The following is a 144,179-nucleotide window of genomic DNA, read 5'->3' as shown; positions in this document are numbered from 1 at the left end:
CCAGTCAAGCTCAGAGCTGTGTTCCCCAAGCGTGTCCCAGTGGCTGGGTCAGGATCCTGGCATTATCTCATTGTTTGCCCTGAACCAGCCACCTTATTGACAGCCTAAACCCTTCTGGAGAGTCATGCCCACTGTTTTGGTGAACTTCACCTCAGAGGCCTCATTTGAGTTACTTCGAGCCTCAAGGAAGTGAATTGGGTCTTAAACTTGTTCCATCAGAAGGTCATAGTGCTGCTATTTAAATCTGCCCCATCTTCCCTTGCAACCTTTAACTTCCCTATATTGATGGGCATGGTGATCGGAATGACAGGAATCCACCGGCCAGCTCACCCAGGCCCCAGAACAAAGTGGGCGGGGGGGGGGGGGGGCGGTACTTGCTTTATATTTATGAAACCAGAGAACTCGTTCTGCTACTTTTCCTGAAACAGAGGAAGTCTGCTGGAGAATGAAGTCTCTGCTTCCATGGACTTTTAAATGACACTCCTGCAGTTTAGAAAATGTGCCACAGAGAACACAGTAACTGAGAAAAATGAGCAGGAAGACCTAACTCAGTTGAAGAAATCAGAAAAACTTGTTCCTAAGCAAATGTCAGATATTCCCTGAGGACTCCCCTGACCACTTGGGAAGGACACAGGAAGTGTCCAAAAGACCTGAATTAGAGGTGGGGGGCGGGGGGGACGGTTTATTATAGGATGGTGAGGATTGGAGAAATCTGGGCCACATATTCATTCCTTCATCCAAATGTTTATTGAAGATATATGGCAGGCATTTACCAGTGGCTGTAGGACAAATACATACCCTCATGAACACAACTAGAAGGTCTCTGTCCTTACGAGTGAAGTCAATAACTGGAACTATGAGTTATTAAATATTACAGATGTTATGATAGAAGTCTCTACAGGGTAGAGTGGAGCAAGACAAAGGGAAATAGGAAACTCTGTGGGAGAATGACACTAGTTCATACACTCCCAGTGGGGGTGACACAGCCCCCCAGTGGGGCAAAAATTGGTTCTTGGGAAGGGAGAAGCAGAAAAATCTTAGATATTACTATGGTTTGTGGCCCTCCAAAGGGCTGCATTACATAAATAAATATACAGCACATCTGTGCTATTAAAATTTTATGGGGTGGCAATTAGGAAAATAAAAATGTCTTACAAAGTCTCCTTGGGAGGGCAATAAGGAATTAGAATGGTTGAAAAACATTGTACTAGCTTGATCTTCAGAAAAGAAGGCTCTTTCCCCTGACAACGCAGAAATAGGAGACAGAAGGAACAGCAAGAGCACAGGCCTCAAGGAGTGAGATGGAATGGCATTATTGGGGTTAGGAATGTTCCATGCAGATTAATTTGATTAGAGGACCAAGGTCCGGGAGACTGTGACAAGTGATGACCTTGGGAAGGCAGACGGGCCTGATCCCACTCCAGAGTCTCTCAGAAGAGCTGGGACTGCTATGTTGGCTCCAAGGCCAAGACATGCGCCACCAGAGACAACTGGCATTGTCAGCAAGTCCTGCTGCCAAGGTCTTCCCCTTGGCTTTGACCTATTTTTGTCCACAGCCGCAAAGGGCAAGGAATGACAGGTACCACCAAGGCTACTTGGTTGTTTAAGCAATCAGAGTTTACTGACAAAGGGGAACAGAACAAGCAGTGGGGAAGCAAATAACAAATCAGTACTTACAACATCCACATCACAATCAGCCGGGGAAGTCCCAACAGTTTGTATGGCGGGCAGGAGTGCTGATTGTCCAGGTCTGAGGCAAAGCGTCCTCTCCTCGGTGAGACCCCCAATTGTTCTATGCTTGTGACTCCCTTTTATTCTACTGTTTTCTGGGTTCTGACTCAGTGTTTCAGACATTTAGATACTTTGAGTTACTTCTTCTTGTTCCCACGGATGGGATGTTTTTATCTTTTTGTTCCCATACATGGGATGTTTCTATAGTCCAGGCAGGTGCCTGTCGGGGTGGCCAGCCCAGACAAGGAACGTGACACAGGACATTGTCTTAGTAACTTGTGCCTCAGGGTCAGGGTCGAAGTGGCCATCTTCAGCTCCAAGCTCAGACATATTCTTTCACGTAGGCCCCAGATCCCAGTGTCCCTGGAAGGTGGGGAGGTCAATGAACTCTGTACACCTCTTTGACATTGATATTGGCTGGCCCAGACCAGGTGAGCTTTGGGCTCCTCCTGACAAAGGGCTGTCCTTTCTCTTCCCACTAGTTCACACTCTCCTTTGCTCTGGACCAACATGTCTCCCTCCTGCCTCCTCTGTAGGAACTCCCAGCAGATCTTATGACTAAGGTGACCCTAGCCCTGGTTTGCACAGGATATTGGACTTTCAGCACTAAAACTAGGGCAGTCTCAGGCAAAATGAAATGGTTGGTGACACCACTTAGGAGCAAGACTATGCCTTATTGCCCTTCAACAGGTACAGCTAATGGCAGCTAAGCATCTTTTCCCTCATGTTCTACACTCAACTATTTAAGCACCTGTTGCTGTTTAGAGTGGTGAGTCCCAGCCTTCACTGCATATTACAATCACTCAGAAATCTTTTAAAACTCCTGCTGCATGGGCCACACCCTAGAACAATTAAATCAGAATCTCTTGGATTAGAACCAGGCAGCCATATTTTTTTAAAGCATCCCAGATGATTCCAATATAGAGCCAAGGCGGAACCACGGGCTTAGAGCAATAGCAGTGGTTAACTCTTAGAGTAAGGTAACCATCACCTTGAGTTGACTCTAATTTGGGGGAACTGTAGTTCATTTAACCTTGATGGTTTAACACATTTGCCTCCATATAAGGGTCATGAGTACTTGGGGCTGTCAATATTTTGGAAATTAGAGCCATTAAATCAAGAGTTAAAATTAAACTACAATTAGATGTGTAGGAACACTTTTTTTCCAGTATCCATATGCCTCTGGTTTTTGTCTGCATAGATTCCTTTTTGGCGGGTCAGGACTAAAGGCACAGGGCAGTCTCGGTTTGCAGGAGTTTCATCATATGAAGAGGATCTGAGATTTCAAACAAACCTGTAACACTTAAAACTAATGGTTCACTGCTGTTAGCAGCTGGTAGACCTCTCTGAAGTCGGCATGAATAATCTAAAATCATTCCCATCAATAACTTGCCCTGTGGTGCACCTCAAGTTGTCCCTGGGGATGCTGTCGCCATTTGGAAGGATTACCCATCCATCTGAATGGTTAGCATGCATGGAGCTGCTTGCTAACATGTGAAAGAAATAAAAAAAAAAGGAATTAGTTTGCAGCTGAAGTGCAGATTCACACAAAAATGTTAACTTTCAGAGTGTCCGTGAAGGCAGTAAGTAGGCATTGGACATAGGCCCACTGAATATTTCTAGGACCTTCCATAAAGTCAAACTTATGTGCATTTTTGTTTTTATTATCTAATGATAGCCTAAAGCAAATAAAGAAGAAGCCACCTCAGTCTCCTATAACCGCAAATGTATCTGAGGTGAACTTGAGTCTGATTCAAAACGTATTTAAAAATATTTTTCCTAAGGATATTCTTTCACCAATGGGTCTTAAGTGGAAAAACAACACTGTTGTGCTTGTCTCCTTCAATGAAGAGGAAAAGCATGACTATTTTGTAATGGGGATAACTTTGAAAACATTCAACCGTAGCATTTAATCCCGGGACACGTCTAGTTCCTGGTTGTCTCTTGGTTTCATGTGAACAACTAGTCTGGAGTCTTCAAATCATACACCCAAGAAGGAGAGGCCACGAGGCCTCCTGCCCCGAGGAACACAGCATTTCAGAGCATCTCTGAATAGAATGGAAGAATTGAGCAGAAAATCTGCCCCTACAGACCACTGACTATGAAAAGGAAGAAAGACAGAGGTGAGGCAAACCAAGACGTCCTGTGTCCTCCTGCCCCCTCTGGCCAGAATCCTGGAGGGGTGAGAACTAGTCAGAGTTTGGGTAAAGCCGTAGAACTTCCTTTCAGAATCACATGGCCACTGTCACGGGTCTAATTACCCCTGTGAATTGTGGATGATAGAGAGTGGGATAGCTTCCAGTAATTATTAAAAGTCTCGGCCTAGGTACTTTTTGGCTTATATGAGTGGTTATTTCTTGTAATAGAAGCCACATTGCAGATTGTAAGGGTTCCTCAGAGCTGTATCCTGTATGTGTCTCGATAGCCATTAGGGTCTATTGAATCCAGAGTACGCAGGGCAGGGCCAACATAGGGTAATTTACTATAATGCAATGCAGTCCTGGCCCCTGTTCCATATGGGGTGTTCACAGCAGCAATGACAGAAGGATAACCTGACCAGGTAGATAAGGAACATTGGAGACCAGCAGGACCAGAGGACGGAACTGGGGCTCGTGCACACAGAGCTTGGACATCCTTCCCAACACTCCCGTGAGGTCAAGTGCACCCACCCCTCCATGCGCCCTGAGGTCATCTTTGGTAGAACAGCGGAAGGGGAGGAAATTTGAAGGCTGAGTAATTAATTGAAAGGCAACTAGGTTGTCTGAACAGCACTGTCTAAACCCGAAGAGGTTGAGATGCACTCATTACCAAGTTTGTGCTTCTGAGTGCCACTACTGGTCCCGGCCCCAAGCCCATCCCAACTGGGATTCAGTGGGGTAGGAGAACCATTAGATCAGTCACAAGAAATTAAAAGCACACCTTTAACGGAAGCAGCAGAGAATGAATTCTCAATTTCTCACTATCTATGTGACTTTGGGCAAGTCATTCATGTCGTTTTTCACAAACATCCTCTTCCAGGCGTCGTTCTGGGCACTAAGAATGCAGTGAAGAAAGACTGTCTTCAGAGACAGCAGCCACTGTCTCTGCTTCCCTCAGTCTTCTTTTCTTACTAAACCTTGGGGACGCAGTCAAATATTACTTTTCTTTACCTTTCTCTACCTCAAAGACTGTTTTTTTAAACTTTGAAAGAGATATGGTAAAACTTACTCCATTGCTCTTGTTGAGAATTGAATGAACGGATGGCCATAAATATCAGTAAGAGTATGAGTGGCTCTAGGGAGCTCACGTTTTCATCCAGAAAAAAATATCAACTAACTTGCTTTGAAAACAAACTCTCCAAAAATATGTAACCCACATATAGGCATTTCCATTCCCCCTGGGGACTTCCCTTGTCACACTTCTGGGGGTGGGGAGTGTCTCGTTTCTTCTTCCTTCTTGCTTGGCTGCACTGGCTCCACATGGTGGGTTTCTCTCCACTTTCACATTCATCTTCCCACAAACCATCACTCGTCTTTCCCTGGAAAGCACTCGGGTCCTTGTTCCTTGGATCCTTTCTTAAAAGTGCCACGAAATCAAAACTGTACGCATCGTTTAAAGTAAGACTGGGAATAACTAGAAAGACTGAGAGGGGAGGACACTTAAGCATTTTATTAGAAGCCTGTCTACCTTCACCCTCCGCAAATGGGAGCACTGCATCTTCGTGTTGAAATCTACGCTTACTTACCCAATAGCAGAGAACCACCCGCTTCAAATTTTAACTCTAAGCTTTCTTACCCTCTTCAGAAAAGTCTCAGCCCCTATGCAGAGAGACTTTTCTCGAGGATCCATTTTACTCTTCCAATCAAGAAATCGGGAGAACTAACATTTCCCCAATTGCAAATTATTCAGCTTGTTTTAATAAAATGTGCAGAGGGTTGGCCATGATAAATGCATTAGCATTCCAAGGCCAGCAGCACCTTCCAGGAAAATGTTCATGTTCTAGGGTTACGTTTTCTCCACTCCTGTGGTCGGGCCATACAAGCCCTTCATGCCTTCTTCAAGAACTCTCTCAGTTTCCTCTCTTTAATTTATGGAAAAAACACACACCTACGCACACACTATGCACACACATACATATGTTCCTCTCGCTACTTCCTGGCAGCAACACACATAACTACACATACCCACACAACTACGCACACAGACACAGCAATGCAGACACATATATACCTTCCTAGGATAAACAACGGTGCTTAAAGGGAAATTCAATTTACAGTTAGAATGTAAAGAAGGCAAAGGACTTTTACTTCCATGGTAGCAACAAGAAACAGGATAAGAAAAATAATCAGTATTCTATAGGACTATCAAAGAGTGAGGAGTAAGGGAAGTCTTGGTGATTCCAGAGGACAGGCCTTTCTTAGGCAAAAGAGACACATGGAAGTTTCTATAACTGGGAGCAATAGTCTGATGTGTTCTAGCCAAAAACTAAAAACAACCCAGATGCTCATTAGGAGGAGAATGTGTAAATTGTAGTATAACCATACAACGGAATATTATTCAGCAATAAAAAATGAAGCATTGGGGCCGGCCCAGTGGCACAGCAGTACAGTTCGCACATTCCACTTCAGTGGCCCAGGGTTCACTGGTTTGGATCCTGGGTGTGGACCTACACACCGCTTGTCAAGCCATGCTGTGGGAGGTATCCCACATATAAAGTAGAGGAAGATGGGCATGGATGTTAGCTCATGGCCGGTCTTCCTCAGCAAAAAGAGGATTGGCAGCAGATGTTAGCTCAGGGCTAATCGTCCTCAAAAAAAAAAGAAAAAAGAAAAAATGAAGTACTGAAGACACAACAAAATGTTTGAATCTCACAACCATTATGCTGAGTGAAAGAAGTCAAACACAAAGAGTACAATATAATTCCATTTTTATGAAATTTAGAAACCAACAAAACTCCTTTATTTCGATAGAAATCAGAGGAGTGTTTGCTTATGTGACACACGAATGGATGGACTGGAAGGAGACCTGAGGAAATTTCTGGGTTGATAGAATATTTTATATTTTGTTTAGGGTATCACAACACATGTGTTTAAATTATCAAAATGAATCAAATTGTACTTAAGATCTATACATGCAACTCTATGTCAATTTTGCCTCAGTTAAATACATGGAAATATATCAAACTGCATGCTTAATATGTTTGCATTTCATAGTAAATTATACCTCAATTTCAAAAAAGATATTTAAAAATCCATAACTTTTCCTTAGACTTACAAGATCCTTTAAATTAATTAAAGGAAAATATTCTCCACAATACCTTACGTAGTGTTGTGAAAGGCCTGTTACATATACTTATCAGATGCACCAACACACATACACACCAGTCTGCAGCCTTTCTGGTCTGCCATCCCATCACGGCATTTCTGACCCCATGCTCTTCTGCAACGGACCTGTGTGATGAGACCAATGGTGCCGGTTCCAGGACCACAGAGAAGGGAAAGGCTGCTGTCTGAGATGAAGCCTGGTCACTTATTGCAGGTACTTCCCTAGTGTCCACTCATGATGCTCATGATGCCAACCAAGGTCTAAAGGGTAGAAGGTTGTCATTACTCTTAAAACTTGACTAAGAGTTGGCTTTCACACCTGAGTTTCCTGTTAAAGAGACAAAGTCATTGCAAGCTCAGACAAACCAACGGCCCAGGGACACTCACTTGCTCTGTAAAAACTCTAAGTCTGCCACACATAATGAACCTGAGGACAGCCATAAAGGTTGGATGTCTCTTTATTGTTACTTTTTTTAAGGAAGATTAGCCCTGAGCTAACTATTGCCAGTCCTCCTCCTTTTTGCTGAGGAAGACTGGCCCTGAGCTAACATCCATGCCCATCTTCCTCTACTTTCTATGTGGGATGCCTACCACAGCATGGTGTGCCAAGCGGTGCCATGTCTGCACCCGGGATCCGAACCGGCGAACCCTGGGCCGCTGAGAAGCGGAATGTGCGAACTTAACCGCTGCGCCACCGGGCCAGCCCTTCGGTTGGATGTTTCTTGATCAGCAGAACAAGATGCTCTGATTCCTCTCTGCCAACACCTTCCGGAGGTGAGACCTGGGAGCTCCCACCCAAAGGGTCAGGAAAGAATTCTTCAGGGGGCTTGTCTGCCTGCTGAACAGTCCAGCTAGACTTCCATGGTTGACAGATACACCATTTCCTCTGGGAAAAGTGGCCCATAAAATGTAATAAATCTCCTCTTAATCCAGTGACAAGGGGTTAAGCATGAACTTTGGTTTTCAGTCTCCCAAACAAAAGGAAAGTTCATGGAATTGCACGTGGTCTGAGGGGAAAGAACAGCGGGCAGGAGGTGCGGAGACACTTGTCGGTAATGTTTTTGCTCACTTGTCTGAGAGGTTTTCCAGAAGTAACTCTTTCTCTGAACATCCAAATGCATAAATATGACCTGGAAATGCTGCTGCCTTCCTGCTTGACCTGACGCTACAGCAATACACAGAGGAGGGCACAGTGCAGGGAAGCACAGAGAAATAGGGCCAGAACCATTTAAGTTTTGTTTGTTTGTTTGTTTGTTTAAAGATTTTATTTTTCCTTTTTCTCCCCAAAGCCCCCAGGTACATAGTTGTGTATTCTTCGTTGTGGCTCCTTCTAGTTGTGGCATGTGGGATGCTGCCTCAGCGTGGTTTGATGAGCAGTGCCATGTCCGTGCCCAGGATTCGAACCAACGAAGCACTGGGCCGCCTGCAGCGGAGCGCGTGAACTTCACTCGGCCACGGCGCCAGGCCCCCATTTAAGTTTTTTTTATTTTTTCCGAGGAAGATTGGCCCTGAGCTAACATTCGTGCCCATCTTCCTCTACTTTGTATGTGGGACACCTGCCACAGCATAGCTTGATAAGCACAGGTCCACACCGGGGATCCAAACCAGCAAACCCCAGGCCACCGCAGTGGAGGGCGAGAACTTAAGTGCTGCACCACCGGGCTGGTCCCGAGAAACCATTTAGATTAAGACCACCCTAGGGCCCACTCTTCTTCTGAATCTCCAATCACGTGAGTCAATAAAGTCCCTTATTGTTTACGCAATTCTGAGTTGGGCTTTTGCTTACCAGGGGCCAAAGAACCCTATGTGATATCCAGCTGAATATATATTTGTTGAAATCATGTATGGCATTTTCCTGAAAATTCACAATTGTCTTTTGGGAGAGGCTGATCATAATAGCCATTTATGCGGTCTGGAGAAAGTTATTTTTAAACCAATATATTTAACAACAATAACCTTATGTTCAGGGTAAGCACAAGAAAGAACGTGAGAATTACTTCCTAAGCAGCTTACGTTATATCAGACCTTTGCTAATGAGTTTGGCAGAATTACTATACTCGTGATATCTAACCTTTAATTATGGTTATTGGAAAACCCTTGCAGAATATATAAACTGGCCTTTCACTGGCTGGAATCATATGGTCTGTAACAGTTGTTCTTACAAATCCTGCAAGGATGACGACAGCAGGGGGATCAGGAAAGCCCATCGCCTTGGTGCATATGGAAGCCATCCCAGGCACCCCAACTACAGCGCCTGTTTTTCACAGCATGAGTTCACTTCCCTTAATCATCCTTTATGCTCTCCAAAAATAATGTGAAGGAAGCACACATTCTGTACTTAAAGATATGCCATCTGTTTTCCTCCTCTGGCAAGAGAGGAATTCCTTATTAAAATGAAAGCCTCAGGTCATCCTAGGAAGCAGAAAGCTAAGATAAATGTCTTTCCTTTTTTCCCCCCAAAGCACATGTACAAACCATTTCCCAGAGCCGCTCAAAGAAACAGGTGGAGACACTTAACTTTCACACACAGGCAATTAACCCAATGCAAACCCACAGCCTGAGATCCCCTAACATAAAGGGAGCATGTCGGATGCAACAATGGAAACAAAAGCTGAAATGCTGAAATCTCAGCCAATAGACTATGGGATCCTTTAGGGCAAAAATCTTTGTATCTCCCAAGCCTAGCTCTGCCAGGCGTAAAGCAGTTACAGGAAATATTTGCCAAATGCATAAAAATAAAAGGACCCATATTGTTAGGCGAGCAGTCTCAACCATTGCCCATTAAAATCACCTACATCACTGCTGAAACAGAAAGGTAGCAAAGATTCTCCCGAAGTCAATTAAATCAGAATGCAATCCACCCAGGTGAGTGGAACAAAAAAGCCATTTGTATATTTAGCTTATATTCAAGCAAAGGGTTTAAAAGCAATCATTTTGTAGTCCATCTCTTTCTAGCCCATGGCATTCATATCAAGGTAAAGTTTTGTTTAAGTAACACAATCAAACTTCAATTTGAATCAAACCTGGATGTTAGCTGTAGAAGTTTAAGAAATACTTTTACAGTTTAAGGATATTTAAAAATACCTTCCCTACATTAATGTCAGCAAAGATTTCAGTGAAACTCAGACATGCTATGAAAATCAATGGATTCCCAACCCCCTCAGATTAAACCAAACCTCCAACAGAGCTATTGAGTAACAATAATTGGTTTTATAGGATTTCCAGACCAGGAAAGCTAACTCCAGGAGACTTGATAGGCCTTCAAATTGCTTTCTCCCATCCTGAAAATTACTTTGCTTCTAAGACCTCCGAGAACAGACTCCAGTTTATTACATGATACTAAACATATATATCAACTAGATCATCTTATCCTTTTCCCTGAAAATTAAACCTGACTCCCAGCAGTCAGTGCTGTGCTCCAAGCCACACCTCCTGAATTACAACCTGCGTTTTAACGAGATCCAGGGCACGCATGCGCACATGAAAGTCTGAGACGCGCTGGTCTAGACTAAGTGGATCCAGACCGCTCCCTATCTCAGGACCCCCGCAGCAGCAATTCTGTGCACAGGAGGAATCGTGGCCATAGGGACTGCTTGGAACTCAGCAAAAGTTGTGTTCTTAAATTGAGGCCCTTAAAATAAAAAATCTTTGCCTTTACATCATCTGTGTTAAGACCAGGCTTTCTGGCAGAGGCTCGCCATCTCAAAAATATTTCATGTCTCTGTTTGGAGAAAAAGACATCTTTTTTCCATTTTGCCTTTGGCTCAGGAGTGACTACTCTGCGTTATGTTGTGCGCAGGTCTAGTGTGAACAGCGGGGGCTGGGGGCACAGGCCCACGGCCCCATCTGGACCGTCGCTGTGAGTCCTTCTTGCTCTGAAACAAGTAAAGAGAGAACTCCCCTACATGAGCTCTAGGGAAAGGCCAGTGCGGGTGGGGGTGAATTAAGTCCTTGGCCTGGACACACTTCCTCTTTTCCAAACTATGAACTTGGCTCCTTTAGATAATCTCCTCCAACACAGACAGCTGTATTAAGAAACACAAATTTCCAAGGTTGGCCTGTTAACCAACCCATCTATTCTGCTCTTCCCAACCTTCAAAACTCACTTTAGGAGAGAAATCAGAATTGTCCCTTCTGCGTCCACCATTTCCTAACCCACCTCCCCAAATCCCATTACACAATAATTTTTAACAGCTCTCTAAGGCTTGCAAAGCGCACTCTTGGTTCAGCTGTAGAACGTCACCTGCCAGAATGATATTATTTCTTTGGATTTTGTAAGAATGAATGGCCTCAAACTGGGGATATGAGCATAATATTAGGAAATTTCTATATTCCAAAATAGAAGATAAATTCATTTCTGAAACATACACAGCGGAGCTTGAGTCTTAATTATTTCTGAGTATCCAGCTGTCCAGGTATTTGTGAGAATATTCCATCAGCAGTGCAACAAGGAATACAGAAAATTAGCAAAGGTGCTTAAATCTATTATACACAGGTGCTGCGTCACCTATAAAAAGAATGTCTTCGTGTTATTACATCAGAACCTTTGTAATTAGAATATTTTTGGTTCTAAACATTAACCTTTGTAATTAGACTATTTTCTCATTTAAAACCTTTTTAATTAGAATGTTTTTGGTTCCAAACACGTTACGACGTTCCTTCTTCTTCCCTCCATGCTTAAAATATATACCAGTTAGTATATGGGGAGAATGAAATGAGATAACACATGCTGTTCCTAGCATAGTTCCTGGTACAGAATTGGAGATCCGTAAATGTTGCCTCTCTCTCTGCCTTCTCAAGCATAGAGGACAGAGGAGATCTTCATGGAGGAAGGGGCATTTTAGTGGAAACATGAAATAAAGAAGGGTTTGCATAATTGGAGAATTTGGGGATGAAGAGAGTTCCATGCTGGACAAGAATAAGCACATTTGAGTCAGTATGGAAGTAAGCAGAGACCAACAGGAAGTATCATTTGGCCAAATGTGTTTAGAAATCTAGTGAGAAACAACCCTGATAAGACAGGCTGGAAGTAATTGGTGAAGAAAATGTCTCCTGTCGTAAAGCAATCTTTAACCAAACTATGTATTATGAAGACGAATGTTTTTTACATCCTAATGATACATGGAATATTCCACGTCACTTTTTCCTTTGTGCTATGAAAATTCATAGTGAGAGTTTTCTGTCTGCCTAGGAACATGGAGAACCACCATATGGGGTTGAGCAGGTCTATTCTGCAGCAAAGAAGAACAGTCCTTTTTCAGGTCACCTTCCCATGAGCTCAGAAGCTGGAAAACCCCAGCAATGGTCATCAGTTCATCTCAAGGCCGTTCGTTTCCACAAAGCTTGCTACTCTTGGGGATCAAGCAATGTGGAACAGAACAAGCACTGACTAGCACAGACCAGGACCTTGCGCAGAAAAAGCATTTAGTAATTTATTTCTTGGACATAGATCTGATTTCAGTCCTGATTTAGTAGCCTTGGCCCATCCTTATTAGTAACTGACTGAGTGCCTTTGGGTAAATCTTGTAAAAGAAAAGACCTCTGAGCCTCAGTTTCCCAACTTGAAAAAAAGGGGGTGGTTTTATAACCCGTACTTCATAAGGATGCTGAGAGAATCGTATTAAATGGAATATATGAAAGACCCACGCTCAATTTTTGGCCATAGAGGGTGGGCAGACAATAAAAGCTGAGTGGCCCATGATCCAGGACTCCAAGGTCAGACAATGCTGTGGGCTGGAGCTCTGACGTGACCCACTATACCAGCTCAGAGCCAGATGGTCTTTAAGGATTCCATCGAGATAAAAATTTGTCTTTCAATCATTTCTCTCTTTTTGGTTTGGACATTGGTGGTGAGTTTCTTTTATAAATCCATTCTTTCTGACCTAGCTCAGAGAAAGGAAACAGTGAAAATAACCCTTGGCCTCTATTTTCTCATCTGTACAATGGGAAGTATGATCAAGTGGATGGCAAAGAAGCCTTCCAGTTCTTATTCTCTGAACCACATTTCATGGTGTACAAGATATGTATATGGAGCCAAAAGAGTTATGGTCATGTCCTTTTCTTCTTCAGGATGTATGTATTTTTTTAAATTACTTCATTGCCAAAAAAAATTGTACTTTGACAGTTTTCATCTCAATGCTGACAAAAACCCTGTGAAGAGGGATTTGCAATCTCCATTTGTTTTAGATAAAGAAACTGGGAGTCAGAGAGGTTAAGTGGCTTGCCCAAGGTCACACAGGAAATGAGTCACAGAGCAGGAACAAGGACGTAATTATGATATTCTGACCAAAATTCTTTCATTTGTACCAAGTGTCCCTGGAACTAAACATTTTGGGACCATTTGTTCAGGACCCTGTTGTAGTTTTAAGGAGCTGCTTTGGGGGCCGGCCCAGTGGCGCAGCAGTGAAATTTGCATGTTCCGCGGCCCAGGGTTTGCCCATTCAGATCCCAGGTGCAGACCTACACATCACTTATCAAGCCATGCTGTGGCAGGCGTCCCACATATAAAGTAGAGGAAGATGGGCACAGATGTTAGCTCAGGGCCAGTCTTCCTCAGCAAAAAGAGGTGGATTGGCAGCAGATGTTAGCTCAGGGCTAGTCTTTCTCAAAAAAAAAAACAGAAAAAATGAGAGAGAGACAGGTGGCTTTGGATGAGAAAACTGAGTTCTCAGGTCTGTTTCTTGTTTGTTTTTATAATTTTTATATACCTCTTCCTTTCTGTCAAGCTGAAAACTATCATTTCTCTTTCCTATTAATATGCCTACCTGTAACAGTCACATCTCTCTCATCTTCTTTTCAAACTACTGGGGCTTTAAAAACTACAAAACAGAGGTTGTTAGCAATGCACAGAGAGAAGAGATCTCAGAGGCGGGGGCCCCAGGGTTTGTCCTGGAGTAAAGTGCACAGACTTGAGCTTCCTTAGACCTCTGTTGAGGAAGCTCACAGGTCTATTTTCATTCCTTCATGCTCAGAATAAATGAGATGAACAGACGGGAGAATGCCTGGCGGGTGAGGTTTTGCTGTAAAATGATTGGTCCTCTGGTTGGTTGTTTGTCTTGTTTATTTTGTAAAAGCATTCCCTCCACTGGAAACACTAGGCTGTGAGCTCAGGCACAGAATGTGTGTGTCAGTCACTTCTCTCTTCCGCCCAGCACAGAGACAGCAGCTTTTATTCCTTCATTTATTCATTTATTCATTCAACATACACGTTTTGAGAGTCTGCTCCATGCCAGGCAATGTGCTAGATATTGGGATGCACGGATTAAGAGGAGACTCAGATCCTGACCTCAAACTGCTGACAATTTAGAAGGGCCATGGATAGGAAAACAGGCATGGTAATGAAACAGACTCTGTGCTCGGTGAAGATATGTCTAAAGGACACTGTGAAGGCTGCTGATATCTCACCAAGGGATGCATCTTGTATTAGAAGTACGTGTTTCTCAGGAACACAACATAAAGGAAAATGTTCCAGGCAGAACAAGCATCGCGTGCACAGACAAGAGACCTTGGGGAATGAGGCTGGTTTGATTTGGAACCATAATTATATTGCTATTATTAGAGTGTAAACCAGTGGTGTGCTGGCACACTGCCTCTCTGACACTAAAAGCCCTGAGCTGCAGTGTTTGCTGATATCCAAGGGGCAGACCCTCCCACTATGGCCAATTTCTAGCTACCTATGCTTTGACAACTACCTTACAAAATTCCTGAATATTTAACAATTGCCTCTCAGCTTGGGCTCCAGTATAGGATTGAAAAAAAACATCACTCTCTCCAAAGAGAGTAAAGTTGTTGAAACTTGCTATCTATCCTACGTTCTACATGAAGTCCAATGACCTACCCTGGTTTATAGCCCGCCTCAGGGCCTTAGTATGTGACGCGCCTGTTCTGCACACCGACACAAGGAACTCAGCCCTCTTCCTTGTTTTCTCAAGCACTCATAGCATTTGTAAGTATAGAGATTTGTACTGAAGATTTGAAGAGCATCTTGCAGGAAAACAAATAACCTAGAAATAGATATTCCATCTTCTTTACGAGTCTGGTGGCCCTGCAAGATATAAGTGCTGGGTCATTTCTCCACGGCCTCCAGGCCCCTTGTCCATCTCTTTCAGGTCTCTCCCCACAGAACTACACCGGTTCCCTGCTCTCAGCTTCTCCAAGAAATTCAATCTCCTCCACTCTATCAAGTAGAGCATTTTACCTCCCTGTGCTATGAACTTCACGGCCTACTTTGCATACTCAGAGGCTCGTTTGTGACTTTTGCTAAACAAGGGGTTTCTCTGTTAGATCCCATCAGCAAGTAATACAGAGAAAGCCAAGATTTTGCAAAGGCAATCTTCCTTTTGTCATGTCTCCCCCAGTCTCTCTACGTGGAAGAGTGATCTTGTTCAAAAAGGACAGTTTCCCATTGATAAAAATGATACCGTACCTCCCCCTTTATGTCCATCGGATTTCTTCGCGTAAATTCTTAGCCATTGTTTCATTACTTGACTACGCTAAAAATACAAGGCAGTGAGCACCAAATTAGACTGACAGGTAAGTAAGAATGCCGAAGAGCTTAGTGAATATTTACCAAATGTACTACCCGTTGTAGGACTCCTCCAGAGGGTCTTATAAAGGAGGGTAACTATCAACTTAGCCAGGGCCTGTCCCATTAACAACAAAAAAAATGTTTTTGTTTGATTTCATTTTGTTCTGGACACTTCATGTACACATGGTAAGAGAAAACACTGATTTGAAACCAATATTTCAATAAATCTTTTGCAAGGTCAAACCAGTTCCCTAATCAATAAAATAACTTCCATGCTGGGCTGCTCTGGAAGACCCCTTTCCAAGTGATGTTAGTGTCCGGTCCCTCCCAGAGGGTGTCGGCACAGCCAGCAGCCGCCTGGCTTGCTTGAAGGAGCATCTTTAAACAACTTGAACATTCGTGCCAAAGGACATTTCCATTTTGCTTACAGAGAGGTGGAACTTGACTGGAAGAAAAGAGGGTTCTTTAGAAAAGAACTTAGTTTAAAAATCCCCAAAGCGGTGCTCCCCGAGATATTTCCATGGCCATACCCAACAGACCACTGCCCCGAGGCTAACAGAATGGATTGGTTTCCCCCTGGCCTTTTCACACTTAGCAAACTCGAAGAGTAAGATGAATTCCAAACAAAATTAAAAGGCGTGCTTGGGGAGTTCCCTAGGATGTAGCTCAATGCTGTGCCTTACTTCCTGGTGACATTTATGGGGCTATCTGGGAGAAGAGAGCAGCTTAGCGATGGGGCCAGATGTGCTTTGGGTCCCTCCCACGTGGGCTGTGTCTGGTGCCTGCACACACAGAGGCGGCTTTGTGCACACATATCCCCCCCACAGACACCCGCACTTCCAGAACGTACTGCAGAAGAGCACGCCAGGTTCTCATAAGGCGCTTTGCTTGGCTGCTGGAGCCCGAGAGCACAGCCAGGACGCAGTTCAGTTCAGATGGCTTTTCCTGCGGCTCGAGAAGCAATCCCTTCTAAATTAAATGCCAGGTGTGAAACAGGTTTTCTTCTTTATGCTCCTCTACTGTGAATAAACAGAAATGCCTGTGCAAGTGCAAGATAATCCGTGCATAATTCATGCCGGGGCTTCGTTTTCCAGATGTGCAGGCTCTAGCGGATTCCCATGTCTGCGGGGCCTTGTTTCTTGGAGACGAAATAGTCCATGCAGCCAGATCTGACTCCGGAACCCCGGCCTCCCTCGCAGCCTCAGCCTGGCTGTGGGCATCTCATCTTCCCTGGGCCCGGCCGCCCAAGCTCCCCGGTGCGCTGCTGTCTGAGATCCTCTGCTCTTTGGCTAAGGCTGACCTTTCATACTTCACTTTTTATACTTCAAAGCTGAAGTTGAATTTACCTTTATAAAGTAAATATTCCTTGTTCGATGTGAAGGATTTATAGTTTCCTTTTACTCGCCCGTGGAAGCGTCTTCCAAGATTGAGAAGGAACTTCTGAAGTTTGAAAGATTATTATTTATTTTTATTGTGAAAGAAAGGAGCTATAGACCTGGCTTCCCCGCCACTCTCTTTTTTCTGTCTTCTCTGTGCCAGGCACAGTTAAGCATTTACATGTGTCACTTACAAGTAATCTGTCAGGAAGACAAACGTCAAATGCTTACTCGGTGCTGTTCAGCATTCTGTCCATCTCTCTAGTCAATGTGCCACGGAAAGGATCGTGGACTTTGCTGGAAGCTGTATGGGTATATATTACTGCCCCAGTGTTCACTAGCTGTGTGACCTTAGGAAGTTCACTTAACTTATCTGTGCTTCTTTGTCCTCACCTGTAACATGAGAGTTGCAAGGGTTGTTATGAAGGTCAAAAGAATACTTGTAAAGTGCTTAAAGCAGCTCCTGACAATAGTAAATATTTCCTAAATGTCCTCTATCGCTACTTTATCCTGTTTAGTCACTGAAAGTTTGCCATTTGCATCCTTGTTTTCACCTATAAAAACACTGAATCTTGGATTTTCTGCGTGTGTTAAACTAGGAGCCCAGGGACCCAGCTAAATTCACAGGCATTAGGCCTGAATCTGAATCTCATGGACTTCATGCTAAGCTACACCACCCTTCTCTCTGACTTTACCACCTCCATATTAGCCTGGGAACACTGTTTCTTCCAAGTTGGCAAGGAAAGCAACAACGAAACAAGTTGTATTCAGAAGATGATTTTCACCAGTGCAATGTCTGTCTCACTGGGATGGGTGTGTTATTCTTCTAGTGTCTTGGCAATTTAAATCATATTTTGTTTGTTTGGATAAAACATTTCCATGCCTTTCTGAAGTAAATTCCATCCTGGTAAAATTAAATTGTCTGCCTGGCCGCGCTGTTCATTATTCCACCTGTATATCACAGGTGCCATTTCAAGGGGACACTGGCCAAGTGTGATCATTCAGTTCATCCTTCCTGGCAATATTAATTGGCCTCAGTTTGGCATTCCTCTGTCGATGACCATTTCTAGTCTTTAACTTCTGTTCCCCTGACAACCGACAATGATCTTTGCATTCCCCATTCCATGCCATTTGTTTCAGATTTACCTTTTGACTTTTCAGCTACCTGTGCAGGAAAAGACTCTGCCTACAGAATGTCTGCTGGACACCCAGTGGCCACCTACCATCATCCCCCTCAGGCTGGCTTCATTTTAAATTGACGACCCCAAACATTATGTGTATTCATCACTGCCTGGCCTATTTAAGGCTACGTACATAGAATTGATCAGAAATAGTTAATTTTATGCAAAAAAAAAATTTGCATGAGTCTCTGAATGAAAATTCACAATGATTCATGATGTTTAGTTTATCCTCATTCTATTGATTAGAAAACTGGGGTTTGGAAACGTTCGATCCTCTGCCAGTTACCCATGGCTACTACAATGCACCAGAGGGGCCCCCAGTCTGTCTGGCTCTGATTCCACTCTCCCCTTTCATGAGGGCATTGGTGACTAAGGTCATGGGTTTAACATGGGCTTCATCATTTAGAACAGGACCCAGGGTTTGATTTCTTGAGTAAGCAAAATGAGAATTCCAAAACCCATAGGGAGTTGAGGAAGCGATGTGCTGCTTTCTGGAAATCTTTCTAGAAAGATTGACTTCTACCACAGAAAATATGGAGGGGTAGCGCCCTAGCCCCTTACTCATCTGTTAATATGGTGCTCTGCTCCCAGGGGAACCCTGCCTCAAGGTAACCAAACCAGGGGAACGAGATGCACATGCCGGGAGGGACCTTGCCCAGGGAAGGCGGAAAGGCGGAGGCAGCCTAAGATTTGGGGCCAGATGAGCCCACTTCCTATGTGATGGCTGTAAATCAATGAACTCCTCTGAGTTTCTCAATTACTTCATGTATAAAATGTGAGTAATATCGCTTACCTCTAACAATTAAGATTCACATTAAATTAAATAACATGCAAAGTGTCTGGCATAAACTAGTCACTCAATATTTTTAATTTCTGTGCTTGTGACTTGCCTGGAGTCCTGAAGGTGCTGTCTGCAGAGGAATCGGTTTGCTCTTCTGAGGACCCTAGACCACCATCTTGTCATCAGCCATTACTATTCATCAACACCATCTATTTCTCTGCCCAGAAGACCCCTTCCAGGAAATGCTCCTTCCTTCACTGTAACCTTGTGATTTGAAGGGGATATTCTTGTTGATTGGGCCAAGGATGGGCATTTACTCAAATCAGAGTACTTCTTTGGGATTTGGAACAGACTATTGCTGATGGTGGAGCTGGCAGACAGGAGGGAAGGAACTGAAGTTGCGTTCCCATATTTTCCCCAAAGTGGGTCTGAGAGGCAAAGAGAAACAAGCCTGGGAGACAGAGTCCCTGAGGCCTGCTACCCCTTGCCTTTTCTTTCTGGAAACTTCTAACACCTCACAGTCCGTCGTCCTCTCCCAAATCCTTGAATAATCTGGTTGAACTTTGGTTGCTTTAACATGCAACTGAAGGAATCTTAAAACAATATTTTCCCCAATCATTGAGGGTGGATATTGTTCTCATTTAGTAAATGGAAGCATAAGCCCAGAAGGGTTGAGTGATGGAGAGCGGCCAAGAAGCTAGACGGAGGCAGAACTAGGATTCCTCCTAGAAGCCAAAGGCTAGGTTACCTTCACTTATGCTCAGGAAACCTACTGTTGACCAGGAGGCCCCAAGCACTGGTCTTACTTGTATTCTTGGCTTTCCAGGGCCTCCAACCACTCTGCCGCAAGTCCCATCATTCTGTGACTCCTGACTACTCTGGCTGTGCTGACTGGGCCAGCCCATGGCCAACACCAACTCCTCTCCAGCTGCTATGGATCTGTTCTAACATTCTGTTCTAAAGTTGGAGCCTGATCGGGTTCATCTCTCTTCTGAGAATGTGAAAGGGCCCTTTTATTCTGCTCTTCCCTTGACCAGGAGCTTCTTGAGGGTGTGGATGGTCTCTTCCTCCTTTTTACTTCTCTGAGGTCTGGCCTCTGTGTTTCTGTATCATCTTTCTTTCAGTGAAAGAGTACAAAGCTGACAGATGATGTTACTGTGGGATTGAAGGAGGGCCAAAGATGTCTCCTCAATTCTGGAGAGTAAGCAGTGATGGATAGGGAGACCGTCTGCCAAAGGTAACAGAGCTCACCCATTCTCTGAAGTCTTTTCTTGTGCACCCCCCCCCACCCGACTCCAACCTCTTCAGCCTGACATTTCAGTAACTTTCTCCCTACTTGTAAGCAGTATCAGAATAGACAAGACTTTATCCTAACTTCAAATTCCTATTCTCCCACAAGGAAAACCTATTGTGACAATTTTATTCTTCGTTTCTTCTCTGCACTACTACGTGTGGTACAAATAGGGCAAAATAAGCATAGACTTAGAGACAAACAAATTTAATGCAGGGTTCCTGTATTGGAAAATCAAGTAAAAGACATATAAAACTCTGCTGGTGCCCAAGAATTCAAATCAATTCTGATGCTATCTACCAGGAAACAGCATCAGATCCCACAGGTTAAGGGCTCAATCCCTCAAGACTGACCACCTCCTTTCACTTCAGATGTCAGTCACAAGCGTAAGTTGTCACCTGTGCTTCTGACTGACCCACTACAAAGTGGAGGTTCCAACGACCACCTCCTTGGGTTTTTAAAATTTTCTAGAGGGGCTCACAGAACTTAAAGAAACATTTTTCTTACTAGATTACTGGTTTGTTATAAAAGGATGTAACTCAGGAACAACCAGATAGAGGAGATGCATAGGGCAATGTATGGGGAAAGGGCGTGGAGCTTCCATACTTTCTCTGAGCACTCCGCTCTCCCAGCACCTCCACGTGTTCACCAACCTGGAAGCTCTCTGAACCTTGTCCTTTTGGGTTTTTATGGGGGCTTCATTACATAGGCACGATTGACTAAATCGTTGGCCATTGGCAATTGATTCAACATCCAGCTCCTTTCTGCTCCATGGAGGTCGTTTCAACCCTCTAATCACATGGTTGGCTCTCCCAGCAACCAATCTCCATGCTTAGGTGGGGTCCAAATGTCACTTCATTAACATAACAGAAGACACCTTTTCTGCTCCAGCACATAGGAAATTCCAAGGGTTTTAGAAGCTCTGTGCCAGAAACAGATGAAAACCAAGTATATATTTCTTATTATCCACCACAATATCACAAACGTGTGTGTTGAGTGTCTTATATGTACCAGTTGTCTTGCTAATGATGCCTTCTAAAAGTTATTTTGCCATCTTTATCTGAAAGTTCTTGAACATCACCTATTAAGGCAGCCAAATGAGAAGCAGAGGTCTACTACTTCTTGAAATCCAGACTCCTCACCGAGAGGTCAGAACCCGCACTCTTGGCTGCAGTCTGACTTCTCTGATGCCTTTGCCTTGTTCTGATTGGAGGAAGTTGCCCAGGTAATGCTGCCAGAGAAGGATTCAGCTTGGAAGGGCAGTGCCTTGCCGAGCAGGGTCTCCTACCGCGGCTCCCATTGCTTTCAACTTTATCATGACCCTCTGGTACTTGCTTGAGTACGTCTCAGGCACGTTCTCTTCGTCTCAAGCACAGCTAATTCATCGCCTCAATATTAACATTGCCCTCGACACCAAATTTCAAGGGGAGAAAACTAAGAAGGTGGGTGGAGGAAGGGATGACATGACGAACTACACAGAGCTGACTTCTTGTTGAAAAGCTGCCCCTGGAGGGAAATTTTAGATAGAAATCTATAGTCTGGCATCAAAGTGAATATACATCATTTTGTAATTAATTTGGAGAGTTGAGAAGAAACATTAACTATTGATTCCAATTAGCTTTGGGCTCTAAATTAATTGTTTTCCTACTTGAAAATTCCTCAGCTAATGGCTATGTGGGGGAGGGGGAAAGTGGGGAAAGCAATGCTGTGAACTCACAGGATGGCGTTAGAGCAGGAGCTCAGAAGACGCCTTCATCTGGTTTTACAACTGCTTTCTGACTGCCAACCCGCTCAAAGTTATTTCCTCATAAAATGCAAAAAATTCAGGGATGTTGGGGCCAGCCCGGTGGCACAGGAGTTAAGTTCACAAGTTCCACTTTGGTGGCACGGGGTTTGCCAGTTCGGATCCCAGGTGCAGACCTTCGCACCGCTTGTCAAGCCCGTGCTGTGGCAGGCGTCCCACATATAAAATAGAGGAAGATGGGCACGGATGTTAGCTCAGGGCCAGTTTTCCTCAGCAAAAACAGGAGGCATGGTTCCGACTCCAGTAGGGTGCCCAGTGACAACGTGACCACGGCTGATGGAGTTTCTTGGGCTGGTGGGCCTGAGGCAACAACCCAGGGAGCTGCTCGTTTCTCTGTAACACAGAAAAGGTCACTCAGAGTTCCTGAGACCCTGAGGAAAGCACAGAAGGACTCAACAGGCTTAAGGACTGGATGGGGACTGGAGTTGGCACAGGAGATCACAGAGTACAGGGATGTCACAACCAAAGGCAGTAACAAGAGTGGTGTCATCGATAGGGGGTACCTCCACAGGGCCCAGATGCACATCAGCAGATAGAGCCAGGACGGGAGTTGAGGGCTGGAAACAAAGAGGGAATAAAACACTCCCCTAGAGGCTGGCGGCACCAGATGTCTGTTCTCTGGTATCGAGGAACTTGGGTCACTCGGAGGGAAAAGGCAGGAGAACGGTCAGAAGAAACCTCGGAATTGAGTATTTATTAAAAGTGACTGAAAACAGAACGGGACAGCAGATGTGTTAATAATATTTTAATTTGCTGAAGAATCAGCTTGTCAGTCAGAATAAACCAGAATGGGAGAGATCAAGTTATGGATGTGCCAAGCGCTCAAGGGCATGGTCAAGGTCAGGCAAAGAAGGGTTTACCAGGAAGCCAACGACACTTAGCCCTAAGGGCCTCACTTGCACAGGCCCCACTAACGCCTTCTGCCTCATTTCATGCTTGCCATTTTATATTCTGGTTCTTCAAGAGGGCTTCCCAAAATCTGGATCTGCTTCTGAGCTCAGATGCAGAAATTAATGAAAGGTATTTCTTTTTAAATATCTGAGCTTCACTATGAAAATTGGGACTCCCACTTCCCATCCATCATACTTGATGAGAATTTCAGATTGTCGTGGTTCCTGTCCCATGAGCTTTCGTGAAGTCAGAGGTTTTGGTTTGCCGTGTATTCCTCTGTGCCTTGCACAGTACGCAATTCTAGGTACATAGTAGAAGTTCAAAAGAGTTGTGAAAGAGGAGGCGAGGCTTAGGCAGAGCAGTCAGAAATGGTTTTTTGGGAAAGAAAGGCTTGAATCAGCTTTGATATTGGCATTCAGGCACCCAAGAAGTAGCACAGAACATGCCAAGTAGAGCTTACTGACAAATTCAAGGAGGGGCATGCCTATGGCCGAAATGGGAGGTTCTAAATAAATGTCCCCCAGTCATGGTAAGACGTGACATATCATATTCTGTGGTCAGAAAGGAGATTGAGCCAAAGATTGATCCACAGTATACGAAATCTTTAATATCCACTTAAATAGGATATTAAGATAATATGACAGAGAGGCCTTAAGATTCCTCTCCAGGTCTCTCTTTATTTGGGCCACTCAGCCTTCAAGAAAATTATTCAATAATTTTCCCTAGAGGAGAAAAATTGGAAAGACAAATGAAGAAATACCCAGAAATCATTCTCAAAAGTAGACATTGTTTGAGTAAGGAAAAAATGTGATATATAGAAAGCAAACATCCCGGGGACGGGTTTATGTTTCCTTCCAAATGATACAATAACTAAAATTCAAAAGGGTATTGTATATCTCAACATATTAAGTTATTTAACTTTGCTGACAGACAGCGGTGCTGGAGGTTCATTAGCACGTACCAGAGGGTTCCTCACCTGCTGGGTAACCGACCAGGGCAAGCCAAGACCCAAGACCCAAGACCCATGCACTGAGTGACAGGCCACAAGCAGGGCTGTGCTTGGGGCTCCCCACCACTGGAAGCCCAGCCGTGCACTCACACATCTGCCCCTCTGCACAGCGACGTGATATTATTTATTGGTTCACATCATCTAGGGAAATAAAAATGAAATAGAAGGACTGTCCTTTAGGCACGTTTTCTCAAAAAGGAGCTGGGACTGACTCCATTGCTCCAACTCCTGAGCTTGCCTGGGCTGACAGTTTCACTCCGAGGAAATCCTAGCAGAGGTGAAAGACACTTTTCCTGCTTCTTAGCAGAGGGTATTTCAGGAGATTACGGGGAGTCCTGAGATAGAAAAATGTCCCCCGGCAGTGCAAATGGAGAAAAGTGCGTGTGATTGTGTGCTGAAAGCCGACAGGCCATATCTAAGATACATATAATATTTTTGATCAAAGGGACTCAGGGCAATCATTTTATCCTGGAGAAAAAGAAATTTTACTCTGCCTTGTTTCCAATACCACTATATCCTTCACATGCCACAATCAGGAAAGAAAGAAAAAACACTTTGCCCTCTGAGATCTCTGAGAGAAACCAAAAGTAACAGGGTCACCCTAACTGGCTCTATTTCCTCAAATAATAAACCCTTGAATATTTCCCATTAACCCAAACTCAATCATCATGGAAACCAGTTACTCTTTTCCAACTGAGAACGGAGTAATATAAATTTAACAACCTTGGGAATACTTTTTTTTCTTTAAATACTTATGGGGCTTCTTTTATTTGGTGATGGAAGATTTCACTCTTTGAATGTCTTACTTGCACTCCCTGAAAATAAAAGTTCTTCATATTTCTGACTCTGTCTTCCTTTTATAGTGATTCCTGGAGTCACCCCTGAGATAAAGTCTATCTGAGTCCAACCAGTAGTAATTTATCCTCTTGCCTAATTGGATAGATGTGATTTGTAAATATAAACAAGCCCAAAAGCTCATTGAAATAAGTCGGACATGCTCACTATTAAAGAATTTGGAATATGCTTCTCATGTGGAAATAACATCTACAAAGTAACCCAGGAGAAATTGACTGATTCTAGCCCCATGATTATGAAATCCCCTCACAGGTGGTAAAGAATGTCATTTCCTGGCAGGCCAGAGAAATTAACACATATGGGGGTCCCAGAGGAAGCAGACGTCCCTGCCCTTGGAGGTACGCAGGTGCAACTTGCAGAGATCAATGAGATGCTTCCTGGTCCCTAATCTCAATAAAGCTGATATGGCCAGTAAAACACTCATGACACATAAAACTGAAGTACAAATCCAGGGTCTTTTTAAACTTTCAGACCGAAATTAACTTTTAAGTTTAATATGGCATGTCCCTAGTTTTGTTAATGATACAAAAGTACATATTAATCAACATTTCTTATTATACCTATATAAAAGAATTATTCAAAAACCACAATATCAAATTAACGATACAGAATCAGAAAATTTCTAAGCGACTTTTGTGGTCGAATCCACATCTTGATGGCAGGAGTTTGACTGCAAGAAAGGATTGTACCGCTTCCAATGTGACTAAGAAGTTCATAAACCAAAGGTAGATGAGAAATAAAACATTTTGTACCTGAGATAAACCAAATATAACAGGGTCACCCTGACTTGGTCTGGACCCCAAATAATAAAACTTTATTTCACTGTTTCCCATAAATCTGAACTTTACAAAAACATTTTTTTCCTGATGTTTGCCGTGCTGATATCTGAAGATATGTATGTCTTCAGGCTCGTAAATTTGATAATCATGAGAGAAACGGTATTTTTGCCTTGAACAGACAAATATAACTTGGAAACCACAGTATTTGTGGTTTTTTTAAAATTTCTGATTGCATTTTTTATTTGTTGAGCCGTTCTTTCTGAAGTCTGACTCCTTTCCCCTCATTTCCTTCAAAAACGTTTCTGTTTCTGAGTCTTCCTTTCACAGTACACGAGATAAGCTCCAGTATTTCTTCAATGACTGTTTAAATGGAATCCTGCCAATCATCCACTGTCTAAAATAGTTACCTAAAATAATTTGACTACACTATTTTTATAATAGGAAATGTTTTATTTTTCTAATTAAAAATGTATTGTGTGTACATTTTTAAATCAGAGAACACAGAATTATTTTTTCAAAAAAAAACCTGTAAACCAAAAGCAGAAAAAAATTACTGCTATAGATTATATATTCAGATGTATGTATCATATATATACATACTTATACAGTACATATCTTCTCGTGTATATATATATATATATATATATATAGAATATGTAAGGAATAGAGAGAGAATATATATATTCTATTTAGAAAATTAGTACTGGGGGACATATGTTATGTCAAATTTTTAGGGTAATGGTTTGGTGACTATTAATTCTTATGTATCTGAAACTTTTCTCTCACATTTTATTATTTTCTTGAGTTAAATTTCTAAAGGTAGAATTGCTGACATTATTCACAGAGTTAAAGTATTTGAAACATGCTGTTAAATTGCATCAAGATAAAGTTTGTACCAATTTATACAATTTATGAAATATCATGTTTCCCTTATCTTTTCATCATCGGTATTAGAAATTTAACTTACTTTTTCCTGTTGTGTGGAATCTGTCTAAATAAATTAACTAAGACATTAACTTTTTAATGCTGGTATTTAACTGTGTGGAAAAAAATAAAAAACATATCTGTGTTTGGTTTTGCTTATATGTCTCGTCAAAATTTATTATAAATAAATTCTCATGCATTGATTTGCAGTATTAGCACTCAAAAATCTTGACTGTTTAATATTCAAGAGTTCATATTTTCAAACATACAGAAATTCCAACAAATTTACCAGAAAAAGTTCTAGCTACTAATACAGTCTTTAAGTCATTGTGACTATCTTTTAATGAAACAATTATCTTTTGAAATCGAAGTTTTGATCAAAACCACATGGGTGAATTTGCAAGTTATTCTTTCCCACCGTGTACACCAATTGCTACTTGAGTTTTAGCTCTGACATATATTAGGCCGTTTATGTAGTCCATGTATAAATACACAAATCATAGTCGCAGTAATACTAATTCAATCCTGAATTTTGATTCTCTAAGGGACTTGGCTTTGTAGTTGGAGTCCATATTTGTGCTAAAGGTCATACGAGTTATGGGATCGAGTAATAAATATTAACTCAATTTCCTGGTTGCCTGCTTGTGCTAAAGACCTGTTGATAACTGGTCAACACGAGGCTCCTTGGTGCTCTAATATTTCAGTAAGGCCTGGGCCCTGTTCACTCCTCCCACACTAACCCGCACAAACCACTTTAAAAGGAACCAGATGTGGAGTGTGTGGGTTGGGGGGCCTCCGGCGGACCCAGCACATTCTGGAGGTTGGCTTCATGGGGTGTCTAACAGTTTTAGAAGGGGCAATTAATTTCCTCTCAGCGCTATGCAAAACACCGTGAAATGCCAGGAAACTGGTTATCTTCTTTCTGTACGTCCACACGTTTTATAAAATACGACTTTAATAAAAAAACACGACAGCGTGACAGCTGTGGTCAGTAAGTCATCCACGTGGTACAGGGTCATCGAGATTCCGTGCTGGGTGTTAATGTGGCCGTGCCGTGGACTGGGGTCAGTTAGAGAGCCCACTGGGAAGCGCGGGAAGATGAACAGGGCATGGTGTCCTCCTTTACCACCGGGCACTTAGAGTTTTTTCAAAGTCCCCCAAGTGGTTTCCTAAAAATGCAAATTAAGTCTCAAATCAAAATGTGAGAAGAACCCCAGAGACACACTGAGAGGCTAGATGGAAGTATTCCATTTGGCTTGTAGATGCTTCACATTGATAAACTAACTTAAACAAAACCCAATAACTGAGAACAAACGTGCTACAACTTTAGTGACACAGAGAGCATTCCTATTTTGACGAAATTAGGGACCTATGCTCCTAATTAATAGGATTTTTGAAAGATTTTTACCTGTATTCTTTTTTCAAATCTTTTTTTTTAATTTTGTCTCCATTTTACTTTTACTATGTGGCAGGTTCCTGGTAAGGAATAAATTTTTCCCTTCTAGTTTTGGCAGAGCTCCTTGCTCTCTGTAAGGGACCAGTAAATATTGCTTGTAGCTTTTGAAGATAACGCCCATCTCTGCGTCCTACCTGCAGAGGTCGGGGAGTCTCTGGAACAGCACACATGTGCGCGTGCACATGGTCATACACACACACACATGCCCGCACACACATAGTCCTTTATCATTGACATTGACTTGACATTGACTGGGAAAGCACTAGGCATGTTGTTCACTCTTACACATTCTATAAGATAAACTGAGTAAGATTTACTAAAGTTTACTGAATACCCTTAGGGTTATTCAAGGTTATCAGGTTAGGCAGTTAGCCATCAAGGTTGGGCTATTAAGCCTGAAACCCACAGACTTTTCCAGACTTGACCCTCATCACCAGGTGGATCAGGCACCTCCATCACCCGCACTTGTGGTTCCTCAGACACTCCCTTCTGCATCCTGGTGCAGTCTGGAAAGCCCTCATTCTCTCTGCTGAAATGCTGCTGTGAGCTCACCCCTCTCAGGAACCCTGGACTTACACCCCCAAGCGCACATCTGATGGTGCCAAGGCATCTGACCCTTAATGAGTCCCAAACTAAAATCGTGACCTTCCCCCCAAATCTGAATGTGCTCCTCCTTCTCTGGTGCTGCCTCCCTCAACAGGTGCACTTCCTGCTCCTTGCCCAGCCACTCCACCCTGCAGGCCTGCAGGAATTCTCGATGGTCTCAGATAGGCCACTGTGTTAGAGATGCCTGCATTTCTGCCTGGAGAACCCCTGGTTATATCTCCACGCTCACTACCAAAACTTTCCTGCTTCTCTTGGTGAGACTGCTGAACTTCCAGTGCAGCTTGGCATCTCACCTGTGACACAGCATGCCATGTTTGCATGTTTCTGTTACCCTCTGGAAAGTGCTTTCTGCAGGAACACACCATGCCTTGTTTATCATGCTGTCAGCACCAAACACAATGCTGTCACTTAGAAGATGATCCAGAAGGATCCTTGAAGGTTTGCTTTAACCTTCTAATCTTTTCCTCTGCTGGGCTCCAAAGGGTGAGTTTGCTAGCCTTAAAATTCTCTTCACAGCTGTTTATGTTGATTGTGGACGTGTTTATTGTACACATGTTGGTCAAGAGAACGGCAATCTCACTCTCCTAAGGCTTAGCACAATGTCTTGTAAAATGATGAATTAAAATAACCAATACTGTGTCAAACCATTGTTTTGGGTATTAGAGATAATAAGTGAGAGAGTACATTTTGTAAAATGTATTATAAAATATTTATTTAATAATTAAATTTTTATTTATTATTATTAAGTGAAATGCTTTCTAGACTATCTTTATTATCGTTGTTACAGTTCTTCCAGGAATTATTCTGAAAATACTTTTTCCAAATAGAGAAACTGATGATACATGTCATCTATTCACTCAAAAAATCTTTTTTGCACCTCTGTTCAGTGTCGGGCTCTCCGCTGGGCACTGGGGGACCAGCAGCGAATGATTCAGATCCAGTTCTGCTCCCGGGATAGTGGGACACTGGTTAGAAAACCAGGACATTGTAACACCATGTAGTTGGATTAATGGAAACAGACCAGAGGAGCCGAAACCTAGACTTGGGTGGTCAAGGAAGGCATTTTCCGGGTAGAAGTGACACTAAGTGACGTCCTTAAAGTGTGACAGGATAAAAATCTGGCACCTGAGGGTCCAGCCCGGTGTAATGGTTAAAGTTCACACACTCTGCTTCAGAGGCTCAGGGTTCGCAGGTTTGGATCCTGGGTGTGGACCTACACACTGCTCATCAAACCATGCTGTGGTGGTGTCCCACCTACAAAATAAAGGAAGATTGGCACAGGTGTTAGTTCAGTGACAATCTTCCTCAAGCAAAAAGAGTAACATTGGCAACAGATGTTAGCTCAGGGCCAATCTTCCTCATCAAAAAAAAAAAAAAAAAAAATCTGGCACTTGGAAAAAAAACAACTTTGGGGAAGTCCAAATATCCAAAGGATCTGGTTCAATCTATATATCCTTCAGTGTGACAGTACAGTGCTTAAAGCAAGTTGAGTCAGAGCAAATATTTGACAACAAATTAACTCCTCGTGTATGTGCCTGCCTGACTTCAGGCGTCCTTCAGGTTACCGTTCTACCTTGAAGAACTAAAGAAAGAAATCATCTTACAAATCACCTTCTTTAATAGAATATCATTATCATTTACATTAATAGGGGCTAAAAGCAATAATAAATATTTTTTGCATGCATCTTTTCGCTTGCATGGTGCAGTCTATCCTGTCATGAAATTTTCTCCCTCTTATTAAACGCACATTCAAGGAACAAAGTTGCTTAAAAAAAAAGGTCAAGATGTTTAAACACACATTTAATATTTAAATAGGATATTGAAACAAGGCCTAAGATTTTTTTTTTTTTTTTGAGGAAGATTAGCCCTGCTGCCAATCCTCCTCTTTTTGCTGAGGAAGACTGGCCCTGAGCTAACATCCGTGCCCATCTTCCTCTACTTTATACGTGGGACGCCTACCACATCATGGCTTGCCAAGCAGTCCCATGTAACCGCTGTGCCACCAGGCCGGCCCCAAGGCCTAAGATTTCTGATAGTTAACATTTATAATTGATTAACTTGATTTACATAATGGTTTAATGTTATATACATTTGTAATAAATAACTCAAACCACGAAAACATACCATATAAACGCAATTGGAGTTTAAGAACTTTAGCTATGTGGATTGTGACATCATAAGAAATATATATTTGGTTTCTGCCCCCCCGATGCTGGCACAGAGCTCTGAAAACCCTTCTAGTTTCTTGAGCAATTGAGGTGCTAGGAGCATCTTTTGTCCTAATATTTGGTCTTTGACCCCAGTTCCTGACACAGAGCTTTTAAACCCCTTGGAATTTCCTAGAGGATAGCTGCATCTTGTGTTCTAATGAGGCTGTTTTGGTGGGCTTCAGGATAAGGCCTGGTCACCAGAAAGACCAAGCCGTGATTAGAAGCTTGGAACTTTCAGTGTCTTTCCCCATCCTCCAGGGAGGGGAGAAAAGCTACAGATTGAGTTAATAATCAATCATGCCTTCATAATGAAACCTCCATAAAAATCCCCAATCACAGAGCTTATGGGTGGTGAGCACATCCACGTGCCAGGAGGGTGGTGTACGCTGACTCCACAGACAGAAGCTCCCATGCTCAGGACCCTTCCAGACCTCATCCTATGTATCACTCACTGTTCATCTGTATCTCATGTAATATCTTTTGTAATAAACTGGTAAGCATAGGTAAATGTTTCCCTGAGATTTAGGAGCCATTAGAGCAAATTATCAAACCTAACGAGGCGGGTGTGGGAACCCCTGATTTATAGCTAGTTGGTCAGAAGCACAAGAAACAACCTGGGACTTGTGACTGGTGTGTCAAGTGAGGTTAGTCTTATGGGACAGAACCTTTAACCTGTGGGGTCTGCCACTAACTCCAGGTAGATAGCGTCAGAATTGAATTGTATGGTAGTACACTTAGCTGGTGTCATACAGAATTGGAGAATGGCTTGGTGTAGAAAAAACCCACACATTTGGTGTCAAAGTGTTGTGAATGCATAGGAAGACAGAGCTTTTCATTTATTAATTTATAAAGCAAAGAGGATTCAGGCTATTCAAAACAGAAGGAGGGGATGTTAACACAGGTAACTATTGGTCGAGGGACAAAAGGAAAATCTTGAAAACAAAGACTCTTTTTCATTTTCTACAAGATTCCACACACAGACTTCAAAGGAATATTATGTGATACATGCTCACTATGAATATTAATTTTAAAATTCAACATTTTAATCTTGGTATTGGTCCAAAGTCTACACTTACCTTGATGCAATCTAGAGGTGATGAATACATTATGCAAGCTCGCTACAGTTTCGTTTAGCCATTTGTACACACTCTAAGTCATAAAAGAGTGGCTCTTTCTAAGGTCATGGCTAATTACAAAAATAAAACCCATCATTTTCTCCCCAGATTATGTTTCTCTTCCTAGCAATCAAGCAACATATAGCAGTCCACGTTTGCTGTCACAAAGACACTAACTGCAAGTCATGAGTGCTTCTTCTTTCTGCCAATACCCACTGAGCTGCCAAGATGGGCAGATGGACCCTTTAAAAGTCTCCAACACCAGTCAGCTCCCCTTGGCTCAGGGCACTGCAACACCCCTGCTTGTGTCCCCTGGGAGAGGAGATTCTCCATCTTTCTTCTGTTTCTCTGGATTCCAGGAGGAATGGGATTCTCTAAACCCCTCAGGCTCTCTTCGTTCCTTTACTGTACCTCCCCATGGGTGTGTGGAGTGACTATGAATATATCTTTAGGAAGAAGCCCTAGGTTTCTGTGGCTCAGTCCAGATCTTCTTTCTCAGGGAAGTGAGCTCCTTTTCAGGGAACCTCTGAGGCTTCCTTCACCTCTGTAGGGGATGGCTGCCCTGCTTCAGCTCTGTGGGGACCAGTGAAGTTCAATTAATTCTACCAGTTACCAGCCACCCACTTGCCTCTTGGGTAAAGCTATACTCTCCAATGCAGCCATAATTAAGAAGAAAAGTGTTCTGTTTTTGTTTTTATCTCCTATATGCCTTCTCTGTTTTATTTTTCTAATTTCTGTAGAAGCTGGGCATAAAATTGTGATTTTATTTATTAGATATCCACTTGGAGATCCCCAAACATCTTCACTTCTCTGATGAAAAGCATTCAGTCTCCTTGTACTCTAACAACTTGAAAGGCACCCACCCAGTATTTAAGAATGAGTGCTTTGAGATCAGTTGGACCAGGGTTTGATCTGAAGCTTAGTGGCTTTGGGCAAGTGGCTTGACCTCTCTACGTCTCAGATTTTCATCTCTAAAATATACTACTACTCACCTTATAGGAATTTAGTGCAAGAAAAGTTACACTGTGTTTAGCACATTTCTTGGTATGAAATGAGCACTCTTTAAATGATAGTCAGTAAATTGAGAATCAGCTTTTCAGTTTTGGTATTTATGACCTTCCAAAATGAACTCTTAATCTATATTCCAGCCTCCCCTTCCGCACTCCTTCACCACAGTCATAGACAAATTATAAATATAGTCTTAGTCAGGTTAGGCTGTTACAACAAAGTGCCACAGACTGGGTGGCTTATAAACAACAGAAATTTATTTCTCACAGTTCTGGAGGCTGGAAATTTAAGAGCAGGGTGCAGCATGGCTGAGGGCCCCCTTCTGAGTTGCAAATGCCCATCTTCTTCTTGTGTCTTCATATGGTGGAAAGAGCGAGAGAGCTCTCTGGGGTCCCTTTTCCAAGGGCACTAATTCCCTTCATGAGGGCTGCATCCTCATCACTAATTACCTTCCCAAAGACTCACCTCCAAATACCATCACATTGGGGGTTATGATTTCAATATATGAATTCTGCAGAAACCCAAATATTCAGTCCATTCCCCATATATAGAGAGATTAAAGGGGGGTAGGGTCCATATGAACCCAGGACAAGGAGAAAGCAGAGGATGTGATCCATGAACTACACCTTGAAGATACACAGGCATTCTTCATGTATTCAAGGACACTCCAGCACAAAGCAGAATAAGAAGAGATAGGAACACAAACATCTTGATGGTTTAAGTAAGTACAAGTAGTTCAGTGCTCTCACACTTTATTAAACAAAAGCATCTCCTGTGGAACTTGCTAGAAAAGCAGGTTCCAGTACACACCCCTAGAAATTCTGACACAGTAGATCTAAGATAGGGCCTGGACATTGTTAAGTATTAGATATAATTTAAACGCAATAAAATGCACACATAGTCAGTGTGCCACTCCATGAGTTTTGAAAAATGTAAACACATCTGTAACCACCATTCACTCAAGATAGAGAACATATCTGTCACCCCCAAAAGTTCCCAGTGGTGCCTGTATTTTTAACAGCCACTCCATAAGTGGCACTAGAGCATAAGACAATGAAGCTTATAGAGAAAAATAAGGTTGGAGGGTCAGCAGAGGCCAGATCTTGGTGGACTTACATGCTCAAACCTCTCCATTAGAGTCCAATGTCTCTTAGGCTGCCCTGCCCACCTTCATATTCATGTTCATGGTACCTCTTCTGCCGGAAACTCTCAGTCTTTCTCTTACACCCATCTCTGTCTATATGTCAACATGTTACCTACACATAACAGCTTGCATCAATTGTAGATTTTGACTATAAAGGAAAATGGGAAGGAGATACGAAGAGAAAATTCACAGAAAAAATATATATGATCAGGCCCTTAATTATATGGAAAGATGCTCAATGTCAATTGCAATAGAAGAAACACAAGTTAAAACTATGAGATGCCATTGGGATACCATTTCCCACCTAAAAGGTGAAATCATCAAAAAGTTAGAAGTTTGGCAACATATTTTGTGGCATACCTGTGGGGAAACAGGAACTCTCATGTGTTACTGACAGGAATGCAAAATGATACAATCCCTATGGGCAGGAATTTGGCATGTCTGGCAAAATTACGTTAGCAAAATTGTGTAGGCAGGTGCACCTTGACTTAGCCATCCACATTCTGGAAATATGTTGAAAAAATACACTGCCAAAAATACGAAAAGAAATATGCACACGGGTGTAGATTGCAGCAGATTTGTAAAGACCAGAAAGCCTGGAAACTTCTCAAATGTTTATCAATAGGGGAGAATAAACAATGGTAAATCACAGGTGGAGTTCTATGCCATCATAAAAAGGAATGAGGACTTTCTCTACATCCTTGTAGGAAATACCCTGGGGGATATATTGTTAAATGGAAGAACAAGCGAAGAAAAATGTTATGATATGAAACTATTCATCTAAAAGAGTGGGTGAAAAACACATATTTTCTTATATTAACATAGTAGATAAATAATATTTTCTTGTGGTAGACCTAAAATACATATACATATTTTGTTGTATTAACAAAAATGTATTTTTATATTAAAAATAAAATAAAAGGATAAAAAATTAACAAATTACTACCTTTGGGAAAGTAGAGAAATGGATGAAAGAAACAGGGAGAGAAACTAGACTTTTCTGAATATACTTTGTTTTGTAGATTTGATTTTGGAATCATTTAATATTTTGTATAATTTATAAAAATAAAAAGGAAAATTGTGTGTCAATTTGGTGATATAATCACCCAGAGAGAAATTTGATTATTTGACTATTCATCCTTAGTGGGATATTTCCTAAGAACTGATTTAAAAAAAAGTCTTAACTCGTCTTCCGAAAACATTTTGGTGGTACTCTTTATACTGTAATTTTGAGACAGTGGTGTGTGACTTTTTGGATAAAACAGATGAGAAATTATGTCTGTTTCTTTGATAACTGGGATTTTCAGTAGAGGTGCACGCTGGCATATTGATGAGGTTAAGAAAAGTGTTTGTGGTTCTGAATTTGAATTGGCGGTATCAGTATGAACTCATGACAGATTTTACTTTAAAATATGTCCTGGTTCAGTTCACTGAAAACAATAGGAAACCATGACCAATCCAGTAGCAAAGAGCACCCTTGCACTTCAGATGTGCTCTCTGGATAAGAAACCACGGCTCCTTGGATCAACAACTGATGAAGAATAAGAGAATCTAGGAGCTATGAATACATACAATATTAGGAAGACAAAAGGGACAGAGTTACAGGTATGAGAAATATTTTTTAAATACCATGAGAGAATACTCTTAACAATTTTATGCCAATAATATTTTAGTAAATTATACTTTACCAAAATTAACTTGAATTTTTAAAAAAAAATAGATTAAACAATACAGTTCGTGTAGTTGGAAACCAGCTATCTAACTAAAAACTATAAGGATATACCTTAAAATATGGATTATTAACCTACACATGGCAAGATTATGGATGATTTTATATGCTTCTTTTTGCTTAGAGGCATTTTTCTAATATATATTACATATATATATATATATATATATAATGTCAACAATAAATAAACAAGTAATTTCTTTTTGTTTTTTTGCTGAGAAAGATTCACCTTGAGCTGACATCTGTTGCCAATCTTCCTCTCTCTCTCTCTTTTTTTTTCTCCCCAAAGCCCCAGTACATAGCTGTATATTCTAGTTGTAAGTCCTTCCAGTTCTATGTGAGCCACTGCCACAGCATGGCTGCTGGCAGACAAATGGTGTGGCTCCACACCCAGGAACTGAACCCTGGCTGCCAAAGTGGAGCGTGTCAAACTTTAACCACTAGGCCATCAAGGCTGGCTTAATACAAGTAATTCTTTTAAAGACATTTTTAGATTTAATTTTGTTCCTTGTCTTTTCTCAATTTATATTATGGCAATTCCAAGGTTCTACTCACAACAGCCTATCCAGGAGAAAGACATTATTTATTTCTCCTGGTGCCTCAACCACATTTAACTACTATCTGACAAAACTGTCCTATTTTATCCAGAAGGTCTCAGTTCTCCACTTGTCTTAGGTACCTGGAACACTGTCCTGCTGGTCTCCCTTCTCACATGGCTCCTTACCAGGGAGTCTAAGCTCCCTAAGCCTGGCGCAGGTGTCTCTCCCACCACTGTTCTTCATTAGCCTGGGGCCCTCAGCCCACTTCCTCACTGTCCAAACCTCAGTTTCCTTATTTTCAAAAAGTGACAGTGACCTATTGTGAAGATGGGGTTTTCTATAAAGCAACTAGCACCTTTCCTGGCACAAAATAAATACTGAATAGGTCATAGTTAATTTCATTCTTGGATTCAAAGGGGCACAGCAGAGCATTTAGCACAGCTGCTCCGACCAATTGTCAGCTGAGCAAAGTGTCACAGAGACACTGCAAGGCTATTGAGAAATACCAAAGCTGGGGGAGGTGCGTCTTTTCTTATCACAATGGCAGAACTTCTTTCTCGCTTTTGTGGACCAGTAGTGCATGGAGCACCATCCAGGGTGAGTGTGTGAGTGTGTGCACAGCACACATGTGAGTGCATGTGTGTGTGTGTACACACATTGATATCCCACCCTCTCTCATCCAAAGCTTCTTCCACACTTCCCTTCAGCTTTTGCCCTATACAAGGGAAAAAGGTGGGGGCCAACGATAATTAAAAGTTTCCCTACCTCAGAAACATTTGACCCCATCACAACATCAGCAAAAATCAAACACGAAAGGCCAGCCCACCACACGCCCTCTCTCTGGAGCCCCAGACACCGGGTGTGGTAACAAAGCATGATAAAAAAAATTGACAGTACGCCACCTCCTTATGATTTTTCAGAGAAAACATCCCTTTCATAATAATCTTATTACGGGAGGAGAGCGGGGTTTTGTCTCTCCTTTGTGAGGAGCAATTTATTTTGATGGATATAAAAGGAAATAAATTCTCCTGAAATGGCTCCTCGGTGGATCAGGGTCCAGAAGCTCATTCTGCGTTTATAGATAAGCAAAAGGTCAATTGAATGTTATGTCTTTTACAATGCAGTGTGGATAGACGCTGCACAGCACGGCGTGGGGAGGGAACAGGTTGGCTAGTTCAACTGTTCCTCCAGTCCCCTCTAGAGACTGGTTTGAGGGGAGATTTCTGTGCTAGGGGCTGGCAGGGGACACACCTATCAATCACCTGTCACAAGGCATTTGTTTCGCTGGTGAGATTTAATATTCTGTAGATTAGAATGCATTGCTTTTGTCACTGTGGAAAATATACAGATAATTTTTCAGGCACGTGCTTGGCAGGTTCCAAAGGAATGGCATATGTGCCTCTGATGAATGACTTCCTCCTGGGTTCCTAGGACCAATGCCTCAGGACACTTCATTAAAATATAAAAGCAGGGACCTGTTCCTAGACAGAGAGAATCTGGGTCCGGAGCCCATTCTGGGAGAGAGCGAGGGTTTCCGACTCCCTTCCTCTCCAGATACAAACTGTGTCAAACCCCAATCAGCTCTCACTTGGGAGTGCCCTTGCTTCCCCAACCACATTTTTCATTTAGTCAACAAATATTTAATGAGTAGACACCATGCACAAAACTCTACATGCCAGACTCAGAGAGGACCCTGACCTTAAAATGTTTCATTTCTAATAGAGACAGGAAGGAGGGTTAACTCAATAAGCATCGAGTGTCTTTTGTATATTATCTCCCTAGCTATTGAGAGTCTAACAGGGAAAGAAGTAAGGAAGGTCACTAATATGTAGTGAGCATCTATAATGGTCCAGGCAACATATTAGGCATCAGCATAAGATTTCCTCATTTTATACTCGTAAATATTCTTCTTTTTTTTTTCCCCCGGTGAGAAAACTGCGACTCAAAGAGATCTTGGCAATAAGAGTGATACCAGAATCCAATCCCAGATCATCTGGCCGCCCTGAGTGAGAAAGATGGGAGTGGGATGGGGTGGAAGGGAGAGAGGCGACATGGGTGGGAGGTGGGCATGCGCAGAAAGAGCTTCTCAGAGGAAGTGATGTTGAACTGAGTACTGAAGTGGAACAGAGATGAAAGTAAGTACGACATAGACTCTGAGGACAAGGAAGACGTGAAGCTGCTGGGCAGACAGCAGTGACCTTCTGTGTGTCCAGTCCATGTGTTCTTTCTAATGTGGCAAAAAAAAAAAACTAGTGAGACGGAGCGCTTTTCTCCTCCGCCAGACCCAGCCCACTCTCAGTAAGGGATACAGGGGGCGGCGGAGCCCCCCAGGACTGAGAGGTAATAGGTATCCGTGTGGACCGCTTCTTTCCCCTGCTCTGTTTCTCCGTGGTGGCTCCTGTGGTTGTCGCTTCCCTAACCAGGGTCTCCTTCTCTGCTCCTCCAGCCTCTCTCCCTGGGTCTCCGCAAGGCTTCTGACTCTGCCCTTCACACTGATGTTCTCAGCAACCTCAAGGTCACCTCCGTTCAGCTCTACCCGGGTGAACTCAAACCTCTCTTCAGGTTAGACCTCTGGTAATGTCAGTTCTGACTTTGTCGCTGCTGTGAGCTGTCCTTCTTTCCCATCCCCCTCTCCCCAGTTTAGTCAAGTCTGAATTCCATCCCACTCGGACTACAGTGGTTCCTTCATAGATCCTCCTTCTGGTTCCTTCTTAAAGCCCATGCTAATAGTGGTGAAACTATGTTCATACGCATCTCTGTTACTATTCTGCAATAGCAGAGAGACTATTCTAGACTCTCTTCTAGACAGACCACTGTGGTGTCTCTTTGCCTTCCAAGCATCTGTCACTCTGTAAGCTCTCAGTGATGCTTGCGGGATAACAGCCCATCCTATGGCCCCCAACCTGTCATGCACACAACTGCAAATCCAACTTGCTTACACTCTGCTAGGAAAATGCAATGGCCACCGGTTATAGACAGAATAAAACTTAAATTCCATAGCCTTCCATTTAAAGCCACTCACAAACGGGCCCTGGTTAACCCTTCCAGTCCTGTCTCTTACCACCTTCTAAAAGTAACGCGTTATTCCAGCAAATTCTGCCCCTCCTCTCACCCATCACACGTGTTCTTTCTTGCCTGCCTTCACTGTATCCTCTCCTCCTCTCTTCCTATTTGAATCCCACTCAGCTTACAAAGTAAAATTTAAATCCCACTTCATTCACGGGGCTTTCTAGATTTTCCTAGCCTTATCATCACTCCCTTTTCTGAATTCTGTTGGCATGTAAGGTCTAAAACACTCATACATCTTTCTCCAGTTGCCTTTTCCTGTGAGGCATCCTCTATGGGACTCAGGCTTTTCTCTCTACTAGAGTGTAAATACTTGAGGACCGAGACACTGGCCCGCATAATATTTGCACCTCCAATGTGCTCTGCATGTGCGGGATGCTGAATAAAGCTGTCCTTATATTATCACCTTCTAAAACTTAGAAAAGATAATTCTTCAAAATGCACCCTTTCCTTTTTGCGTGAGTCAGATTCCAATCATTATTCAACACACGCGCACAAGGCAAGTCAACTCAGATCCCACAAGCCAAGCCTTTGCAAGGCTGCTTCCAAGGTGGCTGTGTCTGCAGGGCACGTACCTGCTCTGACTAGCAAACAGCCAGGAGTGTGACAGTTCAGTGGCAGGTTCAGTTAGGGACTGCGATTCAATTACAGCATTTGTACAGCAACTGTAACAGGAGCCACTTGTTCTTTTTGACTGAATTTTGAAAAACAGCCTTCTTATAATCAGAAGGACGTGCTGAATCAGCATTTGGGCCACCTTCCACTTATATCTTTCCACTTCATCCTAAAACTCATTTTATACTTTTGATATGTTATGGCCCAGATAGTAACTGGTGTGTGCTAGAACATGCTGTCTGATGGATGGTACACTGACTTTCTCAGCTTAATTAAATATCTACCTGGAGGGATCACAGCCAAGCAGTGGCTGAAGCTTGAAATCTTACCCACTTGCTTCTGCGTACTTCCTGCACCTGAATGGCTGGGCTGAAATGCCCCAAAGAAAGAAGCCTGTTGTTGTGAAAAGAGGTTGCATTACCTGCCCATCCAGTGGAATGAATTTTCATCATGCTGAAAATCTTCAACTGAGCAAGACTGGGATCCTTGCAAGGGAAGAAAGGCAAATGGGAAGTTCCACTGACTTTGAGAATTAATCCCTGCCTGAACACTGATACAGGAGCAAACTCTGCCCTTCTTACCTGTCCTAAAAAGAAATACAGGAATTATGAGAGCAGGTGGAAATTCAGTCGCAGCCACTTTTAACTCTTTAGGTACCTGCGTAATTTCCCTCAGGCAATGACTTTGTGTTTCCAGCCTCGTATTAGTGTGGGTTTGCTTTTAAATCAAAGATTTCCAGGGGCATATACAGTTTGAAGGGCCAGTCCCTAGTTCTCACACGTCCAATCATTTTTCCTTCCAAGATGCCAATGGCGGCACCCTCGCCTGTTCAGCATTCCCGTGGTGACACTGAAGGAAACTGCTATCTTAAGACAAGGGGCAATTAAATTTTATATTAAGGTCTATGTATATAACTCTAAGAAGCTGTGAAATCATGGGATTATTCCTAAATGAAAAACATTTTTATTCAAGTTAGAAGTTGCCCTGCATCTTGCTAGATGTGCAAGTCTGGGATAACGAAATCCACATCCCACATCCTCTTCTACTGATGGCTTGGTAATAATTTTGGCAAAGGCCACCAAGTTTGGGATCAGATGAACCAGGGTTCAAATCCTAGGCATGAGACTTTGGGGAAGTTCCTTGATGTCTCTGTTTTCTCCTTGATACAAAGGGGAAATAATACCTGATTCTCAGAATTATGATGAGAATTAACGGAAACAATGGTTTCTAAGTGCTTGGCACCCTGCCTGACACATAGTAGGTGTTGAATAAGTGGTACTTAATTTCTTCTTCCTTCTCTGGCAGTGAATTAGATGGTGTTCATATAATGCCAAAGGAGCTTGTTACTTTAGTTTGTAAACACTCCAATAATTTACTATCAATAAGTAACAAAAGGAAAAAAATCATGGCTTACTGGTGTCTGATACAATTTACTTGGATCACCGTCAATCACTGAATTGTCTGGTTGTGGCTACTGTATCAGGAAGCAATAAATTAGTGACTCCTGTGTTTGGTGGTACTCGAGAGTGAAGAAGTGAGAGAGATTGCTAAACAAAAAATAAAAGCTTTGGGGCCAGCCCGGTGGCACAGTGGTTAAGTGTGCACATTCTGCTTCGGTGGCCCGGGGTTTGCTGGTTCGGATCCCAGGTGCAGACGTGGCACCGCTTGGCAAGCCATGCTGTGGTAGGTGTCCCACATATAAAGTAGAGGAAGAGGGGCACCGATGTTAGCTCAGGGCCAGTCTTCCTCAGCAAAAAGAGGAGGGTTGGCAGCAGATGTTAGCTCAGGGCTAATCTTCCTCAAAAAAAAAAAAAAAAGAAAAGCTTTGCATCGAGTGCCTTTTTCATTGAAGAAAGTGGTATTTTCCAAATCAGTGCACATGTGTTTATTTGCCGTCCTTTAATTTCATCGTATCTGTCTTTCTCAATTACTCAGCTACAATGTTGTCTCAAATATTTTATGATACTTAATTTTAAGTCTTTCTCAATTACTCAGCTACAATGTTGTCTCAAATATTTTATGATACTTAATTTTAATAACATTTTTTCACCATGGTAGCAAATAACAACAAATGTCATGTAAAATATATTAAATATAATTCCCTACTGCACACAATTTTAAAAATGTCATCAATATTTATATAACGTGTAAGCAGGAAAATCAAAGATATCTGAGACTGTGGCAGAGAGCATATACATCCAGGGTCCCTTCCTGATAGTGGGATGTTCTCTGCTTAGATTATAGGAAAACATCCTGGGATGTTTCTCTAATATAAATTTCCCTGGCATATCTGAAAATTGCTCTCTAATCCAGATGCATCCCATTTTTGTCATTAGATCAATTATTCTTATTTAGTTTTTAAAAATGAATTTGCCTTTGTCCAAATCGTCATGGTATAACAAATGTGACAATGTTAAAGAAGGGAATTGGGGGGAGTTGGACCAAAGATTAAGGCATCTTCTACAGGTATTCAACTGTAATCATAAAAGAGAAATCTTGGGTAAAAAGTGGACTTAAACTTCTGTTGAGTCATAGTGAGTTGGTGGGTCTTTTTCCATCATAGCCATTGGGAATCCAGCTTAGTTTTCATGAAATAGTATCTTTGAAATCACTGACAATGGAGGAAAATGTGTTATTTTGATAAGGTTGTATTAAACTACCATTGACATCTTGGCCAGAGTCTTATATTCTGATCTATTTGAGCCACCTGCTTTGTGCCTGCCACTGTGACACTTATTTGATTTCAGTTAAGAGAGACAAGAAGCGCGTATTCCTCTCAATTTCTGTACCACAAAGGAGGTGCTGAACCATAAGTTTCTTCTTCATCAATTTATTTTAATTTGTCTGCAGTCAAGATAAATAATGTGATATGGTACACTGCTCAGTGGTGGTCAGTCGCTTAGCTTTCAAAAGCAGGAATGATGGCCAGCGAATATGCTTGGCATTTTCCATGTATCACTTCATTTCATCCTTGCAACAGCTGTTTGAGATAATATTACTGTACCATTTTACAGCTGACAAAGTTGAAGTTTAGCAATGTCATAGAACTTGCCAAATGTCACCCAAGAAGTTCAAGGGTTCAAGCTGAGACATGTTCAACGACAGACCCCTGGTTCTTTCTACTCCAACAGGGCCCCTCTCTCGGAATATTGCAATTCCCTTTATATGGCCAAAAGGCTCTCAAACAGTTGGTGGTGGTTTGTTTTCCCCGATGACATTTCAAGGAATCTGCTCCAGAATGTTCTAAGCAATAAACAGACATTTAGCAAAGAGTATTTTTATTTTGGAGAAAGAAAACTACAATACGCTTAATCCACCATTGCATCTGTACTTATTTATTTTCCTGGTTCTGTATGAAGTCTTTTTCTTCTACAGAGAAAAATTAGGATTAGGCTGTGAACTCTGCAGTCACAGATTTCCTAAAATAGTATTTCCTTGGAGAAGAGGCACCACGTCAAGGATTGCTGACTGACAGCCTTTTCATCTCAGGGCTAGTACCTCAATTTCAGGAGTTGCCAAAACGAGACAGAAGAAATATGAAGACGAGGCTGACTTTGGGGGAAAAGGTCATCCCCAGTGTTGCCAAGAGCTGAGTTAGCAAGCAATGCTCATAAACAAGCTCCATCATGTTTTCACCTCCTCTGCACAGCTGGGTCATCCTGCCGAGCGATGTTCACATCACCAGATGTGCCGACTCCCCAGTGCAATGGCAGCTCACAGTTTATCTGACACACATGTATTTAGTTCCGAGGGTCACCGCTCTCCCAGGTCAGCATTTTTCTCACTTTTCAAGGAAATCAGGCGTGACAAACCAGTGTGTCATCCATGCTTTTCTCTCTCCCAAATATGCTGTTCAATCAATATCAATTCCCAATGGTTACGACAAAGGCAAGTGTTTGTACTCTGGGCTGGTGTACTCCCAGCCCAAGGCCTGATGATGGCTGAACAACATCGAATGGACACGTTAGAAGTAATATATGGCCCCAGTGGGACACTCTAGGAAATACTCATTTTCCTTGAAGGGCTGCAAGCCCAGGAAGGGCAGAGTGGAGAAGCCCCCGCTCTTACAGAACACTTTCCCACCTAGGCTTTCATAGGCCCTCTGAAATATTTCTCGACAATCAGGCTGTAAGATTACATTTTTCAAGGTAGACGGCACATTCGATTATTGACTTGAGATTTTGTGTGTTGAATATAACTTGCGTTGCCCCTAAATGAGAATCCCCTGATTATTGAGGGGATTGCCCCAGAATGTAGGTAGTGTACCTATTAGCAACTGGCTTATTAAATCATCAAAGCAGTCAGAGATTTTGTACATTATACCTGAAGGGAGTCCTAGGCCTTGTCTTTTGAGTGAAATTGCAAATTATCACATGGTCCCTTTCACAAAGAAGTCTTTTATCCTGGTATGTCATTGTTATGCACTGAATGCTTGCGTCCACCCCTCCCCCGCCCCCACCACCCTCTGCAATTCATATGTTGAAGATCTAACCCCCAATGTGATGATACTTGGAGCCAGGACTTTGGGGAGGTGATTCCGGTTAGATTAGGTCACAAGGGTGGGGCCCTCATGGTGGGATTGTGGGCCTTATAAGAAGAGGAAAAGAGATCTCCTTCTCTGTGTGCACCCACTGAAGAAAAGCTAAGTGAGGACCTAGCCAGAAGTCAGCCCCTGCGATCCAGAAAGTGGGCTCTCACCGGAAGCCAGACAGGCCAGCACCTTGATCTTGAACCTCTAGCCTCCAGAATGGTGAGAAATAAATCTCTGTTGTTTAAGATACCCAGTCCATTGTATTTTGTTAGGGTGGCTTGAGCTAAGACAGGCGTAATATCCCTTCTAATCAAATTTAGCTGCTCCCGTTACCCACAAATAAGTGAAAAAATTTAGGAGCAAGGGGGTAAAGAGCTGTGCAAGGTCGTGGGCCAGGTAGGGCCAGGTTTAGAATGCTCACTTGTCTTCTAATCAAAGCAGAATCCCTGAAAAGGATTCTCATCACATTTATCCCCAAATAGGTTTCTGTTCCGGAGCAGGAACAAATGGAGGGAGGTAGGTTTGGGGTAGAAATGCGTGTCAAGTGACTGTGTGTCAAATAAAAATGGCAAGTAATAGGATATATTGGAATATATGAGGAAGCCATTTTGGTGTAAACCTAATTCGGCCTGACCTTGTCTTTCCAAAAGGGCCTGACCGAGGCCGTTGAGTGTGCATTGTATATCTGCTTTAGAGATTCCCTATGGCAAGAGCAAAAGGCCCTTGAGATAAAGGTGCAGCTTCCCTCCCCCTCCCAACGTTGGCGTCTCCTTAAGGATTAAGCATCTTTCCTTAGGCTAGAAACTGATTGCTGCGCTCACCTGTGACCGCCCAGCTCGAGACAATAGACTTGCCTCCTGCTACACCCACCAAGATAGCAGACCCACTACCTGCTGTGTCCATCAAGCGCTGTGCAGACAGGGCAATCTTTTGACTATTGTGGGAGGGACATTTCAATCATAGGTAAAGCACCCTCTTTGGGGGTATATAACCATTCTGTACACCTCATTTCTTTGGTGCCCTTTCTTCCTTCGGGAAGAAAGGCCCCAGGCCATGGTCCTCAGATTTCAGCTCAGAATAAACTCACCCAAATTTTCATTTACAGATTGGTTGTGGATTATTTTCGTCGACATGTGTCTTATGAAGTCAAATTCAGAACAAATCCAGACAAGTGTACTTCTGGGAGCTGCAGCACAGAAATGTGCCGGACAAGAACGCACAGCGATTGCAATTTTTAGGCATGGAAACCTTTTCTTCCCTTTTTTGCCAAAACATTTGTGTGTGAACATGATCCTACTTAGTGCTCTTTAGTTTGCAAGTGACTGAAATTCATCCGAAACTGCTTAAACATCTGCGGGAAGTGCAGGCACTTGGTTTCAGGCCCACTGGTCTGGGTGTTCTCAATCAGGTGACTGTTTCTCACCATCCTTCAGTTCCATTTCACCTGTGTTGGCTTCCTTCTCTGGCAAATTCTCCCCAAGTGGGTAAAGAGAAGGGCACCAGAAGCTCTGGTTTATGGTCCAGCCACAAGGGAGCAAGAGATTAAGGGCCAGTGGTCATTGGCTAGGCTGGGTCCCTTGCACCCCTGACGAAGCCTGAGTAACCATGGGCCTAATCCTGTCCCCACCCCTGAGGCTCGGATTTGAAGACAGCCACTTGCAAATCACAGCCTGAGGCCAGGAGAAGGGTGGTTCCCCAGGGAAATGTAGTGCTGTCTCCTGTGTGGGAGGAAAGGCTGTTGCAAGAGACCAACAGACAGCTGTTACTTATTCGACCCCTATCCATTTAAGGTGCCTCATTTTGTTGTATTCTATGTATCCTATCCGAATTTTGTATATTCTTTTAACACTGAATGTCATGTAAAATGTATGATATGTTACAAACGCCATTCAAAAGACATTAAGTTAGGCCATAATGAAGACTCTAAAGTATTTCCTGTAAACGCCCCATAAAATGTTTTAAATTTATGCTTGTCTCATCAAAATGTACAGCTTCCTATATCAATATACGCATATACATGTGTATCTATGTGTGTGTGTGTGTGTGTACTCACACATAGATACTCATCATGGTATTTACTAGAACCAAACTGTGTCCATTCCCCTCCCCTCTCCCACCCCTCTTCCTTCCTTCCCAGCCAGGCGCTGTTCTAAGAGCTGGGAACACAGCCTTGAATCAGAGAGATCAGCTCCTTGCCTAATGTACCTTGCTTTATAGGGGTAGAAGTGGAGACAGAAAATAAATAAATAAACAGGACCACATGGGGAATGTCATCTGGTGTCTGGTCCCCATAAAGCGGGCATCCCTGGCTTTTAAGAAGGCGGGGCCTTGGCGCGTGGGTTCCCCGCATGCACTGGCTGCAGGAGGAGGAGGGAGAGCCCAGGCCCGAAGCTCCTCTTGGGTGGCTGCTCTGCCCGTCCTCGTGCTCGGTACGTCCCTCCTCCCCCTGCCCTGCTGCAGCCTTACTCTTCCCGACTTCTCCTGAAAGCCCATTTAGGAGGAAAAAGCTTCAGTTTTAATGTTCCTGTAGCTGCGTTAAACCAACCTGAAGATGCAGGGTCTTTCTGCTTCGAGAAAATTGCCCTGCTGTTGCTGCTCTGCGTTGTTAGTAGACGTGATTTTTATCTCCTGCGTCCCAAATAAATCCTCCAAGTTGTTTTCTGTGTGTGTCTTTTCATCATTTTACACCTCCACATTTGTTGTTGTTGTTTTAGACCGGAAAAAAAGCTGAGATTGTGGACGTGACTAAATCGCTAACCTTGAGGACATCAGTTCAGAGCTGACAGGGACTTCACCTGTTTCGTTGATAAGTGTAGCCCAGGGGTAAGAATGATGCTCAGCATTTGTAGAATGACCTACAGAAAGTCCCCAGTGATGAAAGGCACTTTCAGCAGCAACTTTAACCGTTTCTGAGAATCCTGCACTTGCTGTGGTGGGTCCCCACACCCTCCTTGCCCGTCCTCTTCTCCCTCATGGTCACCTCCTTAGGGACAGCCCATGTTCCCACCAGTGACCATTCTCCCCTCTCCCTCTGACTAGGGTTTGTGGAACTGCTGCCTCCAATCCTCGTATTTAAAAATTTATACAAAAATAAATATATGCATGCATCCGGAGCCGTTTGCTGAATTCAAATCTGCTTCGTGTCGGTGCATAATGTCATATATATCCTATAATGCCTCAAAGTATGATTTTTGATATATTTCTGTTTTGATTCATTGTATCATTATGTTTTAATCTCCAGGAAGGATTCAGAGTCTCCGGGACAAAAAGGGCATATAAAATGATATAAGCCTCAGAACCTGAACGATTATCCCGCAACACCACAGTCTTCAGAGGGATGCAGCTAAGCCTTCCTCAATGCTTTTTCAGGTTTTTGTAGTTTGAGCATAATCTCCCTGGAATGCTCTGAATCTTATCCTCCACATGACCTTGTAAGAAACCAGAGTCGGTGCTGATTCAACATGGGAAGTACTGGGCAACCTGTTTCAAAATCTCTAGGTAGAAATTTGCAGGGATTAAGACGAATGAGTGACTTCAGTTAAATCGCCCTTGGAAACCGGTGCTACCCAGATTCCTTAGGAATCAAAATACTGCAGTGATTTCACTAAAAAAAAAAAAAAAAAAAATCTTATTTGGTATCTTACAAACGAGATAAAATCTTAGACTTTTAGTGTGGCGACTTTCCTGCCCCTTTGTTCCAACCCGGAGGTGGGGAGCTCCGTCTTTCCAGATCATGCCTCTCTAGAGCTATACTTCCTGGACTTTCTTTCCACCCCTGAGAACTTGGGCCAGTTACTGTCTCTATTTCTCAGCTTCCTCACTGGTAAAATGAGGTCAATAACAACACTCACCTCCTTGAGTTGTCAGGATTGAATGAGAGCATTCACGTGAAAAGGCTTAGCACATAGCAAGCCTGTGTCGGCACACAGTAAGTCTTCAATAAATGCAAGCCTTTGTAGCTGTGGTGAAAACCTGCCCTCTTCTCAAAGGAATAATGTGCAGGATTTGGGATGAGGGAACTAGGAGGTTTTATGGAGAGAATAATCTGGAAGTTGGATGTGATTAAAAATTTAAAAGTAATAATGTGGTGGTGAAATAGTTCTGGACCAGGAGTCAAGAAGTCTGGATTTAGCTCTGGCTCTGTGGCTAATTAATTGTGTGACTTGGGCTGAACAAATATTTTCTGGGCACTTACCATTTGCCAGGTACTGAGGATTCAGAGGCCAAAAAACACTGTCCCTGTTCTCCAGACATTCACAGACTTTTAGAACAGAAAGTTATGTGAACACAGACATAAAATACTATGTGATCCACATAATAAAACAATTTTAGAAAATGGAATAATTTATAGTCTCTGGAGGGTCAAAGAAGTCTTCTCACACGGATTTGGAGGGAGTCTGGAGTTCACAGATGTGGACACAACTGAGGGGGTATCGCACAGACTTGGGTTAAAGACTCAAACCAGCGTCTTAGAGTTGAGTGAAATTGGGTAAGTTATTTACCCTGCTTTGAGCCTCAGTTTCCTTTTCTGTAAACCACCTGTTTTGTAGGATTCTTAGAAGGATTAGAAATAATACATATAAAGCATCCAGCTGGGATTGTTAATGTAGGTTAAATTTTGGGCACGTGGTAGAAATGCAGTTGTACATTCCTTCCCCTCTGAAACCCTTTCAGCCCTCACACTCTAAGCCTCTATGTATCAGACCCAAAGGAATGTTATGCTGTCACCTCCAAGTTCAGTTTTAGAAGCTGCTATGAACTTTACTGGAACTGAAAGTTTAATGTGGAAAGTTTCACGAATCGTTGTTGGTTCAGGTAGAGCGCCTGGGTGAATAAAGACATGAATATATTTCTAAATTTCATCAGCTTTTCTGCTAGGGCAAGGCAAAGGTTAGTTATTTGTTCTGCCTTTTCCTTCTTTTTAATTTTTTTTGGGGAAGTTATTCCAACTAACAAGTTATCATCAATCCTATTTTCTCCTTCTTGGTGGGCAAGACATACCACCCAACGTTCTGAGCCTGATGGGAAAACATCTTCTCTTTCTAGAGAAAATTCCAAGTCTCACCCCACCCAAACCAAGGGAGACTCTCTTTGCTGGATCAGGAAGCCCAAATTCCCAACTGCAGTCTTATTCACAAGCTCTTACCAGTTTGAAAACTCAACTGGATCACACATTCTACCATCATAAAATTGTAAAGGAGAAGGATGCTCAGCAATCATTTGGTCCTCTTTATCCTAACAAATGAGGAAACCCAGACTGGGAGAGATTCAATGAAGACCAAGGTCCCATGGCTACCTTAGCAACAGAGTCGGGAAGAGAATTTGAACTCCAGACTCCTAGACAGTGCTCTTTCCCATGAAAATTCAGTCTTTCCAAATAATCCTCAAGTCAGTGTAAAAATCCATATGTAATCAAACACATCTAGCCCTCCAATCGTGTTTTCTGGAAAGTCCTGATAAATGCAGTATTGTCACAGTGGAGGGAAATAAAAAGATTAAAAACAAATGTACAGGAGTTAAGCCATATGTTAAACTCTAGCAAGATGTTTGCTATTTTCATTCATTTCCATGAAACCCATGAAGATTATCAAGTTCATGATTAGATAAACATTAATTATAAGAAAAGCTGAACTATTCTTGGATATTTCAAGAGGAGAAGGTGTTTTTCCCTTAATTTCAGTGTGAATATGAAATAAAAAGGGACCTTAGGTAAAAACTAAGAAAATATGCATAAAGTATGGACTTTACTTAAGAATAACATACCAACATTTGTTTATTACTTGTGTAAATGTGCCATACTAATGTAAGATATTAATAATAGGGGAAAATGGTTATAACGCACATGGAAATTCTCTATACTCTTCCCAACTTTTCTATAAGCCTAAAACTGTTCTAAAAAATCAAGCTTATTTTACAAAATAAAATAAAAAACAAACATCAAGCAAAAGCCTTCCATTTGTCTTCCACTATGCTCTTAGATTGTGGACCATTATAATAGTGCTAAGTTAGAATGGAAACTTGGGAGTGTTTAAATGGCATGAGACTCCATATATACATGAGTCTGTATTTCAGGCTATATGCAAGACAAATGCAAGTGACTTTCAAGTATCTGTTGTTCCTCTAGCCTCACTCCATTTCAGTATATTGCTGTGAGCAAACTGTTAGTGGAGAAAGAGGATGGCCTTCAGGATGCTGAGCACTCTATGTACATATTTCACCTAATCCTCAGGACAACTTTCTGAGATATACATCATTACCCCTGTTTTGTAGATGATGAAATTATGTTAAGGGAAGGTAAGAAATCTACTTAAGGTTTTTCAAATATGATAAAATTTATTCAAGATTTGTTTCTACATCTGTAGATTACTTTTCTTAAACATTCAGTGTTCTTTCCTCTTCTTACTATCAATGAACATAGACAGCATTTTCTCAAGAGCTGGCCAAAATATGAGATAGCTTTTGCTAGTTCTTAGTCATCATGTCTCTTTAGAACCTTCCTGGATGTGACAGTGTCTCAGAACTTCCTTATTTTGGATGCCTTTGACAATATTGAGAAGTAATAATAAGGCAATTTGTAGAATGTCTCTTGATTGGGATGTGTCTGATGTTTCTCTCGTGATTGTAATGGGTTCATGGGTTTTATGAAGGAAGACCACACAGGTAACGTGCCATTTTCATCACATCATATCCAGGGTACTTAGTATCAATTTAATGTATTACTGTTGATGTTGACCTTGATCACTTGGTTGAGGTAGTATCTGTCAGGATTCTCCATTGTAAAGTTACTCTTTTGTCCCCCTTTCTAGATGATATTCTTTGGGGGAAAGAAACCATGTGTAACCTACACTTAAGGAGTGGGAATTTATGCCCCACCTCCCTGAGGATGGAATACCTCTACAAGTTGTTTGGAATTCTTCTACCTAGGAGATTTATGTATTCTTACCCATCTATTTATTAATATGCTCATTTATTTATATCAGTATGAAGTCATGGATATTTATTTTACACTTGCTACTTTCTTTATTTTATTCTCAAATCAGTCCAACTTTTCCCCATGAGGAGCTCTTTCAGCTGGGGTACATGTCTTTTTAACATACTCCCAACATTGTGTTGTTGTTGTTTTTCTTGTTGAGGATTTCCTTACTTTCTGGGACTACAAGATGTTCTAGGCTCATCTTGTGTATTTCCTGCCCCGGTACTAGAATCTGACATTTCTACAAGAAACCCTGGAGCCTTTCTTTACAGAATATTAGAAACCAAGATCTGGGTAGTAGGAATATTATAATTTGTGCCTATACGCATATCTATAAATATTTCTATATGTGACCACCTGTATATATATTAAGCTGAAAAGTTCATACTGATGTCTCTAAATTCTATCCATGTCCATATTCATGATGGTTCATTTTAGCAAACTTCCCTTGCTTTTTCTGTAAAATCTCGTTTGAACAGTGAGAAGCCTGGCTCCCACCATCCACCACCCATTTACTTAATTGTTCAAATCCAGGATACAAGTATAGTGGTATTAGAATTATTAGTACCTACCCCTATGGAAAATAACTTCATCAACTAGAGCACAGTGCTTATGTAAAGTTTCTTTTGCCCTTTGTCTTATAGACCCCACTTATTTCCAAGATTGTTTAGGTCCACCTCTTTTCTCCCATTACCCTCAGTGGTGTTGTTTTACACACTTGTAATGTATTTAGATTCCTTTGTCCCTTTCTGTATTCCACCAGGGATCCTCTGGCTTCCTAAATGATTTGTTTTTAAGTTGCCTACATAAAGGTTCATTCCCTGTGCTATAACGTACTATGGTTTTGACAAAAGTATACTTTGGTTTTACCTCCCTAAGAAATCTCTTGTGTTTCACCTATTTAACACCCCACTTTGCATCCCTACCTACCCAGTCCTCCCCACTACTGAACCTCTGGAAACCACTGACCTTTTAACTGTCTCTGTGGCATTTGCCTTTCCAGACTGCCGTATGATTGGAATCATAAAGTACCTAGTCTTTTCACATTGGCCTCTTTAACTTAGCAACATGCATTTAAGGTTCCTCCATGTGGCTCTGTGAAACTGCCGAACTTTCCTTCACAGAGGCCATATCATTTTGCTTTTCCAGTAACAATGAATGATAGTTCCTCTTACTCTGTATCCTTTGTAGTACTGGGTATTGTCATGTTTTTGGATTTTAGCCAGTTTAATAAGTATGTAGTGGTAGCTCACTGTAATTTTAATTTGCAATTCCCTGATGATAAATGATGATTTCTGATGTTGAATTCTAGCTTAATTCCATTGTCATCTGAGCACATATTTTGTATGACTTCTACTTTAAAAAAAATGTAATGTGGGTTTTATGGCTGAGAATCTGGTCTATTTGGTGAATGGTCCGTGTGAGCCTGGCAAGAATGTGTGTTCTGTTGAAGTTACATAGAGTATTCTGTAAATGCCAGTTGGATGAAGTTGATTGATAGTTCTGTTAAGGTCAACTCTATCCCTCTGATTTTCTTCCTGCTTGATTACTCAAAGAGGAGTGTTGAAGCCTACCATCTTAATAGTGAATCTGTATATTTCTCCACACGGTTGCATCATTTTTTGCCTCATGTGTCTTGATGTTGTGTTGTTAGGTGCATACATGTTTCAGATTGTCATGCCTTCTTGGATGCTTAGCCCCATCATCAATGTTTAATGCTCCTCTTTATCCCAGATAATTTTCCTTATTCTGGAGTTTGTTTTGCCTGAAATTAATGTAGCTACTTTTGCTTTCTTTTGATTGGTGTTGCATGATATATCTTCAGCATGGTATATGTTCCTCTATCCCTTTACTTTTAACATATCGATGTCTTAATAGTTAACGTGGGTTTCTCAGAGACAATATATATTTGGACCTTGATATTTTATCCACTCTGGAAACCTCTATCTTTAAATTGGTGTACATAGACAATTCACGTTTTAAATGATTATTCACGGATTGATATCTACCATGTTTGTAACTGTCCTCTATTTGTTGCATTTTTTCTTTGTTTCTCTTTTCCTTAATCTTCTACCTTCTCTGATTTTAATTGAGTATTTTATATGATCCATTTTATATCCTCTTTTAGCATAGCTAGTACATTTTTTTTTAAAAAGAAAAATTTTAGCAGTTACCCTAGAGTTTGAAATATACGTTTTATACTAAACTAATTCCACCTTCAAATAACACTCTTGTTTCACATGTAGCACCAGCACCTTAAAACAAAGTGCTCTCAATTCCTCCCTCCCATCCTTGATGACATTGCTGTAATTCATTTCACTTTATAAATATGCTATAATCACCCAATACATCATTATTATTATTACTTCAAATACTTAAATTTTAGATCAATTAAGAATAAGAAAACACCTGAGGTCAGCAGCCTTAAGAACTCTTTCCATTTCCCTGCCCCTGAATTGTTCATTTTATCTTATATATTCAACTTTGTTAGCCATTATTTCCAAGGCCAGTTATGCCCTCCATCTGCTTTCATAACCTCAATACCTTGGATTTTTCTGTATTTCCTGGATCTTCTCTAACCCAGGATATAGATTCTGTGATCCAAACCCTAAACCGGTTCTACCCAATTTCAAGTTGAGTGAAATTATAGGATACTCCCACAAAATACACCCAGAAAATAAGATTTAAAAAGCCCTGAGCAAATGATAATTTTCTAATACATTGCCTTCATTTATTATTGTCATGACATCTACAAATGGTTAAAAAAAAAGATAACTGTAATTATTGGAATGACTTGATTTTTCTAACTTGTAGAGATGTAAATCTGAGGAACAAGTGTGGGAATGGATGTTAAGGGTGTAGGATAATGGTGGGAGGAATATAAATTTGGGTCAGGCCCAATGTATTGATACAGGTTCACTAAGCAGAGACTTTGAATTTAATGTTGCATCTTGGGGAGTTAGAAAGGGCTCTAACAGTTTGTTTGTTTGGCTGAAACAATGACCAAAAAGGTGGCCATAGTGAGCAAGATGGAAATGCCAGACCTATCTTGTTTTAATGTAGAGGAAGGGATTCAAAGATTCTAGTCAGATTAGAATGTTGAGTCGATTTGTCATTTAAGACCTACTTATACACAATGGAAGGGTCCAGAAGACATACCTTTTACCACAACTGTGAGAAGTAAATTTGTGAGGGGAACCCTGGCATCCTTGGAGAGCTCTATAATTGCTCTTCTCTGCAGGCCAGACCTCACAGTGGAAACTGCAGTCACTGACCTGGGAAATCTAAATGCAATGAGAATAATTGGATCCTGAGGTGTAGCGGCCAACTGGAGGCACTCCACAGCCACAGGCAAGGAGGGTGTGGTTACTGTAATGGACAGCAGAGTCAGAGCAATGATCAGAAGGGTTGGCCTGGAGGGAGTAAACTGACAGCAAAGAGTCCTGGGACAAATTTTTAGAGTAATGGGACTGTTCTATATCTTTATTGTGGTTGTGAGTACACGCCTGTATATATTTGTCACAACTCACTGAACTGAATGCTTGAAAGAGGTAAATTTGCTGTACATAAATTATAACTCAATAAACCTGACTTTTGAAATACCCATACAGATAAATGTGACACAATGGAAATAAAATAGGAGTGAGATTCAGACATACTAGAGTGTGATTTCCAGCTTCCCTGCTTATGAGCTCTGTCATTTAACCATCCATCCACTGTCCATCCATCCATCTATCCATCCATCCAGTCAATCAAAATTAAAAAAAAATTCCATGTGCTGGGGATGATTAATTAACTGGGACAGAAACAATGGAAATTGATAGATTGGTCATGATGAGTGAAAGAAAGAGAGGAAGTCTTAGGATTCTTTACTGAATCTACCTGAATTCTTTATTTTTAATTTTGTAAAATAGAACTAGTAAAATATATTTCACAATGTTATTGAGAGGCTTACTTGGGACAATATAAGTAATGCACTGATCACACAGTCTACCACAGATTAGGTGCCCCAAAATTATTTGCTACTTTTTCCTCCACCAATATTTTATCAATGTGAATACCAATAGTTGTCTCTGTCCTTCAGAATTGGTTGAGACTCTAATGTTTTATTCATTGCCAAATCTCAGTTTCTCTCACTCAATTGCTCTAATTCCTAACTATCATCCAATTTGAAATAAGCAAATGATAACTAACTAGGATTGAAAAACTGGCTTATTGGTGGGGACTTTGGGAGGACAGATATCCCTTGTGTTGGCTCAGAAATGGGAATCTTATTTCTAGAAGATTAGAGCTATTTTATAGTGTCCCACTTCTCACTTGGTACTTGTTAAAATATAAATACTGCTCTAATGCTTCCATAAGACAAATTGTAAATTTTACTTAATGAGTGGAAAAACTAGTAAAACTAAATATCATCAATGTTGTAGATACTAGATTTTCCTTCCAAGAACATTTGACATTTTTTTAAAAATATAAATCTGTGTGTATATATATATATATATATATATGTATATATAATTTAAATCTATTTGAATTCCACAGAACGATAACTGGCTTCTGATAATTTGATTTCCTGTGTAATAGCTTTATGATCATGATGAAAGCATTACCAATTTCTCCCAGACATGCTTGATTTACTCCCTAAATTCTCTGAAGCAACAGATGCCTTCAGTAATTTTCTACACATTTATTTATTCATTACTGCAATCCTGGTTCCATTTATAGGTTATTTCTGAGGGTCAGTAAAATGATACATTAGGATGCCTACATCAATAAAGCCTCAGGTAGCAAAGGGATATAATAAGTGTTATATTATTTGAGCCAATGAAGAAAAAAATCAGCAAACTTGAAGATAGATTTAAAGAGGTTATACCATCTGATAATTGGAAAGAAAAAAGAATAAAATATTAGCAAAGATTCAGAGAAATGTGGGACACCATTAAGCACACCAACATTCACATAAAGGGTGTCACAGACTGAGAAGAGAGAGAAAAGAGAGGAAAAAATATTTAAAGAAATAATGGCTGAAAAATGTCCAAATCTAATGAAAAATATTAATCTATAGTTCTGAAAAGCTCAATAAACTTCAGATAGGACAAATGCAAGGAGATCCACACCCAGACGCATCATAGTAAAAATGTTGAAAGTCAAAGACTAAGAGAAAATCTTGAAAAGAGGAAGAGAAAAAGGATTCATTACATACATAGGAACCCCAATGAGATCAACATCAGACTTTCCTTCAAGAAAAATCAAGGCCATAAGACAATGAGATGACATGTCCAAAGTGCTGAAGGAAATCAAAAACTGCCGACCAAGAATTACATCCTTCAAAATACTATTCTAAAAGGTTAAGTTCAAATAAATATATTTTGAGATAAATTAAAAACAGGAAATGCATTGATAGCAGACCAATCTTACAGGAAATATTAAAGGAAGTTCTCAAGCTGAAAGCAAGTGACGCCAGAGATTAATTTGAATCTACATGAAAAAAGAACAGGCACCAGCTAAAGTAACTGTAGATAATTGTAAAAGACACTGTAATTGCACATTTGTTCTCCTTTTTTTCTTATTTGACTTAAAAAGCAATTCATTCAAACTATATATATATATGTATATTTATATTGTTGGACCTGTAACATATATAAATGTAATATATTAGATGATAAAAGTGCAAGGGAGCAGATGGGAACAAATTTATCCTAGAATAATAAAACCACACCATAGAGTAACTCAAATTCATGTGAAGAGGTAAGCAGAAATAATAAGAAGGTTAATATAACAAAAACTTTGTAAATATAGACTTGCTACTTTTTCTTCGCTCAGCTTCTTTACAACACGTACAATTATATAAAGTAATACATTTAACAATGTATTGATGAGTTTGGTTTATATGTAGAAGTAAGATGTATAACAATACTAACAAAAAATCATTGGAGATCAAGAGGAATATTTCATAATGAAAAAATGGTCAATCAGGAAGATAATAGCAATTATATACAGATATGCATATCAAAAGGGAGCCTCAAAATACCTGAAGTAAATACTGAAAGAATTGAAAAGAGAAATACAAAATTCAATAATAATAATAATGGGATACTAAAATGCCCCACTTTCAATAACACATAGAACAACTAGACCGAAAACTATAAACCAAAGAGCTGTGACAGACATCTCTAAAAACACTGCACCCAACAACAGCGGAATATACATTCTTCTCAAGTGCCCTTGGAACATTATCCAGGATAGCCTTTATGCTAGGACATAAAACAAGCCTCAATAAATGTAAAAAGAGTGAAATGATACAAAGTTAGTTTTCCAGCCATCAGGGAATAAAATCAGAAATACATGACAGGACTCCGGGGTACAGTGTGACAGTGTTAGGAGCTATGCCAAACCTTTCCCCAGTGAAAGTGGTAAAAATTATTCTTTAAAAAAATTTGTATCTCTCAAAATGGTCCTAAGGCATTTAGCAAATGAAAAAAATAAAAACATTTATTCAAGAAAATCTACCAAAATTTGGTGAGAACAGCAAAATTCTCTGGCATTTGAGTGGCCAGCCACTCTCTTCCCGACTCCCTCCCAGCTCAGTGAGATCGAATCTCCACTCCAGACTGGTGCAGCCAAGGACACAGCTCCCTCCCACTCCAGCTCTCAGAGAGCTCTTTTCCAGGGAGGGGCAGGTCATCAGCATTTCTCATTCTGCCCCCAGCTACCATCGCTGAGGCCACGTGCTGAGTGGGTGCACATTGTAATATGTTAGTCCATAATGAATCTCAAAAATGGAGGAAGGTGAGGTAGAAATATTTCTGGAAACACCACTACACCGAGCACCAATGCAAATATCACCAATAGAATAATGTGTTACTGTCATTTTAAGTACTTCCACTGGGGACAACCTGACTATTGTTGATATTATTACCATCGCAACCATTCCTATTGTGAATACTTTTTCTACTACTCCAGACACAAGAATTGCTCAAGACTTTGCTACTTCCTCACGTATAAACACTATACATGTTGCACATACTACTAAAGCTACTGGAAATGGCAGTACAGCGCATACTGCCACCATCGCTACACATATTTTCAGCTGGGGCTGGCCCGGCGGCCGAGTGGTTAAGTTCGCGCGCTCCGCTGCAGGCGGCCCAGTGTTTCGTTGGTTCGAATCCTGGGCGCGGACATGGCACTGCTCATCAAACCACGCTGAGGCAGCGTCCCACATGCCACAACTAGAAGGACCCACAACGAAGAATATACAGCTATGTACCAGGGGGCTTTGGGGAGAAAAATAAAACCTTTAAAAAAAAAAAAAAACTACAAATCCTATGACTACTTCTGACACAGTCCTTACAAACTCTTACACTCCAAGTAGCACAGCTATTCCCACCACCACCACCACTATAAATAGTACAAGGTGTGCAATAAATATTACTAAAAAATAAAAAATATAGAATGAGAAAGATAGAAAGAGAGAGAGGAAGGGAAAAGGGAAGATAAAAAGAGAGGAATGCCAAGTAATAAAGGCAGAATAAATGCTAGAATTGAGAACTTAGTCCACTGTACCCTCCGATGTAATACCGATAGGGCAAGGAACATCAGTGGATAATAAAATCATTAGGTGAAATGTTGTTGGAGAATGATATAGTCATATGGTGACATGTATCACCCACAGATTACTTATTAAATGGAAAGAGGAAAATAAAAGGACTTTACAATGGGGAACCTTGTCAGTCACTACGTTTTACCGAATAAGCTAAACTGATGCTCGCTAATGGTGGGCAATCTCGCCCCCGGAGGTCCCGATGCAATGCACTGTAAATTCACAGCATCACCTAAGAAGCCTCTTGCCAAAAAAATGTTCAACCCAAATCAAGTCAAGCTTCCAGGCCTCACTTCCACTTGTGGAAAATACAGAAGATGAAGACTAAATAAAATGACACAAGGAAGAAATAATGAGAACCAGACTGTGAGGCGTTTTATGTGGCAGGCTTCATAAAATAGTCAACAGTATGAAAGAAAATGTAGAGGGAATGTTCCAGAATAAAAGAAGTTAAAGAGATATTAGGAGCAAGTTAATATGTGAACTTTGATGGGATACTTGTTCAAAACACTCAATATAAAATGTATTTTAGGAATATTGGAACATTTGAATAAAGACTGACTCCTAGCTTATACTATATAATAGCAATAATTTTAAGTGTTATTAACTATATTGTTAAAAAGTAAGTAGAGAATGTCATTATATTTAGAAGGTACATGCTTAAGTATTTAGGAGTGAGTGCCATGATGTCTTCAACATATTTTTACAAGGTTTAACAGCTTTGTGATAAATAGATATGAATAGAAAGAGAGAGAGAGAAAAAAAACAAATATGGCAAAATGTTTACAATGGTTGAATGTAAGAGTAGGGCATGTGGGAACTCATTCTACGTTTTTTTCCCCCAAATAGTGTGTACATTTGGAAATTTTCATAATAAAATGTTGGGAAAAATCACATATATTTGAAATATTAGAAAGCATGCTTCCAAAGAATTGAAAGAATAAATCCAAAGGAAATTAGAAAAATACTTTGAACTGAATGATACTAAAAACAGTCCTGAGCAGTAAGAGTTAACTGGAAAATATTGAGCCCTTCAGGCTGGCATCCCAGAATAGAGGTTAGTTAGTCTCATGCAAAGCTCTAGGAAACCTGCTCTGAGCAAGCACATCAGGTCAGCCAGGGTCAGGTCCCAGCCCCCAGTCATGCCCACGGAGGAGCTGAGGCTTACCCAGCCAGGGACATGGAGCAGAAGAGACAGCCCTGGAGAACGGGTCCTCCCACATCACACTGTAATTCTTTCCCAGCCCCTGAAACCACCAGAGGGTGAGTCAGGGCTTTCCTAGTTTATGTACTCAAGAGCTGGGGTTCTCTTCCTAGAGTATGAAACCTGAGGCTTCCAGACATCTGTGAGCAGCCCCTGAAGGGGATAAAGCAGGGGGGACCCACACACATGACGCTGTCCTGTCCCCACGATTTTTACAAAACACACACAGTTCCTGCAGCCTGATGTATATGTTGCTTTCCCATTAGTTGCATGACAAATAAAGTATTAAAACTTGTGGGGTGGAGCAAATGTTATATTTAAGGGAAAGTTTATAGCTTGAGCAAATTGTATTAAAATAAAGCCTGATAAGGGGCTGGCCTGGTGGCATGGTGGTTAAGTTCGCATGCTCTACTTGGGCAGCCTGGGGTTCACAGGTTCAGATCCCGGGCGCAGACCTACACACTGCCCATCAAGCCATGCTGTGACGGAATCCCACATACAAAAGATAGAGAAAGATGGACAACAGAAATTAGCTCAGGGCCGGGCTTCCTCACACACTCACACACACACACACAAAAGCCTGATAACTAACGATTTAGACAAAGCAAATTAAGAAATCAGAGAAAAGGGAAACAGAATAAACAAAAAAGCAGACCAAAGGAAGTAGGTAAGAGAATAAATTAATTTAAAAAATACCAGTACAGTCTAGGAGATGAACAATGTCAGATATTTCTTTGAGAAGAATAGGAAAATATGAGACTCCTCCAAAAGTGATTATGAAAAACAATAGGGAGTCACAAATAAGAAATTAAGATTAGAAAGAATATATTTTGTACATGTAGTAGAAATTACTGAGATAAAACACTTTTTAAAACTCCATGCCAATAAAGTTGACAACTTAGGTAAATGGGCAAATTCCTTGAAAAATATGATTTGTCGAAATCACTTAAGAAGAAATATCTAAAAGCAGAATGATATTATAACCTTTAAGTAAGTCAAATTATCAGCCACAAATTCTCCCACAAATACAGGTCAAATAATATTAGAAAAAGTTCTGTTAAATATTCAAGAGACAAACAATTTGAATGTGATATGAAATCTTTCACAAAAATTTAAAAGATAAAAACTTTTTTATCCCCGTAATAGGTGCAAAAGAAGCATTTGATAAAATCTGACAACCCCTTATGACAAATGTCTTTACAAACTAGAAATGGAAACACATCCATAATAAATCTACAGCAAACAGTTGAGCCAATGATGAAACGTTAAAAGCACTCCTTTTAAAATCAAAAATAAAATTAATGGCTGCTATTATCTCTCCTATTTCACAGAATACTGAAAGTCCTAGATAATGCAATAAGATATAAAGAAAACATACAGAGATTGAAAAGTAAAAAGCAAAACTGTTATTATTGGAAAAAGATATGATTACTTACATAAGAAAAACTGCACTAAAAATGTAAGTACAAATTATTAAAGTTTATAGGCGCTTAGACAGATTGCTTAATATCAAAAATAAAAAGTCAACTGCACTTTATTCAATAGAAAAAAGTAATTAGAAAATTCAGTTTTAAACAAAGTAGCACTTAGAGAAACATAGGGTAAGGTAAATAAGAATAAATCTACAGTAGAATGTGAAAGACCTTTTTGAGGAAAATTATAAAACTTTATTAAAGGACATTTAAAAGACTCAAACAGAGAGGCTAGGCTTCAATACCCAAAAGATATGGTTCTCCCTAATTGAATTCAATGCAATTCCAATAGATAATCTAATCTTTTTTTTCGTGGATTTTAGTAATTTTCAAATTTATATTAAAGAGCAAAGAACCAAGATTAACAAGATATCACCAAAGAAGAAGAATAAAGTGAAAGAAATTTCCCTATCAGTAATCAAGACTTTTGTAAAACTATGGTCATAAAGAAAATGCATCATGTGTGCAGGAATATACAAATAGGCCAGTGGACAATAACTTTAAAACACACACACATGCAGAATCTGATATATGACACAGCGGAATTGGAGATCAGTGGGGAAAGATTACTTAATAAATGAGGCCAGGGCAACTAAATGATCCATATGAAGGTATAAAATTGGGCTTCTACTTTATATCTTACACAGTTAAGTTTTTAGTCAGATTTCCAGCAGTTGATATATATTAACTCATTTTAAACTCAGAACTACAATCTGATAGAGATGCTTTTTTAATTATCCTTACTTTACATATGATAAATCAAGGCACAAAGAGGTCAAGTAACGTGGTCAAGACGAAATTTGCTCAAGTCGAAATTTGCACAGGTTGAAATTTACCAAGTAAGTGACAAGAACTGTGATTCAACGTTCAGATGACCTGATTTTAAAATCCTTGCTCTTAATCACTACTCAAATCGTGTTGTATCAATTCCAGACAAAGGACTTAAATGGAAAACCTAACGTTATGTCTTTTAGAAAAATTTATACAAAAATGTATTCATGATCCTGAAATGGTAAAGAATTTCTAAACAAGATGCAAAAAGCACGTGCCATAGAGAAAAAGATGATGAATTCATCAGCAATTAACTTCATTTCATCAGAGACACTTTAAAGGGATAAAAATATGAGCCATGCAACTGGGAGATGATATATGCAACCTTTATAACTAGCAAAGGATTAGTATTTAGAATTAAAAAGAAAAACTTTTTTGAGACAATAATAAAAAGATTTTAAAAATTTATTCCATGAATAAAAGATATAATAGGCATTCCTTGTATAAAGATTTCATAAAAGAAGAACCAAGGGGCCGGCCCGGGGGCACAGCAGTTAAGTTTGCACAATTCTGCTTCGGCAGCCCGGGGTTTGCCGGTTCGGATCCCGGGTGCAGACATGGCACTGCTTGGCAAGCCATGCTGTGGTAGGCGTCCCACATATAAAGTAGAGGAAGATGGGCACAGATGTTAGCTCAGGGCCAATCTTCCTCAGCAAAAAGAGGAGGATTGGCAGCAGATGTTAGCTCAGGGCTAATCTTCCTCAAAAAAACAAAAAAAAAGAACCAAGAATTTTCAAAATACTCAAACTCAGTATGCCTCAGTTCATCAGTAGAATGGAAAATGCAAAGTAAAACCAAAATCAGATTCCATTCCATACCCATCAGACTGGTAAAAATAAAATAGATCTATAATATCAAGTTTTGGCAAGGCTGTGGAGAAGAGATAGTCTCTACACTCCCCGTCAGAATATAACTTTGCCCAGCTACTTTAGACACAATTTGCATTACCCAAGACGAGGGAAAATACACACATACCTGTTTAGACAGCAGTTCTGCTTCTAAGCCATATACAGGAATGCTCTTGGCAGCATTAATTGTAATCGCAAAAACATTTTTTAAAAAACACACAAATGTTTTTCAGCAATGGAGCTGATATATAAATTTAGATGTATTCATGCAATTAAATATCATCTAGCAGTGGAAATAAATAAAATAGATAGATCAATACGTCAGCATGAGTGGATCTCCCAAACTCAAATTCAGTGAAAAGCAAGACAAATAGAACACTTACAGTACGATGCCTTTTGTTAAAGATCAGAAACAGGTGAAATTAAGCAATATATTGAGTAGGGATACGTACATATGTAGCAAAATTATTAAAAAAAAAAAAAGTAGGGAATGATGAACACGAAGATGAAATGGTGGTCGTGCCTGTGGGAGAAGCAGGAGTATGGATGGGGGAAGGGCCCACAGGACTACAGAGGCTCCTGGATTGGCCTTTCTTAAACTGCTTGGTGGGTACCAACCTGATCATTTTGTCATTATTCTCCCAACTATATACACGTGTCATATGTACTTTAAAAAATATATGACATGCATTTAAAGTGTATGATTGGTATTTAAAAGAGTTTTTAAAAAGGAGTATAGGAAATAAAACAAGCCCAGAAGGAGGCAAAGAAAACCGTTAAGAGCTTCTTATTGCCTTCTTGAGTATTTGGGCTCAGAGGAGAGCATCCATATTTTGCTTCTTCACTTTTATATCATTTGGGTTTTCTCTTTTTTTAGCAATCAGTATTAGTTTTGAATTTAAAAATAAGGATAATGATAATGTTTCAATGGAAATCTTTGTCTATGGTTGGGGTATATTCCTAAGAGTTTCAAGATAGGTAAGTAAAACACCACCAGACCACATGTCCTTCTGTGGGTGAATGGAAACAGTGGTACATCCATAGGGAATACTACTCAGCACGGAAAAGGAATTGATAAGTATTGATACATGCAGTAACTCAAGGACATTATGCTGAGTGAAAGAAGCCAGTCTCAAAAGGTTAGAAACTGCACCATTCCATTTTTATGACATTCCCAAGAAGACAAAACTATAGTGAACAACAGTGGAGAACAGAACAGTGGCTGCCAGGGGGACAGGGTGGGAGAAGGGAGGGTTTTTCAGGGAGATGGAACCATTCTGTACGCTGATTATGGTGGTAGTTTCCTAAATGTACACGTGTTTAAAATCATACAACCATGCATCCCCCAACACATATACACAAAAGTTAATTTTACTGTATAATTCAGAGAAAGAAAGAAAATGAGAGAAGGAGAGAGAAGTCTCAGGAAAGGAGGGAAAGGAAGGGAGGAAGGGAGGAAGGAAAGAAGATAGGAAAGAACCTATCTTCAAATGCAATATGATATCCTGGATTGGATCCTGGAACAGAAAATTGACATTAGCAAAAAAAACTAATGAAGCCCAAGTAAAGTTTATAGTTTCATTAATAGTAATGTACTGATTTTAATTTCTTAGTTTTGACAAGTCTGCGACCCCAATGTAAGATGTTAACGTTAGCAGAAACTGGGTGAAGGGTATATGGAATCTCTCTGTATTATCTTTATTACTTTTCTGTAAATCTAAAATTATTCCCCCAAGATGTTTAGCTTTAAAAAAATCCAAAGAAAACTGTAGATGCTGTAATTCTTATTTTAAAAAATGAAGGGAGGAACCTATCTGTGTATCTGTTTGTATAATCCATATACATCTCTAGAAGAAAACTCAAGAAACTGCACACCAGTTGCTTCCATGCAGGGGAAGTGGTTCTTCAGAGGACAAGATTGTGAGAGATTTTTATTATGTGTTTTTTTTACATTTTCAATTTTGAATCATGTGAATATATTCACTATTTAAAGATAAAATTAATTTTTAAAAATCCCACGTGTTGAATTAGTTGGCCAAAGGCTGTGTATCTTTTACTCTTTGATACCCACAGCCAGATTGCCTGGGGAGAAGTTTCTCATGAATTGACTAGGAAATAGCCCCAGGTTCATTTCCACTAGTTTCCTTAGTTCACAGTAACGATTGTGCAATTCATTATTAATCTTCAATTGTTTCAATGCTTCCAGCAGCTTCTAATCTCTGAAATCTGAACCACATCCAGCCCAGGACAGCCCTGTCAGGGCACTCAGGCTGCGGGAATGGAATTCATCTGGGAGGGTCTCACTGAGCTGTGATTTGAGGACCCCAATGAGATTGCTATATCATAGAATAAAGATCATCTGCCCCTGTGGACGGCATTTGTCATTAACCGGCAACGCCCATAGAGAAAAAAAATCACTAACCCTCATCTGAGCATTTTTGAAAAATTGGCCTCTTAATAGAGGTGAGCAAGCCAGTGGGTGAAATTGGGCTGCAATCGGCAGTTCTTTTTGTAGGGGATGGGGAGGGGCAGCTTCCTTCCCCACCGAGCAGATCATTCAGTATCTTTCCTGTGTCTATGATATCAATTCACATTTCACACCCACCTTAGAAAAAGGAGAGAAAAAAAAATACTGGTGGTTATCTTCTAAAGTGGTTTTATTATTCACTTTTTAAATCTTCAATTTTGACAGAGCCGTTCATGAGTTTCGAGTGCCAGAGAGTGACTAAATAGCCTTTAAATAACTTTTCCTTATCTCTAAAAGTGAAATATAAATGAGACATTTCTTCACTGCTTATACAGTAGCCCAGACTTCTGTACTTCCGTAGGGAATGAATTGCACGCTCGCTGAGGGTTTCATTCAAAAGGACCAGGGAATCATTCCTTCATTTCTAATAATATGTGATTTTTATATCTCCCACTCGGGGGGCGGACACCCATGGCTGAGCTGGTTGTGCATTGGCAAAACTCCAGGGAGAGTCCCTCACAAAGACTGGGATATGAATAGTGTCCCCTAGAGTTGTGGGAAAAGGTGGTCTAGCTCCCTGTGTGCATTGCCTGAGAACAGTGAAAGGATTATAAAAGACCACACCATAGATGTCTCATTCTGCGAATGACATGAAGGGACCTGACACCCTCAGGCATAAAGCTATTCCAAAGGCACAGGTGTCAGAGCAAGTATTCTGAGAAACAGAATACTTTCTCCATTAATCAGATGGAACTGGCAAGGCACAGCGTGATTCAGTATAACTATTCTTTATACTTTGATTTCTTTCAAAGATTATGCATTTCAAAAGCATTGTCTCACTCTGCTTTTAGGATTCCTGTGTCGAAGATTTGTTGTTAGTGCTATAGAGTTGATTCAGACTCATAGTGACGCTGTGTGCCTGCCTGGTCTTTTTGTTCCATCTTCTCACCTTCCAGTACTATTCGGACAATGCTCTAGTTGCTATTCATAGGGTTTCATGGCCAATTTTTTTCCGAAGTGGGTGATCACTTCCTTCTTTCTAGCGTGTCTTAGTCTGGAAGCTCTGCTGAAACCTGTCCACCGGGAGTGACCCTGCTGGTATTTGAAATATCAGTGGCATAGCTTTCAGCATCACAGCAACATGCAGCCTCCACAGTATGACAACTGACAGGTGGATGGTGTGGTTCCCTGACCAGAAATTAACTCGGGACGTGGCCGTGAGAGCACCTCATCTTAACCACCAAACCACTAGGGCTGACTCTGTAGAAGATACAAAGCAACTCTTTCTCTTGTTAATTCATCATTGCTGCAAAAAGAGAATAGCTTAGCTTGCCACAAAAGCTTTTCAGGGATTGTGACAAAACAGACTTTTCCCAAATCATCTGGGATTCAAGAAGCCCTATGATGTAGCAGAGGAATAGATGTGACCAAGGATGAACATGGAACATGGGGAGCAACTTGCTGAAGGGCCAGGCATCTCTGTGGGCTGTTCTTAGAGGAGTGTTTATAGAAGGATAAGCTCTTAAAAGGACGTATAGCATTGAAAGGGGTACAGAGAGAAGAAACGTGCAGAGATGCTGATAGAGAAAACAGGATTGTTTTAGAGAAAGCCCAGAATAGAGGCTAATGAGTAAAATCCTTAGGGAGAACCGGGTTACCTGTGAAGGTGTGAATTTAGCCTGAATCCAAGAGGGCCCTTTGAGATGGAAAAAGGACCCTGTGTTCTTTATCACAAGCAACACAGACAGGTTCTAGCTAACTCAGGCTGAAAAGTAATTAATGGAAGACTATTGGGCAGGAAGGGAGGCTGTAAGACCAGGCTGGGAAGATGGGCAGGGAGGCTGGACATCAGAAGCAGAGTCAAGGGCACATGGAAGGTGCCGACTGGCTAGAATCATACCACCAGCACCACTGACCCAGTCACTCAGTTCTGTACTTTTGACCCTACCACTTCTATATGAGTATTTGGGCAACAATCCTTATGTTTTTAAGTCAGTTGCTTAAGAAACAACACCCCAGGTGGAAACCTCCAATTAGCCAAACCTTGTCTATGTGCCCATGTTCTAGCTGCCAGGGGACAGCCAAAGAGAGAAACTGGCTCCTTGTTTGGACATCTTTAGGGAAAGGCAGAGCTCTGCCTCCCACCAAGACTCTTGGTCAGGGTCAGGAATCCTCCTGAATAGAAGAGATTTTTGGTTGTTGGATGGATCAAACAAACAAATCAGCAAGCAAACCAATGCTCATAAAAACCTTTATTACTTTCTATTAGAATAGGAGACATGGACATGGAGGATGGGGAAAGAATGGAAGGAAAAGAAATGGAGAAAATAAATATGGAAACCCTAGACCAAAGGAGACAATTGGAAAGATAACTCTTAAAGATATTGCACACTGCTTAAAAGAGAGGTAAAACCAAACCTTAAACAAAGGATGGCTTATCTCGGACTCCACCTTGTTCCCCAAAGAAGAGTCTAGAACAGGACTTGCATGTGTTTAGTTCATTTGAGGGAGTGACCAAAGAAGTAGAATGGGAACCTGGGAAGAGTAAAAGAGAGAAGGTAAAGATAAAAAGGGTGTGGTCCTGATCGGTCCACTCTGTGGGAGACTAGGCTCCATCTCACTTACACTCTCTGAGGAGGTGGGTAGAAGGCGCCTTAGAATTGCTCACCTGAGTGACGGAAGACAGCTGCAGTCATCCATCTCCTCCAGTCTCCCATGGCTCAAGGTTGCCCTATGGATATTAACTCCTTTGCATTTGTGCATTCTGGGTGGCTTCCCTTAGAAATCCCATACTACAGAAAGCAGGATGCAAGACATACAGGGTAGAGCTAAGGATATAGCCACTGTGCAAATCTGGTTTCTATAGCGCTGGTTGGAGTATAAGGTGGGTGGGAGGATGTGAAGCTGAGCATAAGAGATGTCCAAATACAGATGGAGATATGCAACTTACTATTGCCAAAATGTGTGTATTGAGACCATGACTTTGAATGTCCATAATCTCTGTATAGCAGGATAGGGTTGAGCTCAGAAGAATTAACAATCTTTTAATGGTATAAACCTCCGAACTCTGTACAGATAGTTTGTGCTCTTGATGTCATGATGCCATAGGGGACACACAGAGGAAGGGATATTCTAAGAAGATAATTAAAGAAGCTAAGGATCCTGAGTGAGAATATTTTATTCTTCTTGATGGTGGCAATGGGAAGTTACCCCGAGAAACAGCAATGATGACCAGGTTGAGCTAGTCCTCTGTTGCTGCTGTCTTTAGGAGGAACTCATTCAAACATAATAATGGTCAGAGAGGGGAAGAAAGGTTAAAGGCTTCTAGAACTTTCTAACATGGCCCTCTGGTCATCATGGGCACCACATACATTTCTAGGTAAGATAATCCCTTTCTGACTTCACAAAATTAAACTTGGGAAGAAATAAAGCAAATACATATTAGTTCCATCTCTAAGGAAGGACACTACGGAATCTACTCATAGAGGCTAGCATGGAGGCTGAAGCCCTGTTTGTGAGCAAATCTCAGCCACAACCAGATTCATAAATGGTTCTGGCAGTGCAGCCATGCTGCACACTTAGGTATGGCATTAAAGAAGGGGATACTTAACAAGTCCATAATGGAGACTTTGCAGAAAGAGTCAGGGACGTAGGCGGAGATCCAGGAGAAGTGGGGCCTGGAACCAGGGAGAGGAGGGCTTCAAAAGAACAGATGCTGAACCATCTGTTCTCCATGGAGTCCTTCTCTCTGTCCACCTGTCAGGTGCATGCAGCCCCTCCCTCTGCCAGTGTGGCCTTCTGCCCCATTTGTTCATGGACACTTAAGTGAGAAAGATAAAACATAGCAGATGGTTTGACATCTCCAAGGAACTAGCAGCATCTGACATTTGACGAGCTTTTGAGAAAGATATCGTCCCTTCCTTTTTTTTCCCCACTATTTGTTACAACTCATTCTCTCTAGGACACAGGTAGGAGTCCTTCCAGAGTGGACTGAAGGACAGTCTAAATTATCTGTACAGTGCTGGTCTCAAAACTGGTCTTTCCCAGTGAATAACCTTGTTATTGTGGATCAGGAATTGTGCATCTCCACTTATTCCACACTTGGTGAATTCTTCCCCACAAGTGTCAGCAAGCTGACAGATCTTACCAAAGAGATCCACAGATGAAGCTTGAAAATGTAAGTGTTTAGAGGGGATACCCAGTAGCGAGTCACCAATGGGACTCATGTTGCACAAATACTACTTAGTCCTGTGAAAAGACTTACTTTATATAAGCCTTACTTTTTAAAGGAAACTGGAGAGGAAACCTGGCTAGGATTTAAATGGCAATGCAATGATTCCTTTAGGCATGGGTTGCATCGCAAAAACTGGGTGTACAGCTTCTGAGGTAATGTACTTGAGTGCTATGTTACTACAAAAAGACAGGGAAAGGGGGAACATGGGAGGAAGGAAGGAGAAAGAAAATATCTGAAAAAACAGAACTGGACAAGTTTCCCTTTCCTCTGTTTTTGCCCAAAAGAACAGAGTTCACAAAGAATAACTTTTTCCTTCACACACCAAAATGCAATTTTTTCTTCAAATTATTCAGATCTCAGAAATTGAACAGCACACTCTTCAATGACACTTTTCCTTGAAGAGCCCTGTGTGATGGTAAACCTTATGACTGGCAGTATGCATTATTCATCAGGTCTGAAAAGAGCCTAATCATCCCTTCTATTGTTAATGGCCTGAAAATAGTTGCTTTTGACAAGAACATTTAACACTAGCAAGAATAGGGTTTGAGGAGGGCACAAAACTTAAAATAACAGGGTTGAGAAACAGTTCAGAGCTTACTTATTATGGCAGCTGGAAGCTAGTGCTAGAAAGGCAGCCCCTCAGCCTAAAGCTCATGGCAGACCAGAATGTAGGGGAGAAATACCATTCCTCTACCCTCTAGGTTCTTCTGGCTGGACTAAGAATTAAACTGACATGAGACAGAATAACAGGAGAAAATCAAACAAAATTTAGGAACTTGGGAGAAACCCAGAAAAACTGAGTAACTTACCAGAATGGCCAAAGCCCACTGCCTTAAATACCACCTCCAGCTGAAGACAAAGGAGAATGTCGGGGTTAGTAGTTTGGGGCTTCAAAGGAGAGGAAGGCAATTTACATGGAGATGGAAACACAAATGGGCCAACTATAGACAATGTGACCTGAGAGACACATTTTACATTACACTACAGTTATGTTATGGTATTAGCTCCTTCCTTGAACAGGTCTTCCATCTTAAATTCTCTTAGGCAGTTGGGGGTGGGGGGGCGGTGGTTAGAGTTTCTTTCAGAATCTTTTTGTCTTTAAAAATAATCAAAGCAAAGAGACACATTTTGGGGTGGTCAATTCTGATCCCTCACAAGGTGCATGGGTGTCTTTGAAGAACTGAGGAGAGAGTTAACCAAACCACGGTAGAAAATGAGAATATGTCCGTAGTGATGCCTCATGGGGGACAGGTGCAATGACCATCCATGTCACTGGGTGGAGACACCCCCCAGCTTGATCTCACACTCTCTCTGAGCACACCCCTCCCTTTTTGCTCCTTCACTCCCTGTTGCCTCCCTGGAGCTCAAGAATAGACTGTCTTTCCCTTTTGAGTTTCCCTATAACCTCCAGAACCCCATCTGTGTTTAGTAAAATGCAGAGGAAAGAGAACTGGCTTTGCTCCAGAGCCATCACTGATCAGTCCGTCTCAGAAAACAGGTTTCTGAGCCTCAGTCTCTACTTCTGGTCATGAGGAGAAATAATACCTACCTCTCAAGAGGGTCATGAGACTTGAATGGGAAAAAGCAGGTGAAATTCCTGATATGGTGCTCAGACTACATTCAGTTCTTAATCATGTTAATATTCTTGCCCTTCTCCCTCATCTGCAAGTCAGATATTACAACACTTGTCCTGGGGGCATGAAGTAAAGGTTAGAGGAGATGATGTTTCAGAGAGCAACACAGGGTTTTATTTCAGTGTAGTAAGTTATTTTTTATAAGTCTAGACATTTGTTAGGAATAGAGTTCCCCGTATTTCTCTAAAAATGGGAAAAGCCCATGATTGGAAATATAGAGTTAACGTGTGGCACACGCAGTCCTGGTGAAAAAGTAGCCGAGAAGTAGCCAGCATCCCAGGCGTCTCCCATCGTAGGCAGTTTTAATGGAATGCTTCACCTTCTCTGGAGTGTGGCTCCTGCCTACTGGTTGCAGAACCTCCAGCTCCTCACACAGTCCCTCCTTGTCATTTCTAGGCGGTCCTTGGAGTCTTCCACATGTCTTCACAAATCATTCTTCTAGGTTATCCTGCCCCAGGCCTCTTGCTTCCTGAGAACCTAAGATCTTTCTTGAAAAAAGTGACTTTCGTGCTAAATGTTCCATCCCCTCGGACCTCCGAAAGTCACCAACCCAAACAGCGATTCCTTCCCTTTGGTTCCTGCTGTATCAGAGACAAAATGTTTCCAAGAAGAGAGAATAGTACTTCTTTCCCAACTTTATGCCCCATTTTGTCTCCTGGACCCCGATTAGGCTGCTCGTGTTCCAAGTCTCACAGGGTCGCTAGGGAAAGTGTTCCACCTTAGTCTCCTGTCTGCCTTGCCTTCCTCCAAAGGACTCAGCCGCCATCCAAGGAGTATTTCTGCAAACAGAGAGTGCCCAGGGCTCTCCACTTCCCAGCACTGCCCCATGCCTCTCCCGCATCTTTGCTTTCAAGCACATACGACTTAAGCTCCTTGCAGGGCCTCCTCCTCCACAGCAAGCAAACAAATCCAGGCAAATAGTGCCCACAGATCAACAATGCCACCAACTCACAAATGCCTCATGCACACACACACACACACACACACATGCTTGATTTAAACCCACAGGATAAAAACTGCTTCACATTCACAGGGGCATTCTTTCTCTGTTACTCATTTTCACCTTCTTAGCTCTCAAAACGTAATTCAAGTGAACTGTCTCTCTCGTCTCATGCACTGAAGGCTGGGACATTTTAAATAAAGCAAAGCTAATCCTATATCCAATTTAGTTTTAAAGCACTAGCTGCTTAACCCTCCTTATTTACTACTGTTGGCTTCGCAGATACCAGCCATAGATGCATTAAAGCTACTCCATTCACCCACTCAACTGCAGGGAGTTGTCTTAACATGTCTAATGGGGACAGTCCAAACCTGCAGTGTAGACAGCCAATTTACTTCTTCAAACTTGCTTGTTTTTTTTTTCACCAGCTAAACCGAGCGAAAGCAGGCTTGGTGCCTACTTGACTCAAAAGACTGCTATATCATACATCTGGCAACCAAAGTTAATTGGTGCTGAGTGGCCCCCTATGGAGATAAAACCAAGGGAAAGTCAGAAAGCAAAAATTATAGGATTTATATCCATTTGCTTAATCACCACTCCTAGCTCCTTGGTGCATGAAAGTAATAGATCGACACCTCGCTGTATTCGTCTCTCTATTTATAGTCACTGCTTTGTCTGGCTCTTCACCTGCTTTGTATTTTGGTTCACCATTTCTTCTTTTCTTACAATACCTGCATTGTGAGAAGGTCTTCTCCCTGGCATCTCCTGCCCAGTCGCCTCAGATCATTTAAATGAGGAACACTCCATGAAACGAAGTTAGAGGCTGCGTTCTGCACATTTATTTTTCTCCAAACAATCCACATTTTGCTCTTTATGACACTTTAGTTTCGGTAATTGGAGGATAAATATTTCTTTTTAAAACAAGAAAGTCCTAATCGGCCTTTCAGAAGGAAAAATTGCCTCTGGGAAGGTTTCACAATAAAAATAATAGAATAACAGAGATCCAAGACGAGAAAGATAAATGTGCTTATTTGGCCCTTTCTCTGAGGCAAAATGCTATTTAATTCCTTCAGACTCTCAAATGTTGGGGCCTGTGTCCTTGACCTTCATAAACAATTTCTCAGTTAACTAGTGAACCTATACAAAAAAAAATCACAGTTTTTATTGTGGTAAAATATACATAACCTAAAATTTACCATTTTAACTATTTTTAAGTGTACGGTTCAGTGGCATTAAGTACACTCACATCGTTCTGCAACCATCACTGCTATCCATCTCTGGAACATTTTTGTCTTCCCTAACTAAAACTCTGTATCCATTAAATAGTATCTCCCTGTTCCTCTATCTCCCTAGCCCCAGGCAGCCGCCATTTTATTTTCTGTCTCTATAAATTTGACTACTCCAGGGACCTCATGTAAGTGGAATCATACAGTATTTGTCTTTTTGTGTCTGGCTTATTTCAAACATCATAGTTTTTAAACTGAGGGGAACACAGGTAAAAGAAGATGGTTGATATTTTGAAAAACACAGGCCTGGTTTAAAAATCCCACTTTTGCCACTTACTCCCTCTGTATTCTCAGGGAAATTCCTTTAAACCTGTTTCTTTATCAGCCCCAAATGATGATATTAATAATGCTGGGTTGTAGGACCATCAGGAAGACTAATGTAGCCACAACATGGTATATGATACAGAGTGAATACTCAAAAGACTCTATTTCCTCTTCCAGCTACTAAATTTAAGGAATTTGAGATAAATCCAGATGTCCAACTTTCAACATACTAAAGTCTTAGGTTAAACTACCACTTCTGTGCCTATCGGATAGACACTGAAATTGACTCTCTTTAAAATGGGAAGGAATAAGAATATCTTCCTCAAAGGTTTACTGTGGTAATAAAATGAGATTAAATTCTGAGAGCTCGATATCTAAAACTCAATAACGGTTGGTCCAATCTCAATCAGAGGGATTCCAAAATGGCGTCAGATGATCTGTGATCCATATGATGAAAGTGCAACAGTTGTCAGCATGCCCAAGACAAGAGAGAAGAAACAATGATGCAGCACTCATAGCATAAAAGGAGAGGGATATGGACTCATAAAAGCCCTGTATTTCCTGCAATAAAAATACTGTTGATTAGAAACATATGTTTGATAGAATCTTTTTATTTTATCATTGGAGTAAAAGCTAAAGGTCATCTACACCAATTTTGTCATTTCACGCAACTGGTAACAGCTCTTGCACTATATTTGTAACTCTTCTTTCATCAATAGACTGCTATTTGTTTTACTATAACCCTAAAATGGAGCCTTGTTCTTGCCTTCCAGCCATGCAATGAAATTTTCTCTTGCACTAGCATATTCTTATTATTGAGCTCCAATCTGCTTCTGCCATTTCCGAGAGGGCTTGATCTCTAAGAAACTAAGCTGAGTTGCAGACTTAGCAGGATAATAACTTCTAATTCAAGGAGTTAAAAGATTCTGGATCTGGTGCCTATGACAGGAGAAAAGCAGGCTATCTGAGTTTTCAGGTCCTGTACTTGTGGAAACTTATCTGCAACAAAGGTTGCATTGATTCCAATCGAGCCAAATATTTACTTTTATATACATTTAGAAGTTTAAAATGAATTGACCCATAAAATCACAGAATATACAAACATACATACACATCTAACTCAGCCCCTAGGACGGGAGCTAGGAATTCAGCCATGTGGTAGGCTGAATAATGGCCCCCCAAGATATGAGGTCCTGATCTCTGGAACCTATCGTTGTGACTTGATTTGGAAGAAGGGTCTTTGCAGATATGATTAAGTGAAGGATATTGAGATGGGGAGTTTATCCTGGATTATTTGGGTGGGCTCTGAATGTCATCACATGTGTCATTAGAAAAGAGAGGCAAAAAAGAGAGATCTGACACACACAGAGAAGGCAGTAATGTGAAAAGGAACAAAGAGTGGTTTGAAAATGGTGGCCTCGAGGATTGGAATGATGTAGCTGCAAACCAAACAATACTGGCAGCCACCAAAAGCTGGAAGAGGCTAGACAAGGATTCTCTCTTTGAGCTTCTGGAGCAAGTGCAACCCTGCCAATACCCTGAGTTAGGCCCAGCGATAATGAGTTCAGACTTCTGGCCTCTCAAACTAGGTGAGAATAAATTTCTGTCAGTTAAGCCAAGTTTATAGTAATAGTTTCAGCAGCAATAGGAAAGTAAGACAAGCAGTATAAAAAAGACTGTATAATCTCTTCTCTCATGGATCTTACAATCAAGAAGAAAAGATAGAAAACTAAACAAATTAAACTGACAGTCACATAGGATGGGAGGTACGGTAGGGAAGAACAGGGTGTTTCAAGAACATATTAGCAGGGGAACCAAATCAAGCATTGAAGGTCAGAGAGTGCCATGCTGAGAGTGTTTACAATGAGATCTAAAGATCTAAAGTTAGTGGCAGTTATATGGGAAGGTACAGGGCAGTGTGTTCCACTCTTTGCCAGAGGCAAGAGGCCATGGAGAGCATTCCACGTTCTAGCCCTGAAAACAGTCCAGCGGGCCAGAGTGTGGAGTGAATTGAGTGATAGAGATGAGCTGGAGAGGCAGGCAAGGACCATGTTACGCAAGGACTTGTAACCATGGCAAGGAATAGAGAGATTATCTTAAAAGCAATGGGAAGGCACTTAAGGTTTTCAAGTCAGGGGATGGTGTATCAAATTTTGTTTTAAGTGGATAATTTTGGTGTCACTATGAAGAATGAATAGAATCAGACTGAATCAAGACCAGTTGAGGCGGCTATGGCTGTGACCAGGCAAGAGATGATTGTGACTCACATGAAAACCAAGGACAATGTCAGGGAGGCTAGAGAGGAGGAGTGGACACTTGCAAGAGGTGTTCACTTGGTAGATGGACTAGGATTCTGCAATTGATTAAATACGGGGTGTGTAAGAAAGCAAAGAATCAAGGTGGCTCCATTTACTGAGATATGGCATGCTGACATTTAAAGGAGATAATTAGGAGTTTGGCTTTGAATGTGTTGAGTTTGACATACTGGTAGAAAACATAAACGGAAATATTGATCTGGCAACTGGAAATATAGATATGAAAGTCAGAACGCCAGTCTGGCCTAGAGAGACAGATTTTCTTTCTAAGAAGAGGGGAAAGAGTGAGGAAAAAGGAAAAGGCTGGGATAGAGATGAGAGGAACACTCAGAAAAGGCCACAGTGAGTGCTAGTCCCCCCAGAGCATCGCCACGAGGAAGGGCTCTATCCACCAGACAACCTCTCCACTACTCAAAATCTTCCCAATGCTATGTTCAATTTTTTTTTCAACATTCACTTTTCAATTGTTTGATTTGAAAGTTCGCTTCCTTCTCACATAACTGCATTCCTACAGAGTCTTGAGAATACAGTTATATCCTGCTTGGAAAATACCTGTTATTAAATTGAGAGCTGAATTTTTCTAGGTTAAAGTAGTTAGAAGGAGAAGGATGAGGAAGAGGAAGGGGAGAAGAGTGGGATAACACATAAAGGTGATACCTGCAATGCTATTATATTAGAAAAATACTGTAATTCACAGCAATTTAACCCAATGCACCCATCATAATTTTGCAATATAGTACTTTCAGATAGAAAATTGGATTATTTAATATACTTACAGGATATTTCAGGTCAAAAGAAAAATAATTTTCACTTACAAAATATAGAAAATTGACCCAAAGATTAATTTGGGTTGAATGTCCTATAAATATGGCTGAATTTCCCACTTTCATTTCTTCATTTAAACTGCTCCATTGGCAAGAAGGAAAAGTATGTTTCTTAAAGAATATGCTTGCATAGTGCCTCACAAGTGAATTTTTCGTTCAATTCATTTTTCCCTTCAATGATGAAACGACAGGCATTGCAAAAACAAAAAGATGAACAGAAAATGATAATTGCCTTTGTTGTTTACAGTGCTAAAGATAAATATACTAGATATTGCACATCGGTGCGATAATATCCACGTTAACTGATGTGGCTAGCATTTACTGAGTGCCCATTATGTGTTAGGTATTTTGCTTAACCTACAGACTGTAGCAGCGAGCAAGATAGGCAAGGATCCTGTACTCAACAAGTTTACCTTCTAAACAAAGTACTTTAGGAGCAGAGGGAAGAGTGCAGATGGTGGATAATTTGCATTGAAAGGCAAAAGGAGCCTCTTCTACCAGCCCAGGGTAGTGTTGGAGAAATCGGTGAAGGCTGCTCAGACAAGACGACATGTGCTTTGAAATTTGACAGATAAAGAGGAACTCACTAGCTAATGGTGGAAGAGGGCATAAAATAACAATGCAGAGATGAGAAGGTACCTAACAGCTCCAGAGAATGGGAAATCAGCTAATATCGCTAAAGCTTTGGACACTGAGGCCAGACTCTGAAGGATATTAAATGTTATGCAGCGTGATTTGGACTCCAAGTATTTCTAACCAACCAGGAATGAATTTTTTTTCATCTGTTAACAGCAGAACACTCAGCATATCATAGATTACTTCCTACCAGTGTAAGCCATGCTCAATCTCCATAATAAACAATTAAAATGAATAAAATGGGTTTGTGCTACGGGATGAGATTCATTCTTTAACTAAACACTTCTGGCTAGTGATGGATTATACCGTGGGATGAAGGAGATCCTCCATCCCTGGAGTGCTAAGGCTTTCAGACCGTTTCAGGCTGGTCTTGTCTAGACCGTGACGCCAACTCGTATGACCACTATGGTCCCTCTAGAACTCAGGATTTTTCAGATTGGGAGACCTTGCAACATACTAAAGGACAAGCTAAAAGTAGACTGCTGAGGTAAAAGGAAAGCAATAAAAGGGTTTCATTTCATATTCACGTGCATATTCATGGGTCTTTTACAAACTGTGGTTTTTGCAGAATCTTGGAATCAGACAAAAATAATACCTTTTGTGGTTCCTCAACTATTTTATCAGGCATCCAGCTACACAGACTTAAGTTTCTATAACATACTTGCTAAACTTTAGTTAATACAAACCCTTTACGATTATTCTCATAATGAAAGATAAGACCATCGTCATATGTCAAAAAGGAGAAAATGAATTGTTTGCCACTACTTTCTGTTAGAGCAAATATTGTATTTCTCTCCAAGTAGAATATGAATTTGGGAGTAATTTTACAGCTACATATAGCCGTAATCTTTCTTAAGAATGATGAATTTCAAAGGCCAAGACTCATATGGTAAATTCCCACTACATAATTTAACGATCTAGAAGAATGGTTTGACCATCATTGAATTTATAGACTCCTTGTGTATTAAGAAGCAGACATGAGCTCAGACTTTGCCAGTGATGAATAGGTACAGGGGCATGAACGGTAACTATTCATGTAAGGCCAGGATCTTCTCAAGTCATTCCACGTTTGGGTCAAGATGTCCACAGACTATTGCAAATTCTCTCGTCACCTATTAAAAATGTAAACACTATGAGGTGGCAAAGCTCATAGCTTAAAAGAAAGGAAGTTTCATGGCTTCTTGCCCTTAGCCGGCAGACCTTTAGTGGGATGATGTAATCCTGGCCACAAACTGGTTTTTAATGTGATGTAGGTCACACTCCAAGCAGACTCTGTAGAGGTCCAAGGGCACAGGTGATGGGACATCTTTCATTATCAAAGCTTGGTTCAAGGTTGATAGTATGACCAGCACGGCTCTGGGGCTTTGGGAAAGAGTGATAGCTGGCCAGGAGCAACAGCATCTGAGAGCTGTTTTAAATTCACAGATACTGTGCTTGGTGTTTAGGAAGCATCAGTTCTACTCTTTTTTATTCCATGACGGCTATCTGTCTGTTTGTTTGTTTTCTGGGAACAGCTCTAGGAAGAGGGTGAAAACAAAGAAACAGAACACTGCATCAAGACATCAAGACAAGCAGCTTATAAATGAAAACTCTCGATAAGTCAGTTGATTTACTGCATTTATTGACACAAGGTCAAATTGCAAAGCAGTTGGACTTTTCCCCACTAGAGGGTCCAGCTCAGGCGTCATGATGGCACAGTCCTAGGGAGGACAATTATTTTACGTCTCTACAAGGGAAAGTGATCAGAATGAGAACGAAATAATCAAAGACCAAAAACGAAACACCTAAGACTGTCCTCCTAAACGATATTTAAAGTCACATTTGCTTCCTTATATTTTTATAGCTTGGACAAAAGAAGCTATCAGGAAGGCTGAGGAGGTGAGTGAAGTGTGGACCAAAACAAAGACCACACATTGACCATAAGGGAAAGGACTACAAGGTAACTGCCATTTATTGCTCAGCAAATATGTGTCAGTGGTTGTGCCACAAGAACATTTATTTTGCACATGCAATAGCTCTGTGAGATGGTATTAATCTTTGTATTACAAATCAAATTGAGGGATAGCAAAGTGATGTCATATACACAACAACCCACAGGTAATAAGTGATGGAGTCAAGATTCAAATGCAGGTGTATCAGATAAGAAAGCCCTTGTTCTCTTCCAGTGTCTCGTGCTGCCTCCCCCATTATCTGGTCATCTGAGTTCTACTCCAGCTTAAGGTGAGGAGACATGGGGAGAGTGAGGTCGTAGAAAAGAACCAGCAAATGGAGAAACTCCATTTCTCACTTGTGAGATTACATTTGGCAGGTATCCAGCATATGCTGCACTTTACCCCAAATTCTCTCTCTTTGATGTTTCACAGGTACCACCTCTGAGCTCCTCCCAGAAGCCTTTGCTCCTCAGAGAAACTTCTTCAGAAGACAGTCAGAGAGGAGTCAAGGATGAGGTGAGGGAGCACAGAAGGAATTTGCTGGCATTTAACACACCTGTAATGGGCTATAACTAAAGACACGTTTTGATGCTTACAAGGAAAAAAAAGGAGCCCCCAAATTTTCAAGTTCAGTAAGAAAAACCTTCAAGAAAAACAGAATCTGTGGAGATAAAATAACCTATTTTTAGGTTAATTTTAGAAAAAAGTTTAGAAAAAGCTTTTGGCACTTGCATTTTCTTAGAAATTAACCAAGAATTATATAGAGCAAGACCTATTTAAACTGGAAGAAATACACCGAAGCATTGATAGTATCTTCGCTGGGTGAGAAAAAAAAAATTTGACTTTTTTCCAAATTTCTTTAATGTTACATTTTTAAAAATGAGTCCGGATTACTTATAAATGGAAAAACAAAAACAAACTTTAGTTTAAAAAGCAGTAGGAAAAAAGTTTCTGCTCTGACAAGCTCGCCCTGAAAGTACTTATTGGGGATTTTGTGATAGACATGCCATGTGATATGGCTTTTAAGATTATCTCTGACATAGATTGAGTTACCGTAGTCAATAAATTTCAGTTCAGGAAGGAATTTTGCTCAAGGCTTCTTGGCAGGAATCTTGCATACTTTTCACCTTCCCCTGGAGTCCTGGATGGGGCTCTTCCTCATTTGTTCCTATCTACCAATTTCTCATATTTGACAGAGAAGCCACGCAGGCAGAAAGTCAGCTGCTTCCAGCCCAAGCTGCCCCAAGCCATCTAATGCAGCTCCTTCTAAGTCACAGAAAAATGTCTGAAAGAGTCAAGAAGAATTCAAATTAAGAGGCAGAGAGGGAATCATCCAGAGAGAAATTTAAACAGCTGTTACGTCAATCATGTTTAAATTCTTCTTAATTTGAGAATAGTTTTAGATTTACAGAAAAATTGCAAAGAGGGGTCAGAAACTTCCCACAAAGCTTACACCCAGTTCCTTCTATTATTAACGTCTTGAATTAGTTTGGTACATTTATCATAGTAGATGAACCCATATGGATGCATTATTATTAACTAAAGTCCGTGCTTTATTGCAATTTCCTCAGTTTTTACATAATGTCCTTTTCCATCCCAGGATCTTGTCCAGGGTCCACATTACATTTAGCCATCATGTCTCTTTAGCCTTGCCTTGGCTGTGACAGTTTGCCAATATATTTTCATCTTTTAAAGCCTGGAAGTGATAAAGGGATATTGTCATTGTTCTAACACTTTACAACTTATATATGGCTAGATCTTCCCAGGAAAGTATTTGAATCCCTAAGACATATATAAGCTACTGATATCCATTCAAGTGCTAAGCAAAATAGAAAATAAAAGGAGAAATTTGCCAGGATATTTACAGAAGAATGGGTGTCCTTTATTTCACGCAGCTGTCTGATAAATTTTGCGGGAAGAGAAGACCATCTGGTTGACATCCCGTGCTTTTTACCAAGTAGAACTCAAAGACAGGGTCCACACGACAGGAGAAAACAGAAATCAGGCCAATGCTTAATGTGGTAAAGGATGCAGCATACACCATGTCATCTGGCGCACAGCACGTAGCATAGTGCCTGGCACGTGTGTTGCATAGAGGAATATAAATGGATGAACAAGGTCCCAGAAGTGACCGGATAGGGCCCTCACACAGCAGAACTTAATTTCAAAGGGTGAGACGATTCACGTGCAAAGGGAAATCTACCATCAACTTGAGAAGAACATAAACCATACTCAAAGTGCTGTGATTTTCTTTTTATTCCAGCTTATGATTTTAAAAAGATGTTCGCCATAGACTATGAAGGGCGTATCATGAATTGCTCCTATTTACTAGTTGTGGAGACTTTAAGGGAATTATTTAAACTCTTTGAGAGTTTCCTCCTTTGTGTAATGCAGATGATAATACTTCCTATGTAGATTTGCTGACAGAACTGAGTAAGACAATGTCTGATATAAGAGAAATTGACCTAATAGAAACTCGGCAAATGGTGATAAAACATCATCATCTTCACTGACATCATCATCAAAGAGGAGAAAATACGTTCATTTTTATTTCTCCCGGAGGATATCACACGCAAAGTAGTGACTCCTCTTCCAATAATTGCTCCTCCCTACCAGCTCTCCCCAGCATGGAATTTTCACCTCCAAAGTAGCCACATTATGTCCTGTGGTCTGTCTGGCAAATTCCTAACCATCTTTTGAGATGCACCTCAAAAAGCATCTCCCTGAAAAGCTTTTCCGTGCCCCCTGTTTGTGCCTCCCTAATACCAAGTTAATATGTCTATATAACTCTTATTTCAGATATCGAAATCTTGGTTCATATCCCAGCCAGTTGGCTGGGAGATCCTAAAGAACAGAGTTGGAAACGTGTTCATCTCGGTATACCCTGCACCCAGCATACTGCATTTATTAGTTTTCTAGAGCTGCTGTAACAAAGGACCACAATTGCGGCAGCTTGAAACAAAAAAATTTATTGTCTCACAATTCTAGAAGCTAGAAGTCCAGAATCATGGTTTCAGCAGGGCCATGCTTCCTCTGAAGTCTCTAGGAGAGAACCCTTCCAAGACTCTTCAGGGCGTCTGATGTTGACGGCACTCCTTGCATTGCTTGGGTTGCTGGTGCATCACCCAGTTCCTGCATGTCTCTTCACAAGGCCCTCTTCCCTCTGTGTGTCTGTGTCTTCATTTGCCATTTTCCTCTATGAGTGTCTATCTCTGTGTCTCTTTTCCTTTTCTTATGAGGGCACGAGTCATGTTGGATTAAATGCCCAGCCCATTACAATACGACCTCATTTTCATTTACATCTTATTACATCTACAAAGACCCTGTTTCCAAACAAGGTCACATTCACAGATACCAAGGCTTAGGACTTCAACAGATCTATGTAGGGGACACAGTTCAACCTACAGCACAGCCTAAACGCCGTAGGTGCTCTCCGATGTTCTGATGAGGGAAGGGATGGATCAATGACTAAATAAACAAATCCGACTCTCCCAGTAAACCAGGTGCAGACATACAGGTGGTAGCTCATTTTTCTGTAACCACAGCTACGCTTTAAAATCCTGCGGTTTCCTGGCACCCACAGGATTCTGCCTTTTTAAATCCATGATTAAATAATGCCATGCTAAATCTCACAGTAATTCTCTTCCAGGGCTTCGTATTTGTATCCAATTATAGAAAACCCAAGCCAGAGCCTCAAAGGCATAATTTTAAAACCATTTTTGTCCTTCTGCGTTAGATGCTGCAGCAGCGAGCATGCTAATTGCATGAGTCTCCTTTCACCTGTCTAATGTTAATAACTTGAAGGCAAAACCGTTCTTTGCAACCACATCTGATTTATGGGGCCAAAGAAACTGAAAATGTTTGAGACAGAAGTTGGCTGCTGTTTGACTCAGTCCTTGACTTTTTAACAAACGTAATCAGCATCTCAATGTTCCCACCTTTTCTTCTATGTTAGAGCAAAATAAAAAGAAGTATTGCAGAACATACAAAAACCTAACCTTGCTAGGACACTGGATATTGACTTGCACATTTCCGTTTTCCTCATCTGGCTTCAAAACCATACCAAGGTGGCAGTGACTTCCAAGGCATTGATTGCTCATTAGATGTTTCATTTTCTTTGCCCCCAGTAGTCTTTTACTCAACCCTTACTGACTTGCCTCATCCAAAAAAGAAAAAAGTAATTGACTTTTCCTTAAGCCAGTAAATGAAGAACACAGCAAGCCTACTTGCTAATTCTCCTGGTTCCTCAAACCATTTAGCTGGCGGGTTATGCTAATTTAGGTTATCTGCTGGCAGCCTGGGGAGCCATGAATAAAAAAACGGAAAAGACACCAACATTGGGATTAAAGAAATAATAAAAGCCACAGGCAACTTCATGCCCATTTATTTGTATTTATAAAAACAGCAAAGTATGCCATCCTTGGAATATTTCCAACCGTTCTCCTACCGAGGATGAGCAACATAGGTGAGGCAGTGAGGGGGGGAGGAATAGCCAGAGTTTGGAAAAAGAAAAGCTAATTCTGATGAACTCTTTCTCCAGAATGTTAAATGCTGGTGTCTCTTGGGACTTTGTCATTGTGGTTCCACCCAATCTGGCAAGGGGAAACTGGTTGTTGGTCTAAAATATCAACAAGAAGCCTACCTCTATCGAGTTGCTGAATTTAAAAATAAGATAGATAATATATTTCTAGATGCAAATATGACTTGGAATAACACCTTTTAAGAATAAAGACAATAGCCGCCACCCTTCTCTACTTTTTTTCCGCTAATTATATGTCAGACTCTGGGCTTAAGGTTTTAAGCACAATATTCATTTGTTCCTGTGAAGTAGGATTTCTTTTTTCAATTTGCATTTTACAGATGAGAAAACTAGAGATCAGGGAATTTAATTACTTTGTGCCAAATGACACAGATAATAAGTGGAAGATGCCGGTTTCTAATCCACATTCATTTGATCCAAATGCACAAATACTTAAGAATTTGTCAGATATAGTATACGTTTCCACAGCTCAGAAGGATAAGGGCAAGATGACCACAATAAACAACACTATTCAGAGAGGGAAGAAAGGAAGACACACAACACAGGCAACTCTGCAATCAGATTGGGCACTTGTTATGATGACCCTACTTCTGGGTCAGGGGCAAGGAGGAGTATGGATTTCTAGGATTCGACCCAGTTCTTGCCCCGGGGAGTAGCCCTCTAGTCTCTGGCTCTTCTTGGCCCTGCCATCTTCACTCTCAAAAGTTCTTGCAATTATCTTCCTTGACTGCATCCAAAATAGCCTTTTGAGGCTCAGCCTCCCCAGGGGTTAAACATCTTTCTCAGTCAACTTCCCAGTCAAGGGGTTTGGGCACTCAAGGATTAAGCATCAAATAATCCAACATTTTGGTCCACTGTCACAACAGTGTAACTTACAAACATAGCAGAGTTTTTAATCTATTGATTCCGGTCAATTCCATGTGCCAATAGGCACACCCATGGTTCTTTTCTACATATACTTTTTTTATATTCACTATATTTCTTTATTACCACCAGGTCTTGCTCTCTTTTAATTCCAGGTACCATGAACTTACAAGACTTTAATGGGAGAGCCACACATTCAATATCATTAATCTGAGACATTTTGTCTAGACACAAGGTTAAGTGGATGCCATCTCCTGATTGGATTTTTATTATTAGACACCTTATCCATTGATTTGTCCCTTGTTAAAAGAAAGAGTATTAATTAGCCATTTTCCATTATGTATTTTATCTTTACCATGGGAGGTCAAAAAATCTGCCTCTTTTTACCAGACAAGTCTCTGAAATACCTCTATTCCATCTTTTCTCACTTGTGCTACTTCTTTTCTGAGCTCATCTCAAGTTGTTATAAATAACTTGCCAAATGCAGCCAACAGCACCCATTCATTGCACAGTGCCGTTTCCAGCCTCTTCCACTAGAACTACAATTTCGTTAGTTACGTGATTTGTTCCCAAGTTATCAAGGGCAACAGTTTTAGTGAAAATTCCACCACTGCATTACACAACTCACCATCTTTCAGGCCTCAAATAAAGGTTTTACAAACAGCCAAATAGCTACCAAGCCAATATCTCAAATTTTAGATTTCTGGCATAACAGTGTCCCATTTCTTTTCTTTTCTTTTCTTTTTTGAGGAAGATTAGCCCTGAGCTAACTGCTGCCAATCCTCCTCTTTTCGCTGAGGAAGACTGGCCCTGAGCTAACATCTGTACCCATCTTCCTCTACTTTATATGTGGGATGCCTACCACAGCATGGCGTGCCAAGGGGTGCCATGTCTGCACCCGGGATCTGAACCGGTGAACCCTGAGCCGCCAAATTGGAACGTGCGAACTTAACTGCTGTGCCACTGGGCCGGCCCCCAGTTTCCCATTTCTAAGTACTCGTTAGTCTCTCAGTCAGAACTCAGGCCCTAATTCTTACATTTTAGCCCTGGAAATGACATATCACTTATGTTTTCATTTCAATAGGCAAAGCAAGTCAAAAGGCCGTAATCAAAGGACAAGAAAGTAAAATGTTACCCACCATGTGCCCAAGGAAAGTGTCAGAAATATTTGGTGCACAGTACTAATGACTACAAAAACACTTGAGAAAGTGAATGCTAATTCTCTTTTATCGTCTAAAATTTAGGCTATTCTGCTAATTGTTCCATTTGTCTACCCTTTCAGTTGTAATATAGCATTTCAATCACTATAGCTTCTAATAATTCTTACTGGCCAGTAGAGCAAGGCTTCACATTTTGTTCTTATTCTTGGCTACTCCTGGCACTTTTCATTTTCATATAACTTTTAGAATCAGTTTGCCAATTTCCATATGAAAAAGCAATATGCTGGGATTTTGATAGAGATCATGTTAAATCTTTAGATGAGGTTAGGAAGAAACGACTTCTTTACAATATTGCATCTTTAACTTTCTGAGCATAGCATATTCTACCATTTATTAGATTTTCTTTAATTTATCTTAATGTTTTATATTTTCTATGTAGGATTATGCAAATATTCTGATACGTTTATTTATATTTATTTGGTATTTTGGATGACACTAGAAATTGTCCTCCACATTGAAAGGTATACTTTATTTCTAATTTATTGTTGATGATTTTAAAACAGAATTGTTTTTGTGTGTCAAATCTGTATCTAGCAACCTTGAAAAATTCCCTTAGTAATTCTAATCATTTATATTTAGAATCTTTCAGATTTTCTACACATTCCAACGATCTGTGAATGACAGTTTTAGTTTTTCTTTTCAAACTTTATAATTTTTCTTTCATTTTCTACTATTATTGAGCTGACTAGGTCCTCTAGCCCAGTGACAAATAGAGATGTTAATAAGGCATATCCTGTCTCTTTCTTAGTCTCATGGGAAAAGCTTTCAACATTTCAAATTCTGTATAGTGGTGATTCTTGCTTTTTTGTAGATAACTTTTAATAGATTGTAGAAGTTCTATTATTACCTCATGGGTTTTTATTATGAATTATATGTTGAATTTTATCAAATAATTTCTTCTATATCAACTAAGATGAGTATGTGATTTTCCCCTTTTTTGGTTAATGTGATAAATCACGTTGATTTCAAATATTAAACCAACTTTGATTCCTAGCATTAACTAAAGTTGGTTTTCATAAATTATTCTTCTTATATATTCTGGGGTTTGTTTTGTTAATATTTTTAAGGATTTTTGTGTACTGGTTTGTGAGAGATACTGAACTATAAAGGAAAAATAATAATAATTATTATTATTATTAAATTGTTATTAGTGTTCTTGTTAGGATTTGGTATCATGCTTTAGTTGGCCTTATTAAATGATTAGGAAATCTCCCCTCTTTTCTTATTTTCTGGAAGAATGTGTATAATACTGGTGTCGTTTCTCAGGGAAATGTCTGACAGAGTATTCCAATGAAACCATCTGGTCCTACAATTTTCTTCATAGGAGGATTTTAAATTCTTAATTCAATGTCTTCAATAGATATCATATTATCTATTTGATCAAAATATTTAAATATATTGGACATATTAAATATTAAATACATACTGAATATTAAATACATATATTTAAACATATTTAAATATATGTAGTTCATTATATCCTCTAACATATTTTTATATATTAATATTTATATTTTTCTCTAACAAACTTTTTAATGTTTGCAACATTTTTAATAGTGATATTCCCTTTTTTATTACTGATATTGATCATTTGTGCCTTGTCTCCCTACTTTTCTTGATCATTTTGGCAGGGAGTTATCAACTATGTTAGTTTTTTCAGGGACAAAGTAGGGCCACAAAGTCAAGGGCCAGTCCTGTGAGCAGAGACTCTGCACAATGACTAACATAGGTGTTGAAAGTCTTTGTTAGTCGATTGCACGTAGGAATCTCTAAATAAGATACATCTCTAAGGTAAGAGAGATACTCAGCATCAATACAAATACTTCCTAAATTTTGTTTATAGTCATGTAAAAATTTTTTATTGTAAAAACTGCTGCTTATAGTATCCTTTCATGACATTGCCTCCAAAATTCAACTCCTAGAGAGGCGAGGGCCGTTCGCTGTAGGCAGAGAGCTCACTGTACTGAAGTTCCCTGGGTGCACTCAAGCTCCTCCCACCCCTGCCCTCCAGGCAGCCTCCTTAATGTAGCATCTAACGTATAACCATCTGTGGAGCAACCAGTGCACATCCTCAGTTTCGGGGGATGGCAGCAAAATTGACGCTGAAATTAAGAAATTCCCAATGTCCCTTCTCTTTCACAGAGGTTTACTTTTAACTCAAGTGATGGTTCCTTTTCTGCTATGAGCTGACCAGCTTACGCTGTGATTGGCAATATCCTCTCACTCACACAGAGGTAGAAGAGGAGGAGGAGGGTGAGGAGGAGGAGGGGTGAAGGTGGAGAAGGAAAGAAAGGAAGGGAGAAGGGAAGGAGGGAGGAAGAAAGAAAGAGAGCTAAAAATCTTACCAGGAACTGAGGAATGTCTCCTTGGAGAAATGCCTCAAGGAGAGTTTAAACCAGATCAGTTTGAAAAATGAGATTAATGCTCCAATATTTGGAATTGGTAGGAATTTCCCTAGGGAGCCAGAGAAGGACTAAATCTCCACCTTACCATTTGCGTAGTGTTTCTTTAGGATACAGTTCTTCAAGTAGTTGCACATCCCCACCCTCAGGATGGACCCCACAGCAATGAGTACTCGTCTCGCACTGGTCAGAGAGGACTGGAACAGGAGCTGACCATGAGCCACTGACTTAGCTGAGCCAAATCATCTGATCCAGCTATCTGGAACTGAGACTGATATTAGCCTGTCTTTGTTGCTACCAGAACTGAAAGAACCTGCCGAGAGTCCTGGTGCAGCCACATTCTGCTAAAAAGCACATGAAGATGCTGCGTATAAAGAGTAATGGATAAGAGACCCCAAAGAGAAACAGACCTGGACCCAGAGAAAGGCAAAGATAGCCCAGAGGGAGGCAGAAATCAACATATCTGGAGGAATACTCTGCCACAGACAGCCTCATTCCTTCCAAAATATCTTTCTTTGACTAAGCCCAGGTTTGGTTTGGTTTTTAAATTGAAGTATAACTGGAATACAATATCCTGTTAGTTTCAGGTGTACATCATAATGATTCTGTATTTATATACGTTAAGAAATGATCACCACAATGTCTGGTTACCACCTGTCACCAGACAAAGTTATTACAATATTATTTACTATATTCCTATGCTGTACATTACATCCTTATGATTTATTTATTTTATAACTTGAAGTTTGTACCTCTTAATTCCCTTCACTTATCTCACTCACACCCCAACCCCTCCCCACTCTGGTAATCATCAGTTTGTTTTCTGTATCTATGAGTCTGTTTCTGTTTTGTTCTGTTTGTTCATTTGCTTTGTTCTTTAGATTACACATATAAGTGAGATCATATGGTATTTGTCTTTCTCTGTTAGGCTTATTTCACTTAGATAATACCCTCTAGGTCCATCCATGTTGTCACAAATGGCAAGATTTCATTCTTTTTCATGCCTGAGTAATATTCCATTGTGTGTGTGTGTGTGTGTGTGTGTGTGTGTGTGTGTGTTTATATTTAATAAATCTTCATTATATTCATTCATCTGTGGATGGACACTCTGGTTGCTTCCACATCTCGGCTATTGTAAATAATGCTGCAATGAACACAGGGGTGCATGTATCTCTGTGAATTAGTGTTTTTGTTTTCTTTGGGTAAACACCCAGAAGTGGAATTTCTGGATCATATGGTAGTTCTATTTTTAATTTTTTCGGTGCCTTCCCTACTGTTTTCCATAGTGGTTGTACCAATTTACATTCCCACCAACAGTGTACGAAGGCATCCTTTTCTCCACATTCTTGCTAACACTTGCTGTTTCTTGTTTTTCTGATAATAGACATTCTGAGAAGTGTGAGGTGATATCTCATTGTGGTTTTGATTTGCAATTTCCTGATGATTAACGGTGTTGAACATCTTTTCATGTGCCTGTTGGCCATCTGTACACATTTCATGTCTTCCTTGGAAAAATGTCTATTCAAGTCCTCTGCCCATTTTTTAACTGAGTTGTTTGTTTTTTCAATATCATTATGTAAGTTCTTTATATGTTTTTGATATTAACTCCCCATAGAATGTGTGATTTGAAAATATATTCTCCCAGAAGTTGCCTTTTCACTTCATTAATGGTTTTCTTCCCTGTGCAAAAGTTTTTAGCTTGATATACTTGTTTATTTTTGTTTTTGTTACCCCTGCCTGAAAAGACTGATCCAAAAACATGTTGCTAAGAGTCATGTCAGAGAACTGACCACCTATGTTTTTTCTAGGAGTTTTATGGTTTTAGGTCTTACATTCAAGTTTTTAGTCCATTTCGAATGTATTTTTATATATGGTGTAAGGAAGTGATCCATTTATTCTTTTGCATGTAGCTGTCTAAATGACCCAACACCATTTATTGAAGAGACTGTCTTTTCTCCATTGTATATTTTTGCCTCCTTTGTCATAGATTAATTGACCATATATGCATGGGTTTATTTCTGGGCTCTCTATTCTATTCCATTGATGTATGTGTCTGTTTTTTGTGTCAGTGTCATCCTATTTTGTTTACTATAGTTTTGTAATATATTTTGAGATCAGGAAACGTGATACCTCCAGCTTTGTCCTTCTTTCTCGAGATTGCTTTGGCTATTCCACCTCTTGTGTGGTTCCATACAAATTTGAGCACTTTTTGTTCTAGTTCTGTGAAAAATGCCATTGGTATTTTGATGAGGATTGCATTGAATCTGCTTTGGGTAGTGTGGAACATTTTAACAATATTAATTTTTCCAATCCATGAGCATGGGATATCTTTCCATTTATTTGTGTTGTCCTCAATTTCTTTCATTAGTGTCTTACAGTTTTCAGAGTACAGGTCTTTCACTTCCTGGGTTAAAATTATTCCTAGATATTTTATGCTTTTTGATGCAATTGTAAATGGGATTATTTTCTCAGTTTCTCTTTCTGATATCTCATTATTAGTATATAGAAATGCAACAAATTTCTGTATATTAATTTGGTATCCTGCAACTTTAATGGAGTCACTTATTAGTTCTAATAGTTTTTTGGTGGAATCTTTAGGGTTTTCTATATATAGTATCATGTCATCTTTAAATAATGACAGTTTTACTTCTTCCTTTCCAATTTGAATCTTTTTATTTCTTTTTCTTGACTAATTGCTGTGGCTAGGACTTCCAATACTATGTTGAATAAAAGTGGCAAGAGTGAGCATCCTTCTCTTGTTCCTGATATTACAGGAAAAGCTTTCAGCTTTCCCTGTTGAGTTTGAGGTTAGCTGTGGATTTGTCAGATATGGCCATTATTATGTTGAGGTATGTTCCTTCTATAGCCACTTTGTCGAGAGTTTTTATCATAAATGGATGTTGAATTTTGTCAAATCCATTTTATGCATCTGTTGAGATGATCATATGATTATTATCTTCCATTTGCTAATGTGATATATTACATTGATTTGCGGAGTTGAACCATCCTTGCATCACTGGAATAAATCCCACATTTTTTCTCTTGAAAGTCACTGATCCTCAGAAAAAGCACAAACACAATAAACTCCCCAAAAACTTACAGCTCAGCCCCAACTTTCGCCCCCATCTTGTCTGTTGTATCTGCATACTGACTTTTGCTTGCGCAGTCTCCACTATATCCTGTCTCCTGACAGATAGGAGGCATTTCTACAGCCAGCATTCTGATGTGAACTGCATGGGTACATTATAAGCAAAATTTAGTATGTATGAATATTTGTGTTTTTATGGGCTGAGGATAGCTTTCCTCATGCTCTTAAGAAATAGTGATTGCCAACATTTACTATAAAATTACCACATACCACACACTGTTTTAGGAGTTTTACATATATTAACTCATCTAATCCTCACAATAACCCTATGGGTAAATATTATTATTATCCCTGTTTTACAGAGGAGGAAACTAAAGCACTAACTAAAGAGTTAGTAACTCACTAAAAGCACAAAGTAACCAAAGCTTCTGAGTGCTGTATTGTGGATAGGAACCCAGGCAGTGGAATACCCTACCCCAGGCTGTTTTTAATGACTTGGCTTTCCTGGCTTCCGTACAGCGTCCCTGACATCCAATTAAGATATCAAAGCAGATCTGGAATTTGGGACTGCCAGGCCTGGCTTCTTGCCAATGACAAGACACTCAAATCATAGCTTTTTGTCTTCTTCTGTTCTAGCCACACATACACATGCACACATATACACAGGCACTCCTGTAATCAAGTGCGCCTATGTTAAGACAATCTTATTCATTACTTCTGGTTTTTATCTTTGTGAATAACAAATCTGAGGCCATGCATAGAATTTTTGGTTTTTTCTAGGTGCTTATAGGGGTTTTAATACTCGAAAATAAACAATTCCATAAGAATAACTAGAACCTTTACTGTCTTCTTTAATCAGAAGCATCACGATTTTTTGAATAAATTGTAGGATGTTAATTCAAAGAAATACTATGCTGCCATTGAAAGTTATGCTTTTGAAGACCATTTACTAACATAAAAAGATGTTCATATTATATATACAGGTGAGGAGAGAAAGAAGGCCACAAAAAGCACTTTGCATAGCATAATCTTAACATCAAATTGGTCAATGAAAAAGAAAATATATATACTTATGAAATCTTGAGAGTTGAAGAAACACAAAATTATTTCTGGATCCATCTACAAGAATATAACAACATGTAGCATATGCCAGGATGTAAACATGTAAATGAAAGAATGGGAACTATCCCCTTTCTTATATAACTACTTACTCTGATTATCAGATAGTACCAGATGCTGAGCTGAATGATTTTGCATTTGTTAATTTACCCAAATCTCATACAATCCTATGGGCTAGCTGTTAGTTTCCTCCCTTAGTAAATGAAAAAGCAGACACAGACATTAAAAGGCTTGCTCAACATCACTTAGCTGGCAATAGAGAACTCTCTTACCTCAAAGGCTTAAAGGAGTTTGATACACCCATGGTCCTCCCGCTAAGCCAGCAACTCCCACCCTCTGCCTGCAATTTTATACCCCTCCCCTCAAGATCTCAACAAGCTATAACTTTGCTCCTACCACTTGAGTGCTCAGAGGACCAAGATTCCTCTCTGGCTCCCTAGCATCTCATATGGACCAGATTGAAGTGGTCAGGGCCCCTCTTTCCCCACTCAGTCTAGCCTAAAAGTGTGGCCATCTGCCTGGAACGTCTCCTTCTCCTCCCATTGAGGGCTTTCTCAAAGTGACTGCTCATACATCTCACATCTTTCTCCCGGAACCCTTCTAGATACCTATAATATGAGAATGTTTGATATGGGCTCAGGTCTATAACCTAGGGGTGGAACTGATCTGTGGCAGATTTCCGACTGCCATTATACCGTCCGTCTAGGTGCCACAGCACAAAGCAGATAGACGTAGCAGGCTTTCAAAGAAGTGGATTCTTCAGGTTCCTCTTAAGATCAATACATCCTCTTCCTCTCAGACTCTTAACCAAGTTAGCACCGGTTTGCTCTCCCAGAGAGAGAGAGAGAAAAAAGGAGGGAAGGAGACCACAGTTAGTTCAGTAGATTTCTTCATTAGACTTTTAATTAAGGGAAGGGGCAAGTGCTTAACAAGCAGAGCCGACATCTGCTTGCCCAACATTTGGACATTCCTTCATCTGTCGGGAGCTCATCCAATTGCTTCCTCCTCTACGTCAACACTGGCACAGAAAGAATCGTCATTATTCAGGTTTACGAGAGTTAAATGTTATGAAGCTGTGGACACAAAAGGTATCTGGCACTGTCACTTTTTTTAAATCACATTTTATTTTGCTTTCACAATATTCCAGTGGAAATCTGCAGTTGCACGTGTAGACATAAATCAGCCGGATAATTGAGGTTTAAAAAAAAGGCCTTTGGACCTTGGCAAATCAATCAATAACTGAGCCTCAAGGTAGACTTTGGAATCATCTGTCTGGATAATTCTAGTGAAAACAACAAAATCCGAACAGATTGCAGGGAGGTTAATAAAGAGCTCAAAGTGGGCATATTCATACACCATGGAGCCAACCAAAACAAAAAATGAAATGAAATGAAATAAAGGCGCAAGAGTTCCAGCTCCAACAGAAGACATCTCAGGATTCTGATGTGTCTCTCCCTGTCTTCCCCACTTCATTGTAGCATCTACATCATTTCAGATCTCTTTGGGCTTTGCCTCATTCTTTGCCATAAACTTGGTCCTTTTACTTAAAGACAAAATTTGGTGTTCCCAGTATTGGTCCTTGGTGCTCCTTAGATGTAACCTTTACACGTGCTCTGGACTTTCCAATCCGTGGTTACTTCCCGGATCTATTCCTTCTGATCTAGCGCCCTTCAATCAAGGAATCCCTTGGGATCACCTCCTCTCTCAGTGTGCCCTTATCAAGCTACTGTGAAGCCACATTCTAGCCTTTAGGTTCACTTATCCCTGATATGGAATGATCAAAGCTGCTCAAAATATTGCAGACCGTGGGTACCAGGGGCTATGTGAATGATTTATGAGGCACAGGAAGATCATGGCATATTCAAATCTACTATTTGGATCCTGTTTCTCAGTCAAGAAGTACCTTCATTTATTCCCACCAAATGCCTATAATTTCTGGAAATCATGGAAAACTCAGGCTCTGCTAGAGTGTAGGCGTAACCTAAAGGTGACAGAACATTTTGCCCCAAATATTTTGCCATGGTTTCATTAACCACATTGTCTTCTAAGAAACCCATAACACTAGCTTACACAGAACACATTTAACACATTTTGAAAGCCTGGCACTGACTATTCCATGCCACCTCGACCTCAAATCTAACCCAAGGCTTTTTGCCAAGTGGTGTTGGAAGAGGTATTCCACAAGCAGGGATCATCTTGCATGGTCAACTCTGAGAAGGAAAATTTGAAACTGAAGGAGCCACTTAGAAAATCAGATCTAATTGGGAGGCCTGAAATGTGGCCAGGTCAACTGGATTCACCTGCCATTCCTAAAGCTCAAGGACATTGGCTTTACTCTCATCCAACTGGCACCAGCTTATAGAACACAGGCCACGTACCAACAAATCAAGGAACAGATTTACTCTTCCTGCCCCTTAAGAGGAACAGCTGCACCTGAACAAACTTGCAAGGTCAGGTTCTCATGCAGTTTCTGAAAACCTTCTCTGGCTCCCGCTCCTAACAAAGGCCAAAGACAAATCTAGCCCAGGTTTTCTGGCCTTTGGCCCATGTCCTCATGTGACAGCTCCTTGCACCGAGTTCACTAACCCTCATCATTTAGCTGTCTCAACAAGGCCCACTACAGGACAGGAAGGAGAAGTTCTCACATATCTCTCATTGCATTTACGCTAGTTCCTTTGCACCTGGGATCTCCCTGGGGGCCTCTTAATCGACGTCTGACTAAGCCTGACCTTGCCTTGCTTTACCAGGGTAATGAAATCGCAGCCCCAGGTGGGATGGCTGCAGGTGCACTTGCTTGGCCATTTGGAGCCTTGTTATTTCTGTAATTTGTCACATGCTGTCTCCTGCTTGGGGTTGTACTTTACAACCTAATGAATGTGTTCTCTTATTAAGTCAAATCTTGTCCATGCCAATCCAATTAAAACTATAAAATTAGCCTGGAAATTTTAGAGAAGTGGCTACAGTGTAGCTGTTTTTCTTTCTTTCTTTTTCTTTCCTTCCCTTTTTTCTTTTTCTATTGTAAGTTGTTCACATCGGACTAATTATGATTTGGGAAGGAAAGAAGTTGGTGGAAAGAGCAACTAGCTGGATTTCTAAAGACCTAGGTTTTATTCCAATTCTGTTATGTGATATTGTGTAAGTTCCCTCTCCTCCATGGGTGTTGGTCCCTTGACAATAAAATTAATGGTTTGGACACATTAGTGTGGATACCTTTCATTTATTAAGTTACCTTATACATGCCAACATCCAAATGAAAACCCTGCAAGTTGGATGCAATGTTGTTGATTGTGCAAATACAATCACCAGATTTTAGAGAACACAAATGATTCACTCAAGATCAGACAATAAAGATGGGGCTATGACTTCAGTACCCATCTAGACACTTCCCAAATTGATAACCTACACTCTTTACAGACTGTGAATCTTACAGGGAATAGTCTGGAAGTAGCTGAAGTTAGTATCAGGTCACAAGACTGAATTCTACCAGCGCTCAGTTATTAACTCAGAGATCCTCAACCAGTTTATCATCTCATTGTCAACCACTGCCACAGCTAATCGTTTGTTCTCACTCAGTTCTCAGAGCATTCAGATTAATATGTAGAGTGTACTTCCAACTCTTTTAAAACAGAGACACAAGAAAAACTAAAGTAGAGCAAATTTTGCTATACTTTTATCTAAAAGGGGAGGAGAAAAAAAATTCATTTCTTTGGACATTATGGGTAAATCCTGGTCCCAAACATGAACCTTACTCTATTGTTAATGGCGTCCACCAAGCGCTAGGTTTCACAAATGAAAGCAATTTGTTCAATGAAAAACGTGATCATAAATAAATTGAGACTCAGCAAGTGGGGAGCTTAGCCTATATTCTTAGTGAAAGTACGTTTCCCGGCTGGGTTCCCAATAGCAGATTAAAATTCGATTCAATATCCAATGAAAGTATGAAAGTGTCTGCTAATGAAGAAACCTGTTCTTCCACTTTCAGACAGATAAAACAATGGATTTTTCAGTAATTATCTGTTCAAGGATTTAAATCAAACAGTAAGTTATCATTACTTGGAGAGAAAAAGAAGGGACCCAACCTTGAATAGGGCATCTGTCTGCTTATGTAAAAAAACAATAACAAAGCATCAAAGTTTCTTTACTATGGTGAAACAAAACATACCCAGGAAAGTGCACCCAAAAAAGGCTCAGATCTGTGATTTATAAAACCACCACCCAGATCAAGAAGTAAAACATTACCAACACCACAGAAACCCCCATATACTCAATCCCAATAAATCTGTCCTCTGTGCCCGCTAAAGGTGACCAATATATTTATTTTTTTAAGTGAAACTTCTGCTTCTTTATAGTTTACCACCCAAAGCAAATCATTGACTTTTTTGTGAACTTTATTTCAACGGAGTTGTATAGTACATATTCTTTGGTATCTAACTTATTTAATAAAAATTGTATTTGTAATATTTATCCATGTTCTATGAAGCTATATTTTGCTCATTTTCATTACTCTGTGGTTATTACACTGTATGCACAGTGTACCTATAAAATTACCATAATTTATCACTCTACTGTTGATGAACATTGATTGGAATTATTTGAAAATTTGGGCTTTTACAATAAAATGGCAATACACATTCTTGTTAGTGTCTTTTGTGTACCTGGGCAAGCATTTATGTTCCCATTATATATATCTTGGAATAGAATTGCTGAATCATTTTTATGATTCATTTTTAAGTCAAAAAATCATTTGCCTACCCTAACTTTAATACGTAGATACTGCTAAAGTGTTTTCCAAAATGGTTATGCCCATTTAACTCCGATCAGCATCACATGAGAGTCCTACTTGCTCCGTATCCTTTCCAATACTTGGTGTTATCTATCTTTTGCATGTTTACCATTCTGGTGGCTGTTTAGTAGTGTCCTATGATTTTGATGTACATTTTTCCGAAAACTAATGAGTTGGGAAGATTTTCACACATTTACTGTCCATTTGGAAATCTACAATCCACCTGGAATTAATCTCTGTATGTAGCCTAACATAGGAATCGTGTTTCATTTCTTTTCATACGGACATCCAATTACTTTGATACATTTATTGAGTAGACCATCCTTTCTCTACTGTTCTGCAGTACTCCTTTCATCATGAAACATTTGCCATATACAGATGGGTCTGTTCCTGGGACCTTTTTTTGTACAGTTGGCTGAGTTGTATATTCATCTATCCTTGTACCTATACTTGAACGTTTTAATTACCACATATGTCAATAATCTTTGATACGTGATAGAGCAAGTCCTCCCACTTAATTTTATTCTTTAAGTGTACTTTGGCTATTCTTGGCCCTTTCCTCGTCAAGTTCCACTGAAAGACAAAATAAAATAAAGCCTGGTAAGATCTTAAGTGGGATTGCATTGATCTAGGATCAATGATCGAGGCAGTTTAGGGACTATTAGAAGCTGAGCTATGGTGAAGAGCTGGCTACTTCTAATTCATCTCTCTTTAATTTCTCTCAAAAGTGTCTCTCAGTTTTCTGTGTAAAGGTTCTGAACATCACCTTTTGCATTTATTCCAAGATATTTCATCTTTTGATACAAACAGATTATATCTCATAATATTTTTTTCATTTTCTGTTTGTTGCTATAACATAGAAATGCAATTTCTATATTGACCTTTAAGTTAAACTCATTAATCTTACTAAATCCTATCACCCAACCCACTTATCCTAGCAAGGCTGTCAAAAGGCCAAGGAGCCTCCCACTGCGGCGCTGGATTGGGGCCTGGACACTGGGCTCAGCTCTCTGGCTCAGTCCTCCTCTGGGTCTTGGCCCTCACTGTCCCATCCTGTCAACTCCTTCAAGCAAATGTTTTCTTTTAAGCATGCAGCTTTTCTGCTTGTTCTCGGTAGAATGGTTGGTCTGAATTACCTAATCCTCCATTATTAAAATTAATCTCAAAGATTCTTTATTTGCAAAATGTAGTTCAATTGTAAAGGCAGAAAGATTCTTCCAATTAAACTACCATTAGAGTTAAAGTCTCCCTTAGGTCTAAAAAATTTACTGAAATTGGGAAAAAATGAACAATGTTGTCATCAAAACATTCTTTTTAAATCAGTTTCTGTAATATTTGCAATTTGTCAAAAGTAAAAATCATGACATAAAAGAAAATAATTTTTGCTAGTTTGTGACATAGGCATTATGGTAATTCATAAAAACATAAAACTACTATGTTAATGAAAACAATAAACATCAATTAATGAGTGATTATTTGTTCTAAATAAAAGCTGTAGTTTCTATATTTGGGTGTAGGTGCCAATGATTCAATAACTATATTTTTGTTTTGGGTTTCTTTATTTGTTTACCATCTTAAGATGCACTGAATTTGGTCTGATTTTTATTTCTTAAAAATATTCATTTTTACTCCTCGTAGTTATGCCAAATGACACATTGCTATTATATTAACAGCAGAACAGTCCAATAATATGCATAAGCATTCTCAAGGAATTAGGTGGAATCCTACCATATGTATTTTCCTTCATAGCTTGGTCATTTAATTCAGATTTTCAACAGCAAAAGGTCAATTCAATTTATGCGACTATTTCTGGGAAAGATAGTAATTACTTAAGCCAGATTTTACCTGAGAAAACTTATAGAGAATTCAATATTACTAGCTTTATTTAGATACATCTGAAAATACTCAAAACATAGCTGGTCTCTCTAGGTAAGGGAAGGAGAGTGAATAGGCATTTATAAGGGACATTTCTAAAATAAGAAATTCTCAAAAATCACTTCTTTTGTCATGCCCTACTATTGTAAAGTGTGCCAAAGCTCTAAAATTAATTTGTAAAGAGTTGGAATAAAAATAAGCGCATAAGAGAGAAATGAAGAGATCAGTAATTGGGAGAAAGTGAAGATATACAAGGACTGGGAGCCCTGATGAGCCTGAAGAATTGCTATAGTAGAAGAGATTGAATAAGATACTCGAAACCAGAGGAAGTTACGGGCAAATAGTGGGATCGTTAAATTAGTGCCTATAAAGGGGAGGCAGTTGTGGATGATGGCCAGGACCAAGACCCAACCGGGGCATAGGCGGAGTGGAGGAGAGAGCCCTGGAGTTGTGAAGGCCAAGGAAATGAGAGACCATTGTGTGGGACTGTCCACTGGACACTTAAATAACCCAGGATATGGCAGGGATTGGGGGAGAAAGAAAGATTTTGAGTCAGGTGCCTAAGTCTTTGATAAATGAGTAAGGATAACAACAAGGCTGAAAAATAACAGTAAAGCTGGGAAGAGGGTGTACAACTCCATGGCAAAAGCCTCAAAAAAATAGTTAAAGTTTCATTTATATTTCTACACAAAGGTGGAAAAACAATGGTCTGGAGTGAAAAGATATTTTCTCAATAAAATAAAATATCTAAAATTTAGGCAAGACACCATCCCAAAGAGAGTACTACTTGAGGGAAATGCTACCTGGTCATAAATAGCTTCTTCGACAATGGGCTAATGGAAAAGATGTGTCCTTTAACAACCTACTGCATTAAGGAAAGCACAAAACCTGCCTGTACACCAACAGCAACCAGGTCAATTGCACCAGGTCACCTCATATGTCAGCGATAATAGAAGAGAATAAATTTGATGTCATGTCACATATAGATTTTCAAATGTTGGCTAGAGTCAGAGAAATATAAGCAGAAGTGTTATCTAGAGAAAACAGTTGTTTGTCCAGATGGGCCCGCAAGGGTAGAATTGCCGTGGCAACATGATCACTCTTTCAGCAATATTTATTAAGTATCCACCACACGCCTGGCCCTAGGCTAGGCATTGGAGCTCCAAGTGTGTTTACTTTCTAGTGGGATATTGGGAGATAGTTCTTATCTTTCCTTTGCTGGAAGTCAATATTTCCAGTCCCTTTTAGGTCTCTCAGTAGAATATATCAAATTAGCATTTAGTAATTAGAACGATGGTTAATGAACGTGGAAGCTGAAGAAAAAGATGTGAAACTATTCAGAAGTCTTCCTCTCATCCAGATGTCAGCAAGCCATGGCCCCTGAGCCAAAACCAGCCTGCCACCCGTTTTTGTCTGGCCAGCAAACTAAACAGGTTAGCCTTCCAAGAACTGTTACTTGATTTTGCCTCTTGGCCTTCGAAGCTTAAAATATTTACTCTCTGGCCTTTTATAGAAAAACCTTGCCTCCTCCTTATCCAAGCCGTAGTAAGACCCAATGAAATATCCCTGTTCTGTATCTCCTGCTTTCAGTCTCCTGAACTGGAGCAAGATTGTATAAGTGGTGCCAACAAATTCTGGGTATGGTGCTTTCCTTCTCCAGTGCACCAGGAATCAACTTCACTCCTTCTTGTCACCTCGCTCTTCTTCAGCTATAATAATGCCATTAATTGTCAAATAGTTTTCTTTGGCAATCTAGCTTTGATTAAATGTCCAGGCCAGCTGTCCCTGATTCTTTGACCTGATAAATAGCCCTCTCTTTCCGAGGACCTCTGTGAAGCCTATGACAGACGGACATACGTTATGTGTGCTACAGTCAATTTAAGGATTGGTGAACATTTTGTGTAAAGAGTTAAATAGTAAATAGTTTTGCCTTTTCAGGCCTGATGGTCCTCTGTCAAAACCACTGGAGTCTGCCACTGCAGTGTGAAAGCAGAGACAGAAAATTCGAAAAGGAAAGGGGCAGTCGTGTTCCAACAAAACTTTATTTATAAAAACAGGAGGTGAGGTGGATTTGGCCTGTGAGCCATAGTTTATCAAACTCTAGTCGAAATAGTTCTTAGATGTCCCAACTCAAGTTTTATCAATACCTGTGCAGAAGTTTCATTTTCTATTACATCCACTTGACAAGTGAGACAAATGGCACTATTTCTCTTACGTCAGAATAAACTATACATTTGGATAATCCGATCAATCAACTAATACAATTTTGGGAAGAAATGTAACCCATCAAATTGGTAGACAGAAATTGAACTCCAGAGCTGTATTCGATTTGAATTTCTCTGGTGATTACAGTGGCCTGAAATTTAATCCCAAAGAGCCGGTGAATGTCAAATGAGAACTCTCAAGCAAGCGACTCCTCACACCTGTATTTCCTGTTGGATCCTTAATATATCACTCTTGAGAGGAAGTCTTTGAGACTGTTCCTATTTTCACTGAGGCTTCTAGCCTATTGTCTTGGGGTAGGACTCCCCTTGGCACATCTAAAGATGCCACTTTCTACCTGGAAACTAGGGCTGGTCAGAATGCCCTTGAGTGTTGTTCCTTTTAAGTATCAATTTTAAATGTTTAAACAAATGGGTCACAAGACTGAAATGAGGTCAATAAAATCTTCTGAGGCACACTCCCTTCTGATGGATGAGCTGAAATAAAAACCATTTCGGAGCCTACTTTCAGCAGAATAATGAATTCTGTCTTTCCAATCATGAAAGTCGAAATTATAATAGATAGCATTCTGCCCCACTGTTCATGAGATTTAACTCTTCAGAGGTCAGAAGAGAATCACCCTATTAAATAATGCAGGCCAGACAATGCTGACTTAATAAAACGGAGATGCCACTTTGGGTTTCAATTGATTTTCTTACTTGAGGACCTTTTAGGCTTGCAAATCACAACTGCCTTGTATTCGCACATCTGAAGAAGGTTGACTTTCCCAGGGTTAGTTTAAAAAATGCAGATTGATGGGAAAGGTTTGTGTTGGGTCAGTATCGAATAGCCTTCTCTTGGGGGCTTGAATTATTCATGAGCATCCATATGTTTTGTGTTTCTCGCTTAACACCGTGGAAGGTGGGGGCAGGAGGAGAATGTAGCCGGCTGCAAACCTAGATTCCTTCTCGAACAGGGTTAGCAGTTAGGGGAGCCTCGGGGTGGACAAGGGTGGGGCTGGATCTAATTTTACAGGAATTTGACTCAACAAAACTTGAAACTAAACAACTGGCCAACAGCTGAGGACATCCAAGTTTTATATATCTATGGCTCATTTTTGACAAGCTGTGTACTCTTTAAGCAAAGGTAAAAAGCCATAAAACCAACTGCCTACCTTCTGAATGTGAATATGGCTATTTGGGGCCGCCTCCTGTAATGACTCTGAGTGAGCTGGCTCCTATCAATGAGGAAGTGTACAAAAGGTATTCGACAGTTATAAGACTCCAGAGAGCTGGGTTCCATTTGGGCCTTCCTTTCCTCTTAGCTCTGTGACTCTGAGATATCACCTACCATTTCTGAGCTGTGGATTCCACTTCTATGAAACAAAGCACTTTAGGTTTCTTCAGTGGTTTTCAAATTTTTTGAGATACAGAGCACTTTCTTCAAAGAAAACTTTCCTGCAAGTCATAGAAACAGAGGAGTCACAGGATTGAGTGGGGGGGTGGGGCACAAGGAAGGAGATGCTGAACCTCTCACTTTCCCAAACTGGCAGAATTGTTCTAGGCATTTTCCCTGACCCCATCCCCCCAGAATTAAAGCCTAGGATGTGAGGAGAAAGGCAGAGCCAGCTCTTTCTCCAGTTCCCCTGTTGGCGGTCTTTCTTACTGCTGCCTTGTCCTTCCTCCCATGCTTCATAAACCTTAGGGTCTATAAAGGTCCTCAGCTAAAATACTGGGAATAGTCTTGTCTTGTCTCCGAAGGAGACCCAGAATGAACCACGCTGAAAAGGCATTATTTTTAGAGCCCACCTCCCGACTTCAGAGGAATCCCTTTTTTTATTTTTTTGACAGCAGTTAGAGAAGGAGGAGATGAAGAATGGTAAAAAAAAATGAGTAAAAGAAAAGATTCTTGAAAAAAAAAAGATTATTGGATTAATGCTATTGTATTAGACCTGAAGGGCTACAGCTAAAACTAGCATCTTAATTTGGAAGAAAAACTGGCCACATTGGGTTACACCAACATCTGAGAGCCTTAAGCAAAGTTTCTCTACCTGGATTTTCCTTACCAAAGAAATGCCTGTAAGGAACCAGCTGGTGTCCCTCTGGCTAATGGCCACGTTATTATTGTAAAAGTGTATTCTAGCGTCAAGGAGGAATCATCCTTTGTCATCCGGGTCTTTCTTTTGTCCTCAGCCCTGGACAATAAGACAGTTATATTATTTTTTTCTGATAAAAAGAAAATATGCCATCTTTTACCAGAATGCAACTTCACCTAGAGAAGTAGCCCAAGAAAAATATCCAGGGAAACTTGCTTTGGCCTTCAAAATCTGTGACCTTAATGCTAAATGCAAAAAGCTTATCTTAAACCAAAAAAAAAACGTCTAAGTTAATTCTCTCTTTTTTTTTTGGCTGTTAATTAAGGCTGTGAGGACAATGACCTTAAAAGTGTAACATTCCGTTAGACAGGGAAAGGAATAATAATCAGACTTCAAGATTGCCATTGAATGGACAAAATATGCATTGATTATGCATGCAATTACCCAAAAATTTGTTATTTTGCAAAATTGAATTCTTTCCTGCCGAAGTCCAATGCTGAGTAATTAAATGCAGACTGGACTTAATTTTGTCCCAGAACAAATAGCAGAGGTTACGGAAAGTGCTATGGCTCCACGATCATTAATATTCCCCTGGTGTTGGAATAGATTAGCAAGTGAAGAACACAGCAGGTTAAGATTATGTGAATCTATTCAAACCCCACATAATGAATGTGGAGAAAAGTGATTTGAATGTCTAATATCAGTCACTCAGCAGAAAGAAAAAAATTCTCATGCTCACTCCCAGGGCTTTGAAAGAGCTGTTTATTTCATAAATTTTCACTCACTTACTATTAGAATCAGCCCTCCTGAAATAACTGCTAATAATTGTCCAGCTAAATGAACTCATTTTTTTCTCTAGAAAATTTCTAAATTTCCCATGCTTTCATAAGAATTCATGTTTTGTAGCTCTTTCAACTGAAGGATTCAGAGCAATCGCCAGCCAAGGGGATTCAGATGCGCTTCCTTCCATTTGAAGGCCTCCCTATACTCACCCCTCCTGGGGCCCCTATTCAGTCCTCTTGAATTCAATCGCCAGATGTGGTTATTTTCACTTTCTAGTGGAGATGGCGAAAATGCAAAGCCATTTATGTCACTCTTTATCAAGTGTTTTAGGTATAGGTAATCAAAAGAGTTATACAGTGCAATTAAAGGATGAAAGAGGAATTCCCCAATGCAAAGATGAAAGAGCAATATCTATCTGGAAATTGGACGGTAGGGGCAGGCAATCAAACAATAAATTGGAGGGAAAGAGATGGGCAGAAAATAGCAAATTTAATAATGAACTCTGGTGATGAGGAAGAAAAGAAGATGGAATTACAGGATCAAGGAGCTGTGGGGAGGAAAGGATAACCACGTGAGGTCCCACAGCATCTTTCCTGCAATGTCAGAAGATGCCTGCCCAAGAAGATGATAACCATAATTACAGGGAAACAAAAACGGATTTATCGGTAATTTACCCAAGACTCTCTGAAGGGGCTCAACAACTATCATTTTCTACTAAGTCAAAGCTGTGACACTACCCTGGAATGTGAATACAGACAACAAGAAAAACAGGGATATAAGTGACAAAGTTCTCTTTCAAAGTGAGTGGCATTTATTTTTAATGTTTCCAAGACCACCATGTTGACATTACAAATGAAAAAAATTAAAACTTTATCCTATCTCTATGGGACTATACCAACAGGTAAAAGCTCCTCATAACATGAAAATAGTAATATTAAAATATAATAATAATTTTAAAAGAGGAGGCGAGGGAGAAGGAAAATTGCCTTGAGTTTCCCGTAAATCCATCCACCTGAGAGCACAAATGGGAATTGATTTCCAATCCATACTTTGCCAGCTCTTGCTTCTTCCTGATCATACAAGGAACTCTATTTTCTGTGAAGCCTCCGCTTTGCCACCAGGAGCTGAGGAGCGGATGTCTCCCATGAGCTTAGGGACAAGCTATCAGCATCCATGAAACATCACTGCCAAATCCCTGGGAACTTCAGTCTCTGTTAGGTACCACTGCTACCATCATCCATTGAACACTACCAACACTTGTGTCTGCTACACTTGCCACACACTGCCACTGCTGTGAGCCTTGGCCACCAGAGCCAAGAAATTTTGGCCATCTTCCTCCACACGTTTCAGAATTCCATTGAAAGTAGCTGCCACTTCCATCACTTTCCACCAGTATCTCCCCAGTACATCAGACCTCTATGGTACCCAAGCTGCATAGCGGTCTAGGGGAAAATCTTTATTTTTCCTCTTTATACTCTGTTGGGACAGTATTGGCTTATCCTGACTTAAGTGTTTTTGGTGGAATAGCATTGCCAGGTTTTATTTTGAACCTTTTTCTCCTTATGATGAGCACAAGAGTCCTTCCGTGGTGCCTGAGCTGGACTCTAACTCAAGTGTTATTCATCACTCAGTACTTAGATCACTCTGCTCCTCCCCTCCAGCTGTAAGATTGAGCCTGACTCCCTCTTTCCTTGGAATAAGTTCTTAACTAGAAGACTCTCATGCAAACAGATTCCTGATGGACCTGCCCCATGAGCCCATCAGACCTGCCCAGCCTGACTCTCAGGTGTAAAAACAACATAGACCCAACCAGAGATCCTACCACAAACACGAGGAAAATCTCCCCACAGCTGTCCAGCACATTTATCTTTAAAAAAATATGTTCACAGTATTCACTCTTAATCCATTCTGTTGAAACATGGCACAGAATTGCAATCACTGGAACATTCTTCTTTTAGAGACCTCGCCTCTTAGAGTGTTTCTGGCCACCTGAGCAAATAGAAGCCAGTGCCAAAGCAAGAACCGATCAGGAACCGGGCTTTTAAAGGACAGCTCATAGCCACATGCTAAGTCATCATCTTATTGATACTGAAGGATATTTCGTTTTTTTTCTGCAGGGTGAGAACAATAAAATCCCCATCCAATCCAGCCATGGTGTGGTGAAGAGCAAAGAGAGAAAAACTCTGAGTTCCCAAGACACAGTATTGTTGCTCTATAACACACGTATCCCACTGTATTGTAAATACTTTTTGACTCGTGTCTGTTCCCCACCAGCTCAAGACTCGTGTCTACCTTGTTCACATGGTGTCCCCCACACCTAGCACAGTACCTGACACATAGGCTATTCCAGTAAATATTGTCAAATGAATGACTTTGATATCTTCTGAAGTTTGAGTTACAAGAATCTTATCTTATCCATTTTTGTTTTCCTCCACCCTCCTCCTTCTGTCCAAAACTTAGAAATAACAAGTGCTAAATAAATAATTGATAAATTCTGTTTATTTCTCTGGTTTGGACACAAGTTAAGAAAAAACTTGGCTTACTTTTCCATTGGATTGACAATATAAAGACATTCGTAGACTTTACATAGGTAGCTACAATTCTCCAACAAGATACACCTTCAGAATGTGGAAACAAGGAGATTAATTATCATGCTTTCGATATTTAATATTAAGTCTGAAACTCAAAATGGGTGAGTTTTGCTAGAATCAGAGTGGCCTCCCCCAGAGAGAGAGTTTCTGGGTGTAGTATGTAGGACTAGAGTGTTTCTCAACCTTCTATCTGCAGAGTCAAGGTGTTACACTAATCTAACCACGGGGCTGTTTCAGGGAAAAAATGGCTCTGATTGCGATGAAGCTGTAAACTTAATTAAGAAGGAAATGTCCTTTGCAAATTAGCAAGCCAGCTGTCCTTCCAGGTAGATGTTCTATCCACAGTGTGAGTCAGTCTCTGGAGTCCAGTAGCCTGTGAGTAGCCTCTGCACAGCATAAAGGACATCCTTTAGGGTGCCTCTCCACCATGATGCCTGGGCACAGAGGTTAGCTCCTCCTCATATCTTTGTGGCTTCAAAACTGTTGCCTATTTTTAGTGATGTCTCATGTCCTTCTTTTCTCAAGTATATGACCTCAGGCCATGTTCATCTCTAAGGTCTCAATTTCTTCATTAAAGAATAGCGGTTACACTCAGAACTGTCCCCCTTGTAACCTAAATTTGTGACACTGCATTTAATCACTCCTCGGAAACTCTCTTCCTTGGCTAGATTAGTCAAATCTGACTCTATAATTCTGTGATTTCATCCATATTGAAAGAAAGTCCTATTGGAGCAGCGCCTGCCAGTGCCTCACCCATATTCATCGAACCTACCATTTCCTTTGTCTGGATGCCTTCTGAATTGGAGTTTTGGTGTCTCAGAGACTGTAGGTGCTGCTGGCCAGGAGTGTCAGGAAACTGACATCCCATGGGAGCACCCACAAGCCAATGATGCTCAAGAGCTGCTGTATAAATTCCCCAGCCTGCTTGCCCGTCAGCTGGATTAATTCCATGCTTTGTATTCCACATCATTTCCCAGACTTTGCTTTCAGGACCAAACGCTGATCGCCCACAGGGGCATCTGGCATAATAGGACACACTATTTGCTGCCTTCCTTTCCCTGTGTCGTTCTCCACACAGCCCGGATGAACTATTTGTACTTAAATCCCATCTCAGTGTCTGCTTCTGGGGGAATCTGAACTAAGGCACACGTAGATATTAAACTAAATTGAAAGCATTGTTTCAGGTATTTGAGTCTCCTTATATTTCTTCTCTTCTTTTAGCCTCCAGAGGATAGAAGGATGAAGTATCGGTATCCTGGGAGGTGCCTGCATGGATTGGATGTTATTACTTGGCTGCCTTCCCTGCAGAATAAGCAGTTCAACACGCTGGTGAGTAAAACTACATAGCCCTGAGGCTGCCTCCTGCACCAGGCAAAGTGTTCTGTGTACATTCGCACCACAGCATACTGCACAATTCAAGAAGCACTCAGAAGAGCCATGGTTTGTGATGAACGCAGCAAAGGCAGCCTAAGAGTTCCCAAACAGCTAGCAAGAAATGCAAAGCAGACAGAAACATCTGGAAGTTGAAAGTAATGAGAGGATGCATCCTTTAATTTTGTAAAAATAACAATCCCAGGACCCTGAGTCCTAACTGATTTATAAATTGATGTTTATAGAATTTATATATTTAGTCAGGATGGTGTATATCTACCTTGTCCAATACAGTGCCACTCAAATCGGCACCTGTGGAGTTTGAGCACTTGAAAATGTGGCTGATTTGAAATAAGATGGGCTACAGCTAAATACACATCTGGTTTCAAAGACTCAGTATGATAAAAAGAGCGTAAGATATCTCATTAATGATTTTTTTTACATTACTTACATGTATATATTATAATATTTTGGATATGTTAGGTTACATAAAATATCCTATTAAAATTAATTTCACCTGTTTACTTTTTTAATGTAGCTACTAAATAATTTATAATTACCTATCTGGCTCACATTTTGTTTCTCTTATGCTATACTGGTCCAAATTATGCTGTGATAACAGATAAATTCTGAATTCTCAGTAAAAAATAATACAAGGTGGGTCAATTTCTTATTCATGGTCCATCTCCAAAAAACGGTACAAAATAGTACATATACAAACCCAGTGTGGGGCTCTAGTCCACACAGTCTCTCAGACCCAGGCTGTCAAAGGGACTGTCTTTTTCATCAGGGAGATGAAGATGAAATTTCCTCTGTTGCCTCAGAAGGGAGAGAGAGTTCTAGGGGATCTTGCCCCAGCATAAAGTGTTCTGGAAGGGACATACATCACTCTAACTCAAAGCCCTTTGTCAGAACTTGTCACAAGACTCCAACTGCAAAGGTCAGAGAAATGTCACCCTCCCACGTACCAGAAGACTAGTCAGAGTGGATATAGGTGCACACCCAAGATGTCTACCACAATGTGCATTTTGGTGATGTCTAATTTTCCAATATCATTCACTCTAGTCTAGAGTATAACAACATAAAGATGCAAGATGGCGTGGGATGATGTTATCACTTACACCTTGACAAGAGCCACTTAAGAGATGCATTGTCAGGTGAGGAAAAGAACCTTCCATTGAGGCACTGGGCATGGAACTGATACATTGAAAGTAGAGAAAGCAAACTTGCCTTAACTGCCCAATTTTTTCTAGCAGTGTCCTGTGCTTTGATGTATATCTCAGGTGAATAAAATGAGATCAAATGTCACCTAATGAAGGCCAGACAGCTGCTTAGATAGACTACTCAAAGTGAACTCACCACAGTCCTAAATCTAATGATCAGGGAGAGAGACATTGTTGGAACACTGAGCGTTGCTCTGTCTCTTAGGAACAAGATTATGTTTAAACAGAATTCCATTTAAGATGGAAACAGTGCCATTCTCAGATAGGACTCACAAACTCATTCCATTATTATAAAGAAACAATACTAAGTGGAAAATCATTGTTACTTGGTAAGTAGGAAATTCAAACAAGGAACATTTAGCTGATCTCAACAATTACTTCTCAGGTAAGGCGAGTTGAGGAACTCCCCATATTTTGTAGGAATAATTTGGTCAAGGAGGACACTATGCGTAAGTCTACTTGGCCAAGACCAGCCATCCACTGGTGTAGACATACAATGCTGCCCATGACCTGGTACTCTTCTTATTTAATGCTTTCATGACTGAATCATCTATTTTCCAGGAGCTTTCTCCAAACAGAGTAAGCACAAGTAATGATATTTCAGATGGCTGAATTACATTTACATCCATCCCACAGTGCCTCACTGAGATGACTTCCAGAAAGCATTAATTACAGTATTAGCTGTTCCCACATCCTTTCAGCACATATCCATTCATGGTATTGCACATCTTCTCACTCACGCTGTGCCTATTTTTGCCAGTGTACCTCTCAGAGGGCTCTTATGTTTATTAGTTCTCAGGGACACCTCTCTGTGGTCCCCATCAAACAAAACACTGTCATACTTGGATTAATGAAGCAACTTTATTTTCTATGGCGTATTATGTTGCATTTGACTTAAAGTTTTGATATCAGACTAGAAAAGAAAAGTTGAAAATTAGTCCCAATAACTATAGACTATATGAAAGATCTAATCAAGCAATGATCAGCCTTTTATAAAAAATATTAATAAAGATGGTTTTATCTTTCAAGTTTTTTCTTCAAATGCTAATTTATTTTCACTGAAAGGTATTAAGATTGTATCTATATAAAACAAATTTTTCATCAGAAACATCTGTCATACATACATCTACAAGCATTTTTTAAAAACATATTTATAGAGACAAATCTCCTACTAGTGAGAAGATTTCCATATGTTGCTGACAGTAGGTCAGCATAATTCCCCATTGCCCCGGTTCTGGGTGGGTTTGGAACGACACTTATACAAAGAACAAGTAGCGTCAATAGCATTCATGTTTATAGATAAAACAGATGGCTTATTACACTGCATGTTTCCAAAAACGAGGGATAGCTTCCCCAAAAAACAAATACACCCTTAGCTGAAGGGCATCCATCCCTGACATTCCACTCTTTTAATATTCGTGGAAGATTAGAGTTGAAGGTATCTTAGGGGTCTAGTCCCACTCTCAACTTTCTGGCTTAAGCATTGTCCTTTATAAGCCTTTCAAGTTAAAAACGCAAATGATAGCAAGACTGGTAGCGCATCATGACAATAGTTTTCTATGTCAATTAGTGAACATTTAGGACCAGAAAACCTAAGGTGCGTGAAGTTATTAGATGCCTCAGAGAGGCATAGCAAAAGCAATCCAGAAGGGGAAATATGGCATTATGAGGGATGAATCATAAAAAGGAGTTGGGTAGGCTTCATAATTTTATTCAGTGTTTGTCCTAAGCAAAATACAACTTTAAACAAGTTTTAAGATCCTTAAGGAAGAATTTACTCTTTTATAGTTCTTTATATTCCCTTCAACCTCTCATAGTATGCTATAAAGATGGAAGGGGTTAATACAGATTTGTTCATTCAATATTTACCACTTTTTTATAGTGCCAACTATATTCTAGTTGCTATACCAGTTTACAAATGTATATCACAGGCAAGAAATATTCTCTGTCTTCAAAGTGTTTATGGTCTATATGGGGTTTCCAAACAACAAAATATGTCCCCAGAATTTACTGTGGATACAAGAGCAAAATACAAAAATTAGTTATATTTCTATACACTAGCAATAAATAATCTAAAAATAAAATTAAGAAAAAATTCTATTTACAATATTATCAAAAAGAATAAAACACTTAGGAATAAATTTATTCAAAAAAGTGTAAGACTCATACCCTGAATATTACAAGACATTGTTGGAAGAAATTAAAGAAGATCAAAATAATTGGAAAACCATCCCATGTTCATGAATCAAATGACAATATTGTTAAGTCAACATGCCTCAGATTTATCTACAGATTCAACATGAGCACTATCACAGCTGGATTCTTTGCAGAAATTGACAAGCTGATCCTAAGATTCACGTCAAAATTCAAGGTATGCAAAATGGCCAAAACAATCTAGAAAAAGAAAAACAAAGTTGGAGAACTCACACTTCCTGATTTCAAAACTTACTACAAAGCTACAGTAATCAAGCAACTATGGTACTGGCAGAAGATAGACATAGAGGTCACAGGAACAGAATTGAGAGTCCAGAAATAAAATCTCCTATTTATGGTCAATTTATTTTTGACAAGTTTGCCAAGACAAGTTAATGGGGTAAAGAACAGTCTTTTAACAAATTGTGCTGAGACAGCTGGATATCTACATGCAAAAGAATGATCTTGAACCCCTAATTCACATCACATAGAAAAATTACCTCAAAACGGAGCATAAATATAAATGTCACACCTGAAACTATAAGACTCTTAGAAGAGAGGCCAGCCCTGAGGCCAAGAGGTTAAATTCATGCTTCGCTTTGGGGGCCCAGGGTTTCACCGGTTCGGATCCTGGAAGCGGACATGGCATCGCTCATCAGGCCATGCTGAGGCAGCGTCCCATATAGCACAACCAGAGGTACTCACAACTAGAATACACAACTACGTATGCTGGAGGGCTTTGGGGAGAAGAAGAAAAAGAAAAAAAAAGAAGATTGGCAACAGTTGTTAGCTCAGGTGCTAATCTTTAAAAAAAAAAAAAAGACTCAGAAGAAAACAGGAGTAAATCTTCATGACTTTTGGCTTAGGCAATGAATTCTTAGAAAGAACACCAAAAACCCAAGCAACAACAACATTAACAACATATATATATGTGTATACACATATATATAGTTAGATTTCATCAATTTTTTTTTAATTGTACTTTAACTGACACCATCAAGAAAGTGAAAATACAACCCACAGAAGGGGAGAATATATGTGAGAATATATTTTCAAATTATATATCTGTTAAGGAATTTGTATCTAGAATATATTAATAACTCCTACAACTCAACAAGGGAAAGACAAATATTCTACAAATAATGGCCAAAAGATCTGAATAGCCATTTCTCCAAACAAGATATACCCATTGCCAATAAACATATGAAAATATGCTTAATGTCATTAGTCATAAGGAAATGCAAATACAAACTACGATGATATACCATTTCGTTATACCCATTAGGATGGCTATAATCAGAAAGACAGATAATAACAAGTGTTGATGAAATTGTGGAGAAATTGGAACTCTCATACATTGCTGGTGGAAATGTAAAATAAGGCAGCCACTTTTTAAAAAAGCAGTTTGCTACCTCCTTAAAAAGTTAAACATAGAATTATCATATGATCCACTATAGAGAATTGAAAATATGTCCACTCAAAAACTTACACACGAATGTTCATAGAGGCACTATTCGCAATAGACAAAAAGAGGAAACAGCCTAAATGTTCATCAGCAGGTGAATGGATTAACAAAAGGTTATATATCCACACAATGGAATATTATTCAGCCACAAAAAGGAATGAAGTTCTGATACATGTTTCAGCACTGATAAATCTTTAAAGCATTATGCTAAGTGAAAGAAGTCAGTTATAAAGAATTACATATTTTATGATCCCATTTATATGAAATGTCCACAGTAAGCGATTCCATAGAGTCAGAAACTATATTAGTTATCACCAAAGGCTGAAGGAGGGAGGAAAGAGGGAATGGAGAGTGACTGCTGATGAGTACAAGGCTCCTTTTGGGGGTGATTAAAATATTCTGAAATTAGATTATAGCGATTCATGCACAATTTTGTGCATATACTAAAAACCACTGAATAATATCCTTTAAAAGGGTGAACTTTATGGCATGTGAATTTTCAAAGAAATTTAGACAACCTACACAGTCTAAGGAAATCGTCCCCACAAGACTGCCTTCACTTCAGATACTAGACACAGATTCGGAGGTCCCCAGGGCCACCCTCACTTCAGACCAGCTGGCTACAAATTAGAGGTTTCCTTTGGCCATCCTCAGGTGTGATAATTCACTAGAATGACTCATAGAAATTGGGAAAGCACTGTACTTATAATTACAGTTTTATTATAAAGAAAGGATGCAAATTAAAATAAGCCAGAGGAAGAGACACATAGGGTGCAGTCAGTCTGGGAAACTTCCAAAGGTGAATCATCCTCAGGATGTGTTACCTTCCCAACATTGATGTGTTACGATACACATGGAGTGCTGCCAACCAGGGATGCTCACTCATGGTTTAGTGTCCATAGCTTTTATTAAGGCCTCATTATATAGGCACGATTGATTGAATCTTTGCGCATGTGGTTGAACTCAATTTCCAGCCAGCCTTTCCTGCCCGAAGGTGGGGCCGATATCTGGTAGCTCAAAGTCCCAACTCTCTAATCACTTGGTTGGTCTTTCTGGCGTGACTAAATGTCATCTCCTTAGCATAAATTAGCATCTCCTTAGCATAACCTATCAGATGTGATCCAAACGACCCACCATGAATAACAAAGATACTCTTATCACTTAGGAGATTAAAAGGGATTAGAAATTACCAGCCACGACTACCAGGAAAAACTTCAGACCCCTCTTTAGGTGAGGCCAAATTCCTTACTACACAGAATTATATTTTAATAAAGCTGTTATTAAAAAAAAAAGAAAATTGAATTCCAATTCATGATAGGTATGGCCTATGTGCATATAAAGTGAATATAAAAATTTAAGTCATGTTAAAGAATTTTAGGAAGATTCTTCAGAAGAGTAATATATGCATATTACTGCTATTGAAAAAACACCCAAATAAAGGAAATTTTAAACCAATGGCAAAACAAGTAAAATTACTGTAGAAGTGCTGTCATGGGGGCCAGCCCTGTGGCTGAGTGGTTAAGTTCACACGCTCCACTTTGGTGGCTCAGGGTTTCGCTGGTTCAGATCCTGGGTGAGGACATGGCACGGCTCATCAAGCCATGCTGAGGCAGCATTCCACATAGCAGAACTAGAGGGACCTACAACTAGAATATACAACTACGTGTTGGGGGGCTTTGGGAAGAAGAAGGAAAAAAAAGATTGGCAACAGATGTTGGCTCAGGTGCCAATCTTTAAAAAAAAAAAGTGCTGTCATGGAAATAAATACATGCAACTGTGGGACAAGTGATAGTTGAATGCACTGCAGGAGGGACGTCAAGAGAGACTACTAGTGCAGTACTGGATTCAGGAAGTTCCCATGGAGTGAAGTGGTGAATTGTCAATAGTAAACACAGCAAAGTAGTAGAATCCTTGAAGACGCCATGACTAGACTAAACCTCAAAGTCAAGATAATCTAAGTGGAAAATATGACTTAGTTCTGAGGTCCAGATTGATGAGCTAAAGCTCTGTAAATCTCCACCCCTTAAAGAAAGAATTTGTCCCAGAGTCTAGGCAGGACCATGTCTTCAGCTGAGGACCAAGTGCCCTCAGATATTCGAAGAGTAGAGGAATGCAAAGGGCATGGATTAGGGTCAACATGCAACCTACATTCCCAATGAAACCATTGGGAACAATTACATGGCTCCCAAGGCATAGATTTTAATCTTTATTCCTCCTCACAAATAAGCTATATGAGAATCCTATGGACAATGGCTTAGAGTAGACCCTTCTCAAGAACAAACTCTGAAGACAGACTTGAGTTGGGAAATTAGGAGTCCTATCAACCTCATGCGTGGTCAGGAACCAAAAGAAATTGAGGAATGCCTGGGCTCTGTGGCATCAGTGCCTTTGACCTACTTCTGAACAGAGGTCACATCTACTTGAGATGCCTTGTTTGATTCTATGAGTTGACATCCAGAGGAAAACTGGTTTCTAGCAGAACCCTATTTTTATTCCATGCCAAAGCATAAATTGTAAATGAAAAAAAAATTATCTGAATAAACTTGTTATAATAAAATTTAAAGATTAATTGCTTCATTCATTCAAAATGTACCTTTGAACATCTACTGATCATTTATTTATTCATATAACAGGTATTTATTGGATGCCTACTAAGATCAACATGGTTTTAGTCGCTGATGATACAGAAGTAAACACATAAGACAGAGCTGTACATTCAGAGATTTTACATCTTAGAAGGAAAACAAATACACACATAAGAACATAGATATATACACAAGAAAGATAATTCATACAGTGACAAGTGTACTACAGAAAATTCAAAGAGGGACATGAGATTAAGTGTGTCTGGGGAGGGGAATTCTAATTTTGATTCGTTAGATCAGAAAAAGCCTTGCTAAGGCAGTGACATTTGGATGACATTTTGCATGGAAGATAGCCAGGCAAAATCTGGAGGAAGAGAGTTCCAGGCAGAGAAAACATCAAGTGACATGGGCCAGAAGTGGAGACACGCTGGGGGTTTTGAGGAACAGAAAGAGGGATGGGATGGAAAACAGAGGCCAATATACATAGCACCTCATAGGCCACAGCAAGGGGTGTGGGTCTAATTCCGAAACATGTGCTGGGCCATGTGAATTTCACAGTCACGCTCTCTGCCCCCCTGAGTCCTCCAGTCCAGACAGTGAGGCACAAACACTAAACAAATAGTCACGAAAATAGAAATAGAACTACTGATTTGGACATGCTGAAGAGGAGGACTCCAGCTCACCCTGGGGCTAGAGAACCTGATTTGACTTAGGAGAAGAGAGGGCTTCTTAGAAGAAATACCTTTAGGGAGAAATCTGAAGAGGAATTGTATAGGTATAAACAGTTATATTAAATCTATTATTTTAAATATGTATGAATAAAGATATAGAGAGATGATAATAGATAGAGATGATAGATAGACAGATTCTTGGGTTCATCCACTTTAATTAAAATTAAAAAATGGTGACTCTAAGGAGGCTTCTGATGAAAAGAATGACAAATTTTTGAACAGAATCTATCCCATCAGACATGAAAATTTTATTATCTTTGTAATGACAGATTGATTCACTGTACAGGACTTCACAATATTTGAAATTAGGAACACGGCATTATCGTTCACAAACTGATTACCATAATTACAGTTCATTTGATCTTGGTTGCTTTTGTGGGGACTCCTGATTAAATCTGTCTGCCCTTGTAATTTCTGAAGCTTGTTTCTTGCAAAGCTAAAACTTTCTCGGGATAATAATTCAGTGTTTCCCATTCAGCCCTTTTCCTTTCTCCATACCATATTGTGATGGTTGTTATAATCATAAATACATGTTTTTAAAAATTTAGAGTTGTAATAGTCATTTACGGTTTGCAAAGATTTTCACTTATAGTATTCAAAGACTCAAAACAACTTGGAGAAGGCAAGCATTATTAATTCTATTTACAGATGAGGAGACTGAAGATCACCAAGGCGAAGTGAACTGTCCTAGGCCACATAACCCTTACCGTGTTACTTTCTCTTCTTCAAGTTGCCAGAGAGCTCGAGGATGTTGGACCTATACAGGCATGGATCCATCCATGCATTTTTCTTCACCAGGAGGGAAATGCATGTGAGAGTCACTTCTCTTCCTCACCAAAGGAGAGCGGAGAGGATGTAATGAAGCAGAAGGGCAGAAGACAAGTTCCCACCAACATGCACAGATCTTTTCTGTGCTCTCAGCCTTACACCTAAGAACTGAGATCCTGGCAGCCAAGTCACCAGTCCATATCTGCTCCCTGGGGCGTGGGACGAGGCTGGGGGGTAGGGAGAATTTGTCCTTCCGCGGACATTGACCTTTGAAGAAGAGTTCTGTATACCTAGAGCACCAGCCCTTTACAAAATTATTTGGCAAGAGGGTTCAATTAGATGGGTGAGCTTAACAAAATTCCTAGGAAACCAAGACCACCAATATGCAGGTGTCAGATGGTGGCCACTAATTTGGAAGACTTGGCCATGGGAGGTGAAAGGCAGCAGCCCAAGGAGGCTGGGAATGCAGGGACAAACCTGAAAAAGGTAACAGTGAGCATGAATTGGGCACTAGAGACCTACCAAAAGGGTTGGGGTCTCAAAAGGAGAACCTTCTGTCCCAGTCAAGACCGCAGAATGAACGTTCAGTCCCAGGGAGACTGCTGACCCCGATGAAGAGAGGCACAGTGACTGGTGGTGACTCAGAGATAAAGCGAGGGCAGAGGAATTCTCCCAAAAGACCACCTCCAATTCCTTCTCTCAGTAGATGCTTGGGAGAGAGGGAGGAAATAAGAGGACCGATAGGTACTGGTATGGCCTGCCTTGTGCTCCTTCAAAATTCGTATGTTGAAGTTATAACCCCCAGAACCTCAGAATGTGACTGTCTTTGGAGAGACGGCCTTTAAAGAGATGATTAGGTTAAAATGAGATGATTAGGGTGGGCCCTAATCTTATATGACTGGTGTCTTCATAAGAAGGGGAAATTTGAACCTAAATAGATACAGAGGGAAGACCATGTGGAGACACAAGGAGAAAACAGCCATCTACAAGCCAAGGAGAAAGGCCTCAGAAGAAACCAACCCTCCAACACTTTGATTTCTGACTCCAAGCCTCCAGAATTGTGCAAAAATAAATCTCTGTTGTTTAAGACACTCAGTCTGTGGTGCCTTGTTATGGAAGCCCCAGCAAACTAACTCAGGTATATTTATGTTTTCTTCTAAGCCCCATAGTTCTCTGCGGGGAGGAAGGGTGTCATCATAATATGTATCCAGCCCTGAGGAGATTAATTAGAAAAGTTAGGGAGTCAGGTGTGTTGGCGGGAACGGATACTTCATCAAACCCATCTGTGGGGAGATAGGAGAGAGGGTTTCTGGGAAATGAGGAAGGGGATGTTATTCCTCTCTTCCGCTCCTACAAACGCCCAAAGATAGAAGTGAAAACAGCCTCCTGGTGAAGAACGCCTTTCCCTCTTCCCTTACAACACGACACACAAAGCACCACCCCACCCTTCAGAGTGAACCATCTCATTGTGATTTATGGAATAAAAAAGAGAGTCAGTTGTTCAAATCTTTACAAAAATCCTTAGCACAGATGGGGAAGAATCTAGAAGATGGATATCAAGATGTAATGGGTGATTATTTTCAATAGTCTCACCCTTGACATTCTACTATTTCCTTTTCTACTTTTCTTTTGGTATTCAGAATCATAACCACTGTGGTTACACAATTCTCAACTTGCTTTGGTTACACTTTAGTTTTTAAAAAGGCCTAGAAAAGCGTTCAAATGAGACGTGGTGAGTGAGAAATGAAAAGACAGAATGAGTTATGCAAAGCTCCAGGGGGAACTTGAGGCCACCTGGGCTGCTGGGAAGCCAGACTATAGTGCGGGGAGCAACACTGCGGTCAGAAAGCACCCCCGCCCTCCACTCCAAGCAGAACAAATATCAGGGTGAAAGCCAGATGGAGTCATTCCCTCCAAACCTCCCTAAAGACATCCTCCACTGAGCAAGCGGGCAGGAAGATGAAGAGTAGCGCTTCCCCTCTGGGGAGATGGGAGCCCTTCTCATGCCCTTGACCAGCTGTTCTTAATCTTTCTGAATCAGAGGAATCAGCAAGATCATCACTTGGAGATTTAATTATCTTTTCTTTACTCAAATCTCATAATGAACGATTCCAGGAGGTTATTAATTTTTCATTCCAGAATGAGCACATGAAGGCTACCTGCTATGAAGTTCTCCTGCCTTTGAAGAATTCCACTCATGCCTTGGGTCTGTGCTGTGAATGGACTGTACATTCTCCTGATTAGCACACTGAATCGCATTGAATCTTACTGACAAGGGCTTAAGGCAAGGTCATACTAGCACCCACTCAAACATCTGCTAACTACAGTATTGCCAGACCCGTACAGGCTCTAATCAGAGGCCAGAGCATGGGGCACCACAGAACCTCTCCAGGCAGAACCCTGGAGCCTCTTGTATCTAATATCTGTCACTCTGCCCTCACTGTTGCATTTCGCCTGCCTCTGCCTTAGTTCAGAATTCATCATCTCTAACCTGGATGATGACATTAGCCTTCATCTTTCTCTTCCAGCCCCGTCTCCTATACGCAATCATGCCAAAATACCTGCACTTGCTTGGACATACCTCCACACTTCTTGTATTGTTTTCGCTTGGCCAGGAATGTTCTCCTGCACTTGTCCCACATATCTAACTTCTAAGCCTCCTTCAAGAAACAGCCCCAAGGGTCATCTCAACCGAGAAACTGCCCTACCCTCCCACAGACATCACTGTCTTCTCTGGACTAGACTATTAAGGAATACTCCTTATACAGAATGACTCAAAAAGTATTGGACACTTCTAAAAATATAATACTCAAGGGGCTGACCCACTGGCATAGCAGTTAAGTTCGAATGCTCCACTTCAGCAGCCCGAGGTTCACCAATTCCCATCCCGGGTGCAGACCTATGCACAGCTTACCAAGCCATGCTGTGGCCGGTGTCCCACATATAAAGCAGAGGAAGATGGGCATGGATGTTAGCTCAGGGCCAATCTTCCTCAGCAAAGAAGAGGAGGATTGGTGGTGGATGCTAGCTCAGGGCTAATCTTCCTCAAAAAAAGAAATATATGTATATTATTCAATAACTAGGTTATATATGAATTTACAGTATACACCAAATTGTAATTACTCTGATATTTCTCAATTTTCTTAATGATTATGGCACTAATTTTCTGTAGATTAGTACCTAATCAGACAGTACCCCCTTAGATCATGCAAGAGGGGGGTCCCCTGTCTGTGGCCTGTTCTTTAGAGGGGTCCACATATTACAAACAGACCAAAAAATACATTTACTAAAAGATACACAGTCACCTCTGTCCCTTTGGATCTGGTACTTAGTACCTACATAGAGAGACTCATAACCCTAGACAACTACTCGTGTAACTCACACTGTTTGAGCCCAGGAAAATGCTTTTCCACATCTCTTGCCCTATTCCCAGACAAAAAGAGCTGCATTCAAATACTGTAAGAGTTTTGGGGTTATATCACTTCTCAACTTAGAGATGGACCACTCTGGAGTATGGAGAAAATTTGACAGGCAAGACCACCTGGGTAGGAGGAAAGACAAAATAATTAACTTGTCTCATCTTTCTTCTTAGATATAAATGCAATGGGCTCTTACAAAATGAATTATCATTTCCCAATAATGCTGAGCATCCAATTTCTTGCTTCTCTTTGGTTTTGATTCTTTATTCCAGAGGTTTTTACAAATTAATGTAGCTTTCACAACAGTTGTATAAGTTGGCGGAGGAGCATTTTCCAAAATAAAACAATTGCTTATGCAAATATCAATGGTCCTTCGAAACAACAGCTAGATATATGCAATAATTAAGTTTAGTTGTGTTTGATTTTTTGTTTGACTTTGAGTCAAATAAAAACACAGATGTTACATATTTCATCCTAGAGAAGGCATATTTGTCAAAATTGTTAGTGTGATATCTAACTTTTCAATAATTAGATGTATGGATTGTGGGGCTCCATTTGTGCTCTTGCCCCAAATGTTCAGGGGAGCCTGTAGCTTGATTCCCAGACATCACGCCTCACCAGCTTCTTCTTGGGGAGAAATATCAGGATCCTCAAGTTTGGACCGTTCGCTCTTCACTGACTGGATGAAATGCATGAGCACATCAAGATGCTGCTATTGTGGTTTCCTATAAAAGATCTCTGATATGCTATGAAAGACAAATTAGGCTTCCATGTTAACGTTGCAATTTAATTATAAGCAGGGTGCAATGAGCATTTATAATATTATACAAATAGCTGTAATTGCTTCCTTACGAGTTGGTTGTGACACCTGTTCACATGAAACCCAGTTCCACAGTCGTAATTTTTGAGAGTGTCCAATTCTTTCTGAATCTCCTGTGTATGGCTCTCACTCATTATTTTGCACGGTCTGTATTTGCATAACTGGCTTCCCTCCTAGACTATAGGGACTGATATTATTCTTGGATACGCAAAACCTACTGTGTGTGCCTGTCTTTAGCGGAATTTCTTGCTATTTTCAATCCTACCTGACAAAGAATAGAAGTATTTGTTGGAGGAAAGTTCTTGATATTGGAAGAAAAATAAGGCTAATCAAGGACGCTTCAGCAATATAAACTTTTCCCCTATTTTTTTCTTATTTTATGGTTAGTGCTCCGTAAATCCACATGAAATGAATAAAGGACGAATTAGGTGCAGCTTCCTGCTCTGTAGATGATGTGTTACTACTGGGGGCATTTATTTCCCCCTTCTACCTCGGTTTTTCTTTGCCACATCAAGGTCTTGCATTTTTAATAGCATTTTTATCCTCTCTATTCCTTTAGTTAAAAAATATTTAATTAGCATCTATGAGGTGCTTTAAATTATCTTATATGTTTATTTCTACATTCAGTCCTTTATTGTTTTTCTTCCTCAGTAGACTCTAAACTCCTTGAAAGTAGAGATCTGTCTCACCCACTATGAGATCTTCAGCACCTGGACAACAGCAGGTGCTAAATATATGTGTACTGAATGGATGAACATATGAGTACGCATCTACAGTCTCAACAACTGAGATTTTTAGGTCTATTTTTTCTCCCCGTAGTGCTTTCTTCTTCACTCAAACAACACCAAACCTATTTGCTTTAAAACAACAAAAAAAGATTGTTTAGGAGGGCTCGCAAATTAGCCATTTCTCGATGGTGACGGATGGACTGGCATTTTCACTTTTTCACCTTTCGTTTTTATCCTGAATCACTCTTCATTCTAAGACAGGCTGCACATTGATAGGTGCTTCTGCCGCAGATGCTGGAACAGCTCCCTGTGTGATGCTGCACAGCCTCCTTTCCCAGCACAATCTGAGCCCATCAGCCAAGATTACGATTATTTTTCAGTCAGATTTCACTTGCTTGGGCTAAATCTTGTAGGCTATAAAATCTGACTTTCTGATCCCGGCTAACAGATCATTTGAAGAACTATCAATGGGACACTGCCAGTGTCTCGTATATTTCAGCAAGCCTTTGATAGCAGCCATTAATGTGTTGCATGATGGGGAATGTTGTCCAAAGATAAAAATAGGCAGGCCGGCGGGATTCAGCCCAATCGACTTAATTTCACACCTGTACAGCCACTGACGTGTCTGCAATGAGATTAGTCAATGCCCTTGTTGGCAAACTTATTATAACTTTTCTCAAATAGCAAATCTTTAATTGGTTTATACTATGGCTTTGGTGCAACTAAGTAGAAGAAAGGAAGAGCAAATAGCAGTTGATTCCAAAGCAGCCCTCTTGTTTAAAAAAACTTACTCATTAAGAAGGCAAATATCAGATAGACGTGTGTACAGAAGAAGGATTTACAGTTCTTTTGTTTTAAAATAGTAGGAGGTGTACATAAGCAGAAAGGACTGAAAGCTGTTGTCAGACTCTTTCTTTTTTCTGCCTTTACAGCTAAAAGGAAAATCCTATGTTTGTTACAGGTTCTCCACTAAACCAGAATGTGTTTCCTGCACAATGTTAAACCTCTAGCTGATTACTTGGTGCATTTCTCCGAAACAAGCAAGCTCCGCTTAGGACAGGAAGCACTGTATAAAAATAGCCGTGTTAGATACCACCTGTGATTCCAATGATATGTCAAAGCCAAGACGTACAGAAACCAAGGTCAAAAACGCACTGTGACATGCAGAATATACTCCTGCTTCTAGGCAAGACAAAAGGGGCCAAAAAAAGCCCATGGTTGGTGAATCCGTCAGATTTCTGGAAACTGATGTCTTATCACAAGTTTGGGTATGCGGGAGATTCCCTAGGAAGAAAAGACTATCGGGTACATTTAAGATGTGTCCCACATGCAGTTCTCAGAACCCTATTCAGGGAGGGAATAATTGCATGGGACCAGAGGCACAGGGGCATGGGAAAGCAAAGGGTTGAGGCTGAGAACACTTCAGTCTTGTCACAAATGGGCAGAAGCACATGAAATGGTTCACACAGATCCTGTTCTATGCCTTTCTGCACTAATGCTGTGAAAGGTGTATTTTTCTTTGATATGGTAAAAGAAAAAGCAGGTTCTGAAAAAATATAGTTGGCTTAGTTGTTTTAGTACTGGAATGCTTGAATATCATGTATTTGCTAATTTAATCCTAAGTATTTGTTGCATAGCCCCTTATTAAATCAAAGGAAATTGCATGCAGCTACAGCAGGGGTATAGGAAAAAGTCCTCCCATTTGTGACATGCTTTCACCAATACCAGAATCCCAGGCTGGCTGAGATTTTCTCTGCGTCTAATGAAAGAGATACCATGAATCCTGAATGCTGCATTATCTTGGCTTATAACTGTGTTGCCTAATAAGAGAAGAGGGCTCTGGGCCATAATTAATAGGCATTCTTACAGATCTTTTAACTCTATGCAATCTCCAAGGAGCTTACTTTCCATTAACATTTCCAGAAATAGCTTACTTTACATTATTAAAGTGCTTCAAGTGATAGTTTCAAATTATCCCTGAGCTAATTATTAAAAAATGATTACTCAAAAAGCTTTTCCCACTTTAAATTGTACCTTTAAGTGCCTTGCAGTAAATAGGAAGATAGAGCCACAGCCATTGGAGGAATCTCTGCTTATGATATAGGCAATTCCATTAAGTCAATCTCTAGTGTACTCTAAAACGTGTTTTCATTACAAGTTATAGTCCCAAATACCATGGGAAAAGATATGCAAATCAGCAATATTAACTATGACAGTTAAGACAAGGCAAACTAACCTAACGAAGGGGATATAGCCATTATAAAGCTAGGTTCTGAGCTTTTTTTTAAGGTTAATTAGACTGCCTAATTATCCTAGACTGAGAGCATATTATTCTCTTGGAAAAGCAAGCGTAATTAACTTAGAGAGGCTTCCCCAACAAGCAAACACAAGTGAATAGAAAAACTCCCATCCAAAGTAGTTTGCTTCTATTCAAATCCAAAAGGTGGCTTGATGCTTATGTAAATAAGAGCAAACACATGTGCACACACATTCTCACACACACACAATGATAGCTGTTAAATGCTGACATCTCAGAAGTTCGCAAGATATACGGAAGCACTGACTACAAATACATATCCATAATTTACAATCTGTATAAAATATGCTTCTCCAGAAGGTGGAAAGAAAATGCTTCCTAGGGAAGTTATGTGTATGGGACATTTGTTGCTTTGGGCTGCCTAGCAACGACTCCCCTTACTTTTGGTAACACTGCCCCAATTTTCCTTCTCAGGAATTAACTACATCGCACCTACATTACAATTCAACCTCTCTTCCTGCCTAGTCTTACTTCTCTCCCTTACATACAGGTAATGTTCCCTAGAAAACTATGTAACAAACCAACTTCACACAAATGCCCATTTCAGAGTCTCAAAGAAGACTTTCCCAGGAAAGCCAATATATGCCATGGGTGCCAGAATTGGTCTTAGGAAGCAGAAACTAAAATGGGATTTTGGAGTTATATCACTTGCCTGCTGGTTGGCGACGAGGATCACCATGTCACTGTTAGTTGGTGGATAGCCAACTTGTATGCTGTGGAAAGATAACTGTTAAAACTTTCACTGGTGGTGATTTGAGATAGAGTGCAGGTGGAAGTAAATACACTGGTGTACATGGTAACTGTAAGGTGGGTGCAATATCACAGATGTTTGAGGATTTCATGAGAAGTAGCAATTAGAAGGACAGTGAAATTTGGCGATTGTTGATGGAGCTCTTTGATAAATCAGAGAAAGACAAGGAAAGGCTGATGATGATTAATTATTAATTTGAGACAAAGAATGGAAGACAGCTGACCTCCTTGGAAGCATATAAAGAGATGCCCATCTCCTGTAGACAGGCAGCATAAAAAGCTGAAGGTCAGGCCCAGGAATTAATTATAATTACAGTGGAGCTTCAGAGATGATTGAAATCTAGCCCTGGAAAGTTCATTAAGCTAAGTTCAGGACCCTGATCAGAAAAGAGTGAGAATCCAGGTTTTGGAACTATCTTTTAAAGGCTGGGAATACTTTGTGTGAAGATGGCAATGGTAAATGATTCAGCTGATTGGTTAGGAGTGTATGGGGACAAGGAGATCTGTGGAAGAGATATATGAATGGACCTATGAGATTGGGCACAGAGTGAGAAGATCATTGTTTTGCATGTTCATGCTCAACAGAGACCGTTAATCATGGAAGAGACACTAAACAACCAAATAGACAAAATGACTTGGCCAGTTGATGACAGCTAGCCTCAGTCATTGGCAACCCGAGAGCTGGTACATTGGCTACATGAAGACAGCAGCCAAAGTAACAGGGATGGAGACCATGCATGGACCCAACAGCATGGGTTCCAATTCACCAATGCTGTTCTAGTCACTGTTGCAGCAGAATGTTTAATCTCCTGGCTACAGAGACCAATGCTGAGCTCCCAATACGGCACCACCAAGAAAAAAGACTAATCAGCCACTTAGTGGCAAATTAATTATATTGGACCTCTTTCATTCATTTTAACTGAGATTGACACATATTCTGAGTATAGGTTTGCCTTCCCAACTGCGGCATCTTGTGGCACCAATAGATAATGGCTTATAAAGAATTTGATCTACTGATACAGGATCCTTCTCAACATTTCATCAGACCAAGGACCCTACTTTACAGCAAAGGTGGTGAGGCAGTTGACACAAAATCATGGGATCTATCCATCTTATATCATGCCACCTAGAAACTGCAGGCATAATAGAGCCATAGAACAATCTTTTGAAGGTAGAACTGAGGCACTGACTTAGACATGATACCCTCAAGGATGGACACCACCTTCCAAGACCTAGTATAAACCCTAAATCCGTTGTATGGTTCTGTCTTCCAATAGGCAGAATACATAGGTTTGAGAATGAAGGAGTAGAAGTAGGAATGACTCCATTTACTACGACTTGCAGTGAGCCACTTGGGGAGTTTTCTGTCTCATCCACACAAATGTAGGCTCTTGGGCCTAGAGGTCCTAATTTCCAGAGGGAGGAGGCTTCTACCAGGACATGTAGCAAGAGTCTCATTAAACTACAAGCCCTGGCTGCTGCCCTGTCACTTCAGGCTCCTTGTGCCAAGAAACTAGATTGCAAGGAAAGTTCATTAGGTTGGAAGGAGTAATTGACCCTGATCCTCTGGAAGATGTTGCACTATTTTTCACAATGGAAGTAGGGGAAAGTATGCTAGGAACCTAGTCGATCCATTGGAGCTTTTTAATACTCTCCTGCTTAATAGTGACAGTAAATGGGCAAGAGAAGCATTCATGCCTGAGAAGGCCATAGTGGCCATGGGCTCAGACCCCTCAGGGATGGGAGTCTGGGTCACCCAATCAGGTAAGCCATGACAGAAGAGGTGCTAGGAGAGAGTGAGGGGAGTCATAGTGGGCCATGCAGGAGGGAGATGAGGAGCATCAGTCACAGCCCCAAGAACAACTGTAGCAATGGGAGCTGGAATTTGGCCCACTGACCATACCTGTATAAACTTCTCCACAAAAGGAGGCCAGCCATAATCTTAGAGGAACTGTTCCCAGAGAAGCTGAACTAATACACAGCAAATGGATTCAAGCAATGCAAGGAGTAGACTGTAGTTGATACTGGGTTGCAGCAACTGGATCCCCCAGTTAAGACTGAATTACTCCTTCTCCTAGCTGCCAAGATATATTTCCTAGTGATAGCTTATGTATAAATTCTCCATGAATTGCTCTCAGCCAATGAGAACTTGCTCATCCAAGATTATGCCCCATCCCAAGCATAGCCTTCATCCAACAACTGGTTAATGTAGGGGTACAAAGCCCTATCTCTGAAGCATCACTCCAACTTCAGAGCTACCATCAACAACCACGGGACCGTGCAAAGCAAGGACACTTTTCTGATATTTACACATTTCAGTTAATATGGTACTGTACCAAGCGGGGACCACGTATAACCTACATAAGCTTGCATAAAATAACTTTGTTTTTTCCCACATTTAATGAAAGAATCTTCGACAGGCTACATCCCTTTAAGCAAGCTTCCATGTTCTATGAAGAAACATTTATAAGTTATGCCAATATAAAGCAAGAACAGTCTGTTTTCCTGGAAGGGGGTTATATACAGACCTCATCCTTATCCATTTGTATCCATGCAAAGCTTTTGCAATTAAAGGAAGAAGAAAGAGGAGGAGGAGAGAGAAGAGGAAGAAAAGAGGGAGAGGAGGGGAAGGATGAGAAGGAAAATTCCAAGGTTCTAAATTTAGCAACATATAAGAAGGCTATTCAAGGTGATCTCATTTGCTACTAATTTATCCCCTTCAACAACCTGTTATATAATACCGAATGCTCCACCCCCGACAGTCCTTGGCTCCCTAAGAACTTACAAGGAATAGATAAATGCTGAAATTAATTCCGATGCCCAAGCTTCTCCATCATCAACTTGCAATAAAGAGAACTGAATGGCTCCTGTCCTTGACTGAAATGTAAGTCCCATTGATTAAAGATTGCTGCTCTCCTATTGCAAATGTGACATTGGCTTTGGGTCCTGGGATGTTTGCAAAGATGCAAAGCCTAGAAAAGGATTTGAAGGAAGACTGTCAGACCATTGAGGTGAACTCTGAGTCTTGGTTTCCTCATCTGAAAGAAAAATTTTTTCTCCTGGACTTTCTGTCTGCTCCCTTCTAGAAGGAATTCACCGAGTTCCTATGACCATCATAGAGGGAGGAAGACACAGGTGTTTGTCCCTCCAAGCAAGGGGGCAATAGGACTCCATTCTCCACCACAAGTCAACAGAGTGCCGTTCCCAGCATCTTTGTGACCGCTCCCATGGACCAGGAAGTATTACAATTTTCCGAGATCAACACTAACTCCGTGTCCTTTCCTCAGCAGACTTCCATTTTCAATCTGGGAGAATTGTCTCCTTCATGTGGAGCAGCTTGGCCTCTGCTTCCTCTTTCCTTAGAGGTCAGCTCCCTGGCCCTAATTATTTACCTCAGTAAACGAGGGATGACATCAGAAATTGAAGAAATTGAAACGGCCATTTTCACTACCAGAGGTCAGAAGCTGCTCAAGGCCAAATGTTACAGGGGCATTTGAGGCCAAGAAAAAGCAATTTACTTCTCACAACATTTTATCAAGGAGTCAAGTGGAGTCATTCCATTAAAACAAGTCACCTCTTACACTTTCCCTGATTGAGTTGGTCCTCTCAGTGAGGAAAAGGAACAATGCCCTCCTGCTTATGGGCAGTGGACACAGCTTTGCTCTATTCCAGCAGTTCTCAAACATTAGCCCACATTAGAATCCCCTGGAAAGCTCCTTAAAGCACAAATCCTGGCCTCACCCCCTGAGTTTCTGATTCAGTAATTTGGAGTGGGGGCCTAAAGATTAGCATTTCCAATGAGCTCCCAGGTGATGCTGACCTGCTGGCCCAGGACCCCTACTTTGTGAACCACTATTTATACCATACTATGTCCCTACCATGGTTGTAGGGACAGCAGGTGACCCCACCCAAATGGCTCATCTGTGAATCTGCTTGGGATGGAGATTTTGATTTAAACAGACCATGGAAGCAAGATCAATATGAAGAGAAATAAATGAGTGTGGGAGAAAACCCTGACCTATGATATTGGCTTTCCAATCTTACCCCTGATCCACGCCAAACCAATGATCCAATTTCAAAGGAGGGGTGCTGGTGGTGAAGAAAACCTTCAGTTAGCACATCTGTAACAGAGATTGTTGCCTGAATATATTTTTGGGCTCAATAATCTTATCAGTCAGGCACTGGAAGTCCAGCCGGTGAAAAGCTTGTAATTGTTTTTATTCACCCTGAAAACTAAATGCTGGTTCAGATGAGAATTAAATTGATTTGCAAACAGTGTTTACTCTTTTCCTTGTCATCACACAGACAGCCAATTAATGACATTAAAGATTAATTAACGGGAAGCTTGTGTGACCTGCCAAAGAAATGATTAAGCTTGGAGTTCTATGTTTCTTCCCAGAGAGGAAAATAACCCTTGGTAATTAAAGGTTCAGCAGCATCTTTTGTCCTGGGTACCAAGTCCATCCAAGTCAGGATAAGAAAGCTTTCTTAAAAAGCTAACTAGGGGGGCTGGCCCCGTGGCCAAGTGGTTAAGTTCGCGCGCTCCGCTGCATGCGGCCCAGTGTTTCGTTGGTTTGAATCCTGGGCACGGACATGGCACTGCTCATCAAACCACGCTGAGGCAGCGTCCCACATGCCACAACTAGAAGGACCCACAATGAAGAATGTACAACTATGTACCGGGGGGCTTTGGGGAGAAAAAGGAAAAAAGTAAAATCTTAAAAAAAAATTAAGTAAATAAAAAATAAATTAAAAAAGCTAACTAGAGAGGCTCAAGCTGCTGCCAAATCTTAGCCACCTCGTGGCACCAATCAATGTGAATCATTGTGTGGACCAGAGAGCAGCTCCACCTTGCCAGGAAAGCAGGAGCTGTTACTGAGCAAGAGTTCACCACCCAATGCACATAAAGAGCCGATAATTATAGCATCAGCCTTTGGGAAAAGCAAAGTAGCTTTATTTGTGAGATTGACCTGCAAGGAAACAGGAGAGATGTGCTCTCAGATCTGTCTCCTCAATCCAGGGCTTGGTGCAAAATTTATGGGATGAAGGGCAGGGCGGTCTGAAATGTGGAGATAGACGATTGGAGGTGAGGAGAAATGAGGTAGTTGATGATCTGCACAAGCATAGTCAAGCTTCGTGGCTCTTTATATGATGCATGTTCACAAAATGGTGGTGTTAGCTTGATCTGAGGATGGAGTTTTCAGCCCTTTGATGTCAAAAAGATCACTTATTGGGCATTCGTGCAGACCCAGTTGACGGGTTGTTGGCCTCTTCTGGCCAGAACTGGACAAGAAGTCTCAGTTCCTGAAAAACCACTCTTAATTACTCTGTTGATAAGATGGCGTCATTTGAACTGGTCCTAGAGGGCTGGGGGTTACAGAGTCATCACACATACCCTTGGTGGGCCTTCTCTCCAGCTGGAAGAGCAGCAGCTCAGAGCTGGCTCTCCATTCCTGCACCTTCCGGGCTCTCATAATCCCATTCCATTTCCCTAGAACATTCTCTCAATCTAAAACCATCTTTTCTTAGATGATTATACTGAAGCTACTCATTTTTCTTTCAAAGAAACAGGTGTCAAAAGTAAGATTTGATCATTCTAAAAATGCGTGATTAAACAAAGTTTAACTGAGGTTGGAAGAAGAGTATGATCTCCCCAGAACATTCTAGACCACTGCTGGTAGCTCATACTGAATAGCATTTCACAGTTCACAGCATGTGCTTTCATTTGCATTGTAAGAGCCTATTAAATACTCCCAATAGCCTTAAAAAGTGGCCTTCATTGTTTTTTTCACAGATGGGAAAACTGATCCAACAGCGGGAGTGTGGAGTCCAGGGAGAAGAGGAGTGAAATTTCCCCCCACGGGCACCGACATGTCCATTGAACAGCTGTGGGTTTCTCTCACTGGCAGTGCTGAATAAGGGGCTTGGCTATATAGCCCAGAATAGTTAAAACAATTAGTCATGAAAATCTTACACTGAGAGAAAACGTGGAATGACAGAACTTCTAAGCCTAAGATAAGCAGCTGACCAATTAAACAGTACCCAGTTAAATAAAAGCTACAGCTCGTGGATCGGTGATGTGACCATATGATGTGGCTCCAATCCAGGACTCTTCTGAGAATGACAGGGGACAGACAGGAACATGTAGTCACCCCATAGTTAGCAAAGGGCTTCGAAAACAAATCCCCATGATTATCAACATTTGGGATGGTGGTATTCTGAATATTGCTGTTAGACACATAATGCCATAGCATAAATGGATGATGTGTTTGGCCAAGATGAATTTCCTATACGTTCTTTCCTAGAGAAGATTCCTCAATGAAAAACTTTATTATTATTATTATTGGAAGGGCTATATAATCATAAAGGAAGGAGGAAATAATTTCAGTTGAAGCACTGAAGAAAATTTTATGGCAGAGACGACATTTAAGTTCAACTATGACGGAACAGTAGACAATCTAGACTGAGATAAAGAAAAAAGAGCATTTTGAGGCTAAGGGAATTGCTTTAACAAATAATAAATGAAGGCAATATCATGAAGGAAATGTCACGTTACGCTTGAGGAACAGTGAGTCGTTCTGACTTTAAGGGCAATTTTTATGTTATTTTTAATTAAAAAATTTTTTATTCTTCTCAAAAAGTAAATGAATGCAGATTCCACAGCAAGTTTATTAACACACAATGTTATCTGATTTAGCATGGACAATTTTCCCAAGAAGTTAAATATTTATGAATTTGCATTTTATTTCAGATAAAAGATAAAATTGGCTTTAAGTAACATTCAATATAAGAACTATAATGGTGATTAAAAAGGCCATTGGTTGCAATGCTTGATAACATTCCATATAATTATCACAAAGCTTACTGAGCCAGCAGAAGACACTGCAAATAAGCAAGAGCTTAGAATTGGAAATGGCTCGGAATTGATAACTACAGTCCTGGGAACAAATGAAAGAATAAATATATCAATTCAAATCAACAGATAACAGTGCCTTTCTTGTGCAGTTAAATGTTAAAGTTGCCATATTTAATTCCCCTATCAAGATCACCTGCAGGCAGAGAGTGAGTCATGATGAGGTAAGCAGCCTGGGTTTCCACGCCTTCATGATTGCCTGATGCTAGGAAAACATCGCAGAGGTGCTGACCTCACAAGAGTAAAGGAGGACTTAGGAGAATCTTGAAACATGCACTCAATGTTTATTAAATGAATACAGAAATTAACAAGCCTAACAAAGCAGAAGGAGATAGCAGAGTATGAGGCTCTGAGAAGAAGGGAGAGTTGAGGTTATCACTACAAAAGTAAAAGGACAGGGGCCAGCACGGTGGCACAGGGTCAAGTTTGCACATTCTACTTCAGCAGCCCAGGGTTCACTGATTCGGATCCCGGGTGTGGACCTACACACCGCTTGTCAAGCCATGCTGTGGTAGGCATCCCACATATAAAGTAGAGGAATGTGGGCACGAATGTTAGCATAGGGCCAGTCTTCCTCAGCAAAAAGAGGAGGATTGGCAGCAGATGTTAGCTCAGGGCTAATTGTCCTGAAAAGAAAAATGAAAAAAAAAAAAAGGAAAAGAATGGAAATAAACAATAGAATAAAAACCACATGCTATTCATTCGTTCTCTAAACTTTTGTTGTAGGCACACTTTGTGCCAAGAGGCTCAAAGGGATATAGCAGTAAATGAAGTTCCTGCCCTCTTAGAGAAAGACAATAAAAAATGCCTACATAAATCAATTTCAGTAGCGACAAATACTGTGAAGAAATAGAAAGCAGGGCAGGAGGTCAGAGTGGTATTGTGCTAGTTTAGATCAGAAAAAGTTTCTCTTGTATTTGAATCATTTTTCAGTTTACAAAGCACTTCCACAGACTTGGTTATTTCATTTAACCCTGATAGCAGAATGTAATTTAGATACTATTCCCACTCTTACAGATGAGAAGACCTAGAGAAGTCAGCAGAATGGCCCAACATGGGGAGGGCTTTGCTGGGGAAGGGGTACCATGGAGGTAACATTTTCTGTGCACCTGGGCATCAAATACCCCTCAAGGTGCTTTATAAACACCGTCCTCATATGATGTTCTGGTGTTTCTTCTTCTCTTAAATCCTACCTCTAGGTTTGAAGTTACTGTCCAAGGTCCAAAGTCAGTAAATGGCAGGCAGAGTCACAGTGTGGCAATTTGAAATCCTGTTTCAATCCTACTGCGTGGGGGCCTCAACACTGCAGGTCATGGTCTTTCAAAAAAATACAGGGTGTCTATTTCTTCCCAGGAAGAGGAGGATAGTACAAGCAGGTGGCTGGGGAGTTGAGTGGAGCAGTGCTATATATTTGTAAATTTTTTACAGCACGATACCCACATTTTTTCATATTCTTCCATTGTTGAGAACTACTAGATGTTCCCTAAAACTAGAATAGATTCTAAATTCCCCCAGTACTACAAATGTTTACATTTACCCCTGCTTGGTTTCTATAATACAAATGATTAAGAGGTTTTTGGGTTTTTTTCTAAGTTCTATAGTATTGGTGTCTCTTTCCTAATCACCATGGGTTCTGTGTATCTACCTTCTTCACTGAAATATACTTTTTATTGAAATAACTTTCCTGTCCTACCTCTCTATGGGAAGGAATGAGCTGATGTGGGGAGTGTTGGGAGAAAAGATAACAAGCAAAATAAAATAGCTCTACCGCTAAGAATGAGTTGACATGCCAAAATTACAAATACATGAGATATACAAGATAATGCATCTAACAGAAACTACTAACAGAACATGAACAAGTTCAAAGTGACACCAATGTTGCAGAACCATCTGCCAAAGAGTTTAAAATAAGTATTTCTAGTATGCTCAAAGAGATAAATGAAGGAATAATATCCATTAAAAATAGAAATTACCAAAAAAGACAGATAAAAAAGATTATATACAAATAATTATAAATCTTTGAAATAAAAAATACAGTAATTAAACTGAAAACCAAAACTCCATAGACAAGATAATTAATGGACATAATCATGCTTGAAAGATCTTGTTCTGTTCTCTCCACTCTACAATTTTCAAATAAAAGTGATTCTGAAAATTGCTAAACCTGTAATTCAGCATGAGCCTTTGTTCTTCAATACCTACAAACTGATGAGTCAAACAACCTGAGAGTAAAAAACACATGTGAACTGACAATGCAGAAAGAAAACTCAAATCATCAGTAAATATATAAAAACTTGCTTAATCTTACTATTCCACAGGAAATTCAATGTGAAAAAATAGTAGGGCTTCATTTCACACACATCAGAGAAGGAAAGTTAAAACAGCTAACAAAGACAAGTATTGGTGAAGATGTGACAATGGGAATTTCCATTGTCTAAGAGGCATAGCAAGCTGATGAAGCCTCCATACCAGACTGATGGAGCATAAATTGATACATCTAATTTGGAGCACATTTGGAAATATCTAGAAAAGTTGAAGATGCAGATACTTTCAACTCAACATTTCCATTTCTAGGTATCTACCCTAGAAAAAGCTGTTATGTAAGTATAAGGAGACTCAGAATTTTCAACACAGCATCGTTTGAAATAACAAAAAATGTTAAAGCACAGTAATTATTCATCAGGGGAAAAGAGAAATAAACAATAAATCAATAGCTTGTTTATTCATTACAGTATACAAAGGAGTTAAAACTTAAATGAATGAGAGCATCATATATCAACATGGCTATATCTCAAAAAATCATGTTGAGATGAACTAGCAAGTTGCAAAATGATATGACCCGCATGATACCAATTATAAACATTTAAAAGCTTATAAAACAAAATTATATGATTTTTGGATACATACATGAGTGGTAAAAATATCAACACCCATTTGAATGAAGTTCAGGATCATGGATACCTCTGGAAGGGGAGGGTAAGGAATGGGTTCCTATGAGAACATGAGATTTTAACTGTATCTGTAATATTTTATTTCTTAAAAAAAAAACTGGAGGGCAACAAATAGAATACTGGAACAGAACGGAGATCCTAGAAACCAACACAACTCTACATGGTCACTTGATTTAGTACAAAGGAAATATGCTGTGGGGGTAGGGGGGGTCTTCTCTATACAAGGTACTGGATGAACTGATAGCCATATGGGACAAAATGAATCTTGAACCCCATCTAATACTAGATACAAAAATCAACTCCAGATACATGGTAGACCTAAATATGAAATAAAAAGAATAGAGCTTTAAGAGGAAGACATAAGAGAATATATTTATGACTGTATGGTAGGCAAACATTTCTAGATATGATATTAAAAAAACTCTAATCATAGGAAAAAATGATAAATTGGACTAAGAATATATGTTTATAACAGACTATCATCAGGAGAGTGAAAAGGCAAATGGGAGGGATTACTGAAATGCATATATTGAAACACACATATATATACAAAGGACTCATATCCAGAAAATAAAAAGAACTATGATAAAACCACGGTTTTTTTGGTGAATAAGATTGGCCCTGAGCTAACATCTGTTGCCAATCTTCCTATTTTTTTCCTCCCTAAAGCCCCAGCACGTAGTTGTATGTTCTAGTTGTAGGTCCTTCTAGGGGCCAGCCCAGTGGCGCAGTGGTTAAGTGCACACATTCCACTTCGGCAGCCCGGGGTTCACAAGTTCAGATCCCGGGTGCAGACATGGCACTGCTTGGCAAGCTATGCTATGGTAGGCGTCCCACATATAAAGTAGAGGGAGATGGGCAGCCTTCCTCAGCAAAAAGAGGAGGATTGGCAGCAGTTAGCTCAGGGCTAATCTTCCTCAAAAAAAATTAAATAAATAAAAATAAAAAATATATAGGTCCTTCTAGTTCTTCTATGTGGGACTCCACCACAGCATGGCTTGATGAGCAGTGTGTATGTCTACACCCAGGATCCAAACCGCTGAACCCCAGACCACTGAAGCTGAGTGCACAAACTCAACCACTTGGCCATGGGGCCAATCCCCCATAAGACAGCTTTTAAAAAGACAGATAAGCTCCAAATCTGGTGAGGGAGATGGATCTTCAGGTGACAGAAGCCAATAGATCTCCAAACTTTATCAATGCAAGAAGACCAACTCCACGGCATATAGTAGTGAAGCTAGCAAAAGTCAACGACAAGGAGAAAATACTAAGGACAGCCAGGCAAAAGAAACTAACCTACAAAGGAACCCCCATCAGGCTATCAGCAGATTTCTCAGCAGAAACTTTACAGGCTAGAAGAGAGTGGAATGATATATTCAAAAAATCTGAAGGACAAAAATCTACAGCCGAGAATTCTCTACCCAGCGAAAATATCCTTCAAATACGATGGAGAAATAAAAACTTTCGCAGATAAACAAAAATTAAGGGAGTTCATTGCCACAAAACCTCCTCTTCAGGAAATCCTCAGGAAAACCCTCATTCCTGAAAAATCCAAAAAAGGAAAGGGGCTACAAAACCAAGAGCAGAGGAGATAAGTAGAAGGACAACAACAGAGAGTAGCAGCTCTACATCAGAACAGATTAAACCATGGGACGAGAAACAAAGGAAACTGAAGAAAACCGGAAAACAAGACACAAAATGGGAGTGGTAGGCCCCCACATCTCAATAATCACTCTAAATGTAAATGGATTGAACTCCCCAATCAAAAGACACAGAGTGGCAGGATGGATCAAAGAACAAGATCCAACAATATGCTGCCTCCAGGAAACACACCTCAGCCCCAAAGACAAACACAGACTCAGAGTGAAGGGATGGAGAACAATACTCCAAGCTAATAATGAACAAAAGAAAGCAGGTGTCACTATACTAATATCAGACAAGGTAGATTTCAAAGCAAAACAGATAAAGAAAGATAAAGAGGGACAGTATATAATGATAAAAGGGACTCTCCACCAAGAAGACATAACACTTATAAATATATACGCACCCAACACAGGAGCACCAAAATTTGTAAAGCAACTCTTAATAGAACTAAAAGAAAACATCAACAACAATACAATAACAGTAGGGGACCTCAACACACCATTAACACCAATGGACAGAACATCCAGACAGAAAATCAACAAGGAAATAATAGAATTAAATGAAAAATTAGACCAGATGGACTTAATAGATATATATAGAACACTTCATCCAAAAACAGCAGGTTACACATTCTTCTCAAGTGCACATGGAACATTCTCAAGGATTGACCATATTTTGGGAACCAAAGCAAACATCAATAAATACAAGAGAGTTGAAATAATATCAAGCATCTTTTCTGATCATAATGCTATTAAACTAGAAATCAACTACAAGAAAAAAGCAGAGAAAGGTGCAAAAATGTGGAGACTAAACAACACGCTTCTCAACAAACAATGGATCATTGAAGAAATTAAAGAAGAAATCAAATTTTATCTGGAGACTAATGAAAATGAGAACACGACATACCAAATCATTTGGGATGCAGCAAAAGCAGTCCTAAGAGGGAAATTCATCGCAATACAGGCTCACCTCACTAAACAAGAAAAAGCTCACATAAGCAACCTCAAACGACACCTAACAGAACTAGAAAAAGAAGAACAAACAAAGCCCAGAGTCAGTAGAAGGAGGGAAATAATAAAAATAAGAGCAGAAATAAACGATATTGAAACAAAAAAGACAATAGAAAGGATCAATGAAACAAAGAGTTGGTTCTTCGAAAGAATTAACAAAATTGACAAACCCCTAGCCAGACTCACCAAGAAAAGAAGAGAGAAATCGCAAATTAATAAAATTAGGAATGACAGAGGAGAAATCACAACAGATGCCAATGAAATACAAGAGATCATAAGAGAATACTATGAAAAACTATATGCCAACAAATTGAACAACCTGGAAGAAATGGACAAATTCCTAGACTCCTACAATCTCCCCAAACTGAATCAGGAAGAAATGGAGAATCTGAATAGGCCAATCACAAGTAAGGAAATAGAAACGGTAATCAAAAACCTCCCCAAAAATAAGAGTCCAGGACCAGACGGCTTCTCTGGACAATTCTACCAAACATTCAAAGAAGACTTAATACCTATTCTCCTCAAACTGTTCCAGAAAATTGAGAAAGATGGAGAACTCCCTAACACATTCTGTGAAGCCAACATCACTCTGATCCCCAAACCTGACAAGGACAACACAAAGAAGGAGAACTACAGGCCGATATCACTGATGAACATAGATGCAAAAATCCTCAACAAAATTTTGGCAAACCGATTACAGCAATACATCAAAAAGATTATACACCATGATCAAGTGGGATTTATACCAGGGACACAGGGATGGTTCAACATCCGCAAGTCAATCAACGTGATACACTACATCAACAAAATGAAAAACAAAAACCACATGATCATCTCAATAGATGCAGAGAAAGCATTCGACAAGACCCAACACCTATTTATGATAAAAACCCTCAGTAAAATGGGTATAGAAGGAAAGTACCTCAACACAATAAAGGCCATATATGATAGACCCACAGCCAACATCATACTCAATGGACAAAAACTGAAAGCCATCCCTCTGAGGACAGGAACAAGACAAGGGTGCCCACTTTCACCACTCCTATTCAACATAGTACTGGAGGTGCTGGCCAGAGCAATTCGGCAGGAAAAAGAAATAAAAGGAATCCAAATAGGTAACGAAGAAGTAAAACTCTCGCTGTTTGCAGACGACATGATCTTATATATAGAAAACCCCAAAGAATCCACAGAAAAACTATTAGAAATAATCAACAACTACAGCAAAGTAGCAGGGTATAAAATTAACGTGCATAAATCAGTAGCATTTCTATACACTAACAATGAACTAACAGAAAAAGAACTCAAGAACTCAATCCCATTCACAATCGCAACGAAAAGAATAAAATACCTTGGGATAAACTTAACCAAGGAAGTGAAGGATCTATACAATGAAAACTACAAGACTTTCTTGAAAGAAATTGGCGATGACATAAAGAGATGGAAAGACATTCCTTGCATATGGATTGGAAGAATAAACATAGTTAAAATGTCCATACTACCTAAAGCAATATACAGATTCAATGCTATCCCAATCAGAATCCCAAGAACATTCTTCACAGAAATTGAACAAACAATCCTAAAATTCATATGGGGCAACAAAAGACCGCGAATTGCTAAAGCAATCCTGAGCAAGAAAAACAAAGCCGGCGGAATCACAATCCCCGATTTCAAAACATACTACAAAGCTACAGTGATCAAAACAGCATGGTACTGGTACAAAAACAGGTCCACAGATCAATGGAACAGAATTGAAAGCCCAGAGATAAAACCACACATCTAAGGACAGCTAATCTTCGACAAAGGAGCAGAGGGCCTACAATGGAGAAAAGAAAGTCTCTTCAACAAATGGTGCTGGGAAAACTGGACAGCCACATGCAAAAGATTGAAAATTGACCATTCTTTTTCACCACACACCAAAATAAACTCAAAATGGATCAAAGACCTAAAGATTAGGCCTGAGACAATAAGTCTTTTGGAAGAGAATATAGGCAGTACACTCTTTGACATCAGTTTCAAAAGAATCTTTTCGGACACTGTAACTCCTCAGTTGAGGGAAATAATAGAAAGAATAAACAAATGGGACTTCATCAGACTAAAGAGCTTCTTCAAGGCAAGGGAAAACAGGATTGAAACAAAAAAACAGCTCACTAATTGGGAAAAAATATTTACAAGTCACTTATCCGACAAAGGGTTAATCTCCATAATATACAAAGAACTCACACTGCTTAACAACAAAAAAACAAACAACCCGATCAAAAAATGGGCAGAGGACATGAACAGACATTTCTCAAAAGAAGATATGAATATGGCCAATAGACACATGAAAAGATGTTCATCATCGCTAGTCATCAGGGAAATGCAAATCAAAACTACACTAAGATATCACCTTACACCCGTTAGATTGGCAAAAACATCCAAAACCAAGAGTGACAAATGTTGGAGAGGTTGTGGAGAAAAAGGAGCCCTCATACACTGTTGGTGGGAATGCAAACTGGTACAGCCACTATGGAAAACAGTATGGAGATTTCTCAAAAAGTTAAAAATAGAAATACCCTATGACCCAGCCATCCCATTACTGGGTATCTATCCTAAGAACCTGATATCAGAAATCTCAAGAGTCCGTTGCACCCCTATGTTCATCGCAGCATTATTTACAATAGCCAAGACGTGGAACCAGCGTACATGCCCAGAAACTGATGATTGGATAAAGAAGATGTGGTATATATACACAATGGAATACTACTCAGCCATGAAAAAAGACAAAATTGGCCCATTCACAACAACGTGGATGGACCTTGAGGGTATTATGTCAAGCGAAATAAGCCAGTCAGAGAAAGACGAACTCTATATGACTCCACTCATAGGTGGAAATTAGTATACTGATAAGGAGATCTGATCGGTGGTTACCAGGGAAAAGGGGGGGGTGGGGGGAGGGCACAGAGGGGGATGTGGTGTACCCACAACATGACTAACAAAAATGTACAACTGAAATCTCACAAGGTTGTAATCTATCATAACATTAATAAAAAAAAAAAAAAAAGACAGATAACCTCACAGAAAAAAAAGAGGGGCAATGAAATTTAACAAACACTTCACAAAAGAGGATATCCAAGTGGCTGATAAATATATTAAAAAGGCTCATATTCGTTAATCATCAGGGAAACACCAATTAAAACCACAAGATAACACTACTTCACACTCATCCAAATGGCTAAAATGAAATTGAGACTATACCAAGTGATGACAATGATGTGAGGCAGCAGGAACTTTCATATGCTGCCCATGGGACTACAAATCAATTCACTTTGGAAACTCTGTAGCAGGATCTATTCAAGCTAAATCCCCTAGGACCTAGACAGTCCACTCCTAGGTATATACCCAACAGAAACACATAGAAACGTTCCCTTAAAGGCGTATACAAGAATGTTCATAGCAGCTTTAGTCACCATAAAAATGGAAAACAACACAAATGTGCATCACCAGGAGAATGTTAAATAATCAGTGATAGATTCATGCAATGGTCTTCCATACAATAATGAAAATGAACTACACACAACAGCACAACGACTCCACACCACAACATCGGCGAATCTCACAAACATGATAAAACAAAAGAAGTCAGACACAAAACAGTTCCTACTGTATGATTCCAATTACATAAAGTTCCAAAAGGCAAAACTAATTTTTGGTGCCAGAAGTCAGTCCAGTACATTGCGGTGGAAGCAACTGGGAGGGGAGGAGGGTCTGAGGAGTGCAACTCTGGTCCTAGTAAACGTTTGCTCTCTCTTGCTCCTGGTGCAGATTGCATGGGTGAGTTCACTTGGTGAAAATTATTATATGTCAAAAAAATCTTTAAAAATCATCAGGAAAACAAAGAAAAGGATAAAAACTTATAGAAACAAAGGAAGGGATGCAGGCTGGATCTCATGAGAACTGAAGCGAAGAGGAAGGAGCAGCAGCTTTGAGAAGATGCCCCAGGATCCTCTGAATGTCTCCTGCAGCCGTCTTCATCCACAGCTGCTCATGCTGTGGATCTCTGTCCCTTGGAGCTCCCAGCACATGGAAAGAGCAGGCTTTGAGCTCATCAGGAGATCTAAGGGATTTTAAGGTGCATGGATGTGTTCTTAAAATAGCATTCAATATTTTTACTTGATGCGGGCAGTCTGTACCTTCAAAGCTCCTTTCATGTTCTGTATTGACTGAGGCCTGTGGCTCTCTCTATTGATGCTGAAATGTGGCCTTGGCTTCGTCTAGCTCTTAAAGGAGATGTTTTAAGTTTCTCAGTTGCAAAATGGAAACACTCCACAGGTTGAGTTGTTAAAGCTCTATTCGGAATGAACCAAAGAGGCTGATTCTCTACTCCACACAGTCCCTCTCCGAAGCTGATTCTCTGCCACGTGGTTTTGTCGTGTGTTGGTCTGTGCAAAGCACTACATCCAAAGTTCTACTGAAATTTCCTTGCTCCTTTCACAAAGGGTCCTGAAACATATTACTGAACCCCTGGGTTCACCCCAAGCACAGCCACTGGCATAGATCAAGCAGTATTTCACAGATTCACACACTTATTTCCTCCTTCAGCAAACATCCACTGAATGCCTCATGGACCGGGTTATCACCCAGGAGCGTGACCGACGAGAGATTTGGGTAGGTAACTCAAGGTCCTACAGTCAATAGGCTACAGCACAAACGTTTGAACTTGGGGCTCTTGCCCTCCTGTGCAGTGCTATTTCTAGTCCCAATGCCCCACCTCTCCTCTATACCTCTGAAACTTGGGTTACACTGATAAGATGTTTAAAATTGTTAAACACAAAGGAGAATGTTCAGGGAAAGACTTCTCATCTAGTTGCCAAGAGGATAACGACTTGGACAAGATAGGAGCAAGACATTGCAGTGAGAATTTTTTTTCTTTTTTCATAATAGGGTAAAGGTCAAATAAAGAAGGTTTCTCCACCATCCCTCACCTCAAAAATGGAGACCAGATCCCCATCACTGGAACCAGAAGAGAATCAAAGTGTGCACCCCTTTCAAAGGAGAGAGAAATAGGAAAGCCATAACATTAAATGTTTGCTCTACTAGACTTATTTTCACCAACCAAGAAAAATGTATTTTCTAATCAACAGTCAAGTTGCAGTAAGGCTTTCTCACCTATTATACTAAATAATTAGAATGTAAGATCCACTTGACAGAAAAGATATATTGTCACCTGGGAGGACCTTTCCATGACACAAAACTCTCAGACAGTGATCACGCCATTGCTGATCAAAATTTGTTTCACAAAAGTTCTCTATTAAGTCAAAATGTCCCTCTCTGTAATTTTTGTCCTCATTCTGAATTCTGCCTTTGGGAGAACCATATTACAAGTTTAATCCCTCTTTACTGTGACAGTTCTATAAGGATTTAAAAACCACAAGCATATTACCCACCCCAAGCCTTTTCTTGTCAAAATTAGAATCTTACCCCTAGGATTACATTTAATTTTCCAGGCATTAGAATTTTTTTCAAAGACCAGTTAAATGATAGGACTTAACCATTATTTTTGGAATGTAAAATCAGTATATGTTCACTGTAAAAATAATTTTAAAATCTGGACAAATGTGAACACGTAATAAAAAGTCACTATTAGGGGCTGGCCCCATGGCCGAGTGGTTAGGTTCGCGCGCTCCGCTGCAGGCGGCCCAGTGTTTCGTTGGTTCGAATCCTGGGCGCGGACATGGCACTGCTCATCAAACCACGCTGAGGCAGCGTCCCACATGCCACAACTAGAAGGACCCACAACGAAGAATATACAACTATGTACTG

Source organism: Equus asinus, chromosome 2 (genome assembly GCF_041296235.1).
Source record: "Equus asinus isolate D_3611 breed Donkey chromosome 2, EquAss-T2T_v2, whole genome shotgun sequence".
NCBI classification, from domain to species: domain Eukaryota; kingdom Metazoa; phylum Chordata; class Mammalia; order Perissodactyla; family Equidae; genus Equus; species Equus asinus.
Note: the sequence above shows the minus strand (reverse complement) of the source record.